This window comes from Hoplias malabaricus, chromosome Y (genome assembly GCF_029633855.1).
Source record: "Hoplias malabaricus isolate fHopMal1 chromosome Y, fHopMal1.hap1, whole genome shotgun sequence".
Lineage (NCBI taxonomy): Eukaryota > Metazoa > Chordata > Actinopteri > Characiformes > Erythrinidae > Hoplias > Hoplias malabaricus.
The window spans coordinates 18941079-19083832 of NC_089820.1; the positions used below are offsets into that span (position 1 = coordinate 18941079).

The window sequence follows — 142754 nt, forward strand, 5'->3', positions numbered from 1 at the left end:
TTCTCTGTTGTGTCTCCGGTGTTGACCCGTGGAGGATGGGTTCTCCGTATGAGTCTTGGTTCCTTCCAAGGTTTCTTCCTCGTGTGCTGAGGGAGTTTTTCCTTGCCACAGTTTCCCCTGGCTTGCTCATAGGAGGCTTGGACCCGGATCTCTGTAAAGCTGCTTTGTGACGACTTTTTGTTGTGAAAAGCGCTATATAAATAAAATTTGATTTGATTTGAGATTTGAAGTCTTGTGTTTCCACTCCTGTCCTGTCTAGTCCGTTCCAGTCTTTAGTCCCGTCTCCTATATCCGGTCCTGTCTTGTCCCCAGCTTCTGTGTCTGTTCCTGTCTTGTCCTGAGTCCTGTCACCCGTTGGTTAGTTGTCTTGTCTTGTTTTCCGTGCCCTCTCCTGTGCCAGCTCCTGGGGGGTTTAGGTGTACGCGCCCCGGGAGTTGCGCGTTCAGGGGGGGCATCTGTCATGCCCTCGTCCTGTCATGTCTGTTTTCCCGGCCATGTGCTCTCTCAGCACATGGCTCTGTTTGTTGTTGCCCATGTCCCGCCTTTGTTTCCGCCTCCTTGTCCGCTGTCCTCTTTATCTGTCTCAGGTGTGTCTCGTCTGTGTTAAGTATTTAAGTCCCCCTGTATCACTTCCTCTTGTCGGACATTTCTCCTTTGTACTGTGTCAAGTCGGTCATGTTATCTAGTCTGTCTGTTTCTGCAGTTTTTCCGCCATTGTTTTCCGCGTCGTCGTTTCATGTTGTCGTCTAATGTGTACCCAAATGTACCTCACTGTCAGGAGTCACGAGGCGGACTGACGGATGCGGATGCACTCGCTAAAACACAGTACTTTTAACAAAAAATAACAAAACAAAGACTTTTACAGAAGTTGTTTTTTCTGTTGTTTTTTCTTTATCTCTTTAGTCTGTCAGTCCCGTTTGCCCTGTTTAGCTCCCCGTGTCCAGTTTAGCCTGCTTGGCTCCCTGTTTATTTTCCTTCTGTAAAAGTCTTTGTTTTGTTATTTTTTGCACTGTGTTTTAGCGAGTGCGTCCGCATCCGTCAGTCCGCCTCGTGACTCCTGACAGTGAGGTACATTTGGGTACACATTAGACATGCTTGAAGTGCTTTCAATGGAATTTGGCACACTTTCATTCAAGCAACCTTGCTGGGAATTGCAAGAGCTCCTGTAAATGCTTCTTTCCATATTTATCAGATCAACACTCTCAACTCCTAGGCAAGAATGATATGGAATGCAAAACCTTGGCAAAAGCTAAATAGCTATACATTTCCCAGTTAACAGTTTTATACAATATGTTGAATATTGACAATGAATTGTCCTGATCTGCATGAAGACAGTAGCAGTAGGCTATTCATTTCCACTGTGATGTTTTAAAAATTTTGTAATTGTACACAATCTGTCATTAGGTTTAATTCTACAATACATTCTTAAAGCCAGTAAAAATCTAATGTCTACACAAACAATAATGTACAATCACAAAACCAATACATTTACACATACCCACCTCTTTATCCTTCAGCAGTTTTGCTCCATCCGTAAATGCTACTGAACTTCTTTTCTGAAAGAAGTTCAACAGGGCAGTATATCAAAACAGATGTTTATGTGTTAATATGGGATAAAAAGAAACGCGTTCAAAACAAAGCAACAAAGGGGATTTCATAGTAAATGTCAGTTACACTGACCTGCCTGTGACCCAACCAAAGGAAAATTAACATTTTCTCAGTACTAAGGCATAGACCACACTAAATGCACTCTTAGAAACTTTTCCTTCAAACTAAGACACAATATTAGCCTACTGGCCAAAGTAGCTAGCAATTTTACCCCTAATGGAGTCTACAATGTCCCATTTTAGGTTTGTCTGATATTCAGTTATATTGACTGAGTGTAAAGTTATATTGATCTAACATATTTAATAGATTTTTTCACCTGCAGTCATTTGATTGACAAATGTCCAATCTCTATAATTGTCTGAGTCAGAATTTGAAAGCAGTCACCTTTTTCGTAATCACATGTGTAGGTTTCTGTGACAGATTCTGACATGCATTTTGTGGGGAAAAAAATGTCCATGTGATATAAGATTTAGAATATAGATTGAAAAAATGTATTTAAACAAAGCTTCAGATGTGAAGGCCACTGGAAGAGCAACTGACACATTAGCTTTACTCTTTGATAGAAGTGCATCGCCCCAATATATTTCACGTTTTGTGTAAAAATAGGGTGACCAGACGTCCTCTTTTACCCGGACATGGCCTCTTTTAGACGTAATATGTCCGCGCGGAATTTCAAAAACGTCCGCGGGGATTTTGTTTTTCTAGAGCTTACATAGAATTGTGAGAAGCGTTTCGTTCAAACTAGTCCCGCATTCCCCTACTCCGATTGGTTCGCTTGAGTGAGAAGGGGGAGTGGAGAAGTAGCCTAAAATCTTCTGATTGGACGGTCTGACGGTAGAGCTACCGTTATTGGTCGATAACTTTCTCTGTAAACATTTAATTGGTCAGTCTGCACGTCAGCAGTCGTCCACCCCCCCCCCCTTTGTTTATTTGAACAGAGCTGTAGTGTTTCATTACACGCCAACTCAGTCCGTGAACAGTAATGAGCTGCATTTACTGTTACTTTGAAATACACCATAGGTGTTATAATATGCATTGGTGGTCTTAAGTGAAAAATCTAAAAGTGATTTATGTTTTGTATTTCTGTACACATTGTATATATCATCAGTAATGTCTTTATTGAACTGTGCAGCAAAAAATGTTCTGATGTGTTATGATTTCATCACCGTAAAATCTCACACAGGTTAATTGTAGCTTGGATGATGAATCTATAGTTCTGAATTAAAATGCGTTTATGTTTCTAAACCATAGACATACAGTAGTACTCTGCACTAAGATGTTTCACCTCAGTGACTCTATCTGCATATTGCCCTCCTACTCGAGTTATTCTGGAGAGGTACTTTTTGCTTGAGTCATTGTTTCATAGAAATAATAATTTAAAAAATTGTTACTGGCGGATGGATTCAGGTTAATTCCCTACAGCTGCAGATAATTGGGATTGCCTACAGGTGGTAGTATTAACATTCATTTGATGTTTTGGTGTTAGTTATTGACAAAGAGTAAGATAAACTGGTATGCGGAAAGACAGACTGACTGGTAAACGGATCGACTGACATATACTGATATATACTGAAGGACAGACTAAAGATTTAGGAGAAGGCTGACACGCACACATAGGTAGACTGACTGAAAGAATGCCTGACTAACGCCCCAAGTCTGTCGTATAACAGCTGAAGTACTAACAGTGGCGCAATAACCTTCACAGCCACTTAACCCTGCGTGCTAGGAATTAATAACTGCCCTTTATTTGACTGTTTCGTCCCTGTGGGTAAAAAAGTCTGACCTGAATTATTTGGAGGACTGTTTGCGTATTAACCCTAAAGCACCAATGAGTATCTGGTTCTTTTGTGGAATCACCCAAGGATATAACGAGGGTTTTTTTTTAATGGCATGAATCGGCTCCCAACATTCACCTAAAAGTACAGGATCTGCTTGCCAATGTTCACCTAATAGATTCGAGTCTAATTCAACGTTCACTTTAAAGCACCGACGCTGGCTAACAACGTCAACTTAGAAGAATCGACTCTGACTTAAAACGTTCACATTAAAGAGCCGATTCTGGATCCCAACCCCCACTTTAAAGAGCCGATTCCCAACATAAATTTGTCTCAGATCTAAACAATCACCTAAAAGCAAGACTCAAAGAATCGACTCGTTCACAAACGACACATAACCACTAGCCAGAGTTAAAGTTCATATTGGAGCTAGAAATCGTGTTATCTTAGCGTGCTCTGATTATTGAACATGCTAGTCGTTTTTGGATATATCTACCACCATTGCTGTCACGATGGATAAAGTAATTTATGTCAATACATCGTATTTAACCGCTGAATCTTCAGTGTATGACTGATTTGCGGACCATAATAATAGAGGTGAACGTCAAGACAAGTTACCCAGCTCAGTTAGCAAACGGCGACAGTGATTTGGCCAGTCTGTCCAGCATCGAAACTCAAGAAATTCAGATGTCACGAAGGTGGCATATGCGAACACGTTTGGACTACGGAACAGTAAAATGGATTAGGTCAACATTTCAGTGGGGAATTTCACGTTAAAAGAGCGGCTTGGCTAACCCTGCTACATAGCCTAGCGACGCCAAAACACCAGGTAAGTTTACAGCTCTGCTAAACATTCCTGATTCTTTACCTTCTGCTTTTCGTCAGAGTTCACGTTACCGTTGGCTTTAAACCACATTACCGTGCTTTAATAAGGCGTATCAAATGTGTCTCCACTGTCTCGTGACCTAACCTGAGAAACTAGTAGTGATTCTTTCATTAAGGAAAGTTTTATTTCAGTCTGACAATTCATGCAGATAACACTGAAGCCATGTTCCAACAGACATGGGGCTGAAGTTGTTTTCCGTTACTCGGCAATTTCTTCTTAACGTTATCCGTGTTTTGTTGCACGCGCCAGCGTGAAAGTGCTGCACCATTTAAGGTGGAACGGAAAATCCTAATAAGAAGCTGTAGAAGAGGAAGCCAACTTCAGCCCCGTAGCTAACGTTGACTTACAGCAAGATGCATGAATAAAATTAATGTCGTGGTCGTTTAATTACGTTAATTGGCGCCTTTTGCCTTCAAATCTAAGTAAGCTCGAAAGTAAAAAGAGCGTGAATGTGAAGAGATCCTGACTGCTAGCTGTCAATATTAACGATAGTTGTCCACGAGAACTTCACATGACAACTGGGCCTTTGGCTCCTTTCAGACTTGCTGGAGGGCGGTTTTGTGGAGAATGGGCTGTATTTGACCTCATTGTAACGTTAGTTGCCTTGTAAAATGAACTGTATAGTTCGGGTAGAATGACAGAGACCATATTTAATATCAGTTGTTGAAAGTTTCTCCTGGCGGAAACGAGTCGCTTTGCTGTGAGAGACAAGACTCACGAAGGCTGGGGCTGACACTCTCTCTCTCTCTCTCTCTCTCTCTCTCTCTCTCTCTCTCTGTGTGTGTGTGTGTGTGTTTGTGTTTTATTTATTTAATATTGTGCAAAACACTGAACCTTTAGTGTGCTATTAAATATAAGCCCTTTAACCAATGCTTTTAAATGAGTTCATTAGTGGTCATTAATTAGGCCATAAGAGTTTAAAATCATCAATAAACCATTAGCTTATACTCTAAATTAGTTTTAATAACAAGTTCAGTTTTTAATGATAGAGAAGGCAAAGCAAGTAGCCAGAAAGGTCAGTGGACTTAGTATATGTCAAGCAACAGGTCAGTCATACTCTTTGTATGTGTGTTATAACTGTTTATTAATTATTTTTAACATGTGCGTGCCTAATCAATATCCATCAATGTGATTTAACAATAGAGCTGGATGTGTGCTCAGTGTTTGGCAAGTAACTGGTTCCTGATGTAATTTGTTTTTTTTAATGTTTATTAGTGATTTTTAAGATGTATATAACAAGATCAGTAATTTTTATTGTATACTGTTATAAAATATATAAACATTAGGTAAGTAGACACTTAGGGTCAGAAAGACTGGTCAAAGTTGAAGCTGATTGTGTCTCGTTTATCTATATTTTTGTGCATTTCTTACATTGATTAAGCAAAATAAATATAGACAAAAAAGCAAAATTCTTTAGTTATTATCATGGATATCTGGACAACGAATTGATTGAGAACAGAACAGGAATTTTACATACGTCTTTGCAGCATGGAATTGTTGCAGTGGGTTAATGCACATACCATCTCAGTCTGACTGATTAAACAGCTCTTCAAAAGCAAGATTTGAATTACAGTAATTTAAAATGTAAGAGCTGGAGTTGCACTTTAATTATGTATGGCACCAGCTGAAAACAAGCTCGGTATATTTCTAAAGTCAATGTTCAAAATTTTGTCTCTTAGAAACAAGGAGGTGGTCACCATATGATGGTTGATCTGTGTATATTCATTTGCCGGAGGTGAGGAGAATGAGTAAATATAAATATTATGATGTTCCAAGACACCAAGAATAGATACAAAGCACACAAACTTAAAACACTATAAAAACCTAGAATGAAGTATGATGTTTATTCAGTGTTTTTTATACACTGCATTACAGTAGTTTCAGTTGAATATGATTATTCATACCCTCTTTTGATGGAGCATGCAGGTTGTCAAGTGTTTTTAAATAAAGACAGCATCTATCACTGGCATTGACGTGCGTGCTGTGTCTCAGATGATCTAGTGCTTCCTACATAGTGCACTGTGTGGGGGATTAAACTATGGTTAATGCACCTAAAAATGACATAGACGTTAAAAGAGCTGTGGAAGTGATAGCTGAATATAAGTGTGTTTGTATTAGACAAATTGCTCAGTACCCGGTTGTATAATCTGTTATTTTAGGACCTACATTGTGCACTACACAGGGTTTAGGGACCCCATAAACAAAGTGAGACTGAGTCTTTTACATTACGGACAGATCCAGGTCACTTACATTTATGAATGTGGACTGTTAAGATGAAAAACAATCTGAGCAAAATCTGGAATGGATTAATAGCCTGTGTCTCTAAGTTGTCTATGCAGGCTGTATGAAATTAATTTGTAAGTAATGAGAACAAGCAACATATAAAGACAACTTAATAAAAGAACCCCCAATTTGATGAATTCAATGCGTAGGGATTTTATATACCTTGAAATTTATGTGTGAATTATTTTCAGCAGATCACGCAATAGGGTAGACAACAACGCTATAGGCCTGTATCCTCCCGGCCACATCACTACATGCGTTGTTTACATCTGAACAAAATAAACTTTGTTGGGTGAGAGATCAGAGTTTGTGTGGTTTACCCTTTCTGTAACCACTGAAATGAGTTTGCTGTTGTAAGAAAGATCTCATTGACTAAACTGAGTTTGTCGCTAATGCTTGCTTATTTTAGCATGACGAAGGAAGGGCGTCTTTCAATGAGCACTTTCCACAATGGCCGTAATTTCTAGCTTCTTTGAAGTTTGTTGTTTTATTTCTGAACTTACAGGGACTGTAATTTACCTTGGATTAAAGCCATTCATCAGGGTTCATCTCTAATGATAAATTATATTTTTGTTTGTTTTTAGTTGTGATGTTTGTTGCTTACATTGTGCCCTTGTACACTGTACTCACAAAAGCCACATTCTCTGAGCATCCTGTCCCCCGCCCCATCATTTTTTCCTTCTCCCTCTTTATTCTGAATATTATCTTGTGCTCTGCCTGGTAAGTACATTACCAGTAATGCCCAGTGGCAGCTTTTGTTATTTAAGCTGTTCATACTCTAGAGAGAGGGTTGTTTTATGCTCTGTCCCAAAGGCTAATAAATGTTTCAGTTGGTCTAGGGCAGTGATGTTATGAGCTGCTAATCTCAAGGCTCCTCAGGCAGTGTCAGGAGTTTGTGACTACACCGTGGAGGTGTGCTCTTTGTGGTTTCCTTCGGTTACGTCACTTCCCAGTAGCTGGCCATTGACATGATGTAGCCTAAGTAATTTAATTCAGAAGGTAGTTGGCTTTTGTCATTTTTATGTGTCATTTTATATTTAAAAAGTGTAAAAAACAAAAAAACATATTGCTTGTCGATAGTACAGATGATTAATCGAGCAACTTCAAGGCAATGAACCAACAAACAACAGTGGAAAGATATTGGTTTGCTTGTGAGTACATTTCTTCTGGTAACTGTTATCACACTCTGCTCTGTGGTGAGTGTCAAAACAGTAAAAGGGAAACCCAAAAGATGAATGAGTAATGCTGTAGCAAAAACGAATACTGATGCTGAAGTTGATTCAGAAATGATAAATAAAATGCATTGTATTTATTTGTCTGTTTTTATATTTAGAACATTCATTTTTTATACCACAAAATCTGTAGACTAAATAGTAATAGTAAATATAGTAAATAGTATTTTAATAGTAAATATTTGATAACATGGAATATTAACAATTTAAATAACACCAATTAGCAATAGAATTACAGCCAGCTGCTTATATCTCAATAGCTTTGTCCATTTTCATCATCTCCACTTCCAATATGCCACACTTTGTTGTTCTGCAATTGCAGATTGTAGTCCACCAGTGGCTCTGCATACTTTGTTAGCCCACTTTTAACCTGTTCTTTAATAATTATGACCCCCAGAAGACCACAACATTCACAGTGGACAGTTCCCAGTGTACTGCAGTGAAACTGAAATGGTGGTGGTCAGCTGTCTTCCCTGGTGTAAAAGGCCATACCTTACTCCACTGGCACCGTTAATGCATGCTTAGTGCCACCAGTTCCATGTGATCTTTACGTGCTACATCACCAACAACCACAACGCCTCTGCAGTGTATTTCCCCAAGTAGTCTGTGCTCTCCTTATCCACAACAATTGACTAGATGTATCAGCTTTTCTGATGACTTCTTCACAGCTGCCCTTAAAATTTGTAATTAGAGGCCATTATACTTGAAGTATGACAGGTAGCCTTTCACCACAGCAGATGTTTGTTCATTCACACTGCCATTATTATACATAATGGCTGCCTGTTAACTGCATTAACAGTTATTATTTCACTAGAATGCAAATTTTATAAAATTCTGAATAATATCAGAGTAAACCCATTAAATGATTGTAAAACTGTGTGATGGGTTAAGAGTAAAAATAGGTATTTGTTTTTAGTTAACTGTATCTGCTATTGTCTTTAGATGAATGTTGCCCCTTGAACCCCAGCCGCTCACGTGTCGGTAACGGACATGGAGTCAGCCGCTTGCCCCCCAGCACACCAGAATGGTGATGTTCATCGGCAAGAACGCGTGGCAAAACCGTCCACCACTGCTCTGAAGATTCATCTCTACCACAGCAGCCAGAGTGAACCAGAACGTGCCCCACTCTGCTATCCGCCAGGAGAGTATGTGGCTGAAGAACTGGCCATTGATGCAGCCAAGGAGTGCGGTAAGAGAAATAGAAAAAATGAAGCAGTAGCAATTGGTCAGCAGGATTTAATTGTTGCTGTTTTAGTTTAAAATCATGCCTTTATTTTTTTTTGGTCTGCTTTTACAACATAAGTAAATTAGATTAAATTGATACCAATTGAACTACAAAATGTTAAAATAAACCATAGTCTCCATCTTAATAACTGTATTAACTAGCTGTTAGGTTCCAGTAGCTGTTGGCTCTCCTGGCCAGAGCTTGACAATTAACAAAAATAGCAGCACTTCTAGAGACTGGCTCAAATGTGTTTTGATAGTGGTGGCATTAAGAATGTGTGTGCTTGGGTGGACCCTGTCGGTCCACCTCTATTTACACTCTATTAATATAAACACACAGTTCATCAAGGAGGAATTTATCTTAGAGCATGGTACAGATGTGAGATGTTCAGTGGTGTTTAAAAGTGACGCAACACCTTTCATAAGTGCACCTACTGAGGCTTATTTTGGTTATAAAAAATATATTTTATTTGAAATATAGTACTTGTTTAAATGAGGTATGCCAAGATATGATAACATTGATATGATGTACAACATGCTAATAATAACAATGTGTAGTATAAAAAACATTTTTACATTTTATTAGCTTAACTTAATAACTAAGTAGGTGCTCTTGTTAGTTCTACAATTACAGATGGTAGTTAATCATGACAATTCATTATGTATTTACTTTGCTGCACATGAGCATAACATTTAGGCTGCTCTAAAAAGTAAAATTTTGCTTACTGGGCTTTGAGATCTTTATAGATGAACGTGTATTTAATAATAACTTTCAGATTTTAAGCTGAATTGAATTGAAGCTGTGTTAGTAATTAAATTGTTTGACTGGCTCTGCTCTGATGCTGCTTTTGAAATATCTCTCTTCTTTACAGGAGTCTCTCCAGTCTATTTCAGCCTGTTCAGCCTTTACAGAGAAAGTGACAGGGTCTGGTTATCACCCAACCACATCCTTCATTTGGATGAGTTGGCCAAAGAGAGTTTGATCTTCAGAATTAGGTACTTACAACACATTAAAGTGAGGACTGTTAAGGGAGTGCCTGAAGTAGCATAAAATGTTTTGTCTGCACACTGTTCTTATCTAAATACATGCTGAATTTTTATTTATAAGACATGATGGTCAACATGAATTCAGACCAATTCAGACATTATTTTGTGGAAATAAATCAAGCAAAAATATGTGAAAAATAAATTATACACACACACAATATATATAAAAAAGACCTGTCAATCTTTAATAGCTGTTTGTTAATACGCTGGCTACACCTAGCAACTCTTACATTTTTCTTTGGTATGAAGAGCAGGTTTGCCTAAATAATGTTTTTGACAGTTTAATTTTTCAAACAATGGATGGGAACACTTTTGGCCTAGAGGTGATTTATGCACGTGAAATGTATATGTACTGACATCACAGCAAGTATGGTGTGTTTTTCCCCATAGGCAGTATTTTGTCAATTTTTGCTAAATGGCTCTGAACTGCCTAGTTTTTTCAGTTTTAGTTTTTTGCAAAATTACACACCTTTTATGGAGAACCCTTTGAATATTTCCCTCAAACATCCTGGGCCTCTTTTTTTATTTTATTTATTTATTTAATATTTTTTTCTCCCCAATCCCTGTGAGTGTGAGTGTGTGTGCTCACTCATTCAGTCACAGGCAAGTTCCATTTGGTGCTTTACCCCTTAAAACAATTTAGAAAACTGTTCCCAAGCTTCTCCAAGACTGTTTATATTATGCAGTAGGCGTTCATGTAAACTATTTTAGATAAGAGCCACAGTTGTGTCTTAATCATGTTGTTGCTTACAGGTACTACTTTCCTGTGTGGTATAGCTCTGGAGGCTCTCGAGCTTACCGATGTGGTGTTACAAAGGGATCTGAGAGTCCTGTCCTTGATGACCATGTTATGTCTTACCTTTTTGCCCAGGTAGGACCACTTTATTCAACTATTTATAACATCTGAGTGTGATGTATTTCATGTTCTTTCATGTTCAGGAAATATAATTTTGTTGTATGTTATGGAGGTTTTTTTCTTTATTAATGATTCACTGTTTTGTTATTCTTCTATTTTCATACATATTACAAACTATAGAAGTATAAGGGTCAATGAAATAACATCTTAATTACCCCTTTCTCTTCCCTCAAATCCCCTTCTCCACTGGAGTCAGTGTAATATTATGGCATACAAAAGAAAGGAAACGGGGCATGTCTGTTTTCCAACATGCTTATAACCTTTATAATATAATACAACTACCACGTACTGTTCCCAACATATATTTGCAGGTAAAAGATTAAACTGAGTCTTGCCACTCCAGAAGCCTCAGTAATCTTGTAGATAGTCCAAATATTTGCCCCACTTTCGCAAATATATGTCTAATTGCTCCATCATCCTATATGATGGTGTGTGGTGTGTGTTTGTCTGTGAGAGAGAGACAGGGAGAGTGTGTGCAAATCATGTTTAAGTGAGCGAGCAAGCGAGGTAGAGAGAGGCATATGTGAGACTTGATTTCACGACAGTACTCTCGGGATAAACAGACCTTCAGCAGAGCCCATTCGGACCTCTGCAGTGTGAGAAACAGGATGAAGCTCCCACCTTCAAACACGTCTGGCATTTAAAGAAGTAGAGTACTGGGTTAGAAATGAGTAAGCAATACAAACGAAAAAAACAACAACAACAATTAACTACATTGCACTTTTTTGCTGGAAAAAGACTTTAAATAAAGGCATTTATGTTGGGATGCATTCGTTTCATTGGTTTATTTTTTTTGTTGTGGTATTGAAATTGGTATAGAGAATCGTAGAATTGTAGTGGTATTGGTACAGACATTTACATTTTTGGTATTGTGACATCCCTAATCTAGACCACAAGAAATGTAACAATATTGCACAGATCTCAAATGTTTATTTTTATACTGCAAGCTCATAAGATAAATCTAGGCTTAGATTTACAAAAAGACAGTCAAGGCATACAAATCTATGAATAATTAGCATCTAATTAGGGATAGCGTTATCACAAGGCACAGCACTACAACACTCTCTCTATAATGGCCATTTAAAGGGAAAATTAAACATCAACCTGCGTCCCTTATTTTAAACAGTATATATCATAACACTAGTAGAAAACAAAACAGCCGCCAAAGATTACAGAACAATACAGCCCTTTCATAGGAGCCAGACAGTATGGGTATCCTTTATTTGTCGTTTGTTTTGTAAATAAAAGGTCAACATGCATGTTAGATATACCCTGCTCTTATTCAGATTTGACCAACAATAGAAGATGAAAACAAAACCACACTTTGTTCAGACATGTAAAATATATATAAGATCTTTAAATTGTAAAAGAAATATATGTGAACATAAATCAAGTTCAACACTAGTCTAAAAAAGAAAAATGTTTGACTTAGTCATTTTCTCCCAGTTTACTTCTCTCTCTCAGTTAGGGTATAATCACATCTGAAATTAACATGTCTTGCCACATTACATAACAGCACCTGTCTGGACACAGTCTGGCCTAGCGTATAATAATGCTTTCAGTGTGGCTCTGTCTGCAAATTCAGATCTTCAAAAGAGCCATTCTCAAATGCCTGTCAAGTCCCTGAACTCAGCAGGGGGAGATTGCCAGGTAACTGATTCTGCCAACTTCACACTGCATAGTGTTGAGGACTTTTACCCTGAAGGCCACATCTGTGATTTGACTCTTAAAGGAAAATTCCACATCTTTTAAAACATTTCTGTGGAACACAGCATAATTCAATCATTGAGTGTTTCAGAATAGTCTGATGTAAAATGGTGCATTGTAGAGGCATATACAGTCTTCTGTCCAAAATCAATTTGTTACTTTTTATTTGATATCTATAGCAACCAGTGAACATACACGTCTTCACACTGGAATTCTGTGACACTGCTTTGTGGCAACATCAGTTGAAAAAGCGCTATCCAAATAAATTTGATTTGGTCTTGTGAAGCTTTCCCAACCTTGGATAATGCTCTCCACTCTTAACGAAGACATCCTTACAACTTTTAAAGGAATACTGTGGCTTGTTTTGTCTCCTGGTCTCCCCCTACCTGTTGCTGAGTGTAATTAATATTTACAGTACTTTAGTTAAATCAAGTGTCAAGTCTCGCTCTCTGGATTTTCTGTTAATAAATATTTGGCCTGGGGAATGTGGGTAATCAAATAAAATGTTGTTGACTACATGGAAATAAAAAGGTATATATCTTTCAAAATATACATTGGCCTGTATACTGTAATTACAAACAAAGTATAACAGAAAAGCACTTATTACCAGAATCAGTAAACTGTGAGCTTATCCAGCTAAAGTTAGCAAGAACTATCACTTGCCCTCGTTCATCTATAACTCTCAAAAACCTGATCATAACGCTGTCTTCAATAAATCTTGTGTTCCACTGACAAAAAAGGATAACTCTAGCCTTTACAACCAAACAACAACTACAAAAAAGCATTATTAATGCGTACGTCAATGTCTAATGTTTACTATTCCAGCTAAAGTTAGCAAACCCTGACTCACTCATCAGTAACTCTCATAAACCTAATTATAACACTTTCCTCAACAAAACATATTACTAACGACAGCAACATATGAAGAAAATGTAACAACCTGTTATTACTTACTAGTCCAGAAAAGAAAACACATGTGTCTTGTCTCTCTCTGCTCCCTACACTAAGTAAAGTGTATTAACTGTGTGGTCTCTCTTTCTCTTCATTGCTCCCTCTGCCATATTTTGAGGTTAATATAATACAGTGTTCCTTTAAGAAGGATGCAATTTATCATCATAACCAAATCACAGTCTACAAATTATTCATAAGCTCAGAGAACACCATTTTACTGTGTGTATCTTTAAAATGACATCACTTATCTTAAATTATTTCTTCATGGACAGTAAATTTCAGTCCAAAAGTTTCCTCTGCAGTATTAATCACTGTCATGTGATTAAAAAAAAAAAAAAAAGTCCATATGGACTGGGGTATATAAATATTAAATGTGATATCCTGGGTTGTCAAATCCCTTTATGTCAAAGGCTGTTTATATTAGGTGAACCCTCTGTCTTGAATATTCAGGACAAATACTTAAGTTGGATTCAAACCAGCTTAATTATTGGGAGACAAGTTATATTAAGGAGTTGGAGACTGGTGGGATCACCATCATTTCGGGACTGGGCTACAGAGCTGAGTAAAATGGCAACATATGAGAAGTTGTCATAGATGATGGAGCAATTAGATATATATTGGTGGAAGTGGGGCCAATATTTGGACTATCTACAGGATTCTGAGGCTTCTAGAGTGGCAAGACTCAGTTTAATCGTTTACCTGTAAATATAGGTTAGGAACAGTATGTGGGGAATTATATAATCAGTTCTGACCTCACAAATGCGCCTCTGGAAAAATAGCCAAAACTTCCTATAAACACACTCCTAAACCTTATGCAAAGCTTTCCCAGAAGAGCTGAACCTGTTATAGCTGCAGAAGGTGGGTCGACATCACAATTAACCCTATGGTTTAAGAATGGGATATCAATAAATTTCATATGTAACCTCTGGAAAAATTAATTGTACAGCATAGCAGCTTTATAAAATTCTTTTAAATATTGGCTGTGAATTGAAGTCTCAAGCAAGCAGTGGGCTGTCCTGTGGAGTCCACATAATTGTAGAAAAGGTTAGAATTAAGCTGCATTGTTCCAGGAGCTGTACTCACTTTGAACTGCTCAGATTACATAGATTTATGTGTTAGGAAAAAGCCAGTCTCTGGGGAAAAATGCTGTCGTCTCAATGGTTAGACCTGGTTAGATTCTGGCTCTTTCTACAAAGCTTTTTACATTTGTGTAAGCACTGTAAGTTTTTTGGTAAAAGCTGCATTTGTAAATGCTTTTCTGCTTTACACTCAAAGGTTACTTCCTGAATATTGCTGCACAACATCACAAAATGATCGTCATGGATATGTTCCCAAGAAACTAGTCTTAACCAAGAGTACAACCATTGCTGACTCACATGTATTACTTCGACTTTTGCTTAGAATAAGCTGTTCTGATAATTAGCTGAATAGCTGAAAGAAGAGACTGGAGCCAAAAGAAGAAAAACAGTTATAAACGCAAGACCAGATTAGTGTGAATTCTTATCCTCCTGCAAATCAAGCATTAAAATAGTTCTGTTTATCGCTGCAAACTTCAGAATGTTCATCTCCCTGATTATAAAATTGGGAATAGCAGTGTTGCCAAGTTGTAACAGAAACCTTGGACTCTGGCATGCAAGGTTAGTCTGTCTGTGTTGCCAGTTGGGTCGTTTTATGACTCCAATGAGGCCGCTGCTCTCTCGTCACCTCATTACACAGCCTGCCAGGCATAGCGAACCTTGCAGAGTCATTCAGTCCAATGCACAAATGTTTATGAAGGTTTACAAATGATCATTTACATATCTGTGGGTTTAGGCCTCTTTTAAGTCTATGTTCTTCCTTATTTTAACTTCCTCTGCAGTGGAGAAATGACTTTGTAAATGGCTGGGTGAAGCTGTCCAACAGCCATGAGACCCAAGAAGAGTGCCTTGGTATGGCTGTTCTGGACATGATGAGGATGGCCAAAGAGAAGCAGTGCTCATCATTAGATATTTACAATGCCATTAGGTATGAATTTTTGAACCAGTTCTATCTTTCAGCACTTGACCTTGTCTCTGAACTCATTGTTTCCCTAATGTAAGATACCAGGGTGAATGACCTAATTTCTGTTACTGATATCCTGTTTGGTTGTTATCTAGAGTTCCTTATTTCCACCTACGTGCTTCTTAAGGTTTCAGAATGATTAAATCTTTTGAACATTTGCTGTTCAAAAATGTCTTGAATCTCCTAAGTAGGCTGCAGATTCACTCTTTTCACTGACTTTTGTCTGCAGTTACAAGTCCTTTCTTCCCAAGGACATGCGAGTACAAATCCAGGGATACCACATTGTGACGCGCAAACGCATCCGCTACCGTTTCCGGAAGGTGTTGCTGCAGTTCAGTCAATGTCGGGCCACAGCTCGTGACTTGAAGCTTAAATACCTTATCAACCTGGAGGCGCTGGATTCTGGCTTCTTCACAGAGTACTTCCAGGTCAAGGAACCATCAGCTGGCCAAGTCACCATCATTGTCTCTGCAGACAAAGGCATCCAGTGGTGCCGTGAGAAGCACAAAGATGCCAAGCCAGAGGTGAGCTGGCTGAGTTGGCTTGCAAGTAATCTGTGTTGACCTAGTCAGCATGAAGGGTGATGGTTCTCTAACCAGGTCTTGGGGTTCCCCTGATTTGTTAGCAGCCTTGCACATTTTGGCTTCAACACAATTGCAAAAATGCAGGCTGAGGACCAGTTTGGGAAACACTGCCATAGAATGTCACATTCCAGGTTTGGCCTAGCACAACACTGTGAAGTTTAGCACTCTTTGTCATTTACCATGGGCAGCAAGAGGGAAAAATGTCTGTAGAGCGGTTTGAAATCCCACAAAATAACCTGGCTTGTGTATGAAGCACCTAAAGGCTTTCTCAGATAGCATTTTATGCAGCCATAAGAAGACATTGTAAGTGTGCAGTGTGAGAATTGAAGATAACGACATTTTTTCTTTAAAAACAAACCAATTAAAGTTAAATTAACAGATGCTCAAGTAATGAGCTACTTTCTCACACAAATTAAATGTGCCAGAGATACTGAAACAGTATAGGCTAGTTTTGCAGGGTTTCTATGTTTGTAGGCAATAATTAGTTGCAAATGTTGGTTAGTTTGTGGCTGATCTTTCCATAATGGCACTTGTTTGATATGATAGCAGCAGCTAATTTGCTCTTTATTAATGTCAAATGTGGAGCTTGTACATGGGATTACTTATAGAGGCTTTCAAAAACTCTGGGAAAACTGCATCAACCACTTTTACACTCAGCAATTAAACATTAAAATCACATTTTTGTTTCTATACACATTGTCCATTTACACACACACACATTAAAATACTACAGTTATACTTGGTTGCTTTGCCTAATTTTTATGCCCCTGTACACCTGTGGTTGGCACCACCAGATATTAATTGGCTAGGTGTACCACTCTCAGCACTGCAGTGACACAGATGCAGCTAGTGTGTGTTGTGTTTGCATGAGGAAAGGATGCTATCAAAGTATACAGAGCAACAGATGGACTATTGTCTGTATTTCTAGAACTACAAAGTTTACCCATATGATTAGAGAAGCTGCTAAAATGGACGCTGAGTGTAAAAACAAAGATGTTATTTTAAGGTTTTTGCTGACAGGAAAATTTTCATGTGTGTTCAGTCAAAATGAAATGCTTTGATAGTGTACAAAAAAGGCAAAATATATGCTTGTACTTCCTGTGCAGGACCTGCAGACATATTGTGATTTCCCTCACATCGTTGATATTAGTATCAGACAAGCCAGCATAGAGGGCTCCAACAAAAGCAGAGTCGTCTCCATCAACAAACAAGATGGCAAGACCCTGGTAAGTGTGTTTTTGAAATGGGTTTTGTTTATATTAATGGAATTTTGGGAAAGAGATTGCTTTCCTATTGTAAATAGAGACATTTGGATATTAATGTTTATCATATTTCTGGTCTCAGGGAAATACAATATTTCAGCTATAATTTTCTTTGTAAATATTTTATTGTTCTTCTTACAAACCAACCCCCATGCCCCTTTATTATCTAGTTTTGTTTACTAATGTACATATGTATCTGTGCTATATTTTGTGTCAGGAGCTGGAGTTCAGCTCACAGATTGAGGCTCTGTCCTTCGTGTCTTTGATCGATGGCTACTACAGGCTGACCATCGATGGCCACCATTACCTCTGCAAGGATGTTGTGCCACCTCGTCTACAGGAGGCCATTGAGAACTTCTGCCATGGACCCATATCGTAAGGCTTAACCTCTACGCATGGAGATATGAGTATTCTCAACAAAGCTAATCAGATAGTATACCTTAGTGAAATACTCCTTAGTATGTTGCATTTGCTAGCTAACCAAAAATGGTATTGTCGAGTATATATTTTTATATTGGGCGGCACGGTGGTGCAGCAGGTAGTATCGCTGTCTCACAGCTCCAGGGACCTGGAGGTTGTGGTTTCAAGCCCCGATCTGGGTGACTGTCTGTGAGGAGTTTGGTGTGTTGTCCCATGGTCCAAAAACACAAGTTGGTAGGTGGATTGGTGACTCAAAAGTGCCCATAGGTGTGAGTGAATATGTGAGTGTATGTCACCCTGTGAAGGATTGTTCCCGCTCTGCACCCAGTAATTCCGGTTAGGCTCCGGACCCACCGTTACCCTGAACTGGATGAGTGGTTACAGACAATGAATGAATGAATAAATTAATTTTTATGTTCAATGAAATTTAGGGCTTAACAACATTTTTCTCTGAATGTTTGCATAGAATGGAGTATTCCATCAGTAAACTACGCAAGGCTGGAAACCAGCGAGGAATGTTTGTTCTCAGATGCAGCCCCAAAGACTACAACAAATTCTTCTTGACTTTCGCTGTTGGGGTATGTTTGCTGGCTGAAATCAAAGAACCTGACAAATCAGAATGCATTTATCAGAGCTCTCAAAATATAGTCACATCCAGTTGTGAAATTTTGACCTCTGAGTGTTTCTAAACCTTGAATTACCAATCAGTATGTCAATATTAAGTCTTTAATAAACTTGTGATACAGGTTAGGTTCTTCAATTAAGTGAATTTCTTGGAAAACCCTTGACGACAAGGTAATTCTAACCACTTAATCATTTCAGATGTATGATGAGGTGGAATACAAACATTGTCTGATCAGTAGGTCAGACAATGGGGATTATGTTTTAAGTGGGACTAAGAGGACCTTCAGAAGCATGCAGGAGCTGCTCAAATGCTACCAAAAGGAGACAGTGAGATCAGATGGCATCACCTTTCAGTTCAGCAAATGCTGCCCTCCCAAGGCCAGAGGTTAGTACTGCACTTGAATTTGTGTGCTAATAAATTAGATGGCAGAACATATTTCATTTGCTGAAATAATTTATAACCTTGAGTTTCCTGTCCTCATTAATTATCACTGCATGAGACAATGATCAGATTATGATTGTGTGTGTATTTATTTATTTTTTGCAGAAAAGTCAAGTCTGCTTGTGTGTCGAAGTAATAAGGGTTGTGAGGTTTCTATCTCACCCTCACTGCAGAGGCAGAACATCAGTCAGATGGTTTTCCACAAAATCAGGAAAGAAGACCTTGAGTTTGTGAGCACTCTCTGTTCTTATTAAGTCATAATTTAAAAAATAAAAAAAGTAGAACAGAGATTTGGCCCATGTTTTACTGCTGTATGCTTTTGAACTGTGATCTCACTGGATAAAAAGTAAAAAACGTATGAAATGAATCTGTTTGTCATCATCTACATTTTAACTAAACACATTTTTCTGTTCCAGGGGGAGAATCAAGGCCAGGGCACATTCACAAAGATATTCAGAGGAATTCGGAAAGAACTCGGTGACTATGGCGAGATGCACAAGACAGATGTCATCATTAAAGTCCTTGATAAAGCGCACAGAAACTATTCAGAGGTGTGTAATAGGCCATCATTTACTGATACTTAGCACTTTAAAGTAGCCAAATACAGTCCTTAATAATGTTCCTCGGCCCCAGATGACTGCAGAACTGTATCCAGATTGGGAAGAACGGTTCCTGCAATCCTCTGTGTAGTCTTAACTATGCTTGCCAGGTCTGTCAGATTCTCTGCAGTGCAGCCGGTGTACTACACTGTAACACAGTAGCAGACAATGCCCCCTGCTTTGCTCTTGTAGAAATTCACTAAGCACTGAGAGGGGTGATTGGACTTTTAAAGCCTTCTTATGAAGAAAAGCCTCCGCTGAGCTTTCTTCCTCAGGTGGTATAGTCCATATCAGTTACTTTGTGATGTGGAGTCCCAAGAAAATTTGTCATTCACCTTCTTTACATCCTTATAATTTACGTGAAGAGTGTGAGGTGTTGTTTTCCTGGTCACTTCACTAAGAGTATTAGAAGAGTATGAGGTTGTGAGTGTAAAAGGTGATACAGGCTGCACTAAGGACATAACCCTATGGTAATGCTGTTTTCAGGGTTAGAGTAGATGATTATGTGGTTACCCACTGGGAAGTTCTGTAGTCTGTTATTGAGAATGGTCTGAAAATAAGGAAACAAATCCACAGTCTTGAATGATATTGTGGGCAAGTTATTTTTGGTGGTTATTGGGATTATGCTCATTGTGAGTCCAATGTTGAAATCAGTTTTGTCAAAAGTCAATACTTATATATTTTCTGGTTTTGTCTGCAGTCCTTCTTTGAGGCCGCCAGCATGATGAGTCAGCTTTCCCACAAGCATCTGGCACTCACCTACGGCATCTGTGTGTGTGGCGAAGAGAGTACGTGTGTATCATATAACTTCTCAGCGTGTTAAGCTAGACATTTAAGCTTATGCCCTCTACTCAACCTTCTCCATTACCCCTGGAGCAGCATGTATTTACTGACCAGCCTTAGTCTGTGCTATTCTTTCTGGATCAGTAGGTTGCTTAACTTGTGCCATGTGCTGTTTCAGACATTATGGTGCAGGAGTTTGTGAAGTTTGGCTCCCTGGACACCTACTTGAAAAAAAACAAGAACTCGGTCAATATCTTGTGGAAACTGGAAGTGGCCAAGCAGCTTGCATGGGCCATGCTATTTCTTGTAAGTGGTCTTTTAAAGTGCAGTGATTGCCTTTTTTCAAAACAAAAAAACAAAGTTGATATTCATTTGCCTGCCCATGTAATACACAGGAAGAGAAAAACCTAGCCCATGGGAATGTGTGTGCAAAAAATGTCCTTCTGATCCGTGAGGAAGACAGAAAAATGGGCAATCCTCCCTTCATCAAACTCAGTGACCCAGGCATCAGCATCACTGTGCTGCCAAGAGAAAGTGAGTTTGTCTCACATTTTGAAATGTTTAATAGAATCACATAGACAGGCACCCGCACAGAGAAGTTAGGTGCAGGGGCTCAAGGGGTATAAAAGGGCACACTCTGTTCTATGCCACCTACTCATCTCCCATAATAACATTAGTTATTTCATCTGTAATGCTGTTTGTAATCATGCAGTCTGTTAATAACATGCATATTGTTCAACTTATACTGACATGCCTATTAAATTATTAAGAGGAGCATATGTCGGTGTTAGCTGTGGTGTGTGATTGTGGGTGTACGATGTGTGTAATATGGATGATACAGTTGAATAAGTGTCCAATGGGAGTGGGGATGGCTATATTTTAACTAGTGTAAAAATGTATTTATGCAACTTAAAAAGTGTTCAAGCCTCAGAGATTACCCCATATATACTTAGAAATGCTCAGTGCTCAGGCAAATATCCAGGGACATTTCATGAATGGTTTGTGTTTATACCAGATGCAATGAAATCGTTTTTAAGAATATATTTCATGCATGCATGCTGCCTTTATGTGAGATCTGGATTTGTTCATGCCCTACTGAATGCATGACCTTCATGAACCTTCAAAGCACATATACCTGGGTCTTTGGCATCATATATTTATTCCAGGAATATTAATAATTTGCCGTTGACAAATACAAAACCCCATTTCCAGAAAAGCTGGGACATTTTTGTACAGCAGAATCTGTGATGTGTCAATTCTCTTTAAGCTGTTTTTATTATTTTTAATGGTGGGGGGGGGGGGGTCATAGAATATTCCAAATACATTTGAATCTTAAAAAACTCATAAACATAATAAGCAGGTGAATTGATAACAAGTGAGGGTATCATGATTGGGTCCAAAAAGGAGCCTCCATTTAAAGGCTGGTTTTTGCAAGCAAAGATGGGATGTGACTCACCACTTTGTGAGAGATGTTTCAAACACAACATTTCATAAACAACATTAGAACTGTTCAGGGCAAGATTTCAATGTATTTAACCAGACAGAAGTCTGTGTAGAGCAACACTGTTGAAGTGCATGGGCTTTGAGCCCAGATGGCATGGCATGAGAAATGGGCTATTATAACTCCCAGAATATATATATTCTGCATACAGGTCCATATTTAAAATGTGCCTACTAATAAATGTAGCTTTATTGGGCTAAATAAAGGAGTAGCCTGTTAGACTCAGTCATATAAATGTTTTACTTACCTGAATAATGTACTGATTCATGATTCATTCAAGTCTGGGATTGATTAATTTCTTGAAGCCACACACACATAATCTACTATATTCTCAGGTTGAGGCTCAGCAGTGTGTTGCCAAAACCCAGTGTGTAATGTGTGTTCACCAAATTCCGGTCCAAAAAGTAAAAATCTTTCCCAGGATTTCGTTTCAACAGCCCTGACAGCTGCCTGATTGGCTTGTAATTATTAAAGGTGTCAGGCATTTGGAATAAAATCCTAGAGTCTATTTTTACTTTTACTTTTTAAGTTTGCTCTTCTGAATGACCAAAAAAGCACTTATGCAGTCGAAGGGTAAAGTGCAGGGGCTCCAGCCTCCCTTGGGATCTGTCTATGCATTTGCCTCCACATTATGTCAACCCCCTTTGACCAGTAGAGGTCAGAAAGGATGACAGTGTTTTTTGTGAACCTAATAAATTGCTTCTATTTTTCTGTACAACCTGTATGTTTAACCTGAAACCTAACTTCCCGGTTCTAGTTTTGGTGGAACGAATTCCATGGGTGCCTCCTGAATGTATTGTGGATCCAAAGAACCTCAGCCTTGCTACGGACAAGTGGAGCTTTGGTACGACACTTTGGGAGATTTGCAGTGGCGGAGAGAAGCCACTAGCTAACATGGACAGCTCCAAGGTTAGGAAACATATGTGTTGGTACAGAACTCTCACCGGTTCTCTATATCATTTATTGTTCTAATTAATAATGTATATTGAATGATAGTTTTACATCAGTTGTTTTATGCTAACTAATCACCAGTTTGATCACAAAGAGGACAGAGGAAAAACTAAATATCTGAGGCACTGTTGTAGATGAAATCCACATAATGTCAATGTTTGAGTTTTGTGCTGAATATTTCCTTACAGAAACACTTGTTCTATGAAAACCGGCACCAGCTGCCTGTGCCCAAGTGGACAGAACTGGCCAACTTGATCAACAGTTGTATGGACTATGAGCCAGCATTTAGGTCATCCTTCAGAGCAATCATTCGTGACCTCAACTGTCTCTCATGTCCAGGTCTGTAGTTTTCTTTCTCTAATTTTCATCTCCACTGTTATGACTTTTCAGTTTATAGTTCTCCATAAAGCTTATAAGAAGGACATAACATTTGGAAAACATGTTCGAACATGCCAGTCAATAGCAATAGTGCTGATCCCTTAATAACAATCCACACATGAAGAGAACCTTGAAATGCTAAGTGCTGTCAGTTCCATCTTAAACCCATCGGTCCTCCTTAAGCCTGACATGTCTGAAGTCCTGTCACTGTAGAGCATTTATAATGATAAATGATCATTTTTCCTTTGTAGACTATGAGATGATGATGATGGAGAGTGACTTGCTGCCCAGTAGAACGGGACTTGCATTTGCCACAGGGGCCTTTGAGGATCAGGAACCAGTGCAGTTTGAAGAAAGACATCTGATTTTCTTACAGCAACTTGGCAAGGTAATGCATTCAAAATAGAATCCATGAATAGCACTTATTCGTCAAATCTGATCATAAAATGGGTGCATATAGCTTTTAATGAGTTTTGTTTAGTGATACACGATATATCTGCGGCTGATATATCATTTGCGGATATCTGGATGTTTTTATGTTATCGGTCCGAAATTGGAATTTTAGCCCATATTGCAACCAATAAATTGACGTCGTTTTTGTGCTTTCAGATATACACTGATGCCTGTAAATACACAACTAATGTGTGTCATGTGGACGGTTACAGTTTCTACAGAGAAAAGTTTCTCGCAATTAAATTTCTCTGTGGTGAAATCTAATTTAAAGTATCAGTGATGCTCAGTTCACACATGCATCAGGTTAAACTACACAAAAGATACTCTCAACCACCACATTGCAGGAGCCCTTCTTATATAAAACACACAAAAATATATATAGTGTCATTCAGCATCTGAATTTATTACTAAAACACGATGATAAACCATTACAGACACTCGCTCAAATGGTCTCTCTCTCCCTGACTCGCTCTGAGACAGTTTATGCTGCGCTCACCAAAACAAACCCGGTGCTGCAGTAATTTGCACCCCTCTAGAAACAATAAATGCGGAACCAGTAATAAATCTTTGATAAAAATATAAAATAACTACAACTAATTAACTTAAAAGATAACATTGAAAAGTACAGAAATGTACAAATACTCAGGAAAAGGCATGTCCTATGACAAACCACAATCAAAATAATTTGTTGTGCTTTAATCGAAAGTGAATTTGCTTTAATTAAGTTATCGGTTAATAATATTGGTATTGGTTACTCCAAGGTGCTAATTATCAGTTATCGTATCCGCCCAAAAGATTCAAAATCGGTGCATCCCTAGATTTGGTTTTTATCAGTTCATCTTAGGTGTATCACTACAAATTCACATCTAGTGGGAATGTTTGTAACAACATGAAAAAATGCTTTATTTGCAGCTAAATAATAAATATCAGTAAAATCAATAATAAGTTGTTTTTCAATGCTGTCAAATCTGCACTTGTACCTAAAAATAGCATGCTTGGGGGCAGCTTGTGGTGCACATCTAATGGTTATGTCCACAAGTTACGTCCTATTCTTTGTTGTGATAAGGGATAAGGGTACAAAGTTTTATATTTAATTATTTCACCCTAATTAATGATTCATAATGAAATGACATCAATAACTGGCTGTGTAATTTCTGTAGGGAAATTTTGGCAGTGTGGAGATGTGCAGATATGACCCTCTGCAGGACAACACTGGTGAAGTGGTGGCAGTAAAGAAGCTGCAGCACAGCACTACTGAGCACATGCGGGATTTTGAGCGAGAAATTGAGATCCTCAAGTCGCTTCAGCATGAGAACATTGTGAAATACAAAGGCGTTTGCTACGGTGCAGGTGGGGCAAAGAGACAATTGCGTAACTCTACTAATGTCATAGTAGTCCTGGTGTAATCTCACTATGGCCATTGCATTAACATGTGTCCTGAGCGACCAGCTCATAAGCGGCCAGCACTAAATACAAGTGTGAATGTGTCTCTGAGGTGCATTATATTTGGTTCACTCAGACTACATTCAGAGATCAGGTCTGTAGAGTCCTGAATCAAATTAAATCACCCAAGACGCATGTTAGTTTATTTAATTTTGATTTAATTTTCCTTGCTTGTAGGTTTGTAGCGTGTTTCATATTGTAGTCTTTATGGTGTCTCATATGTTTAGATTTGCTTAGATCCATTTATGAACTTTCCACCTTAAACGCCTAACAAGCTGCTTAGTTTTCTGTGAACAGAACTGAAAGTGCGGTTTTCTTCCAGGGCGGAGAAACCTTCGGCTTGTAATGGAGTATTTACCTTACGGTAGTCTGCGAGACTACCTCAACAAGAATCGTGAAAGGATTGATCACAAAAAGCTTGTACATTATGCCTCTCAAATATGCAAGGTATTAAAGATTGCAAAAAGATTTGCTTTACATATAATCATTAACTCAGTCATATATATGTTTGTGTGGATTCGTTATTGGCATCAAATTATGTTGTTTTGACACAGGGTATGGAGTATCTTGCAAACAAACGGTACATTCATCGAGATCTGGCCACACGAAACATTTTGGTGGAGAGTGAGTTTCGGGTGAAAATTGGTGACTTCGGTTTGACCAAGGTCTTGCCTCAGGACAAAGAATATTACAAGGTCAAAGAGCCAGGAGAAAGCCCCATATTCTGGTAAGCGTTCATGAGTTTAATTCATTTACATATATTTTACAGGTGAAAGTTGCAATTGATTTTGAATTTTTAAAGAGCCAGTCTTGAATCTGCTTTTATTTTTGGCACATTGTTGTATAGAGTTCAGACTGAAGTTTCTAAGGATGTTAAATGGTTTGCAGGTATGCTCCTGAGTCTTTAACAGAGAGCAAATTCTCAGTGGCATCAGATGTTTGGAGTTTCGGAGTTGTTTTATATGAACTCTTCACTCTCAGTGACAAGCTCTGTAGCCCTCCTACCGTACGTATCACTCTCTCAAGCACTCAGACTCTGTCTTACTATTCGTTGTCATTTCTGTTTTATCTCTTCACATTTTTTTCATAGTTAATTTAAACGAGTTATATTTGGTCTCAGCGTGTGCCTTCCCTGAATTCAAATTAAACAACTTAAGCCGTTGTTTTAGAATCTTGCGCAACAGCACTTTACCTCTAACTCTGTTCAGGTCTTCATGAGCATGATGGGAGGAGACAAGCAAGGTCAGACTATAGTCTATCATCTCATTGAGCTCCTGAAACTAGGGAACCGTTTACCCCAGCCTGTGGGCTGCCCCTCAGAGGTAAGTCACCAATCCTTTAAACCTCTGGCAGCCAGGTTCACTATTGCCATGAGCCAGAGTTATTCCAAAAGTAAATGAGGTGAACATAAATAATTGTCTGATTTTTTTTTTCCCCATTAGATATATGAGATAATGCAGGAATGCTGGGACAGTGACCCCAGCTTTCGGCCGGCCTTTAAGGAGCTCACTCTGCGGGTGGACTTGTTTCGAGACAGCAGCGACTCAGACAGATACACCCAAGTGCCTGCATTTTAAGAGACTTTGTGCTGCTGTGTACATCAGGACCTGAATCCTCAATTTAATTATGTTCTTCAGTGTGCCATCATTGCAGATCTCATTTAAGACATCCTTTATCGTCTGCCAGCTTTTAAGAACATATTTAGCAAAAAAAATAATTTTAACTTCTTCTTCTTACTTTGTTTTTTTTTTTGCTAGCAGTGCTGGCATGCCTCCTAACCCTATCCTACCAAGAAAGAAAGAACTGTGAACAGAAGAAAGCATGAGCACTGCATTCTTTTTATATGTCAAGTGTTTTTATGTACATATATGAAGATTTTATAATTTTATAAAAAAAATGAAATATGTATGCACTGCTGGCTATATTTGAACTGTTCAAAAGCGGTGAAATACAAATGAAGAATTTAAAGAGAGAGAAATAGAGTTTGTTTATAGGTTGTTTTTTTCCATTGTGCAGGTGGTGTCTAATTAAAATGATATATTAATAATATTGAACGTGTTTGAACATATTTTAAAATCTATTTAAATTATTTTATTTACTTTTTCTGGTTGGTTGAGCTCAATAAAATGCTTGTCATGGGTGGGGCATGTTTAAGTTTTCAAATTCACAGATGCAGGCAACCTACCTAAAAGGATGGGGGCAGCGCCATCTAGTGAACGCATTTGATATTTAAGGTCAAGTGGATTTTCATGAAGCCCTCAGTAACCGTCCAGCTCAGCTGCAACAGGTCAATGTAAAGGTCATAACAGATAAATAACAAAAAGAAACGATAGAGAATATTTTCAGGAGAAATGCTGGTAAAAAAAAACAGGCAGAGTGTGAGATAGCTTTTATACTTGCAGCAACCAATTTATATTTTAATATACTGATATTCATTCATTATCTGTAAATGCTTATCCAGTTCAGGGTCGCAGTGGGTCCAGAGCCTGCCTGGAATCATTGGGCAAAAGGCAGGAATACACCCTGGAGGGGGCCCCAGTCCTTCACAGGGCAACACTCACACATTCACTCACTCACACCAACGTGTGTTTTTGGACTGTGGGAGGAAACCGGAGCACCTGGAGGAAACCCACGCAGACACAGGGAGAACACACCACACTCCTCACAGACAGTCACCCAGAGGAAACTCACGCAGACACAGGGAGAACACACCACACTCCTCACAGACAGTCACCCGGAGCGGGAATCAAACCCACAACCTCCAGGCCCCTGGAGCTGTGAGACTGCGACACTACCTGCTGCGCATGGACACCAGTTGTAAAAACATTAAAATTGTGAGCATCAGAAATTATATTTATTATATATATATAAATAAATTATATTTTGCCTTACACTTAGATATTCATAAAACAGCTCCACACAACCGTTGTTGATCGCTTCTCTGGAATACATTGCTGTTTATGAAAAGCATGGTAAATAGGAACTGAAATACAAGTTGTCCCCAGACTACACTTCCACTGTGTATAAAGTACACGTTTGTTGTAGGGCTGATTTATATGGAAAAAATTGTACATCTTGAAAATTGATTTTTAACTCAATAACATGGGACCTAACTGGGTTAAGCTGCCATTAGATGAGTCACCTCAATATGAATCAAAAGCCCCATGTGCTGTGTGAAGCTTGAAATATTTGAAGAACCCTGCTCCTCCATGTGGCATATCTCAAAAAGCTAGAAGGAAAATGAATGCAAAAAGAAAGCAAAGTTTAATAGGCAACACAATAAAACGTTTATGTACCTCTTCATCTATGATCAGTGCTGCGGTGGCTCTACTTGGAATCATTTGCTTTAAGGCAGGAACAAACACTGGACAGGCTGTTGGTCCGTTACAGAGCATCACACACTATCCCAATCACTCCTTTGTTAAGTCAGATGGTGGATAATAACATGGTCTCTAATCCTCTATCAGAAAACAAGGTTTTAACCTCAGATTATTAAATCATTAAAAGTAACTTCAGCCATAAAGCCCACTGTTGTGTTGTACTACTCCACTTTTAGATCAGCTGGAACCTGATCACAATCCTCCTCCTAAACAGCGAAAGACTGCCTCACTGATAATAAATAGGTGAGTGATGCTGTATCAATGCAGTCAATTTAAGGAGTAAGTTATAAAATTACCTTTGGGGGTGAAAGTTCCAGAATTTAATGGGGTCTGAAAGAACAAGTCTTGTTTAACCTTTTACAAAGAAGGACATGAGGAGGGGTGGGAGGGTCTTTAAAACATCTCCAAGGTAAGGTTATGTATTTATTAAATTGTTTTTCCAAGTGAAATAACATATACTAACTTACTCAGCACACTGAAACTGTGTGAAATGATCAGTGCTTTTATCTGTTTGTGAGATTAATGCTACATGTTCCTGTTTTAAGGGCACTCAGTGCAAAGCTTTGCAACTCAATTGAAAACAGAGGCTTTTTTGACATTTTTGGTTTGAGTGTGTGAATGTCACATAGTAATTAATTCATTCATTCATCGCGGTGGGTCCAGAGCCTACCTGGAATCATTGGGCGCAAGGCGGAAATACACCCTGGAGGGGGCACCAGTCCTTCACAGGGCAACACACACTCACTCACACCTACAGACACTTTTGAGTCACCAATCCATCAACCAACGTGTGTTTTTGGATTGTGGGAGGAAACCCATGCGGACACGGGGAGAACACACCAAACTCCTCACAGACAGTCACCCAGAGAGGGAATCAAACCCACAACCTCCAGGTCACTGGAGCTGTGTGACTGTGTAATTGTTATTCATCTCAGGTTAGACAGTTAGACCTGACTAAAACACATGCAGGGTCATGATGTGGGATCCCCCTGATGGAGGCTATGGCTGGGTGGTGGTCATCTCCAGTTTCTCCTCCATGGGCCTTACTGCAGGCATTCTTAGGAATTTTCCTTGACATTTAAAACTTCTACAGCATCCTCATCAGTACTGTGTCATGGATCACCTCTACCAGCTTTGCTATATTTCATTTGGGAGGTGAGGAGCACCACAGTGGACAGCTTGTGCTTCTCTGATAACACCTGTTGTCCGTATACACATTTCTACAAGATGAAAATGATAAACTATAAAAGGGTAAACTGTGTAACCACATTAAAAATAATTAAAATCAAATCAAAATAATTTTGTGAAATATCTGGAGATTACTGTGGGAGGACCTGAAAACAGTAGCTGGATTTTTAGGAAGAAAATTTTAAAGGCGCATTCCAACAAGAATCATAACACTTTCAAATTCACAATATCATAATGAATTGACAAAACTAGGTTTCAAAACAACAGATGCCTGTTGGAATAAGCCTTTATATATGTTGATTTATTCTATTCTTTTGAGTCTTTGTTAATGGTTTTATGTTTGTGTCTTGTATCCTGCTACCATTTTCACTTTTTTTTATTGTACTTTCTGTTTGCAGTTCCAGTGGCTGAAGCTCTTACAGTCTGCTTCTCTCGGCGTGGTGTTCTCATGATCCGCACTGTGCTGGCTACTTCAGGAATGATCAGTACCAGTCCCTAGGAGTTCTGCAAGGTATTATTTTTAAATGCTTTATTGCTGTATATGTCCCAACATTTAGCTCTCACTTAATAGTTTAGAGAAACATCTGAATTTCTCCTTACCTTAAGCATGGTTATAATCTTTCTCTTAATCCAACACAATGTCCAACACATCAGAAAGATTTAAGAGTGAGAAAACAATGCTAATTATGGAATGGCAGATTTATAGATCAGAGGAGCCTTTTTAAAGTGGACAAAAAGAGTTGAAAGTAATTAGCTTTGCCATCTGTCTGGACATATTTAGCAGTCAGTCAGGTGGAGCATATTGTATTATGGTTAGGGTGACCAGACGTCCTCTTTTACCCGGACATGTCCTCTTTTTTAGACTTAAAAAAATGTCCGGGCGGAATTTCACAAACGTCCGGGATTTTGTTTTTCTAGAGCTTACATAGAATTTGGAGAAGCGTTTCATTCACAAACTAGTCCCGCCCTTCCCTACTCCGATTGGTTCGCTTGAGTGAGAAGGGGGCGTGGTGAAGTAGCCTAAAATCTTCTGATTGGACGGTCTGACTGTAGAGCTGCCGTTATTGGTCGATAACCTTCTCTGTAAACATTTAATTGGTCAGTCTGCATGTCAGTAGTCCTTGTTTACGTCAGGCGAAGCTCATGTACCCACCCTCATCTCGACCAGCTATGCCGAAACGTAAATGTAAGTTCTCGGATGAATTAAAAAAGAAATCCCCATGTTTTGTGTACAGATAAAGGTGTAAAGGACCTATAAGCACACATGGGTTCAGCTAAGCATACAACGGCAGCGAGGGGCGAGAACTCATCACTCTTTTTCACCATCTCAGATCTGGTCACCCTAATTATGGTGAAATTGTAGTGCTATCTATGCTCATTGCTGCTCTGGATATTCAGGTGCATGAAAATAAATCAATAATTATTAAAGTATTTATGTATTACTTTTTTGTTGACATGAGAATCAAATTACTTTGTGGTTCCTGACCCAGCTAAAAGTAAACTGTCAGGCTACATGTTATGAAAAAAACCCAAACATTTTTGAGGGTGAATTAAAAATGATCAACACTGATAAAACCTCTGTTAGCCAAACTGTCTTATCAGTGCTCTCCATATGAGCCGCTGTCTTCCCAGTCACTGGTGTGCAGGTTTGAACGTATTGTATCAGTTTATTTGTGATTGTGGTGCAAGAAACTATATATAACTATATATTTTTAAATTGTATTTGACTTTTTAGTGTCTGGAGTATGAAAGCCTGTTTCTGCCACATAACATAATTTAAAAAAGGCACCAATTTTTATTTTTCATTATTATGCAAGTTGCTATCTCAATATATTGAGATAGTATACCAACTCAATATACTGACTTAGTATCTCAAAATATTGAGATAGCAAATTGCATATTTATGATTTTTTTTTCATGTGTCTTTTCTGTATTATTTTATGTGGTGGAAACAGACTTCCATACTGGTGTGTATATTCATCAAAACCTTTGTTTAAGTGCTTTGTAACAAAGAAGTGTGTTTGAAGGAGCATTACGCCCATCTGTATACCCGACTGATGACAGCATTGAGCAGCATGTGAACTGAGCACACGCAGATGAATTTGGACATCTGCAAACAACTTTGAACTGACCCTTTAAGAATAGTAATAGTTTCTTAATGGAACCATTACTGGAGACTGCCCATGCTGTCAACACTCTCCAAAAACTTTAGACAGTGGTACATTTTTGGCTCACAGCTCAGCCTAAATATTTTTAAAGAGGAAATATATGATACAAAGTGTATTCAAAAACAGGCAGATGATGTGTTTTTCGGATTAGAATAAATTCTACAGGCAGAGTACAGATAATATTTAACCCAACGTTCTACATCGTAACATTGGGATATTACACAACACTAAGTAATTTAAGTAAATAATTTTTTATGTTAATTTTAACATACAAAATAAAAATAAAACTGAAGTAAACAGTTATACACGGCCTAAAATTCAAACAATAAAAATAAATCAATAAAACTGAGGACACAATTCACTCATTACTGTAACTGAATTTTTAACATAAAATGAGAAAATTAATGAAATACAGACACATTACGCCCATGGTAATAACAGGAGGACACTGGGCTCATTCTAACAATTTACCAAAGAAATGATTTTTAAAATAAACAAATAACATCTGAGAAATGTTTAAGGTAACAGGAAACTATGTTGAGCTCAGTTGTAGTTAAAATATCTTAAAATATACAGAATAAAAAGTGAGAACCCATTTTTGGTCTTGCCATAGCCTTCAGCAGAGCCAGATGATGTATATTCCTACTGAAAATGTGATTTGTGGAATGTTTCAAATGTTTTAGAAGGGGCTATGTGTTAGGGAAACAGGACTGAGACTAAAATATGTGTTTGAACTGAAATATTAAAGCATAGTTGACAGCAATGCAAAAAAAAATGCAAAGGTATTTATAGGATTTATAAAATAATTATTTTTCGTAGTAAAATATCATATTAGAAACAGGAGACAGGCAGCAAATGCTATTTTTTCGTGTTCTTGGTAGTTGTTATTCATAATTTTAATAATATATCTTAAATTTGCCATTAGATCAAGGTCCAGGACATTTTGTGTAGTTATAAAATTTATTTTTCTGTTAGTAATTATACATCCTTATACTCATAATGACCTGGTGACGCAAAAGGCACCTATTCGGCAGAATGGCCCGTCTAATTGGCAGAATGGCCCATCGACTGAATGGCCCATCTAAGCTGACAAATCTGCACTACAGTACCCTGGCAGAGCTGCTAACCCCTTTGTATTGTAAATCAGATGGAGGGCTGACCCATCCAGATCGAAAGCTGTATTTCTGAGCTGCTTAACTAAAACCCATTGTGGACTTTATTGTCAATGATACAACATATAGTGGTTGGATGTTGAAAGGCCAGGCTGTAAATACTGGAAAGTTGGAAAGATATATGTTCTGAATGTGACTTAACTACTTGTTCTAATAATTGGAGAGAATTCAAATGGAAGCTCATTGCTAGATATTTTAGAACACCCCATATTACTATGAGGATTGGCTCTTCTTTGTCTAGTAGTTGTTGGAGGGAATGTGGGGAAACACACTCAAACTTTGTCCATACATTTTAATATCACTCCTTTCAATCCCTTGAATTTTATTTTATTAAGTGTAAGTGAATCGTAATGTGAATGTTTATTTATTTATTTATATGGATGCCCTACTGTAAAGTGGTGAATGTTATTTGATCCTTAATAAAATATTTTTAAAAAAGTTCGAAAAAAGATGTATTACACGTAACTAACCACTAGATGGCAGACAGCGTTCAAACAGTATACTAGTACCTTGACTGGACAGTGAATAAACAGTGAGCTTGCAGTCATGTAGTAATGATGTATTCATAATAGTGCAAAAACAAAGAATCCTATACTCATATGTCATAATATTTCAATATATAAATGTAAATCGATTCTATTTCTTGTAACCAAGCAAGTATGCACAACAACTCCACTTACAGTCTTTTAACATTTGGTGTCCTTTTTTGTTATTTGTATCCCCTTTCACTATATTACTACACTAGGACACCTCTCTAAGGAGAGTCTGGTAACTTTAATTATTAATATGGCCAAGAACGGCCTACTATTGAAATTTGTAGAAGGAGGCACTCCTTTACCTCAGTTCCAGAGCAAGTAAGATACATGGAAGTGTGTATATGCTAATGCAGAGATCCAATCTAAATCTAAAAGAGAGCCAATCTAAATACAAATGGCAGAATCCTGATAGTCAGGACAGTTTAATGCACTGAAGGTAACAGACTCTCTGTCTCTTTGTAAACATGGCCAATGTTATGTTTAGCAGGTCATGTACAACAGATTTGCTTGACCTTACATTTTTTTAATTTTACTGGTGTTTTAAAGCAGATGCCTGTTCCACATTTTATTGTTATATATTGCTTTTACTACAAGAGAAATAGTTCCATAAAATGACCAAAAATAAACACACAATTGCTGGTCAGGCTGCATATTTTGAAAGCAATTTATTCCAGAAGTAATGAAATGAAATAAACACTTAGTAAATAATAAAGATGTAATTGGTTATTTATTATTAGTTCTTTATTTTTTTTGCAATAGCTTTAACTTCCAGCCTTTACAAGTCTCAGAAAGCTGAATTAATAGAAAAAAATATTATAACAGATTCTTGAACACCATGAGTATTAATTACATTTAATTAATTACATTACGTAAATAATTACATTAAAAAAGCTTAGTGTTGCTGTAATTTCATGAATCAATTAATAAAAAAAGTTATAATTTTTCACCTCATCACCCCTGGCTAATGTATGCTTAAGTTAATTGTAATTTTAAAAAGCCCAGGTCTCTGCACTGAGATTACAGTATAAACAAAAACAAAACACTTGCCAATGGAACCACAGCTATGTGCGTGTTACAAAGCCACATTACAGCATCAAATCTCTGGAGCTCAGTGGCAAGCACGACACAAGCAATGACCATCTGAGTGTAGACCCAGCTTAACCAAGTGTAGAGCTTTTTCCTCCAAGGTGTGATGAGCCTTGGTTGAATATATGTATGAAGCTTGTAGTCCCCTATCACAGCAATGGCCCATCCAAGGAAACCTACGATCTGACCTGGGTAGAGCCCATGCCACCAGGCTGAGAATCCAAACGTCATAAAGAGTGGGGCCGTGTTGAATCTGTGGTACACCAGTCTGCGTAACCAGGCAGCTGTTGTGCCATTCCAGCGGCGTGCAAATATGGAAACACGTGTTGATGTCTCTATCTCCCATGGATCTCCATCAGAAAGTCCATCCCACACAGCACCTCCATCTTGACTGAGCCCACTAAAACCTAATCCAGCTGCATTGTTGAGACATTCGCTTATTTCCCAGTGAGAGTAATAGTTCAGTCTGAGGATCAGGGACAAGATCCATAGCCATAACAATCCTGGAGAACCTTGAGGACTGTTCAGCGTGAATACACTTAATTGTAGGACACTTGAGAGGAGATATCTGAGGGCCAGCAAGGCCAGAGTTCGCAATATCTTCCATGGCAGAATGGCAAGTGGAGAAGGTGGTGGTCTGATATTTATCTCCTCAATGAAGGCCCTATAAGTGGCAAATGGGCAAAGTGGGCCTCCAAGAAGTGCTGGAAAGTAGAGAGTGTAGCTAATGAAAGGAATGAGAGAAGAGCTTTGGCTCTGGGAGCTTTTTCCAAAAGACCCAGTTATTTTTCCCTCCTGGATGTCCAGTGATACAGAGGTGACTTTCTGGCTGAGGAGCATTAGAGCAGACATGGCCAACAAAAGCCTGAGGGAGGAAGAAGCAATTCTTAGAGTATTTCAGCTATTTTCAGTGTCTTTTTCTTGTGACAGCTAGAATTTCCTTTTGTGACTTTCCCTGAGGTATATTTTTCTACTTACACCTTTAACTGAGTAAGATATTGATATAGTACAGATACTGAAGTACTCTCTCTTATTACTTCACATATGATTATGGCCCTTGAGTTTTGTGTTTCTCAGGTAATACCTGTAATCCACAGTTTCTTGGAGCCAGTATTGTTGATATTGCATATAGAAATGCCAGAACGTTTGCCAACACATCTGCAGCCCAAAGATCCATTGATGAATGTGGACTGGCTCCATAAAATGCACCAGCAGCGCTAGCACAGCCGTGCTAACAAAAAGTAATAAGCTGTATGGGCCCATTGTCAGAACAGCAAGGACAACTCCTCCCAGAGTCAGTGAGATATACCTGTTAACAAATGTCCATTAATTCAAGGAAAATAATATACAGTCCTGAGGAACAAAGTAAATCAACAAACCTTCATTTATTTTATTTCCAGTTATATATAATATTTTAATTAAAAATATTCTGATGATTACATATAAAACTAAACCAATTTAAGGAATGGGGAAGTAAAAAGATGAACCCAACAAAGAAACCGCATCAAAAAATGGATCACCACAGGACCTAGACCTCAACAACACTGAATGTGTTTGAGAGGTGAGAAGCATAAATAGCAATTAGCTGCTACGAGTAAATTTTGGCAGCCATCCCCAGCGCCCAGGAAGCAGTTGGGTGGTTTGGTGCCTTAAACAAAGGCACCTCAGACGTGGATTGATGGAGGAGGACAGTGTCGTTCATTTACTCCCATCACACCCAATTTTCCTGCCATTCACAGAACTCAAACCGTCTGGTCCCAAGCCCACTTCTCTAAGTATTAGGCCATATATATAGTTTATAAATGTTTAAAATGGCTATTACACTTACCTGTTAGTCAAGGTGAGATATCCTTGAGTAGCCAGGACATTAAACAGCACAGCAAATGGTAGAGTCAACAGTTGATAAACCATCTGAGGATTTTGATTAAACAGTATCCACAGAAGATGCATGATATGAAAAGAACTGAGGTGAGTACTGAATGGTGTCTTGGGATACAGTGACTCCCTGTGTGTGAACATCATGCATAAAGCTTGTTAGAGAATCAGAGATAGGTTTATTATTAACAGATGGAGAGCAAATAACTACAATGGATTCACATTATTTCTGTTTTTTGTTTGATACAAAAGCTCATCAACATTCCTGGTGTTCACAGATAGTCAGATGTGCGATGACACACAGTTGTTTACATATTAACCAAATGGAGTTTAATACAAAGCAACACTATCATGAGTACACAGAGGTTTCATGCAGTTGACCAATACACAGGAATCATGATATTTTACAATCACTCCTTATTTATCATACTGTCCACTACAAGTGTGCTGAAATCTCTAACTGATTCTATATCTGATTCTAATCTATGTCTTTTAATATAGGGTGACCAGACGTCCTCTTTTACCCGGACATATCCTCTTTTTTAGACTTAAAAAAATGTCCGGGCGGAATTTCACAAACGTCCGGGATTTTGTTTTTCTAGAGCTTACATAGAACTTCGAGAACTTTCGTTCACAAACTAGTCCCGCCCTCCCCTACTCCGATTGGTTCGCTTGAGTGAGAAGGGGGCGTGGTGAAGTAGCTTAAAATCTTCGGATTGGACGGTCTGACTGTAGAGCTACCGTTATTGGTCGATAACAACTCCCTCCACCGGAGACCTGTCCTCTTTTTCACCATCTCTGATCTGGTCACGCTATTTAATATAATATTCTTTCAATTGCCAGGGCTTTGTTTATCCTCATGCTGCAGATACAAATATTTCATTGAATATCATGACAAATAATTGTCACTAACTCCATTAACTCGTATGCTGTAGGCCTATGCTGTCTCACACTTGTTGCTTAGTCTGAGCAGTCTCTTTACCCCAGACATTTCAGATAAAATGTCATATGTAAGGAACAAAAATATCAGCGTTTCAGTTGTCATGCGTAGGTCAGATGCATTCGGAGAAAACTGCAGACTTGTATTTATTAAAGCTTCACTGAAGAACGTATTGATGTATCCTCCTGAAAAAGCCGTACTCAAACCGAGACCAATAATATAAAAATCTCACACAACAATACCCATTGTCACACGTAGATCCTCGAAAAAAAACTCCGGGCTTTCTCCCAGCACGTGAGAAAAAGTTGGAGACGACGTCACGGCCCTCGCGCTCTCGGATTGGCCACTCCCGCCCCCGACAGAGTTAGGGGGCGTAGGTGCGGAACACTTTTAAGGAGTTTGCTGGAGCGGCGCGAGCACGGTCTCCTCGCGGAGTTTGAATAGTTAGTTTTCCCTCTGGTTTATTGTCGGCTGTTTTCAGGATGCAGAGCTGCGCGAGAGCGTGGCGCGTCGTCACTAGGACCGTGAGCGCCCGCGAGACACGCCGCGTCTGCGAGAGACTTGTGTCCGTTAATAATGTTAATAATGTTCGCGTTTGCGGACTCAGGACCACCGCGAGTGTGGGGTCGCGAAAGATTGAGAGGATTCTGCCGCGGCACGACGACTTCGCGGAGAGACACATTGGCCCCGGGGATAAAGAGAAGAGAGAGATGCTGAATACACTCGGCCTCGAGGTGAGCGCGCGGAGGATAAACACCGCGGTCTTTAGACACGCACTTTATTTAAACGTGACTTTTCTGTCATATTCTTCCTGCTCCAGACATTTCAGTGTTAATGTAAAAGTAATAGTTTGGATATATTCAGTTCGCCTGCTCTTCGCCTGCTTCGTAATCTGTTTCCAACTTATTTCTGGCATCTGTTGTGAATAATTCCAACAAGAAACTACATAAATAATAGAATAAAAAAGCAAAGCATCAGATATCGAAACATTTAGGTTAGAATGATGTCGTTAAATGATGAAAAATTCAGTCTAGAAAGTATAGAATGACAGAAAACACGAATAAGATGATGACTGATGACGGGAAATGTTGCTGTAAAGTTGGATAGAGACCTAATAAAGAGCTACCCACAGCCTCGTTAATTAGATACACACACATGAGTAAACACCATTGTGACGTTTTGTTTTCTCTCTTATTTCAGTCCATTACGGAACTCATAGAAAAAACAATCCCATCATCAATTCGCCTGCAAAGGAGTCTGAAAATGGACGACCCAGTGTGTAAGTATTTTCTGAAACTCTCTCTGAGAGAGCGGGAGAGCACGTGTTTTGTGTTGATGTGAGTCCATCACTAATTCATATTCAGCAAGATCCAGTTCATCAACATCTCAATTCTGGGTGTACCTTCACAAAAAACCCTGTAGGAGAGATAAACAACATTCTCTTCATGTTATTGACTAAAATATAACTGTAGTCTGTCAGAAGCCCTAGATATTTTGTCTGACTGGGAACAAAAGAAGCGGAATGTGGGTTGCACGCTCATTGTGTGCCAAATAGACCTTTAGTGGAGTGGGGGGGCTTCTTTCCTCCATGAAAAGTCTTCCTTTGAACATATTAGGAGTTGTTTTTGCCCTCAGCCCATGCCAACAGGGCGAGCAGCAGAGTGTAAAGTTCAGCTCTGAGCTCCCGTCACTCGGCCAGTTTGATCTGGTTAGTGTTGCCATTACATCACGCCCTGTGCACTGCATGGACCGGTTTCTTTCTGTTTTTTTTTTTTATTTTATTTTATTTTTTTGCTTAACCTTGGCTTTTATATATTTTTAAACGGTATGGGAAACAGCACCACGCAAACAGACATTATACATCTTTCTGAGACATCCTTCTGCTTGTTTGAAGGTTTAGACATCAGTTCAGAGCTTATGCATGAAAGGATCTTCAGAGCAGTTCATTTGATTTTAATGGAGGGCTTTAGTGTTTTTGATGGAAACATTATTTAAAAAACGGCATTTTTGATTTTGAACGGACAGTACGACTATTTCACTGTGGTGGTGTCACAGCACCATCGGTTCATTAGAATCTTACACATTTTTAAAACGTGCATCTTGTTAATGCTGCCAAGTACAGATTTATTCAATTTAATATTTTATTATACTCACACTGTTTATAAGTCATATTAATACACACACATATTTGACTGCAAGTAGAATTTGGGTGGAGAAATACTAATCTGTAATAAATTGCATAATCTGATTTCTGAAATAATAGCATGAGCATTGATGTCTTAACTGTATAAAGAAGATCACTCCAGTTTATCACAAAGTGTGATGTAATGCTCAGGTGTCGGTTTCGTCTGCTGCTGTAACAAAGCAAGCCATGCTGAAGAACTCGATGGGGGGCCTTACTGGATTTTGCTGGTTCAGCTGCCTAGAGCTTGGTTTTGCAAATCCAGTGAGGGATTCACATCTCAACAATAGATGGAGCACCCTCCCACCCTTTCACATGCACAAAAAAGCGTTTGCACTTCTAATGATTTAAGAGGTTGACCCTAAAGCACTATTTTAGCCAATTGTGATGTAAAAAAGAATGTATTCATTCCCAGTTTAGTCCATTTTATGATAGTTGGGACCCAGCTTTAATTTGTTGGGAAACATTGTAATTACAAAATCTAGATAAACTAAATAATGTCCCAAACGCAGTTGCATGCTTAAAAAAAGTGTGTTTTAAATCCAGGCTTTAAAGATGAGGAATCCTAGTTGATATTGAAGCATGGTTGTTTTTAATGCTTCTACCTCAGCCTGCGCTACAGGATTGTCTTTGCCCTGCTGAGTTGCTGTGTTACTAAGCTGCAGTACAATGCCTGGGGAATTCTTGTGTCTCTATGCACAGGTTCCAATGCGCCTGAGCAACTGGAAATAAACTAGTTACTTAGCCATCAGGAAATGGCCCATATGTGCCCATCATCCACTCTCTACTGTCTTGAGTAATTTATAAACCACACATGCACTATATATATCCCCTTGATTGATTAAAGTCATGAATCATTTTGTAGCAGCAGTAGTTTTATAGGATACTGTGAATTTAAATGTGGAGCTTGCATGTAGGGGTGTAAAACGTGTACTTGAAAGGCTCACAGTAATTAATCCATCACAACATTTGATTTCATCTGAGGTTTTGTTAGAGGACTAATAGAGCTACATTCATTTTGCGTACCACATACTATGCTGCACTAAGTTAAATTCTCTGTCTGGAAACACAGTTGTGTGCTTTAAATACTGACCTACATTCATGTTATACTCTGAAAATCCCTGTTATAAAATCTGTCAAACTACATCATAACATGTGCACCTATTTTAAATGTTCCATCTTGGATGTGTAGATATGAAATCTTTGCCAGGGATAAATCTAGTTTTCCTGAGAAAACCTAGTTTCCTAACTAGACTTGAGTCACAAGGCCAGTCACTCCATAAATAAATGGATGGGTAGCTGCTTTCATTTGATGGTGCATCAGTACAGGGTTTTCCTGGCAGGGTCTATTCTGAGGGCCTAATTCATTCTTTTTCTCATTTGTCAGTTTGAATTAGATTGACAGTAAGTGGTGGCAACACTGCAGACATGTGAGGAGGAATGGTTTGCTTTCAGTAAATCATAAAGTCTCTCAAACATTCCTTATGAGTTACTGTGGTTCTATTAAACAACTTGGTTCATTAAATTCCATTCATTTCATTCTTCATGCTTAATATTTCAGAATCAGAATCAGAAGAAATGCCATTTACTTAACTGCTGAATTATTTCTTCACAGGTGAAAATGAAATCCTTGACACACTGCAAAAGATTGCTTCCAAGAACAAGATGTGGCGATCCTACATAGGAATGGGTTATTATAACTGCTCTGTGCCTCCTGTCATACAGAGAAATCTTCTAGAAAACTCTGGATGGTGTGTGTCTTTTATACGTTTTTAAGAATTTGATATCATTCTGTATCTTAAACAATGCTGTTATGAAGCATATTAAGGCAGTAGAAACATTTTAGCTCTTTTGAAAGTTGCATCCATGTGACCAGCTGGCATACATATGCAATTGTAATTAATGATACTAAATATCTCCAACCAGTAAGCTTTTCTTCAGTTAAACTTTATACCTTATATCTTTTATATATTTCCAGTTACTCAGAATGTATTTCAGAATATCTTCAGAGGAAAAATAAATAAATAAATAAAATTGTGTGTTTTCTTTGGCCCTTTCTGCTTAAATCTTTCCCTACCAGGGTGACTCAGTACACCCCCTACCAGCCTGAGGTCGCACAGGGTCGTTTGGAGAGCCTACTTAACTACCAGACCATGGTGTGTGACATCACTGGAATGGCAGTGGCCAATGCTTCACTTCTGGATGAAGGCACTGCAGCTGCTGAGGCCATGCAGCTTTGTCACAGGTTAGCTCACTTCTTTAAGGTCCCAGAAAACACGGGTGAATTTAGAAACATTATTAATATTCATGTGTTTGATTTGGCTTCTTCTCGTCCTCAGGCAAAACAAGAGAAGAACATTCTACATTGATCCCCGTTGCCATCCACAGACCATTGCTGTGGTGCAGACAAGAGCAAAGTATGTCGCTTTGAATTAGCTTCAGGAATGAAATTGAGTGGAATGTGTACTTGTATGTAGTTCTGGGTGCTATAGCTTTTCTGGCATAGATCTATAATTATATACAATATATTATTTGATGTAATATTAAAAGAAGTAGCACAGAAAACATGAGTATTTCAAACAAACTATATCAGGTTCATAGGACATTCTTTTTAGCAGAGAATAACAGTAAGCATGTATTAGGGCTGATACCAGGTGAATTAGGAAAACATCACAGAATTGATTTTCACCAGTATAAAGTTAAATGTAGACTACTATCCAGATTAATTTCTGATAAATGTTATATGTTTAGTTACATTGGGGTAAAGACTGTGCTAAAACTGCCTCATGAGATGGACTTCAGTGGGAAGGATGTGAGTGGAGTCCTCTTCCAGTACCCTGACACTGAAGGACGAGTGGAGGACTTCTCTGAACTTGTGGATCGGGCCCACAAGGGGGGGGTATGTAAAACTGTGACTTTAAATTTTAAACTCTTAAAAGTTTCTTTTTAAAACTGTAACTAAAAGTGAATTGATGCAACAATACCATGTGTATAAGGCTTTGTTTAAAGTGTTATGGCACATGGAATTTCAGTTAAATTAATTCCAAATGGGGATTTGCTTCACTGACATTAACATTTGCTTCATGCTACATTTTACTTAAAGGCACTGGCTTGCTGCGCTACTGATTTGCTGGCACTCTGCGTCTTGCGTCCACCTGGAGAGTTTGGAGTAGACATTGCCTTGGGCAGCTCCCAGCGCTTTGGAGTGCCTCTCTGTTATGGTGGACCTCACGCAGCTTTCTTCTCAGTTAAAGAAAACCTGGTCAGGATGATGCCAGGTAGGATGGTTGGAGTTACCAGGTGAGTGTCTATAACGTATAATTTTAGCATTTTTGTTATTATATTTGGATGAGTGGTTGTTATCTGTGAGGTTAATGTTATTTCTGTTGGAAAGATCTTAATTCACACATTCCTTTCCACCCCTCCCCCCTCACTAACAGGGATGCTGCTGGTAAAGAAGTGTATCGTCTAGCTCTGCAGACAAGGGAGCAGCACATCCGACGAGACAAAGCCACAAGCAACATCTGCACTGCCCAGGTTCCAGAGTATAAGCAAATAACATGGTGCTACATGTCAAAGATACAGCCGTTGGTGACTTAGTATTTAACGGCTCCTGTTTTTTAGGCTCTCTTAGCAAACATGGCTGCTATGTATGCACTGTACCATGGCCCTCAGGGCCTAAGGCACATTGCTGAGAGGACTCACAACGCAACCCTGATTCTTGCTGAAGGTATGTCCTCAGTTATTCATTCTATGACACATAAGGCGGTTTATTAATCATCTGCCAGGTATCTACAAGTTTTGTCACTTATCTTCATGTTAATACAGGGCTTATTAGAGCTGGACACAAGCTCCAGCATGAAACATTCTTTGACACACTGAAGATTCACTGTGGTGTGGCTGCCAAGGACATTCTGGAGAAGGCTGAACAGCGTGAGATTAACCTGCGGGTCTATAGTGAAGGAGTGGTAAGAACTCTCAGGAAATTGCTTAAGCCTACAATCATTTCAATATTTTAATGACACTTATGATTTTTTTATAATAGCACAGAGACATTTGAAATATGTGGTTGGAATGGTTTCAGCTTGGTGTGTCTTTGGATGAGACAGTTACAGAGAGAGACTTGGATGACTTGCTCTGGGTCTTTGGATGTGAATCATCTGCTGTAAGTGTGCCCAAATGATAAAATACTATGATTACCAGGTCACAGTTACCATAGTAGGGTATTGATCATTCTGTAAGCAATAGTTTTAATTTGCATTTTCCTATTTTTTAGGAGCTCATTGCAGAGAAAATGAGTGAAAGAACAAAAGGCTTGCTGGCAAGTCCTTTTAAGAGGACCAGCAAGTTCCTCACCCACCCAGTGTTCAACAGGTTTGTCGTTATGTTTTTAGGAATAACATGTTATTAATTGTGGTACTTTCAAGCTAAAATGCTGATTGGGCGTTTATACAACTATGAGGCCTTAGCCTTCTAAGGGCAAGGCAATAAACAATTGTCATTCAGTATCACCTCCACTCTGAGGGCTTTGGAAAAATAGCTCAATTTCCTTATCTAATCTTGTGTGCTATTTCACCATAAGGATACACTGACATGGTATATTTGTAATTAATGCAGTTACTAATTTGGTGTGAAGTGAAGTAAAATGAAAGAGTACTTAACTGCAATCTTTGAGATTTATATTTTTTGGGAAATATGATGCTAAACAAAACATTAACGTCATCTCGGATTAAACTGTTTGTGTTTAGAAAGACCTGTAATGCAGCAGTCCTACTGTCAAGCAGAATGTTATTACAGCAGCCTATGAGTGGATTAACCGTAGTAATAAGTTGTTCAAGGTTGAATGTTTTTGTGTAGCATTAGATATCATTTTTATAATCATTTTATTTTTATTCTTGGCATTTGCAGTTATCATTCAGAGACTAACATTGTGCGATATATGAAAAGACTGGAGAATAAAGACATTTCACTTGTACACAGTATGATTCCTTTGGTAAGTAATTAATAAATGAGTCTAATTTAATTTCATGTCATCGCCTTTTAACAAACGGCCTATTAAAACTGTGCTTTAATTTAGGGATCATGCACAATGAAGCTGAACAGCTCCTCAGAACTTATGGTGAGACATTGTTATTCTGTACTACAAAATCCTGAAAAGTGTTGGTGTTGTCAAGGGTATTGTTGAGTCGAATATAAGAATGTATGTCGTCACCATGACCCTACACCCTACATGCATTGGAATGTGTCTCTACCCCTCATCGCTTCTCAAAATGGATATTGACACACTGTGAACAAATCCATTTACATGAGTGCTTTTCTCTCTTGCTGGCAGCCAATCACCTGGCGGGAATTTGCTAATATCCACCCCTTTGTGCCGCTGGACCAGGCAGAGGGTTATCAACAGCTCTTTCGTCAGCTGGAGAGGGATCTTTGTGAGGTCACAGGATACGACAAGATATCCTTCCAACCAAATAGGCAAGCAATACATGCACTTCTGTACTACAATATTTATTATCTTAATACGCAATGTAATTCTATAGAATGGAAATGAAGCATTCCATGTATTCAAATAGCCCTTATAATTATAGCTTTCTTTGAATTTGGCAAATCACCCAATGTCGTCCCCATGAATTCTCGATTGTAACTTTTCAGTTTGCATCTGATAAGCTAAAAAGTCTGTTAATGAAAATGAGAAGAAGCATTATTTATCGTTTTTTAGACATCCACATTTACAGGTTGATTAATTAAGCGCTGATGCCATTAGAAAATTCAATGAACCATCCGTTCTCCCAGTTGATAGATAAACCATTTAATATTAATACTTGAATCTGCTTAGATAACCCAACCACAGGCTGCAACATTTCATAAAGCATGTTGTCTAGTTAACACTTAAAACATTAATGTCCTGAGATGGACCAAGTGGTGTGATCTTTGAACTGTGATTTGCTGAGGTAGAGGTTGTCATTGGTGCTTAACAGAATGTTTGGTTGCTTTGTCTTTCAGTGGTGCTCAGGGGGAGTATGCTGGGCTGGCTGCCATCAAAGCCTACCTTAATTCCAAAGGCGAGTCGCATAGAACAGTGAGTATCCACTGTTTTAGTAACTCACTGGTAGTGAAGACTGATCAGAATTACTTTGATCAATCCACAGAAAAACAGTCATGACTAAATGGAGCATCCAGATAATGGCTTTAAAGAAGATTGCATCCTGGTGTCTGTCTTTAAGCATGGTCTAAAAACAGATAAGGATAATTGAACTACTCAGTGGCCAGAGCCAAACTCCGGAGTGGTTTTTGACCTGCTGTCTAACCTGACAGATTTTTAGAATGGGCTTAACTTTTAATGGAAATAATTAGATTATGTTGAAGGTGATACTGGTGTTACAGCGGCTGTACTGCTTGCTGTGGCTTGAGAAAACTAGTTTATGGCAGAAGAGAATGGCAATTAATAATGACAAAAAAAAAATGCTGAACAGTTGCAATTTCAGGTAATGGTGTGCAACATGACAGAGGGGAAAAAACACAAGATATCAAAGATAAGGTGACATGTTAAAGTTGTTCGAAGATTTTGTAATCTGGCCTTTGTTTTAACAACTCCTTTATAAGCACATCTTAGATAGCCGGTAAGCTCCTGAAACAGTCAAGGTCCAAACTGCCATGGTTGAGCAAATAAGAGATAGAAAAAAACACTCTATTTCATAAGGTTAGCACATTTCCCTTCAACACTAAGTTCCATATTTGGTGATTTTTTTTTTCCCCCTCTTCAAAAGCAGAGAACTCTCTACCATCGCCTGATCAGTTTGCATTTTGTCTTTCATAAGCAGTTACCAAACATGACCAGGATTGTGTGTCGTGGTGTCCTTGTAAAGATTGCTCACATTTTTTTGCTTAATTGTGGGTTTTTTTGGTTTTATTGAGTTTAATGGAAATCTTATGATCTGTCAAGTGTGCAGCCTTACTCAGGAAGTTATCTAAACATGCACAAAGCTGAAGATAATTATAGATAAATGGTTACTGAATGAATTGTCTAATTATTTGTCTAATTATTAGCATGCACAAATTTCATTTTACTATTTTAATATTATGATCATAGATCATTATCACCATAGTTGAATCTTTATTATTTTCCCCTATAATGCTGACAAGAATGACCCATTTTTATCTTTTGTGGATTATGCAATTACTTTGACTACACAACATTAATCTAATAACCTTTTGCCCTGTCTGGATTCCAGGTGTGTCTGATTCCCAAGTCAGCTCATGGCACCAACCCTGCAAGTGCTCAAATGGCTGGTTTGAAAGTTCAGGTGGTGGAGGTGGACAAAGACGGCAATATTGATGTGGTTCACCTGAAGGCTATGGTACAGTATACTGTGCTGTTTATCTTACATTCAGATACCAACTACCAATTAATTTGGAACTTTATTATAAAAGATGAGTGTATTTTGTGTGGCATTGACCAAGTTCCTGTTTTTCAATATTTACACAGGTGGACAAACACAAGACAAACCTGGCTGCTATAATGATCACTTATCCCTCAACAAATGGTGTGTTTGAGGAGAATGTGAGTGAGGTTTGTGACCTTATTCACCAGAATGGTGCACAGGTGTATCTAGATGGGGCCAACATGAATGCACAGGTGAGACCCTTTAGAAGAAGTCACTCAGTGTTAAACAGTAGTGAGGTCAAAACTGATCTGATTCATCTGAAGCATAGTGTGTCAATACATTTCTTTAGATTCTATATCAAAAGGGTGTAAGCCAGTTCGCTAGCCCAAATTAAGCGTTATTAAATCACACTGTTTGTGAACTTTATCCTGCTTTTCAATATGCATAAAAAACAAAGCTGCTGTTACATAATTGGTTACATTTTTATTCTTGGAGGCAGAATGTTATGTTTGAAAGCTGATCATGTAAACATGCTTCGTGTTTTAAACAACCTTAGACAGGGTTGTTTGTATTGAGGGCTCAATGACCACAAGTTTTCACTTTAGTGCGGTGGTTCCTGCACTTTGAAAGAGCTCTTTCAGAGTCCATTGTTTGTTGGCTTTGATCTCTCAAAAGCCAGATTTATACCAAAATGATTATTAACAAAAACACGTTTGATCTCTGCTTTTTACCCCAGGTGGGATTGTGTCGGCCAGGAGATTACGGCTCAGATGTTTCTCACTTGAATCTTCACAAAACGTTTTGTATTCCTCATGGAGGTGGAGGTCCAGGCATGGGTCCCATTGGCGTGTAAGTGGTGAAAAGCTGTTTCACTGCACCATTACTTTTAAAGAATGATCCAAGATCACATATACCAGATGGGTGTCTTGTTCAGTGTAATTTATGCGATAACACCTTTTTGTTTCAGAAAGCAGCATCTTGCTCCATTTCTTCCAAGCCACCCAGTGGTGAACATGCAATCTAGCAACGCTTTAAGCTCTCTGGGAACAATCAGTGCTGCCCCCTGGGGTTCCAGTGCCATCCTGCCCATCTCTTGGGCCTACATCAAGGTAATGAGGGTTTTAAAGCCTTTTTTGCCAGGACAAGAAGCTTATTTGTGGAAAACCGTGTTGAATCTGTTTGATTATGAATAATTTTATGTATTTTACTCTACTATTTAGATGATGGGCTCAAAAGGTCTAAGGCATGCAACGGAAGTGGCCATCCTTAATGCAAACTATATGGCAAAGAGACTGGAGAACCATTACAAAATCCTCTTTAGGGGTTCCAAAGGTATATGGTCATGAAATGTCAAGATGTGAATACTCAGTTAATCTCATTTTGGGGTATTGTTTTTAACTAAAAAGTAAAAACCTTCTATCACAGGTTTTGTTGCACATGAATTTATTTTGGATGTCCGACCTTTCAAGAAGACTGCAAACATTGAGGCAGTGGACGTTGCTAAAAGGCTGCAAGATTACGGTACAGATGATATGCCTCAGCAAACTCCATAGATCAGTGATTGTCAATCCTGGTTCTGGAGTACCACTGACCGTAATGTTCTCCCTGTGCTAAAACTCTCAGTTCAACTCAGGAAGTGGTTGGTAATTAGTTCATGAGTTACCTCAGCAATGTTTGAAGCAAAGGATTCTCTTAAACAGGGCGATGGTACTCCAGGACCAGGACTGAGAATCATTGCCATAGATAATTGTCTTATTAAGACACACACTAGTTTATAGGATTAATTTCTGTCTTATTTATCAGGTTTCCATGCTCCTACCATGTCATGGCCTGTGGCTGGGACACTGATGATCGAGCCTACAGAATCTGAGGACAAGAGTGAGCTGGATCGTTTCTGTGATGCCCTGGTGGCCATTCGACAAGAAATTTTAGACATTGAGGAAGGCAGGATGGACACTCGCGTTAACCCACTAAAGGTTGGCAAAGAGCCTATTGCCCAATTTTTTTTCTGCCACAAATGCATTATTTTGTAGCAGCTGTTGGGGTTGAACTAGATTTATTGCACATTGGGGGAAAATGACATCCACCTCATTGAGAAAATATATAGTGCATTATTTGAAACTACAAAATATACATAGATTATACACATCAGATTTTTTTTAGTTACTGTATAATATTCCATACACAATTTAAAAGGCTGAGCTTTAGAAATGTACTATGATGCTGTAGCTAGACACATTTATCACCTACTTGCATTAGTTTCACTACATCACAATAAAAGTGATCTATCCTAACTGTGACTATAAAAATCCATACTGATTCATGTAAACGTAGTCACATGCTCGAAATGTAGATGTAATAAGAACTTATTGGTGAGTTATATTGCATACAATTTCTTATTTGGTATTTGCAACAGTAGCTAGTAGGGGTGGGCAATATTGCCCTAAAATATTATCACGATATTTTAGGGTATTTTCATGATAACGATATCCATGGCGATATGACGAAACAATGAAAAATACTTTTATTAACTTTGAGAACACACTATTGCAACAAAGAAAAGTTATATTAGTTTTAATATATATTTAATATAATATTATTAAATGGTTTTTATTTTATCGTTCAGAGCCACTTTCTACTGTATTTTACTGTGCCCAAACAACTCATGTAAAGAACGTATGCCATATGGCTAATTGCATGACGTTGTTAGGTAAACATGTTAGAATATCATGATATCACAATATGGACTTTTTTTAAAATCATTTATTATTGTGAACGATACGATATGGCACAGCCCTAGTGGCTAGCTTAAAGAGTTTTGGGTAAAGCACAGACAATATGAGAAATTTTGGATTCGTAGAGAAACTGCAGAGTGTTTAATTATTTTTTTAATATTATACACAGATGGCTCCCCATTCCCTTGCTTGCATTGCTTCGTCCACATGGGACAGACCCTACTCCAGGGAGTATGCTGCTTTCCCCATGGTATGTGGCTTATGCCTTTTATATATGGTTTAGATATTGTTATACAGGATGCAAAACTAACTTATTTCCAAAATCTATATTATTTCTCTATTTTACATATGATGCAAAATTATTTCTGCACTATTTCAGCCATTTGTGAGACCTGAGACCAAATTCTGGCCCACAATTTCAAGAATCGATGACATCTATGGTGACCAGCATCTTGTGTGTACCTGTCCCCCGATGGAGTTGTATGAATCTCCCTATGAAGAACGGGCTTCCTCGTGACAACCTTCTAACCACATCCCAGTTTTGAAACGATAAATGTTCAGCAAAAACCACTCAAGTCTCCATTGGTTATACCCGTGGTGCCTCGCTTCTCATTTTGTGCAATGTACAAATCTTTACCCTTCCTCTCTTTAGCTGTCCATTGTGGTACTAAAATAATCGATACTTGGTTCAGATTTAGAGATTTACTTGTATAGGTTTTGGTTTTTATATTTCTGTTCATTCCCTGTATGAATATGTTTAGATGTATGGATTTTGTTTTCACTGTATGTAGTTAACTTACGGCCACTGTTCTCAATGTTGACATTAATTTTTATAGATGTATCTGAATCTAATTATTTAAGAAATGATTAGAAATTGTTTGTAGAAATACAATAAATATTTTAAAGGAACATCTAAGTGAGCAATACGTTTTTACATTTATATTATTTCTAAAGCAAAAACACTTTATAGATAGTATTAAAAACATTGTTTTATTTAGGAATAGAGCTCAGAGATATTTCATATTGACTCTCATTTCTTTTCTTCCACAAATTTCCAACAACTATTCCCAAGAATAGCAGAAGTCCTACATTACGATTGGATGCAAATTTCTTCCAGCAATCTTCAGGCTTATTGATGTCCAAAGAATAGATCTATGGATTGGAACATTAAAAACATTAATTTGTAACGGCTTTCTAATAATATTTGGAACCTTAAAGTTAATTTGCTTTAATGTCAAATGGAACATTCTCAACATCATCATTAACCAGCACTGACCTGATGTGTTAAATGAGCAGCAACTGCTGACACTGATGCATAGTAGGGAAGAGTCTGGTCAGCATTAGTTCCTGCTAGCACCAGTCCAGAGAGCATTGCCACAGTGAAGGCACTCAGCCAAGGCTTTGTCTGCTCCTGGAACCTCAGAGCGGTGGACTTCACACCCAATTTAACATCATCATCTTTGTCCTACACAAGTAACAAGGGTTACAGACAGTAAAAAGAAGAACAAAACTACTCTTATGCACCCAAATATTGCTAATACAAACAGGTACTAATACTTCATTGCAAAATTTAACAGGTTAAGCAGAAGGTATTACTTGATGGGCGTAGATAGTGTCATATATCAATGTCCACATGATTCCTGAGAAATACAGTGGTAGACAGACAGACCAGTCACATGATCCCATCACGGCAGTCCAGCCCAGCAAAGCTCCCCAGTTAAAAGTAAGACCTTACAGAATAAAGATAACTTCTTTCACTTTACAACATTCAATTAAACATAAATATATTTTTCATCCAAGTTTTGTATCATACCTAAGACCAACTGAGGCCAGTATGTGATTCTCTTCATTAGAGGGTAGGTGACAACCAGGGATAAAGAGGCTGCACCAAGTGCAATGCTAAAAGGAAACAAAAAAGGAAAGCCAAGACGTATTTTAGCCAAGAGCTCTACAAAAGGAATAATATTTCAGCACATTTTTTTGCTTCATCACATCCAAATCAACTTATGGTTTAATTATCTAATTATTTCAGATGTGTTCGAGCAGGGTAAAAATCAATACATGAAGAACTGAGGTACTCTCGGACCAGGGGCCTGCCTTAAGGAGCATGTTTTCTTGCTTAGCCAACCTTAAGTCAAGGTTCTGTCTAACCCTGGAATAGCCAACTTCAAACTTTCAATCTGAACTAAGTTCAAATCTGGGATAACAAAACAGATCATGTCATGTAAAAGAACATGGTGTATCTTGTACAAACTGAGTACAAAAAAAACATATAAACCAAAGTGCAGGGGGAAAAAAATGAGATACACAATGAAAGATGTTTAGACAACTGTACCTATAATAGTTCAGACAGAGTAGGACACTCAGTGCTAAGCTCAACTGACCCCCCAAAAAGAGCAGAGCCTGGAAGCGAGAGATCTGACCTGCTGCTATGGGTCTTGTGGCCGTCCGAGACACCTACATGGAACAGACAATGTGTGTTTCACAGACTTGTCTCAAACAGAGTCAAAATATGAAAACTGAATGGTTGCATAAATATTGAATGGTCAATTTAGTAATGCACTCTAATCAAAACACTTGTGTTGTGTAAACTAACTTGTGATAATACTAAGGAGCCCATAACTGAAAAAGTCCAACAGCCAGAGCTTGTCTAAGCCTTCATTGAATAATTGCTACTCAATGTCATAAATGAATCTGCCACAAATGTTTAATCCAAGTGAGTTTGTCTCAGACCACGTAAACCGTTCAGTTTTAAATATCTTTAACAGCATTGTAAAGTACGAGGAAGTGTTAGTTTGCAGGTAATACTAAATCTAGTAAGGTCTGTTACCTTAAGATTTAAGCAGAGAAAATAGCCAGATTTAGCCAGAGAAAATAAGATTTAGCTCCATGTTTCTTCAGATTCCAACTCCTCCAACACCAACATCGTGATTGTTTAAATAAGACATAAATACTTTACTTTAAACTTTTTACCTTCTTGTCAAAGTCTTTATCCCACATGTCATTGATGGTGCAGCCGGCTCCTCTCATCAGCAGCGCTCCTGTGCCGAATAGAGCGAGCAAGCGCAGGTCAGGGAGACACCCTGGGTCTGCAGCCAGTGCAATACTCCACGTACAAGGCAGATAAAGCAGCCATGTCCCTACCAGCACAAACATATGTCATAAAAAAATACATGACCATTAGTTAATGAAAGGTAGCATTGTTTGTAGAGTGTACAACAAGTGGAACATATTTAATTACAATTATTTAAAGTATTTCACCCTATATTATATTTAGGCTTGTTTAATTAGGCTATGTGGCCTTAAACACACATACACACTATTAAAAAAACTGCCAAAACCAATAGTCTATTTTACAAGATTAATTTGTGAAGTGCTGAAAACCCTATTTGTTATTATCATTATTGTTGTTATGTCTACACTGTTATTAGATAATTAGTTACTAAGTATTATAAATGAACGGTGTGCATTGTATGTCACCTCACCAATAGGTTTGTCCAGTCTCATTAAACGTAGATATGGCTGCACAGATGATGGAGCTGCGTTTACAATCCCAGCAGGCGTGAGGCTGAAAAATCTCTTACTTGAAAGTCTATAGCCATGGCCAGCCAAAGACCCTGTGTTCAGTTTCTGAAAGTCCCTCTTGGAAAAACATAATCCTGATGTAAATGTAGCTGCTGTGTTATCTTTCTTGTTCCTCTGGATGTTGGACTGACAGAAATAACAGGTGTTTGGTGCGATTCTCCTTACTGGATGTGAGTTCAGCAGCATTAAATATCTGGTTGATATCATCTTGTCATCTGTGACAGTGAGAGCTATGTACAGACCAGGCTCATCTGTAAAACAAAACCAATACAGGCATTGTATGTTTCTTAATTCATATGCAAATGATCAACATTCTGCATGCTCATGAATTATTAACAATGGAAACGGTGACTTCAGTGGAAACTGTTCAGTGGCAGTGTTGTGGTGTAATTACACGCTGGAGCACACACTGGCCTCTGTTTGGACTACACATCCCCAGCATGCTTCTTATTCCATCAAATGTACACTTGAAATGGATTTTAAAGGTTCTTGTGCAAAACCACACAAGAACCAGCTTTGGCATTTTTGAAAACCTTACTTAGAATAGATCTATGTAAATAAGAGATTAATGATGGTATCAGAATCATACTGACAGTATGACAAGGAGATATATTTAGAGGCGACCTATATCTTAAAGCTACATTTCAACTTTTTCTGTTTCTACATTTTATGAAAGTATCATCATCTGTTGATGAAAAAAATAAAACATTTGTTTTTAGAATTATACTATAATAAACTCACTAAATAAAATTAGCATTTTAGTGCTAATGTTTTCACTCCACATATTGCTGCAGTACTGTTTTATTCCAGTAAAGCTACTATCGTTTACAAATATGATTTTTAGTCCTGTCTGTAGTATTATTGACTATGTTTTGAATGTATTTTATTTGAGTGAAACTGCCTTTAGAAATAGTACTTTTGAAAGCAAATCATGTATTTTATCAGTACTTCAAATTATCTTTAAAATATAATTACAGCAAGTGCTTCTTGCTCAAATTCTCCGTTTCACCTTAAATATGGAACTGTTAACTAACTTAAAATGGCAACAGATTATAATTCCTGCACCTTTTAAGGTGTAAGGCAAAGCTGACAAATGAGATAATAAGTGCATCTTGGGGTATTTTAATAACTGTAATATTTAGGGTTTACTCACAACGTCCTTAAAACACCTCTACCTCCAGTGAAGATGTTGTGCAGTAGTGATAATCTTCCTTCAAAAACATCGGACTGACACTTGGTTCCGCAGGGGACAAAAAAACAACAACTTGTACTTGCACACTTGGGCTTGTACAGATTTTGTTCAGTAACATATTCACTTTAAAGTGCTTTACAGTGCATGCAACACTGTATTTAACTCTTGATTTTGTTTTTACCTCAAATGTAGAAACAAGTCTCTATTTCAGCTCCACTCTGTTGTGATCAGCGCCCTCATGTGGCCATTGGTATAACATACACAGAAGAGTTTACTCTAATTCAGATGACCAGCTCAGATTACAGGCTTTAGTTTTTCTTTTTTACTTCTGGTTTTCTGTTGATAAGCGTGTGAACACTTTTTTACATTGTGTTTCCTCAGCTTTTTCTATCTCTATTTTATATTTTTACTGAAGATGTGTCTAAGGATGGTATCTTTGTTGTATTTGGACTTGATAAGATCATGAAATTATGTTTTAGTGTTCCACTGAAGAGCTCATAAATATTTAAGTGGTACTGTTTTTCTGAAGAGTTGCTTTGGGCTGTGGGTTTCCCAGTTGCAGTTAGAGCTTCCTCCTCCTTGCGTCACTGCTCTGAAATATTCTCTTCCTGGTTGGGAAACACAAATGTGTGTGTGTGTGTGTGTGTTAGTGTTAGTTAGTTAGCGTTAGCGTGTGTGAGTGAGAGAGCAGTAGATACCATCCATTCAGAGTCGAGCTGATACAGGAACTCGAGGTAAATATCTCATTCATATTTTCATACCAGGCAATCATCCCGTCTGCTGTGATTTAATGTCTCAGTTGTGTTGTCTTTGTTAAAGGGAGCAATATTATCAGCTACAGCTGTTCTCCAAAATAATTACAGTGGGAAAAAAACTATTTTGTTTACTCTAGGTATGACTCCTACACGACAGTCGCCATCAACACAATTGTTTCGTTTGCGCGTCTACTAAGCGGTTACGGTAGAATGAGAGCGTAGGGAAAACTAATGAGCGGATCGAAAAAAAAGTGTTTTAAACCTTCATTTAGGACAGAAAAATTCATAATATGATAAAAATTAACCGATATAAACAGCTAAACTTGAATAAAAAATGGGGGGGGGGTATTTATTTATTTATATATCTATTTATTTTTAAATTCAAATTGAAATAAACAACTGCAAGCTGGAAGAACACATTTTTAAGTAAGCATTCTTACTGTTTATCACTTTTTTGACAATTACATATGAATGAACCATTTAACTGTTTATATATGTAGTATTAAGATAGCAAACTCTTGCAAAATGTCAATGTTACCAACCATGGTTGCCATGACCTGCACTGACCAGTCCTGACCTGAACAGTGGAGATGTCATGGAAAGTACTAGAAAGACTCTATGCCAAACTACAGACACAAAATGTAAAATAACCAGAAACCCCACCCCCAAACACACACACACACAAAACCCATAAAAAGCAAAGGTCTGTTCAAAAGATTATTCAGAAGTATTCGCTTGTGTAAAAACCTTAACATTTGATTATTGTAGTGTACCGTAATATTGTTTGGTAATTTCTCAGGGTTTTGCAGTGACGTGACTCCAGATTCCTGTCAGAAAAACTGTGGCGGTAACGGTCACTGTGGTGGTACCCTCGAGGGTACATTTCTGTACCTTAGTCAGGGAACATAATCATACCGTATGCTACTGTAATTGTAGATTTTAAAATAGTGTTGATTTCATAAACCCCATTTCATCTACAAGATTTTAATATTGTTAATAATTTTGTAGAGCTCTGTTATCAAATCTTACAAATATTCAGCTCTTTCTGGAGAGGAGAGTGAACTGTAGATTTAGGGAACACAACTGGATATTACCCACCTGTTTTACCTTGGAAAGTACATTTACACTGTGTGTACCTTTTCGTGAAGAAGTTTAATGTGCCTTTTCCGTAATTTGTTTTAAGAGAGTATAAAATATAAACACTTTAAATTGAGAATTATTACCTAATTTAAAATTGTTAATTTCCCTCAAATTATGAACATCGCTACCGTGTTTAAGAGTTATAACAAATTCTCTAATAAGGTTTGTTTTTTGTGGGTAAACCTCAGTAAATGTCTTAATAAGATGAATCAATTTTATTTGGATATTAAATATCGCTGCTTTTCCCCCACAAATGAGGACTTTTCCCTGTGCCGTCGTTCGACCGTAAAATGCAGTGTAGACGCGCACATTAACACTTCGTTGGTACAGTGGCTTGAAAACACGTTTGCAAAGTGCATGACGGTGCCGTACAGGACTGGTGTTAGTTGTTTGTCGAAATTAAGCCCCCTAACAGCACACTTGATTTACTGTGAAGTTATCTTAATATCGCTGTAAGATATAGTAAAAGTTAATACAGACAGTTGAAGAACAGGTCCCACATTTTTCACATTCTTTTCACATTCTTTACATTTATTATGCAAGCATTTCCTGGTATATTTGTGCATTACATTACAGTCTAACTTTTTTTTAGCGTTTTTTTTAACCTGTACATTCAGTATTTCAGATTTAATGGAGGGTAGTAATAGGGAATTTGTTCCTTATTTACTGCAGTAAATGCTTCTATGTTTCTGGGAACTATACGGTGGAACATTTTTTGAGTATTTGATGGCAGGTCAGGTATTATGTTGGCTGTTTTATTTCCTGTTCAAAGACACAGATCTAACACATCCTATTGTATTGGAGGGAGCTGCATGACTTCCAAGAATGCAGTTCCACTCCTCTGCAGCATAATGCTGACAAGTTTAATACCACTTTAGCCAACACTTGGCTTTGATCATGGTGCTAATAAACGTATGTGCAACTACTCCATTGGTTCCTATTATATTGCTTCTCAGTATAGATTATACCATCTGTGCTTGCACAACTGGACAACTATGTCCTTAATGGGTGCATCTTAAAGTGTCTTTTTGATTTAAAAAATGTTCAGGGTTCTTGTTATTTTGAATTTTACTTCACTGCAAAACCAGCCTATATCCTTAAGAACTTGTTTTTGAACACAGGACATGCTTTGAGGATCCTCCACAGTTGTTCACCTCTGAAGAGATCAGTGAAAGCAGGAGTTATGGCAGGGGACAAGAGTTCTCCAGAGGATGGACGTTCTTCTAAGATCATTCGCGTGGTGTTTTTTGCCCTCCTGCTGGACCTGCTGGGCTTCACCTTAATACTTCCCCTCCTTCCCTCCATTTTAGACAACTACAGTCAAACAGAGGTGAGCCATTTTTTTGGTTCTTACTTTAATAGAAAGGAAACAAATGACATAATAAATAACCAACAACAAACCTGGTCAATACTGTAATATACGTTGACAAGCGATTTAAAAACAGCTACAAAAAAAAATCATCCTTGACACAATTATAAGGCCCGCTTTCCCTTGTACTTAATCGCTCAGCACAGAAAAATGCTTGTGGCAGTTTATTTTAACTCGGTACTCTCCAGTTAGAACCAGATAGAATTATTAAATGCACTTTTGTATGCACGCTTGTAAATGAGACACTCTTGTATGTTGGCTGGTGCATGCTACTTTGGTTGGGTGTTTTTTGTAACAGTCATTCTTGGCTATTTTTCACACCACATCAGATGACCTTTTTGTCAAACTAGTCACCTCTCTGCTTTGTGCAATCTGCCAAAGAAAAACGATGATACTCTGGCTGAGGAGATTAATCAAAGCCAAACGTATAAAATTATGATAGATCATAATCTCTGATACTCGTGATAATATCTAGATAAATATCAGATGCTCCATGTACCACTTTGGGGGCGCAGCAGGTTAGTGTCGCAGTCACACAGCTCCAGGGACCTGGAGGTTGTGGGTTTGTAGTGGATATGATGAATGTGTATTAATTTCTAATAAGAAATTTTGACTTTCTGAAGATGTGATTTTAAATACCCAAGCTTTTGCTAGTTTTCAGAGACATCTCTAACCAAGATCGTAAGGTGAGATAAACCTCCAGAGCAGGCCCATAAAACCCCCTCCAAAGACCCTTTTTATGACTTAAGGACCCCCAGGGTCAAGAAAAGAATGCAGAGAGACACAGAGACTCAATCTTGATTGAAACCCACAATGCCCTCTTTAAAGGACACCTTTTTAAAGACTGTTAACTCTAAAAGACTCAAACATCCCAAAGTTCTTACATGGAAAACAAGTTGTATATGGGCACAACTGTTTGAAATTAATCCCGTTTTGACAATCAAAATAGGTGGAATTAATTTACATGTGTTTAAAGTAAATTTTTTGTTTATATGAATTTATGTAGAACCAAGGTAGTTACATACTATGTGTTTAGTTGGTTAATAATTATAAAGAAACATGGTTATCTTTTTCTTAATTATATTACTTTGTGTTAACATATAATCTTTTATATTGCAAAGTATTCACTCAGGGATGGTCAAGTCTTTGTCTTGTCAAGTGTCATAAATTCTATGTGATGCCACTCCCAAGGTACAGGAAACAGCCAATCAGGAGCAAGAAAGGCTCCAATTCTCCCTCATTGAGGACGAATCAGGTATTATGGGCGGGTTTTCTAAACTGCGGTTAAAAACCTGTGGCGCCAAATGACACAAGCTTTTTTCCAGCTTTTGAGCTTTTCGAGCTTTTCAAGCTGTTTGGGCTTCTGCCCCTTTTTCTCCGATGTTCGACTCTTCACTTCAAGGCTCCAGACACTTGGGGCGTTGTCTCTTTTAGCTTTCTCAAGGCTAAAAGAGTAAAATGACCTGAGTTTTGGAAATGACTCTGCAGGCGTCAGACTCATGGCTTTCTTAAACAGTCTTGGACCTTTAAAGCATGGTCCAGATAGAAACTACAGATTAAGAAAAGCTATAGTTTAAACCTCGCAAAATTTCAACGCCACACCCAGAGCATGAAGGAAACCTTAGACCTCTGACCCTCCAAACGACGACAACGCCACGAAGAGGACTGCTGCACGCACCCTCAGAATGATCTTCTGAGATGCGGAAACCTGCCCAGGAGAGACCTGCATGGATGTGTCTCTCTCTCACAAGGCAGCAGATCAGCGACGAGCGAAGAATCCCCACAGAGACCTTCACCACCAGCTCCGACGGCTGCGTCTGAAAGCCTCGGGAGAAAATGAACGCCCGCGGTTGCAACCTACAAGGCCCGCGTCTGCAATTCTCCAGGAAGTCGTGCCGGAAGGCACCATCAGCGGCTTGCTCCCTGTTGATCTCCGGATACGTAAGGTCACATGGTCTCATGTCTCTCATGGCTCATGGGTTGGTACTGAAAGTTTGCTGGGATAAACAATAGCCTTTCTTAGAACTTAAGACAATAATTATCATAGAGAAATTCCCTCATATTTTAATCTCCCTGTTCCCTCATATATCGCTGTAATCCATTTTATTATATGAATGTCTAATCAATATTCATTATTTGATATTATTATTAATAAACCAGTTGTGTGATAAAACCAATCCTTGGTTATTTGTTTGTGTGTGCACCTTTCTTGTATGGAATTATAACTTCTAGTTCAGATTCCATTTCAGAGTCAAGAACCCACGGCGGATCAATGAGCATAATTCATTAATAATAGTTAATTCTAGCTACTTTTGCTGTATAATATGTGAAGATGACGTACTTGTCTAAGCTAAAATTAAGACAGGTAAAGACACTACATATTAGTTAATGGCTCCCAAACATGGAGTTTAGCAAAATGAATTAAATAATTAATTATTAATAAAATAATAATGAATTATCATTGACTCCTCTATGTAGTGCATAGAGTGCATGCCACCGCAACGTGTGCATACTACTTCCACTACATATATATATATTATTTAAATTTGGCGCCCAACAGTAAGGCTCTGATTAATAGTCGTGATCGGAAGTTTTGATTCCTGTACAAGAAAAAATCGCACACCAACAAGTTGCTTCAGCGATAAGTGCGGCCTGTTTAAGAGATACGGGCCTCACAAATGGTTCCTCCCAAACTTAATCCCCTCTAATTCATAACTAGGACCTGTTCCTAAATTAAGCCTTGAATGTGAGCGATGATTGTCATTTCACTGTTGTTTTGATTTAATGATTAGTGTGAACACGCTTTTCATTCGTGAAATTATTAGGCTGCCGCCGTGCGCCTAATTGTGAAGTAATACTGTGGGTTTGTTAGATGTGCTGCGTCACTGTTTAATCGCCTGCATGAAAAGCGTATGACACACCCGGGAGAGGTTAAATTAATCACTACGCGCGAATCTCCGTGTATGTGTACGTTCTGAATCGCCCAAAAGTCTGCGAATTCCAGCTTTTGATCGGCAAATTTTGTACCTCTGATATACGGCTTGTTAAAATACGTTCATAAATGCAGGAATTGTTTGTGTCAACCCATAAGTAGTGAGACCGCGAATCCCGCGCTCATAATTGCACGCAGAATCTCGTGCCTTGAATTTGTAAAACAACGTGAATAGTGAACTCGCTCTAAAGCGGCCCAAACAAAGGTCCCTGTTTTGTTTAAGACTGGCAATGGTGTGTTTTCCCTTCAGTTTCCGAACTGGAATGGTTTAAATTATGCCAAACCAGTGAACCTACCCCAGGGGGAGGAGTTAAGTAAATAAGGTGTCGCCACTGACCCAGCCCTGGAAACACCAGGAGCCCTGTGGCTGACTTGTGCTATTGCAACTGAAGTCAACTTATGGTGCCCCCTTTCGTATGACTTGCGCTACTGCATGTAAAATTTCTCTGGTGCAGTCTTGTGTATGACTTGTGTAAGTGCAAGTTAATTAAAAGCAGTTGTCTTTCATATAATATACTAAATTTGCATGTAAATTGTAAGTTATATTTGTTGTACTGCTTCTATCCTTTACTCATACTTCCATAAGTGGAAGTAACCAATTACTGATTATAAAGTCTATATTGGTTGAGGTGAAATAAGATAAAACTGCAATAATTAAACATTAGTTAGTATTAAATCTGACACACAACCCAGTCACCAAGCATCAGTGGTAAGTCCCCTGACTGATGTGTATTTGTAATTAGCAAGCTCAACAGGAGCCATAGTGTCAGAATATAGAGCCATGATCCACAGCGCTGAGCCCTCTCACATGGCAAATCTGATGTCACAATTAATGGCCCTCCATTTAATGGAGAAACCTAAAGGCGAGGCCTTAATGAAGGTAGCCAGCCAAATGGCTACACTAGCAATAGAAAAACTCAAACACACTGTCCAGGGCATAGACTTAGAAGCAGTGAAAACACAAATGATGAGCCCAGAAATGGAGAACATCAGAAATGCTCGCAAAGAGCCTGATCATTTAATGGCACTGCATGCAAAAACAGCAGAACTTGCTGCAATCAAAGATGAACTCCAATTGTCTCAGCACCTACAGTCAGAGACAGAAAGCAAGCTAAACATTGCTAAAGCAGAGCTAGAGAAGGTACGCTCACAGCTACTTAGAAACCAACAGAGAACTACTCACACTCATAGGGAGCTGCAGAATCCGAAGTTCAAAGGTATTCCTGAGTCACCTTTCCTAGCACCAACAGGCCCTACACCAGCTCCACCACTGGAGGCTAACAGAGTCCTCCCAAACACAGGTGAACATAGGTTCTCTCAGTTTAGCTATGTACCCCCAGCACAGTACCAGACTCCCTCCTACAGGGACCTGGACAGAATCGCGCACCACATAATGCGCTTCGAGCCAAAGCCGGATGGCTCAAATGAAATCTATTCGTACCTAAGAGATATAGATTTCTTTTTGCAAAGGTTCCCCGGAGCCACGGTAGATGACAGAATCTACCTGATCAGAATGACATCCAGCAGGGAAGTCAGCAGTTTCATTGAACGGCAACCTAACTATGTCAGGAGACAATATGATGTGCTCTGCGACGCTTTGGAGAAGGAGTTCTCCAATCAGCTGTCACAGGCAGGACTGATGACAGCACTGCAAGTTAAACAACAAAGGCAGGAGTCACCCCATCAGTACTATCACCGCCTTAGACAAGCTTATTTCGGGCCCCGAAATGAACCGGGAATGGAAGAAGAGTTGGATTTCAAAACACTGTTTGTCCTAAATCTCCATCCCAACACTAGTTATTATCTAGGGGTTGCAGCATGTCCACGCACCTTGTCTAGCAAACAGCTGCGTGACTTAGCACTCAAAGGCTTTTTAAAAGACCAACAAACTTTAAATCAATGGCCAGAAGTGCCACAAAATTTTAGCTGTTACACTCAGCCTTCCCCCATGGAGCTAGACGAAGCCACTAGGGCTGAATCATGGTATCCAAAACCCGCTCCATCTCACAGGCTTACAGAAAATCAGGGGTATAATAAACCTTTACAATCCAGTAGGAGTTCCCCTCACTCCAGTCCTCACTGGTCAGGTGAAACACAACATCACTCAAACCCCTGTGTTAATCAGTTAATATCAGGGCACCATCAGAATAAATTCCCCACCAGTAGGCATGAGAGTCCAGCACCCAAGGAAAATATTTTGGACCACGGATGGTCCCAAAACTCTCACACACGCGACAAACCCCTAGACAAAAGCTCCTGTCCTAACTCGACTAACGAGAACAGGGATGACAACTGGCACCAGTGTGAAAGCTCAGATGATGCGAATGAGTCTGAAGTATCTGGAATTAGCACAGAAATTCCAGTAACCGCTGAACAGGTGTTTTCGCACCTGTGTAAAGAGGAGCATCAGACAGCTGACTTCTTCTCAGACACCTCAGGTGAAACTGAGCATGTCCCAAGGACCCCTGCAATTCAGACTTGCACATCTGACCAGTTTACTAAGGGAGGTGAAAATCAGACTCCTCTTAATGTCACGGTTGTTCAAGGTGATCCACCTGCACCACAGTTCCTGGGCCATTTAACAGAAAAGGGGGGTGCTCGTAGATTAAACTTGACCACAGTCCTGGAAAAGAAGCTTGTACAAGAAGCTCTCTTGGACACTGCATCAGACATCACACTGATGTCATCCACACTCTTTGATGAAGTGTGGGCTGCAGCAGACCATGCCCCACGGAGATTACAGTTACAAAACTGTTCCCTCCAAATTGTGCCTTATTCATACACTGGTATCAAAATAAAGTCTGTGGCAAGAGTGCTCATAACAATAGGACCCATAAGTCTGGTTCACCCGGTATATGTGTCTCCTATTGAAAACATTCCCTTCCTTATTGGCAAGGACCTGCTCAACAGGCTTGAGCCACTGATTGACTTCAAGTGTTTGAAGATCTGGGCCCAGGTTCACAAACCCCTGCCCATCTCACACTCACATCACCTTGAAGCTCAGTCCTGTCACCTAAACACCAGGTCTACAGAGACTACTAACACCTTTCACACTCCAACAATGACAAAGGATGCCATGAGCCAGAGAATCTCAGCTCATGATGAACAAATGACTGTCCACGCAATAACAGTCCCTTTTGCTAACACCCATTTGGATCCCAAATGGCCTCCAGAAAGAGATAAATTAAAAGACCTGACAAACCAGGGTAACCACAAAAACATCCCATGTGATTTTGATTCCATTCAATTCTCAAGTGCAGGACAAAAAGGGATTAAAGTGAAACATTACATAGTCCAGCAAAATACATACAACAGACAACAAGATAAGGGCAGCTTGCAAAACTCCTCAGAGCCACATTTGCAGTCAGCCAGCAGAGACTGGGAAAGAGCAAAAAGGGGATGCAAAAATGGTTATGACCAAAATGTGTTCCGTGAAAGGCTGAAAAGGGGGGACAAGTTGCAAAAGTACAACTCAATTAAACTGGCCCAAAAGTTCATGAAAGGTGAGAAACAGGCTCATAAGCTCCTGCCACATGAGTCAGACCCACACAGGGTCCTAAATCTTTCCCCCACCAGTCATCCTCTGTTCAGGAATGTGAATAAAGATCAGCAAAGTGCTGACTTCAAATGGGTTCCTCACAACCAGATGGAACCTCACCAAATCACCATGAGACGTGTAGGGAACAACAACACCCTTGTTAAGTCATAAAAGAGCAGCAGACACCCAGAAGACCTTTAATGGTATTAATCGTCAGCTTCCACAACCGAATATATATAAAAACAAACAAACAAACAAACTTTCATCTGTACTTACATTGCGTCCGCCTGATAAAGTAATCCGTGGTATATCAGTCTAGGAGTAAAAATTCTAATTTCTACTTCAAGCATTGTATCCCATTCTAACTTGTGTATCGCCGTCCGTCGCTATGCACAGCTAATTCATTAAGCCACGACGAACGATTCAAAAGGGGGGTGACACAGTCAGCACACAGTACTGTTTAAAAAAAAAAAAAAGAGTTTTTTCTTCCTCTGGAAAACTTATTTTTCTTTGCTTCTTCAGCAATCTAAGGTGATAATGCTCACATTCAATGCCTAACAGGCCTATGCCCACTAGTCATGTTAAATCAGAGTTCTTAGTAGTTAGCTTAACTATAGAGGAACACCCTGCTTAACCAGTAATTATCAATAAGGCAAAGATATGTTTTTAAGTATTTGCATGAATAACTACCCTTGAACATTTCCTTTGATAAAAAAAATATTTCCTAGTTAACCAACACTTTTAAAGTAAGAGGAACACTCATTGGATCAAGTCCAATAAAGGTTTATTCTCATATTAAATTATCCCAGAAAAGTATCAACCCTGAGTGTATGAATGAATGATTCCACTAACCTTGCTATTCACATTCATCTCTGCATTATCAGCTCAATGCTTCTAGAAAGAAAGCATGATCTGAAAGGGGGGATATGTAGTGGATATGATGAATGTGTATTAATTTCTAATAAGAAATTTTGACTTTCTGAAGATGTGATTTTAAATACCCAAGCTTTTGCTAGTTTTCAGAGACATCTCTAACCAAGATCGTAAGGTGAGATAAACCTCCAGAGCAGGCCCATAAAACCCCCTCCAAAGACCCTTTTTATGACTTAAGGACCCCCAGGGTCAAGAAAAGAATGCAGAGAGACACAGAGACTCAATCTTGATTGAAACCCACAATGCCCTCTTTAAAGGACACCTTTTTAAAGACTGTTAACTCTAAAAGACTCAAACATCCCAAAGTTCTTACATGGAAAACAAGTTGTATATGGGCACAACTGTTTGAAATTAATCCCGTTTTGACAATCAAAATAGGTGGAATTAATTTACATGTGTTTAAAGTAAATTTTTTGTTTATATGAATTTATGTAGAACCAAGGTAGTCACATACTATGTGTTTAGTTGGTTAATAATTATAAAGAAACATGGTTATCTTTTTCTTAATTATATTACTTTGTGTTAACATATAATCTTTTATATTGCAAAGTATTCACTCAGGGATGGTCAAGTCTTTGTCTTGTCAAGTGTCATAAATTCTATGTGATGCCACTCCCAAGGTACAGGAAACAGCCAATCAGGAGCAAGAAAGGCTCCAATTCTCCCTCATTGAAGACGAATCAGGTATTATGGGCGGGTTTTCTAAACTGCGGTTAAAAACCTGTGGCGCCAAATGACACAAGCTTTTTTCCAGCTTTTGAGCTTTTCGAGCTTTTCAAGCTGTTTGGGCTTCTGCCCCTTTTTCTCCGATGTTCGACTCTTCACTTCAAGGCTCCAGACACTTGGGGCGTTGTCTCTTTTAGCTTTCTCAAGGCTAAAAGAGTAAAATGACCTGAGTTTTGGAAATGACTCTGCAGGCGTCAGACTCATGGCTTTCTTAAACAGTCTTGGACCTTTAAAGCATGGTCCAGATAGAAACTACAGATTAAGAAAAGCTATAGTTTAAACCTCGCAAAATTTCAACGCCACACCCAGAGCATGAAGGAAACCTTAGACCTCTGACCCTCCAAACGACGACAACGCCACGAAGAGGACTGCTGCACGCACCCTCAGAATGATCTTCTGAGATGCGGAAACCTGCCCAGGAGAGACCTGCATGGATGTGTCTCTCTCTCACAAGGCAGCAGATCAGCGACGAGCGAAGAATCCCCACAGAGACCTTCACCACCAGCTCCGACGGCTGCGTCTGAAAGCCTCGGGAGAAAATGAACGCCCGCGGTTGCAACCTACAAGGCCCGCGTCTGCAATTCTCCAGGAAGTCGTGCCGGAAGGCACCATCAGCGGCTTGCTCCCTGTTGATCTCCGGATACGTAAGGTCACATGGTCTCATGTCTCTCATGGCTCATGGGTTGGTACTGAAAGTTTGCTGGGATAAACAATAGCCTTTCTTAGAACTTAAGACAATAATTATCATAGAGAAATTCCCTCATATTTTAATCTCCCTGTTCCCTCATATATCGCTGTAATCCATTTTATTATATGAATGTCTAATCAATATTCATTATTTGATATTATTATTAATAAACCAGTTGTGTGATAAAACCAATCCTTGGTTATTTGTTTGTGTGTGCACCTTTCTTGTATGGAATTATAACTTCTAGTTCAGATTCCATTTCAGAGTCAAGAACCCACGGCGGATCAATGAGCATAATTCATTAATAATAGTTAATTCTAGCTACTTTTGCTGTATAATATGTGAAGATGACGTACTTGTCTAAGCTAAAATTAAGACAGGTAAAGACACTACATATTAGTTAATGGCTCCCAAACATGGAGTTTAGCAAAATGAATTAAATAATTAATTATTAATAAAATAATAATGAATTATCATTGACTCCTCTATGTAGTGCATAGAGTGCATGCCACCGCAACGTGTGCATACTACTTCCACTACAGGTTCGATTCCCACTCCGGGTGACTGTCTGTGAGGAGTTAGTGTGTTCTCCCTGTGTCCGCGTGGGTTTCCTCCAGGTGCTCCGGTTTCCTCCCAACGTCCAAAAACACACATTTGTAGGTGGATTGGCGACTCAAATTGGACCTTGCGCCCAATGATTCCAGGTAGGCTCTGGACCCACCCCGACCCTGAACTGGATAAGGGTTACAGATAATGAATAAATGTTCCAGAAATTAAGAGGTATTAAAATGTTTAAGTGTCCCAATTATGAACAGTGGAATTAGATGACTATAAGCATCTACACCAGGACAAAGTTTTATAGACTGAGGTTGTATCTCATTCAACAAATTATGCACAATCATTCTGTCATTATCATATTGATCATATGACTTTAAATATTGTTGTTTTAAAGATTTGTAAACATTATTTTCCATATGGATTAAACATGGAATGTTAATTTGGTATTTGCACATTAAAGTTAGCAGAATTTAGTTTCAGATTCTTGTCTCATATCTGTTTAAACAGGATGGTGTGTACCTGTCTCTGCAAGCCATTGTAGACTGGTTCAGAGAGATTGTAGGAGTTCCTATGGAAACAAAATACAACAGTGTACTTTTTGGAGGTAATCATTTCTTTCACCTTTTTAAATTTATAACACAAAAAGATTTGTTTTTAACCGAGAATGATGTTTTCTCCATATTCAACATTTTAGGCCTAATTGGCTCGCTGTACTCTATGCTACAGTTTATTTCTTCTCCTGTGATTGGAGCTTCATCAGACAAACATGGGAGAAAACCTCTGCTGCTTTTAACAACTGTGAGTACAGTGGGGTTTATGAATCTATTTTATCATCAATATGTGGCTTTTCTTCACAAGCTAAACTTAAGGAATGCTTAATACATGAAAATAGTTTTTCATCCTTGATGAGCTGCACCTCTTTGAAATGGTTTATTACTACTAAGTGTGAATTTTAACAGGAAAACACAATATTTCAATTGTTTGCCAAAGCCCGGGCAGGACAATGGTAATGATTGCAAGGCTGTTATATTTTATATTTGGCTTTTCTCCGTTTTGACAGACGGGGCTGATATTTTCCTACATTCTGTGGGCGGTTTCCCACAGTTTTAGTGTTTTCCTTCTGTCTCGTGTTGTGGGAGGTATATGTAAAGGCAATGTCAGCCTCTGCACTGCTGTTGTGGCTGACCTGCCTTGCCCTAAAGCAAGAAGCAAAGGAATGGTGAGTCGCTATTAGTGTCTGATTTCTTCAGTAATATCAAACAAGTGTATTTAACATAGAGATATTAAGTATGTTCTTCAAAAAATGAAAACAAATATAATCAACTTTTAGTATTTAGAATTTTATTAATAACATTCTGCATCAGGTGGTTAATTTTTACCTTCCCTATCTGTATCTCTGTATTTTAGCTTAACATGCTCATAATTGTGAGATTGTGTGATTCCTCACTACTGCATGCATAAATTGAATACACATGAAGGTGTTTACATTTCTCCCTAATAATCATTGTGAATATACTGTACATATTTAATACACTGCCAAGCTATATTTTAAAGTAGATTTGAAATGCCTTGAAAAGTTTTACGTGGACATTGTGGTGACTAATCTGTAGTAATTTTCTCACTAGGCAATGATAGGTGTTGCGTTTTCTTTGGGCTTCACTCTGGGGCCGATAATGGGAGCTTACTTTGTGCTGAAGTTGGCAAATACTGAGCTTTTCTACCAGGGCCCAGCTTTTCTTGCAGTTTTCTTCTCCATAGCAGATCTGTGTTTCATATTTCTCATGCTTCCGGAGACTTTGCATAAGGACAAGAAGGTAAGAAAAAATGACTGTTAAAAATGTACAACTATATGTCTAGTAAAGTTGGGATGCTGTATAAAGTGTGAATAAAAACAGAATATAATTAAATGTTTTAAACCAAACATTTAATTGAAGACAGTACAAAGACGGTATTTCAAATACTAAAACAGAGAAATGTTTTTTGAAATATACCCATTTTAAACTTTAAATTTGATGTCTGCTTCACATTCCAGAAAGCTGGGATGGAGCATCAAACATTGCACTTTGTTTACATTTTGCACAGCATCTCACATTTTGGAAATAGTGTTGGAACATTAAATTACATATTATACTGTCATCCATATTAACGTTTGCTGCTTATAGCTCTTTGAAACTGACAAAAGTAGAAAGTACTGTAGTATGATTTCAAATCTGATTCAAATTCATAAATGGTTTTACACATCACAATGCACAATAATAATTGTAGCTTATATATAATGTTTCTTCAACCAAGGGCCCCTTAGACAGCTCAGGTGTTCAGGACATAGGAGACCTGCTCAGTCCATTGGCTCTTTTCAACTTCTCTGCAGTCACAAGAACAAAAGAACCACCATCAAAACAACGTAAGCTTATTTTCTGATAATGAAGTTTTAATATATAATTTATATTATAACACATCTGTAGAACATGACTTCAAAACTATCTGTAGGTCTGTGTTCACACTTGACAGAAATGGCTCTGTTACATAATACATACACCACTGTTGCCACTAGGGATGCAAAATCTTAAAGTCCTTGGCTGGGTCTACTTCACCTACCTCTTCCTTTTCTCTGGGCTGGAGTTCACTCTGAGCTTCTTGACACATCAGCGTTTTCAGTTCTCCAGGTAAGTCTCACCAGATGTGACCGATTATTTGTATTTCATACTCTTCATAGTAGTTTGGCTCCTGGTTTTCCACTCATTCAAGATTCAAGAGACTGAAAAATTATATGAATGGCTAGATGAAACTGCTTATTTCTGCTTCAGTCTTAATGAAAATCTCTAATTTTCTCATTTAAATCCTATAACTGTGAAAACAAACGTGTCAACAGCCTTGACACATTTGGTAATTAATGGAGATGATGTGATAAAAAGCCAGTAATAGCTGCTTTTGCTTCTTCATTATTTGTTTAATTCTGTAATTACAATATATATAAATGTAATATTTTTTTCAGTATGCAACAAGGGAAGATGTTTTTCTTCATTGGAATCACCATGGCAGCGTTCCAAGGTGGATATGCCCGTAGGATCAAACCAGGGCGCCAGATCCAGACAGTCAGAGTGGTAATGTCTTATTTTTTTGTGCTTTTCTAAAACCTTCATAAACCTATACACTATGAGTAATATAATAAATGTATACTATTCAAGCAAAAAACAAGGTACTGAATGAACATAAAAATGATCAACACGTGAGTTTATTCCATTTTTAACGGTTTTTTTTTTTAGGCAATAATATTACTGATTCCAGCCTTTCTGCTCATTGGCCTTGCTCAGACCTTGACTGTGCTCTACAGTGGCCTGTTTTTGTATTCCTTTGGTAAGCACATGGCTGATTTCTGATGAAAGGATTTTATACAGAGAAGAGTCATTTTGCCAACTTCTACATGTGTTCTTTTATACAGCGGCTGCCATTGTTGTGCCATGTCTTTCAGCACAAGTTTCTGGACATGGTGAGCTGGTTTATATATATTTCCAGATTCAGAAAAAAACTTTTGATTAAGGATAACAGAAACAGTGCACTTTATTTGTACTATAGAGGTACTGTAGTATTTAATTTGAGGTTTATTATATTCCCAGCAGTGTGAATAGCTGTGTTATGCTGTCTTTACATTAGGCACTGCCAGTCAGAAGGGCACAGTGATGGGTATCCTCCGCAGCCTGGGAGCACTGGCACGGGCATTAGGGCCAATTGTGGCCTCATCAGGTGACTAATCTTTTTTTATTGTATATCTGAAGAACAAAGAAACAACCTTTACTCTTATTACAGCAGCATATCATATTATTGAAAGCACTTCAGGAAGTTACTGAGATACTTACACTCATTAATAAATAATTTTTGACCATTTTGTTTGAGTTCTTCTATTTGTTGACAACAGATATACATACAGTTAAACTGTAGAAACTCTTCTGTTTTCTCCTGTATTCTTCTTTTTATTATTGCACCTATGAGTGCTGGTGTACCTAAAGAGTCATAATTAATTTGATCATGTCTGGAAGTTTTATCTGGAATATCTCTTATTTAATGGGGAACTATTGTTATGTTCTTTAATGTCCTACATACGTAAATAATCTCTATTCTGTTTTGCAGACCTATATCATGCATTAAAATAATTTTTAGTTGAAAAACAGCTTAATTTCAGGATAAATGCAAATGTATTTTTTTCTTGACATAAAACCAATTCATTTTTTAATGGCAGTTTTGCAGCTTAGTTTATACATTCATTCATTATCTGTAACCGCTTATCCAGTTCAGGATCGTGGTGGGTCCAGAGCCTACCCAGAATCATTGGGCGCAAGGTGGGAATACACCCTGGAGGGGGCGCCAGTCCTTCACAGGGCAACACACACACACATTCACTCACACACTGACACCTACTGACACTTTTGAGTCGCCAATCCACCTACCAACGTGTTTTATTTTTTAAATTTTTTTATTTATTATTATTATTATTTTTTGACTGTGGGAGGAAACTGAAGCACCCGGAGGAAACCCACGTGGACACGGGGAGAACAGACCAACTCCTCACAGACAGTCACCCGGAGCGGGAATCGAACCCACAACCTCCAGGCCCCTGGAGCTGTGTGATACTACCTGCTGCACCACCGCACCGCCCTTAGTTTATACATACCCTGAGAAAATTTAGCAATCGATTTGGAAACATTAATACCTTACATCATTTAACTATATTAAGCTCTAACATTTAAAATGGCAAGAACAAATGTTCTGATTATATGGACATATTTCTTTCTTGGTATTTAAGAACCAATGTATTCACATGTTCCTCCCACAGCCAAAAAACAAAAACCCATGTTTATAGGTAAATTGTCTTTGCAAAACTGTCCATTGTTGTGTGTGTGACTGAGTGAGTGTATGATGCCTTGTGATTGACTGGTGCCCTGTCCAGGAAGTGTGCCTTATGCCTAGCAGTTTCTTAGACTCAACACGACCTTGAACAGGATAAAGGAATGAAAAAAATGAATGGTAGTTCACAAATCTGAATATTGTAATATTTCTATTGCAGTGTACTGGCTGGCTGGAGGAGAGATGTGCTTTATCATCAGTTCAGCCTTCTTCATTGCTCCCCTGCTCCTACTTAGAAGACTAGAGAGACACAAAGAGGATTAAGAACAATGATGCTTTCTACAAGAAAAGTGCCTTTCCCACATTTTACTGGCCATAATAGGGGATGTGTTTACATTTTATATGGTACTATAATATGTTTTTCATGTATTGCAATCAATGTCAGTGTTTTTTTAACATTGGAGTAAACAAGTGTCAGCATTAACACCTATCACAGTGTAGGCAAAACAAAAGATACTGATCAAATTACTGAACAAATTAGTAAGTTAATTTAAATATGTAGTGGGACAGACTTAAAACTGAGCAGTCTCTTTTACTGTGCATTTTTGTAAATGTAAATAAAGGGGATTATTTTTTTGTATTATCAATAAACATATTGTCACATTAGGCCTGGGTAATAGTTTATATAATTATATTTATGATTCTTGCTAAATAATTATATATTTTTTTACAACTTCATGAACTTTTGGGGGTAGTATTTTAAATTGTTGCCCACAAAATTATAGATGGGAATGAGTCAAGGGCTGTATATAAAGCAGGTTACGTTTAATTCCTCTGTGAGGAAACCTAGAAGCTATGTGAGAAAGATTAAACCTCAGAAGGAAGCTCTATGAGAATTAATAAATCTCAGAAGCTGTGATGAATCTCAGAAGGTCTGTGGGGTGGCGCTGTATGACAGAAGTATGTGTGCTCTCCAGCTGACTGGTTGCTAAGGAAGTGAAAATGTTTGCAGTGATGCTTGGAGGTAAAGGTAACGTGCTGTAAATGTATTTTAATATATATGCTACGTTTAAACAAATGTGTAAATTTACTTTATTGCCCTCTACGAGTTGCTTATGTTTGATAGAAAAGCTGGCCTTAACTACAAATAGACGAAACCATTTTATTGTCACCTCACGATAGCTACAGCGCGTCCTTCCCGTGTTGTTAGCATGAAGCTCCGCTCCACCTTAAATTGTGGAGCCGTTATATTAGCTACATGTTAATGGAAACGGAAAAGTCAAGGTGAAAACTTAAGCTTAGTGCTGGGAACACTGGTAAAAAATATCGCTGTGGATGTCGTAATGATTAGTGATATAAAAACGTGAATGATACCGCATTTAAATGCAGCCGTTGCACCATTTAAGGTGGACCAGAGAATCGAATAAGCCAAATTCAGCTTCGTGATATCGATTACAGTTAGCTGTCAGAAACCCTAATAAACAACTGCTGTTTAATTATATAAGCCAACAAAAAAGCCTATTCCTGCCTTTTGTGCTTCATTAAAATGCAGTGTGATTCAAGGTTAGCGTTTGTTAACTAACTTTACCGAAGGGCATTCCAAGAATTTTAAATTGTACAGTAAATTTAAACTAATTACCTACGTTTCCGTCAAACACGCAAAGCGTAGTGTGTGTAAATGTTAGTTTAAGTCAAGTCCGTTAGTTAATTTCACTGACTAGTTTGTTTTGAAGTGGTTAGTGATATCTATAATGAGTTGGAAAATAAAGGATGTCCCCTGACTCTCTTCATTTTCCATTTATGCAATGTTTCCAGAGATGTTCACGATGCATCTCAGGACACTTTGATATTTAAATATCTCTATAGAGTGCTATTTTAATGAATAACAATATAGACAGTCTACATGAAAACAACAACAACCAAAAAAAAAATCTCCCTAAATGAATACAGCCCATTGTGGACCATGTTGGCGCTGGCATGCCATCGTTTATTGAATAAAGGACGCCCAGCTGGGTCCCATTAATAAATATATTACATTTTTATTACAGAAATATAAAACATTTTCTAAACATTGTTTGTTCATGTAAGTTTTTTTTCTCTCACTGATAGCATGAGAAAATATGAAGGCCATGGCACATGTTTAAAAACAAGTGTGAGAATAGGATGAATGAGAATGGAGAAATCATTGTCCCATTTCAACCTGAAGATAATGTTAGGCCAGAAGACCCACATTACAGGAAGGACAGCCTTGACATAGATGGTGAGAGTAATGGATCCAACAAAGACCCGCTCAGAGGTACCAAAAAGTCCAGAGAGGTACTCCAAATCCCCCAGGATGAAATGAGCCTGAGTCCCTACCAGCCACATCCACCCTCCCTCCCCAAGCCTCCCAGTGTGGGGAAGGGGAATAGAAACATCTCATTTGAGGAAAAGATCAGGAGGAGGCGACTTAGGAGCAGTCAAGAGAGCCTCACCGATCCAACTGAGACAGGCTCTTCAACAGATTCGCTTAAGGAAGACTCGATACCTGCAATAAACACTGCTGTAGGTTTAAAGAATGGCCAAATCTTTGGTAGAAGTGACTTTACCCGGGCAGCGGGGGAGTCCCCACCTTTTCGGGATCGATGTAGCAGCCTTCCTGAGGCAGACAAACATCCTCACGGGCACAGTTGTCAAGCTGAGCAGCGACAAAAACCATCCAAAGTTATCCTGTCCCCTCTGCAGCCCCCAGGAGTGTTTCCTGCATTGGAGTACAACGTCGCCTCCATGTCCTTAAGGACCACTAATCGGATTGACAGGGATTGTTTGGATTATGGCAAAAGGGGCATGGCAGTAAGACTGCACAGGAACTTCAGTGACAGCCGGCTTTTGGAGACCATGGTGTCGGACAGCGCTTCTGTAAATTCCATGAAGTCCACTTTTAGTGCACTGAATCCAATCCGACCCAAGGATGTGAGGAACAGGTAGAGTCTTTTCCTTTTCTTTGGGGTGTTTAGTCTGCACTCTTATGGCTCCAGTGGGGCTAAGCTCTTGCCACGTATCTTTCATTTACTTCCGGGTTCAGTGTTCTGCTAGTTAAGCTGTCATACTGCTATTTGAATGATCCATGTTTAACCATGCAGCTTGCCAACTGTTGCTATGACTAAGCAGTCTCTGTTGCATGTCTCTGTTGCTTATTATTGTTCACTGCTGTCAAAAATAATGAGCTCTGCTCTACACCTAACTGTACTTGGACTCCTATGAAAATTTATAAACATGTAAGTCTCAAAGCCTACTATCTATTTACACTTCTTTTCTGATGAGGTTAATTCTTCATTTAGGTTATTTTTAGTTACGTTCATTTCATAACTCAGAGAGATGCGTTCAGCACATGCTGCTTTACTCATGGGTTCCATAATTCATTAAAGAATATAAACTTTTTGCTCATGACTTGGATTCTGGTCAAGATATAAACCACTGAATTTGTTTAGTGATTCTGTAGTCAGCATTATAACACTGTTATAAACTTCAGGTCTGTTTTTAAATAAAATATACGACTGCCTGCTGCTGGTTTCAGGAGCTTTATGGAGGGCAGTCTCCTGGCCAGCGGAGCCTTACTTGGGCCTGAAGAGCTGGAACGGTACTTTCCTGATCGGCATGTGGGAATCTATGTTGTCACGTGGAATATGCAGGGAGAGAAGGTATATGGCACAAACAGATGTTAAAAAGTGGCTTTAATTCATACGGCTGCCGGCATTGGAAAATGATTATTTTTGATAATGACTATTGCATGTGATTTATAGGGATTTCCAAACAACCTAGACGACTTGTTGCTCCCCACTGACACTGAGTTTGCACAAGACTTGTATATCATTGGGGTTCAGGAAGGATGCCCAGATAGGTATGAAACTTCACATCTGTCTATTTATCTTCATTTTTACCATTCAGAGCATTCAGCATTCTCTATGTTAACAGGAGAGAATGGGAGATCCGGCTTCAGGAAACTCTTGGCCCATACTATGTCATGCTTTATGCAGCAGCACATGGAGTGCTCTATCTCACCATTTTCATACGAAGGGATCTCATATGGTTCTGTTCTGGTGAGTCTTTCCTTATTGTCAGTCTACTTTCTGTCTGCTGAGACTTGGTTTTCTGCAGCTTTGTGTATTACAAAAATGTACTGGAATAAATGTAATATTGGACATGATTTCCAGTTCCCTACAACTGCATTTGCTGATTGATTTTTATTTTATTTTTTTTAAATAGAGGTTGAACATGCTACGGTCACCACTCGTATCATCTCGCAGATTAAGACCAAAGGCGCAGTTGGCATAGGCTTTACCTTCTTTGGGACATCCTTCCTCTTCATCACATCTCATTTTACTTGTGAGATATTTAACTGTACTGAATTCAACACAGATGCATGCTGATACATTTGAAGTGCCCAGAACAAAAAGTATTTGCTTCTTTGCCAAGGATATATAAGGCTAATATGTTTAAGTAATAACAGAAGCTCAAGTAGACTTCCTTATGTGTTTTCTGACCCTGTGTGACACACTTTTATCTGTCGTATTTTATATATGTTTAAAAAGATAATAAACCCTTTTAGCTAAACCATTGCCATAAGTTTCAAGAATGAGACCAGGTTTTAAAAACTACAAATTTTAAATGAAATTGTGAAATTCTCAAATGTAGCACACACAACTTGCTACATATTCCTCTTTGGCATCATGTAACCAGTGGACAACGTTTCTTTCAGCTGGAGATTCCAAAGTGTATGAGAGAATATTGGATTACAACAAGATAATAGAAGCCCTAGCTCTTCCTAAATGCCTTCCTGACACCAACCCTTACCGTTCCATCGCCTGTGAGTCTCCTCTAAAATCTGCATTAGGCATTGCTCATCAGTAATAGAAGCACAGCCATACATTTTTACTGTGAATGTATCCTAATGTATTATTGAAATGGAAAAAAAGCAGCAAAAATATTTTTGTGAATGTAAAATAAGAAATTAGCCTTTATAAAAACTAATAAATAATAATATTAAAACTACTCCTTAATTAAGAAAAAAAGTACAAACACACCAAGGGTAGACAAAGTAGTCTATGGAGTGGGTTTCATAAGCTTAAAAAAGGCAAAGGTCTATGGCTCTAATTAGATTAAATGCTTTTGAATTTTTTTGAAGAATGGTTTGGACAACAGACCTTTCTTTTGGTGTGAGCCTACATACAGACTCTCCTGATTGATTGCTTCTGACAAGATTGATCATCACACAAGTGATGTAACTTTGTGTGTGTATATATAGCCATGCTACAATACAGACTCAAATAGAAGTGACATTATTCCACTCTAAAAACGAATGGAAATTGAAATAACTGAGTAAATATGTAAATAAACTAATAAACAAATTAAATTAAATCTTAAAAAAAAACTATAATAACTGCTCATGATATCTTTGTTCTCAGCGGACGTGACAACTCGTTTTGATGAGGTTTTCTGGTTTGGGGATTTTAACTTCCGCCTGAATAAAGACCGGGGAGACGTGGAGGCTGTTCTGAACCAGCACAACGGGGAAGACATGGGGCCACTACTTCAGCATGATCAGCTGTGCAAAGAAATGAAAGATGGTCAGCCTGGGCTTGTCTTGGACTTAAAGACAGTGAAAATTAATTTAACTTTAACCCAGTTTTTAAGTTCTGTAAGGTTCTCTTTAGCAGTTATAGTGAGACATTGTTTTGATGTAAGTTGGTACATTTCTTTGGTACAACTGATGCTAAGAATTTTCCTAATTGTTATTATTTAGGCTCCATCTTTAAAGGATTTCAGGAAGCCCCTATCCACTTCCCTCCTACCTACAAGTTTGACATTGGCTGTGATGTTTATGACACTACATCCAAGCAGAGAACGCCTTCATATACAGTGAGAAAATGTTGTCCTTGGCTGTTCTTTAAAGTTTGTCAGTACAATTTCTGTTTTTTTTCACAATAGCTAAGAATTTCTCATAATTTTGTAGGATCGCATCCTTTTCAGAAACAGACAAGTGGAAGATATTAAGGTAGTTAAGTACAGCTCCTGCTCCTCTATCAAGACCTCAGATCACCGTCCTGTCATCGGCATGTTCCAGGTCAAGATTCGGCCTGGTAGGGACAAGTAAGTATAGCACACATTCATTACGTATCCAAGATGCATTTAAAAAAATATGTTCAGTTATGTCCAGACAGCCAACAATTATGATTCAGTTGCTTGTTTTAAGAAGACAGTTTGACAAATTTATTTAGCTGATTAGTCAATACAACATTTAAAAATGTGTGGAACAGGTGATACTCAAGAACCAGAGTTCTTAATTACTGCTTTGCAAAAAGTAGTGACTATAAAACAAAGATAGCAGGTGTGGTGAGGGCTCGAAACTGAAGTAAATTCTAATGAAACTTCTGCTCCAGCATTCCACTGGGAGCTGGCCAGTTTGATCGACCTGTGTACCTGGAGGGCATCAGGAGGAGAATCAGTAGAGAGCTGAAGAGAAGGGAAGCTGTAATGAAGAACCAGAGTAACAGCACTGTCTGCTCCATCTCCTGATGTTGGATCAGCAGCCCTAGAGCTGAATGGACTGAGAATGCACTCACTGCATTCTCTTAGGAAGCTGGACTTTCAGGACCAAAGGAGAATTTAGACTGATGGGGGATGTAGTTTGACCACCGTCCAGATTTTAGGCAGTGTTTGCCACATTCTCAGATGAGCTTGGAAAAAAAAGAAAAAAAGGCTGTGCCTGGACACTCAAGCCTAAACGCTACAGTTACGTTCTACTTAACATTTTTGCCTGTCTTATTTTGTATTATTTTGTACACTTATTTAAGGTTATATGAAAATTGTCTTAAAATTTATAACATATTTCCGACTAAATCAGTGTTCAATGGCCTTGTACAATTAATTCCACTGATATTGCAGCGGAACATATTTAAGTTTACTACAACCACAAAGTACATGGCAGTAGATCTTGATGGTATTTTATAAATATTTTATGGATCTTATTTATAAAAGTTATTCAATTAATGCTTGAATTTAGAAGGGTATATTATTGATGGTTACAGATAACCATCACAGGTAAATTTTCCAAGTACCAAATTTATGACAGGAATGTAATAATTTATGGACCATTTGTTCAATAGACTACAATATTTATTCATAAAATTATTTCTTAAAAAGGAAGTTCTATTTAATAGTGGTGCAGACATTGAAAAAGAAAGGTGCACCCTCAAGACTGAACAGCTCAGACTGGACTTGTGGTCCACTGCCTTAATTTGTCATATAAAAAAATAGCTTGTTGCTTACTTGATGTCAATGTCAACTGACTGTGCATGTGTGGAAGCAAGGCTGATTTTGACAAACAGCCTAACAGACTAACACAATAACGGTACTCTTGCATGGACCTGAAATGACCAGTGTAATTGTGAACCATCCATTTACATTACATTTCACGCTCCTTATGGAAAGTGCCTGAGATCTTGTTCATGATTGCCCTCGGGCCTTTTTTAAATCCATTCTGTTGTCTCAAACCAAAAAAAAAGCACATTTTTAATGTTTACAACATATGTAACATAAAGCAGCTATTTCTGACTCACCTTCAGTGTTATGTGGTGTTTGACTCATTTGTTGTTAAAGTCTAACGTTGGCTTATCAACCAATACATGAAGACCAAATATGTATGTAAACCACATTTATGAACCAAAAACAGAGCCTTTACACAGAAAAGAACCTGATAAAGATACACCGTTAAAAGTTGATATTATAAAGTGTAAAACTATCAAGAAAAGAATAATGAACTTGTGGGAGGGGTCTGTATTCGCTTCATACACCAGTATTCAATCACATATGCACCGATGTGAACACTAAGAAAAAAAAAAAAAAGACAGTATACACAAAACTCCTTTGCCGCTCTAATTCAGAGGGCACCTTCACAAAAAGAATAGTTAAAGATGTTAGTTACTGTGCGTAATAAAGCTTCTAAACGTGCGAAAGTTTGATAAGACAGAAGTCAATATGAATAAAAGTTTATAAATAGTTAGGTGGGCATGACATCAAATACCGTTTAAGTGTTTGAACGTACACCGAGTATTACAATTGTCTAGCCAGTTTTCTTCTCAGAACACATTTCAACAGGGTCACTATTACCTGTTAGTACCTGAGTTTTAGATTTCCATTTTTGGAGTATGTTTCACAATGATTATTTTACAAAAAAAAAAAATAAATAAAATAAAAAATTTCTTGATGGCTTCTAGGCCTGGATCCAATTTGATACCTAAATGACTGAGTTTATATTCATATCTGCATTACAGTATTGACTGTAAATGGAACGTTTTGATATCACTGTGTTCTATCAAAAGTATGGAACCAAAGAGAAAACAAGAACCCCTTGTTTATCAACACACATTTGCAGTTGATAAATATATTAACAATTGATACATTTTTCTAAGCACACTGCCTTTTACATCATATTAATGTATCCAGACCAAAATTACACGTTAGAATCCATGGGATATTATTTCCACTGTTATTAAATTTGGACATGGGATTAAAAGTTATACTGTGCAAATATCAGTCAAAACCAGTCTGCTGGGGGCACAAATTTTGCTTCTAGTGCCTTGACAAGTCCAAACATTCACTCTCCAAAGATCACTGTATTAAAATCCATACAGCAGAGACACAACTGAAACTTTAGTGCCCACTGTCACACTGCTCTCCAGCATCACTGAGTGGAACTGTAGGTCAGTCCGTGGTGTAAGCAACTTTATAATCGCTGCTGACTGGAGGAGGTCCTACCGGAAGAGACGATACATACGAGGTAGCCGGCCATCTTTGCTGGAGAGAGCTGCCTGGATGTGCTCATATGACGGCAGCTCCGTCAGGTCTCCCAGTGCAGCTACAGAGGGCTTACTACGCAGCATCTTGGTGGTAACTCTTTTGATGTCACTAGCTGTAACGTTACCTATTGAGAGACAGAAGACAATATAAACCATGAAGTCCTATTAAAAATATAAAATTAGCAAAAAAATATCTATACCTGTACAATGGGTCAAATTAATCAAACTGCTGTGTGACACATGGACCAGTAGAAAATGTATTTAAATTGAATACATCTTTCAATGTTTTGCATCTAGTTGTTAGTCTTGATTTACAGGTCAGAATGTATAAAACATTATCCATCCATTATCTGTAAGCGCTTATCCAGTTCAGGGTCGCGGTGGGCCCAGAGCCTACCTGGAATCATTGGGCGCAAGGCGGGAATACACCCTGGAGGGGGCGCCAGTCCTTCACAGGGCAACACACACACACACATTCACACCTACGGACACTTTTTGAGTTGCCAATCAACCTACCAACGTGTGTTTTTGGACTGTGGGAGGATACCGGAGCACCCGGAGGAAACCCACACAGACACAGGAAAAACACACCCACTCCTCACAGACAGTCACCCGGAGCGGGAATCAAACCCACAACCTCCAGATCCCTAGAGCTGTGTGACTGCGACACTACCAGTCGCACAAAAAATATTATAATTACTGTAATTGAGTATTTCTGTTTTAAAATCTGTAATTAAATTTTTACTTAAACATTATTTGCTTGAAGTATTATACTTCGCTAAATTTCAAATCACATCTGTTACTGAGTAAAAATGTAAATAAAAATGCAAGAAAAAAATTGCGCATCTTAAACTACCAGAGTGAATGATAGTCTGGAGAGCAAACTATCGCTAAATTCTTAAGAAATATGGAGACGGACAAGTCCATTAGTGGTGCAGACTAGTCTCAATGCGAAAGCTGAATGGCAAATCCTGCTTAGGATATGAACCCTTGGCTATATTTAAAGAAGGACCACTTCAGCTTCAAGTGCAGAAGACAACATCATTATTATGCAGTGTAAGCTGTGTTTGCCAAGAGAGAAATAGCAGCCTTTAAAAACTCAAGCATGTGTTTTTAAAGCAAGCACCCGAGCATGTAAATCTAGGATAAATAATACTTGTACTGTTGTGTTAAACATGTTTTTCACTTTAAGAAAATACAAGTGTGTGTTGATATCATTGAACTGTTATCTCTATCTGCCTTTGTGTTAAGACAAATTTATTTTACTTATCTCCCATACATTTGCACATTTCTCTATTTGAGGTATTATAGCTTTGCATTTAAGTGCACCTATGTTGTTATGACAACTTAATTTACCCCATCCAGGTGGTTCATAAAATGATCCATCTAGCTAGCAACCTGCCGATAGCTAGTTATTAGTTAGTCAAATGTCATTACATGACGTGATAAAAAATAATAATAAAAAAAATTATATATATATATATATATATATATATATATATATATATATATATATATATGTTGGTTGCCATGGTTTCATTGATGTTAAACAAATGGCACGCAATTTCTGGTACTTTAATCAAACTCGTCCGAAATTCCGACAGTTTCAGATACGCTTCTCTACAAATCTTTTATTTATTTATTTTAAACCTTGATATATGGTATAGGATGGGGACATTTGACACCACGACAGTGATTTTGTCGTTCATATCTAGTAGGGACACTGATGTACGAACCAAAAAGGAGTGTACCATTGCAAATGACACAGATAAAGTGTGTACCACCCTGCACCACTGACTCCACCCATTTTGCCAGCCTTTGTGCTGCCTCATGTCACTGGAAAACATCAGCTCTCATTAAAGGTTAATGAACTCCAGCAGCTTTGTCGTGTCACTGCTGGTGTGAATGCAGTGTAGGAGATTAACTTTTTAAAACTCTGGATATATAGAGTGCTGTGCACAAAAACTGTTCCATTACAACACAACAGAAAAAAATCTTGGTCCACAAACACCAAAAACCCATAAAATGTCAAACTTTTCCCTTTGTCTGAGGTGTGAGATAGAAGCTGTACTTACTAATGAGTTGGCACAGCTCATGGGGAAGCTTTCTTTTGCCTGTGGCCAGAACCTGCCGACCTACATCCTCAAAAATGACAGGCCTGGACTCTAGGTTCATCATCAACATGGACTTTAGCTGAGTCTTCGCTCTTTCTAGTTCCAACTGTATTTTAAGACAGAAATTGCAATGATAAAACTATATAGTTTGAATTACAGTGCACTGAAATCTTGTTAGAAATCCCAAAACAATTTACCTCTCCAGCTGTCCCAGCCATCTGGATAAACTCCCTTGTTATGATCTCTACCATTTCCCTCACCTAATAGATTTGAATATATAAGTTCACATTCAATTAATCATGACAAATCAAACTATTATAAAAACAATTAGCTACAGCAGGACGTCTATGATTATTCCAGCTGTACCTGCCGAGGATCTGCACTGGCATGAATACAGAGAAGGCCACTATCCTCATAGCTGTGGTGGTATGAGGTTGCATTGTACATCCAGTGATGTCTGGAAAACATTAACAAATATTTTGTGTTTAGTTTTACTGAGCATCCTTTCAGATAATAGTTTGACAGATGTTTATGACAGAAATACTTTATCAGTTAATACCTAAAACGAGACCACAATCAATCCAGTTTAAATACATAACTACCAACACTTGCATGTCTGGGTGAAGTGCTTCCTTCAGGTTGAAGTTAAAAGACTGGTACCTGTTCAGAACGTTGAGATAGAGCCTGGTAAACATGCCTTTTCCTGGACCGCCTGCCGAGAAGGACCCTCCTCCTCCCATCATCATGTTGAGGACAGCAAATGGGATAAAATCATCCTCCTACCGGGTGTTTAAAAGGAATTGCTCATGTGTTAACTTAGCTTTTAAAAAAAAAAAAAAAAAAAAAAAAAAAAACAGTACCATATTAGTGTAAAACTAATTGTTTATCAGACCCACCAGGAAGGAGCAGCTCTCAAGGCCAATCATAATGTGAGTGAGTTCTGGGATGGGTGTGGGTCCTAGACTTACATCAGACATATCCTTCTCAATCTGCAGATACACAGGGCATAATAGGTTCAAATAAAATCTTATGAAATATTATTCAGAACCAATTTAGCTGTTTAGAAACAAGCTGTTCCACTGCATCTAAAACAAGTTCTACAATGATGCTTACAATAGTGTACAATGATGCAATATTAGGATCCTCTCAAGAATAATTCAGTGGAAACTGCTGTTACCAGGAACAACTGTTATTAAAAGTTCAAATGAATGTTTTTAACCTTGACGATGCCTCCTGTGTACTGAGCCACAGATCGGTCGACTTTCTCAGGTGTGCTCACTCCCCAAACTGGCTTCACATTCAGAAGGTACTTCCTGGCATACCCTACCAGCTGCTCATGCTCGATCCCCACCCCTGCCAGCACCATGCGCTCAGGGCAGTAGTAGCTGCGCAGGTACGTGTGTAGAAGCTTCCGGTCAATCTTGTCCACATTCTCCGCAGGACAATAACGAGGCAGACCCACTGTATTCCCACGATAAGCAGCCTAAAACCACAATGGGATTAAGCTAAATCATTTTGTTTACATGATCTGTGTCTCAGACTGGTCTTAATTTAATCTTTCATTCATTCATATGTCATTCATTTATCTTCTGCTTCATACAGTTCGAATTGTGGTGTGTCGGGAGCCTATCTTGAATTATTATGCACTAGGTAGGATGACTCCCATCATAGAAAACGCTTTGTATTTCCAGAAAGCAAGAGCCATTTTATAAAATAATGGACATAAAGAAATATTCCACTCACAGCATGAATCATTTCTGTCAGTAGAGGCTCAGGATCAGGTCTCATATTCAAATCTTCCAACTCAAACCTCACAGTCATGCGGGTCATCTCAATCTCTTCATCTAAAAAAAACAAAAGACCACATAATTAGAAACTACTAGAGGGAGGGGAAAATAATTCCATACATTCCAGTAAGTGTGATGCGGTCTCACCTAATAAACGTGGCTGCAGAACAGCATCTGACAGCAGGCTAACCACAGTATCCAGACCCTTAACTTCAGCAGAGACTGCATACATTGTTGTATCCCTAAAAACAATAGTAAAAATGACATGAGGAACAGCGGCAGCATTTGTTTTACTGTATCTGACAATAACAATAATAATTAGGTAAGGAAATAAATTAAACATTTTCTTAAAATATCAAAACGTAAAGAAAACCTAGATGTCTGGCAGTCACAAATGCCTCCATGTTTTTCCAGTGACAGGAGAATTTCATCTTTGCTTCCATACTGTGATGTAGACTGAAAACAAAAATACAAAACTTTAACATAATTTAAGCACTACTCATTATATCTCCAGTTCTGTTCAAAACAAGAATAAATAAAACTAAATGACTATTACACATTTCAAAGCTTAATTTCTAAATGATAAAGCGTAACATTTTGCAGATGTAAACAATGGAAGCTGAAAGTGTCTTATATTTTACAGAAACTTTCCTGTAAAAGCGTATATCCTGTACACCCTTCACCGAATTGCACCATAGAGTGCCACAGGAGGTCATTCCGACCTGTGGCCATCAAACTCATCTGTGCAATATTCGGTACCAAATTACACAGCTCATATGGGCAATAATAATAATGCAATATTTTTTTTTTTTTTTCAGAGGTGCAATGATTTAACTGCTTTACACAGTATCTTCCATATTTATTATCACAGCCACTGACACTTTACTGTATTTGTAAGAATTTAAACATGTACATATTCTTTTATTATAAATGTTTGCAGCTGTGATAACTGCAATGTATATCAACCCACAGTTCACTTACAGAAAAAGCAAGCTTCTCTAAAAAGTGTGCAATCCCACTGGGATACTTGGCTTCATGACGGGAACCTGAATTTACCAAAACTGCAAAGAACAGTAAAAGGTGAGAACATCAGCTGGTACATTATCAATGGCCTCATACATTAGTGGCAGTATTTACTTCCATACTTACTTCCAATTGTGCAGAACTGGCCAAATTTATTTTGTGATGCAACTCGAAGCCCATTCTCTAAAGTAGTGATTTTAGTCTCATGTTTCTCTTGTCCATCAACTGAAGCAAACAGCGGTTTTGGAATGCCGGGCAGTGGAGTGGACAGAGAGATGTTGGGGTATCCACTGCTGCTGCTGTACTGTCTACAGGCCGCAACACCAAACCTACAACAGAAGGACACAAGCTAACACATTTAGAAAATTAACACAGTAGAGTTTTAACAGATTTTACAAAAAAATTGTTTTGATGTAATATGGTGAACTACAGAAAACCTGCCAGCTCGCCATATAGTAGAGTGACTAGACCTGAGATTGTGAAAAAGAGGACACGTCTCGGATGAGCTCTTGCGAGAACTTACATTTACGTTTTGGCATAGCTGCTCGAGATGAGGGTAGGTATTTGAGCTTTGCCTGACGTAAACAAGGACTACTGACGTGCAGACTGGCCAATTAAATATTTACAGAGAAGGTTATCGACCAATAACGGTAGCTCTACAGTCAGACCGTCCAATCCGAAGATTTTAGGCTACTTTGCCACACCCCCTTCTCACTCAAGCGAACCAATCGGAGTAGGGGAGGGCGGGACTAGTTCTCAAACTTCTATGTAAGCTCTAGAAAAACAAAATCCCGGACGTTTGTGCAATTCCGCCCGGACATTTTTTTAAGTCTAAAAAAGAGGACGTCTGGTCACCCTACCATATAGTTAAACTTGTAGTTCTACATTTACAGACTGTAGCCCGTCTGTTACTCTGCATACACTGTTTGTCCCCTTTCACTCTGTTTTTCAATGGTCAATGCCCCCAAAGGAACAGAAACAGATGTATGAGTGTTTTGGGGGATAATTCTCAACACTGCGGTGACTGACGTGAAGGTGGTGTGTTGTGTACTCTGGAACCAGTGGATCAGACACAGCGGTGCTCCTGGAGATTTTAATTTCCTCTATGTCACAGCTGGACTGGGAAATGTCCAGTAACCCAAAATATAGAGCCAATAACGTCTTCTGAAACATTGTGACCAACAGATGAGCTGCCTGGTAAACAAGGAACGTCCCTGGACGTTCAAAATAGGTCTAAAAGTAGTCTGTCTGTCAAGGACATATTTTAAACGTCCAAAATCTTAATACGTTAGTTAAGTGGTGACCAATCGAAAACGTCAGCGGACGTCAAAAACGCGTTTTATACAAGCAATTTATTTCGGGACCAATTAATAACGTTAATGAACGTCCAAAATGCATCTAATAGTCGTCTTTTCAATGTCCGTGTTTGGACGTCTTTTCAACTTTTATTTTCAACCTTGAACGTTGATTAGACGGCAGTCATTACGTCATTTCAACGACTAATTGTTTACTGGGTGACGTCTCGGTGGACAATGCAGATATGACTAGCACGGTCGCCAGGGAGTGTACAGTGTGTCTAAAAACTCCAGCAGTTTTAGTGTCCGATCCATTCGCACGAGCCAACCAACACGGTACAACCACAATGTCCATGTCGCTGCTGAGACTGACCCACCAACCAAATAATATCGGCTCTGTGATGGTCCTGAACAGTTACGAAGAGGGCGAAAAGGAGGCTAACAACGTATGCAGCGGCAAAACGGACTATATTTTATAACTGTAGAACTAAAATTCCGTTTTATTGTCAGTGGAGCCGTGAGAAAGGAAACAGAATATTAAACAAACAGGTCGTTGGAATGTTTTAGCTGATATGTATATATCAATGTATTTATTATTAGTGAATTAATTGAGTGCTCCTTTAGAAATGTAAAAAATAATGATGCTGCATAATTTAAAGTGGATTGGGAAGTTAGCTTTAAATGTAAACTTGAAAATAACGTACGCAACATGAGGAAAATGAGCTGCAGCGGTCCAAACACAACAGCTACCACTAACAAGCTGACCAGAGTAAAGCCAGTGAACAAGTTACAGAGACCTTTACACAGAGTCTGCTCCGCTGACAGAGCAGTAAGAGGCTGACTAGAGTACTCTCTGTGGTATTAAGATGACATTATTTCGCTTTACCTCTGTACACGACTCAAGCTCCTGAAGCTCGACATGTGCGCCGCCATGATCCACTGTGACCGTGAAGAGGAATGGAGATGACGCACACACGGGCTCGTTCTAATTCTCGCTAGACGAAGCCTTCAAGTCTGCACTAAGGTATACACCCTTCGCTGCACACTAGAGACAGAAAAAAAAAGAAAAAAAAAGAATGCAACTGCAGTGTTCCAAAAATGTCTCAAATGGACAAAGTCAGCGAGAGATTGTGGGCCCATACATTTTTGGCCACTTAGGTAGCAAAACTAATCAGATAACAATAACAACAATATTAATAATAATAATAATATATTTTTTACACATTTACAATATTTGATTTACACATTTAAAACTATGATAAATATGATATGATATGATGTTTGTTTACAGAAGGATGAAGATCTGGAAAGATCATTTTTTCACTATGGGTTTGTATTGACACTGTATTGTTTAGCAGTATGCTATTAAAAGGATGTATGCTACATAATTTATCAATGTGAATGAATTACGCCTCGGTATGTTTCACACACATAGTGTGAGAGAATAGTGATATTTGATATAAAATTATGAAAAGCTTTAGAGCATGTTATGAATTAAGTTAGATAATAATAAGCATGTTTACACATTTTAAGGTATTAAACACCAGAGCCTTTTATTGTGAAAAATAAACTTCCAGTTGCCATGGGGATCATCTTAGTATTGCTGTCTTCACACTGCTCACGTAGGGCTCAACGTAGCCATAGGTCAGCGATTAGCTCACTATGTTATTAATAATTCAAATGAAACGTAGGGACTACCTTCACAAAGGATTTGTGTATCATGTCAGCTACAGTGTGTGATGTAAGGCCTATTATGAACATGTATGGAACGCCATTGATCTTTAAACGTGTTGGATTCTCCGTTTTAACACGTAGCATATAATTTCGTGTTAACACGCTAATGTATTTACGCGTTAATGCGTTTCGAACGTGTTAACACGTTGTTTGTATACATTTTTTCGCTGTGGGGAATCATGATGTTCGTGAATCATGATGCTTTACTGCCACCTACTGGTGTATGGCGTTATTGCTGAAACAACATAACTTACCAAATAACGGAAATAATTTCAGTGTTTAATGTTCTGAACAATGTATTTTCTGAGATCCTGTATAAACATTATACATATATAAATATAATACATTATATTGTTGAACGTTTAAAAGCACACACACACACACACACAAATATATATATATATATAAATATAAAAACCCCTCACTTCAAATGATGGCCACCACAGAATTCACTGCTGAAAAAAAAGCCATTTTTTAATTCAGATTTATTTTGTTCAATTCCATTTTGAAGGAGATTTAACCTATCACGTTTTTAATGTATATATAGAAGTAGATATACATAATTAAATAAAAGATGAGTAAATTAATGTATCTTTAAAAACATTATACATGTTTACAGAAAGAGGAGGATCTGGAAAGTTAATTTCACTATGGGTTTGTATTGATACCATATTGTTTAGCAGTATGCTATTAAAAGAATGCACATAATGTATCAATGTGAATGAATTACGCCTCAGTATGTGTCAAACACATAGTGTGAGAGAGTAGTGATGCTTGTTTGATATAAAATTATGAAAAGCTTAAAGCTTTTTATGAAGTTATATAATAATATGCATGTTTACAAATATTAAGGTATTAAACACCAGAGTCTATTATTGTAAAAAATAAACTACCAGTTGCCACGGGGATCAGCTTAGTATTGCTGTCTTCACATTGCTCGCGTAGGGCTCAACGTAGCCATAGGTCAGCGCTTAGCTCACTATGTTATTAATAATTCAGATGAAACATAGGGACTATGTTCACAAAGGATTTATGTTTCATGTCAGCTACATTGTGTGATGTAAATCCTATCATGAATATGTAAGTACTCCCGAATTTGAGGCCTCCCATTGGTGAAAACCTTAAGAAGCGTGTAAACGTGTAAACGACAAAATTTTACGTGTTAACGCGCATGTGTTCACACGTTTAGAGCCCAACGGCGTTCCATATTCTATACTCAACCTCCATGTCCCTGGAGCTGTGTGACTGATACACTGCTGCGCCACCGTTCCGCCCCGTTCTCATTACATACGGAATTCAAACGAGAAACTGGCAAATAACAGTAATATCATATCTTCTGAAAGCAAAGAAAGGAAGAGAAAAATACATCATCCTCGGCAGTGAAACATTTTAAGGGAAAACCATAAATAAGGCTGCAGCTTTGTCTTTCATTAGCATAGGTATATTTTAGCGAAATTATGTACACTTTTCTGTGTAAACATGTTAATTAAAGCATGTCGCTAGGTCCACAGTTCCTCAACTCGACCTGTCCTCGTTCGTGTCAGTGGCAATTTCTGTCCCAATTGCCAACCCGTTAGAACGCGACTGGAAAGAAGGGGAAGTGGTCGCTCTTCAATTTTATGAATATGGAGTGCAATACTCATTTTAAACGCTTGTCGTCAGTATTTCATATTACTACTATAACAGTGGGGCCTCGCCCACTTTTCTGGAGAGATGTTTTAAAGGAAGTGAGTTTTATCTTGTTGCTATCAGAGGCTGCGGTGGAGAATGTGATCTGCGCTGAAACCCTTGCTTCGACTCCTAGCTTTGGTTTGAACAAACAAACAGACAAAAACAACCACAAAAATGTTGTCAACGATCAAAGAACTCACTTTAAACTACGACCCCGTGAACGAGACGAACACGTTCACGAACGGAGACCTTCTGCAGGGGCGGGTTTTTCTGGAAGTTTCCAAAGAGGTGAAAATCGACTGTTTTTATATTAAATGTAAAGGGGACGCGGATGTGCGCTGGACGGAGAGACACAATGACCGCTCACACACTTACCACTCCCATGAACGATATTTCAAAATGAAACAGTTGTTTATCCAGGATCCCTCCAAACCAGGTGAGACCACTGCTACTTCTGCTTTAATCGAACGTTATCTGCCAGTAATCTAATATGAGGAACTACTGTACAGAAAAGAAGAAATAATGCAAATTAAGAGCCTATCAGTTGTGATAGGCATGCTATCAAAATATCAAAATTCCTTGGGATCAATAAATCAACACTTGTATTATTATCTGATCCTTAAATAGTCTACTTGCCTAGTGGTTAGAAACTGAGCTGTCTGTATTTATTTGGAACTTTTTTATTATTAAGAAAAGAATTTAGAATGTAAACTACCCAAAACTTTGTACACACCCCCTAATTTTAAAAGACATTCTGCTATTTAAAAGTGCGTTCATTGTGAACGCAGATGTTCATTTGTACACACACCGTTTGAATAAGCTCCATAGAAGGGTATGTAATGAAATGGGACGTCCTGGAGCAGCTGCACATGTGGGGCTGCTGCTTTAAAAACAAATACATAAATAAGGAATTTCCATCTACAAGTAGAAAAACAAAACTGAGTTGTGAACAGCTATTAACTCATTATATACAGGTATCTCATGTATTTGTAAAATATACAGTCATAAACTCAGGAAAGAACATAAACATCAATTCAGTCTGCCCTGAATATCACAGTGTTTAATGCATGAACATTTTAACAGGTTTTTTAAGCAGGCTTACTTTATGTTCATCAATAATCAGGGTTCCTTTGCTAGAATAATTCTATTTCAACTAGTGCCTCAGTGGATTTTCAGTTTGGTTATTTAAAGATTGTAACAGTGTGCATATTGTTAAGAAAGCAATACAGACGGATAGCCAACAGTGTCAAAAAGACATGCAGAAACAGCAGCAGCTCCACTGGGTCCTAGTGCACCCAAGAGGGGGCGGGATGGAGGGCTAAGAACATTTAACCCCCCCCCAAAATAGGTCAAAGCATGCTATGCCCAGTGATAAGCAATGATCAGTTAAGGAGTATAAAAGCCTGCCAGCATTGGGCTGTGGAGCACTAAACAACATTATGTGGGGTGACGGAACTCCATCTAATACAGTGTTAGATTAGTGTAATAGTAATAGTATTAGCGAAAGTGGTTTTGTTATGCAAAACTAGTCATCTAACATCATCCTGACCTCACAAATGTTCTTTTGGTTGAATATCAACTGATCCTCACACAAATGTTCCAACATCAGTGGGTACATCTACTGATCCTTGTTTCAGGAGAAATGTTGGATGAGCAGGTGTCCACAGACATTTGGCCATAGTGTGTAATAAGTCCTGGGAAAGTACACTGGAATATTTTTCCACTCTCTTATGTAATTATTTGTCCAAGAGATTAAGTAGAAAAACACCTAACAACATTCCTTTCTGTTACTTGTACAGCAAAAGTTGAACCGAATGTCATTATATCAACTGGGGAGACCTGTAAGTATGAGCTGTATATTCTACACCATCTTGTTGCAGTTAAAAGGTTTATGGAAATGAATGTTTTGAGAATTTGGTGTGGTCAGTTTGCATAAAAATTCAGGATTTTTTTTTTATTATTATTAATTTATTTTTTTTAATAAATCCTGGTTCACTGTATTATTAGAAGATAATTAACATTTTCTCAAAACATACAAGATATTACTATTTAATCATTATTACACTGAATAATCTCTTACTGTCACTCCCATTAAAGAAACCTAGCTATGGTTATTTTTAAGGCACTGAATTATTTTGCATTTTGCATTATTTTGCAATGTGAATGATCTTACATGTTTGTTTATTTCCAGATGGTAATATTGTCAAGCCAGGCAGACATGTTTATTCCTTTAGCTTTCAGCTGCCCCATGGGTGAGTGCTGATTCTCAAATGTCTAAATAATACAATCTCATATTGCCTTGAGTTTTAGATTAAGTTCTTGTTTTAACATTTTATCGTAGCACAACTGAAACATTATGTAGAATTATTGTTTTTGAACTTATGTATTGAAATAACATAACCCGTACCTGTAAAGAAAAAGTAAAGATTTATTAATGATCTATTGCAAATGAGTATGTTGCAGAATAATAGTGTGACAGAACGGACAATCCAGGACCACTAGTTAAATATTTCTGTTCGCCTCTTATTTCTAATTGCCCTTCCTGTCCCTGTTTTATCTTCCAGTAGCTCACACACACATTATTTCTTTTTCAACTTTACATATATACATTGCTAGCTTGCTAAACAATCTCACCTTTTTCAGTTAAAATATGCTACTGGGCTGTGAAGCAGAATTATTTCATAGTTACATGGGTAATGCTGTAATTACATGTAATACTTACATATTATGTTTACTGCTGGTGTAGAAAATGGTTTGTTTTGAGGTGAGGTTCTGTCATTGAGTAATGGGTAACACCTGAGCCAACTGCTAATGCCCTGTGTGACAAGTAGAGATAAATCTACAGTTGTATGTAAAGAGTTTGGAGGCCCTGGGTAAATGACATCTTTTGTTGATTCAAAAGTAAAAATAATTCATTTGTTCTTTGTGTTACACACATTATTGTACACTTACTGTTTCACTGCTGAATCTTACATATTGGAAAAAATAATACATATGTTTCAAGTGAAAGTATATTGTGACAGTTTACACTATGTGTGAACGTGTACACTAAAATATGCAGAAATGCCACTTGTAAGTTTACTCCATTTTTGAAAATAACAAGACAGGTATTCCATCCATGGGTATTCAGGGTTACACCACATAAACATATTCAAATAGGTGCTATGTGTCCATTATGATGCTCTTGTCAAATCCAATGTCAAAAGACAAATTACTATTATTTTACATTGGGGCCAGATTGAATAAAAATTGTTGATTAGTCTAAAACTGTAATTACAGGAACATGCCACCATCTTTTAAAGGATATTATGGCTCTGTTAAATATATTCTGGAAGCCAGATTGGATCGTTCATGGAAGCTGGACAGCACTGCAAAAGCAGAAATCAACTTTGTGCCAAGGATTCCTGCTGGTGCCAGTTTCATGGTATGTGCATAGTATTGTTAAAATTTTGTATTTTTTTCATGTTGCTCATGTTCTTGGGGTTTCTGAATTTATAGCAGTGTACCATAGGACTGATTATTAAAGGACAATAAAATGTCAGAATTAACATTAACTGAGTGAGTGTAGCTCTACATGGGCCTCTCCATTACTTTAGCTGAAGAGTTTCTGGAAGCATTACAGGAGGTCCTCGGGTTACGTCAGTCCAGTGTTACGATGTTTCGTGGTTACGACACATCTCCCATTTACTGTATAAAGCCTTGTTTTGACTTAAGTGGTTTTGCGTCGTAAAGTGAACTTCGTGTTTGGTGTGCGCGGTGGAAGAATACACGGTTACGCGGCTCGGGACCGAGGAGGATAGGTGTTAGGATAGGATACGTGCTTACAGTATGTTATTTACGTACAGTATGTACTTATGTTATGACTTACACCGAAAATTGGTTTACGACGCGACGTAGGAACAGATCAATGTCGTAAGTCGAGGACCCCCTGTATTTACATACTTAAGTCTTTCACATGCTTGGTAGCAAATGTCTAGTTTTACAAGAATACAAAGAATTTGGATGCAGTTTAGACTGCTGAATAATATACGAGATCATGGTTGAGTGGTTTGTTGCAGGGGTGATTAAGGCAAAAGTGAAGTTCAGCATAAGGATGAGCAGTATGATGATAATGTGTTGTACTGTGATAAACCCAAAAAAACACATTGTATGATTTTTCTGAACCTGTCAGGGATGTTGTCTAAATTCGCGGGTGGGGTTTTGCAGTGTTGCTGCAGTGTTTAGTGCTAAACAAGTGAAACTTTGAATTAAAAAAACATCAAATTTTGTTTTGTTTTTGTAAAACTTTTTTCTCTCATATCATCTTTTTGCATTGCACAAATGTAATGTGTGTTGTTGTATATTTGTCCAAGAACCTACCAACCTGTCAATCACAAAGCCTGTGTCAGACAACACATTTACTTCTAAAGTTTACATGTTATGGTTTTAAAGTTTTTGAGGTATTTTTTTTTTCAACCTATCTTTTCCACTAAGTTTGATATTTCGCTATTTGGAGCTAGTCTAGCTGGGGTTGCAGGTGCTTTTCTATAGAAAAGTTGCTCCTTGTTGTCAATTTCTTTCCGTGTGGTGTGTGTTTCTGAAGCAATAAGGTCACTCAAGGTCATGTGTTATCATGAAATAACAGCACAACTGTGATGTGGAACAAAGAATAAGTGGAAGGCAAGTGTTCTATTGCTTTTCTGTACAAGAGTTTGTGCATTAAATAAGAAATAAGTAAACAGAGCTGTGAAAGTAGTGTGAATTATATTTTAAATTTCCATATTTACCCTTTTGTGTTTGGTTTTAAAATTCATAATTATATTTTACATATACGGCTAGGGAATGGGGAGTGATTTAACACATGCCTAAATGTGCAGCTGAAAGCTCATCACAAATGCTAGAAAAACAAACAAGCCTTACAGAAACTGCATTTCTAATGGGCTTTCGCTTTACTTGTATCTTAGTTTCCTTTGTCCTGGCGGTTTTACTGGCGGTTTTGTATTCAGACTGGCTTTGCTGTTTAGCCATTTAGTTTTCTGTTACTTTGTTAGTTTATTTTTTTTAGTATAGTTTAGGCTATATTCTATATAAGTTTTAATGGCACACATTTATAGGGAAAAACGGTTAGAGTGCTTCTCAGTCAATCAGAGGGTGGTGCCAGAAACAACCGTTGTATAATGGCTCTTGTGAAACATGCATGTTGTACTTTCCCAAGTCATGTAAAGCTGGCAAAACATTATTGAAAATGGAGGGCATGTTTTGACATTTATATCATTAGTGGATTTTTTTCTTGTTGTATACATAAAGCTGTCACGCTCTACTTACTATTGTTAGAGCTACTGTTGTTTTACCGTATATCTTACAATCTGTTGTTTTAATCTTTATTTGTATACAGAACCCACAGAGTGCTGCTACAGACAAAAAGATGAAACTGTTTACGTCTGGAAGTGCCTCCATTAGAGCAACAACTGACAAAACTGGTTACACCCTAGGTCAGTTTAATTTATTTTCCTGTAAGATTTCAGCACGTTCTGTAAAGTCTTTGATTGTGTATTTATTTGTGTTTTTTTTTTTTTTTTTTTAAAGGTGATGTCATCAGGGTTTCAACTGATGTTGATAATTCTTCATCACGTGAGCTCAAGCTGAAGTTCAGTCTTGAGCAAAAACAGATGTTCTATGCACAAGGCCGTTCTAAATATTCATCAAAAACTATTTTCAAAGTGGTTGGAGATCCAATCCCAACTGGGTCAAAGCAAACAGTCAACACAGACCTGAGAATCCCACCTAACCTGGAACTAACAGTTGCAACCTGTAGTATTATAAAATTGGAGTACATACTCAAGGTACTGGCGTTCTATTTTCCTTCATTTTTTTAATGTTGTTTGTGTTGTTTTCACGCTATTTGCTGAACCCAGGCTAAAAGAAATTTAACTTGGGTTGATACACAAACTACTGCATTTCCTGCATTTCAAATTATGGACTCAAAAATATTGTGAAATTATTCAATGTTATGTATTTTTACATTGTGGTCTTACAGATTGCATCTTGCATTAACTGATATTTTTAAACAATTCCACATGTTAATTTAGGTTACTAAAAGCTTTGGTCTGTTAAATGTACATTTATTTACAAAGAAATGCTTTTTAGGAAATCAGAATTGAATCTTTTGTCTTCAGCATTTCCATGATTCATAATTGCACTCCTTTTTTATAGGTCTATTTGGATGTCCCTTATGCTAGTGATCCAGAGATCAAATTTCCAGTCTTCATTCTCCCTGCAGGCCAGCCTTTTGGTTCTTGGCAAAGTCAACCAAATATTCAGCCCTTTGGGCCCAGCCCTACACCCCAGGCTGGGTTTGGGCCCAGCCCTACACTTCAGGCTGGGTTTGGGCCCAGCCCTACACCTCAGGCTGGGTTTGGGCCCAGCCCTACACCTCAGGCTGGGTTTGGGCCCAGCCCTACACCTCAGGCTGGGTTTGGGCCCAGCCCTACGCCCCAGGCTGGGTTTGGGCCCAGCCCTCCAGGTGCATCCTTTGGATCAGCTCCAGGACTTTACCCCAATCTGTACCCTTCACCTGCTTATCTACCTCAGGCCACTCCAGAAGCCCCTCCTCCTTTATACACAGATGTCTTCCCTAATCAAAACCCATCAGCCCCACCCTTCAATCCTCCTCCATACTCCGCTATGGGTTATCCAGGTCCTCCTGCCCCACAGCAACATCCAGCACCAAGTGCCCCAGAGTTCTGTCCAAATCTGTCTGCCCCAGGCTATGGTCAGGCAGGAGGTGCTCCAGGAAATTGGCCAAATTCAGCCAATCCAACCAATCAGCAAGAGCCTTATCTAACTAAAACATCTGAAAAACATTCATAGTGAGATGTGCCTTTGAATTCTCCCTGTGAAGAGCTAATCAATATGCATTTACAAGTAAATAAGCCTTATATAACAATGTGATGCCAGCTTCATGTTAAGTGTTTGTTTTTATGAAAGTTGCTAGGACAGCAGTGAATTTCAAAAAGATAACTTTAAGAATTATCTTAAGAACTCTTTTTATTTAAGAATTATCTTAAGTGCAAATCATTATTGTTTAATGAAAAAATTGTGAAGTGCTGCTTAGAATTCACTGGATTTAAATGTGAACCTATGTGAAATATTTATGTTTTATACATTGATCAACTACAAAACTACAACTACTTCTCCTTGTCCACTACCACTCACCGTCCATTCTCTCAGCACCACAAAACATAAAGCAACACTTTGTAGTTCTGCTATTACTATAGTCCATCTCTTGTTCTGCATACTTTCCCCCTTTCACCCTCTTCTTCAATGGCCAGGACACCACAGAGCAGGTATAATCTGGATGTTGTATAACTGTCAGCACTACAGTGACCCTGGTGTGGTGGTGGTTGTGTGTTATATGCTAGAATGTGGATCAGGCACAGCAGTGCTGCTGGAGGTTTCTTTAATCTCTCAGGATCACGGTTGGACCGAGAATAATCCGCTACTCAAATAGTTGAAGAACTCTCGAAGAACAGGTTACAGAGCAACAACTGGATAACAGTCTGAAAATGTAGAGCTACAAAGTGTGATTATATACAGTCAGCGGGCAGTAATATAACACAAATACATCATACAAATATCTACAACTGTTCTGTCAGTCAGTTTACATAATTGTTACAAGAAATGTGCTGAAATAAAGTGTTTTGTACTTTATTATTATTATTATTATTAGCAGTAGTAGTTTTATATATATATTTTTTTTATTATTTTTGTTTTATTAGTAGTAGCTTTATATATATATTTTTTTATTATGATTTTTTTTTTTTTTTTGGAGAAGGAGCTATTTGAGAATAATCACACTACAGCATTTACATAGATTTTGCATGTTTTATTTCACTTAAACTCAAATTAAGTGCCCTTAAAATCTAAGAGAATGTCTGTTTTTATATATATATATATATAATGTATATGTATAAATAATGCACAATGTTCATATACTACTGGACCATTTCTATTAATATTCATCATTAAATTTTCACATGTTAATGTCAGCTGGTGTTTGCATATTACGCACCTTTAAATTGCATAAAAAAGACGACACTGATATAACCAATATAGCAAATATTGAATGAACTAATCAACCTGACAAGAGAATATGCTTATGCCGTTTATTATTCAGTTAATTGTCTGAGGTTTACTTTCTACAGACTAGTACGTAATGTTGCCATATGTGTCACTATTACTAAGTTAAATGTAAAAGGCTATATGTAGTATGGAATATGAGCAAAGGATGTCATACAAATAGGCCTTTATAGTCATGTGTCCAAAAGACAAATAGCTCTTATGTCAGATTATTATGTCAGCTCTTATACAGATTTACGGACAGTTCTACGATCTAAGAGTCTGGTTCTGTAGGAATGGAAACTATTTTTTTTTTCCAAACATACAATGCAACTGTGCACTATGCGCTACTGCACTGTCAGAATCAGAATTGGAATCAGAAATACTTTATTGATCCCAGGGGGAAATTGCAATTATTACAGTAGCAACCAGTTGTAAAAGAATAAACACTCTAATAAAAAATTTAACACAAAAGGAAATTTACAATATGTACACATCTATAATAATAAATACAGATATACTGTATACAGCAGTAAGAGAATTGCACATTTGAGTTGTTACACTCATAATTAAAAAATTTGTTCTATTGTTATTACTGTACATGTGAAAGGTGTCGTGCTTTAAGTGTGGAGTTATAAAGTCTGGTAGCCACTGGTAGGAATGACCTCCTGTGGCATGTCCGTACTGGATCTTTACATGCAATACTATGTAACGCATTATTAGCCTCCTGTTAAGAACACAACCTTAACAAACAAAAAATTACTTTCCCAGCAAGCTTGCACCCATATATGATCTTTAATCAAATCTGAACAGGCGGCATATTTGTCAGTTAAACACTGCTAATCTAAGATGTGTTTCTATGGAAAAAACATGTATAATGGAGAAATCTGCCATTACCTTTGAATAATTACAGGCCTAGAAAACAACTCAAATTCACACCCCAAAACTCCACTCCACTTCGCCCTATACCCAAGAAATGACTCACTGCTTCAATTTGAATAAAGATCTTAATCCTAAAAGCCAGAAACACACCCAGCTAGAATACCATGGTTTGTTTACTTTCTTGGCTGTGTTTCATGGCTAAATGTGAATGGTTCTACTTTCAGTTTTTCAATAAGCCTGAAACCCTGTTTAAAAAAAAAGCTTCTCTCTTACACAATAAAACAAAACACAAATATGGAGAACCTGGAGGTTGTGGGTTCGACTTCCGCTCCGGGTGACTATCTGTGAGGAGTTTGGTGTGTTCTCCCTGTGTCTGTGTGGGTTTCCTCCGGGTGCTCCGGTTTCCTCCCACAGTCCAAAAACACACTTTGGTAGGTGGATTGGCGACTCAAAAGTGTCTGTAGGTATAAATGTGTGTGTGTGTGTGTTGCCCTGTGAAGGACTTTTTTCCCCATTACTCCAAGGACTCAAATAGACATTGAGTATTTTACTTAACCGTCAACACAACATCTTTTTTTCGGAGTTAAAAATGTTTTGTTGCATGCAGAAATATTATTTCATTTTTCTGCAGTCGTTCATTAATTTCATAAATGTAACACAGTATAGTGTTTATACATAGCACAAAGGCAAAAAAAACCCTGTTATATGCAGTGTTATTTCATGTAAAATTTCAACAGGATTTTGTGGCTCCCAGTGTTTTCTTTACTGTGTGAAACGGGTCCAGATGGCTCTTCGAGTGGTAAAGGTTGCCGATCCCTGCTGTAAACCCACCATGATCCTGAACTAGATAAGCAGTGACAGATAATGAATGAATGAATATATATACACACACACACATATACAGGGGTTGGACAATGAAACTGAAACACCTGGCTTTAGACCACAATAATTTATTAGTATGGTGTAGGGCCTCCTTTTGCGGCCAATACAGCATCAATTCGTCTTGGGAATGACATACACAAGTCCTGAACAGTGGTCAGAGGGATTTTAAGCCATTCTTCTTGCAGGATAGTGGCCAGGTCACTACGTGATGCAGAAGAGTTGAGGTGCACATTTAATTCTGCTGTGATTTGGGCAGCTGTGGTTATATGTTTTTCGGACACAATCCGGGTTAGCACCCGAACATCACTCTCAGACAGCTTTCCCTTGCATCCACAGTTAATCCTGTTAGATGTGTTTCATCCTTCTTGGTGGTATGCTGACATTACCCTGGATACCATGGCTCTTGATACATCACAAAGACTTGCTGTCTTGGTCACAGATGCGCCAGCGAGATGCGCACCAAGAATTTGTCCTCTTTTGAACTGTGGTATGTCACCCATAATGTTGTGTGCATTGCAATGTTTTGAGCAAAACTGTGCTCTTACCCTGCTATTTCTGTTGTGATCATTTCCTGATATCTTCTTAGTCTGTCCAAATATCTTACCTAATGTTTTATTTAGGTGATTGTACTTGTAAAAGTACACAATGGTAGCACATTTTAACAAGTTAGCACAACTTGACAGAGCACTGGGGTATAGTATGACTTTCGCATGTTGTATTTATTAATATACATTAAATGTTTGTATAATGTCACCAGCGCTGCCACCCTGTTGGCTCAGACAGGGCAAACACAGAACAGAGCAGCAGAACTATTGGTCAAGTGCATGAATTCACGTGTCATAATTTGCGGAAACAAGCCCTGTGTGACTGCGGCTTTATATGTCTCTGCTTAACTAGCCAATGAACCACTACAGATATATGACGCAGCTATAACAACTTAAACGCAATAACTGAAGCAGCACTGCCATCAACTGCCATGATCTTGGAGACTGACCCGTCGATCGTGATTGTTTGGTTGGCGACCACTGCATTAGAGGCTAATGTGCTAATAGTTTTCCATTAAATTCTGGCAAAAATTCATATAGCTGAGTACTATAGGCAGGGAAAGGAGCTGTATAAATCTTTCATAACTGTTTACAATAGTTATGCTGTCCCCAAATGCCACATTTCACTGAAACAAAACTGTTTCAGTGTCTCAGACAGAAGAATTCAATCAGCCAGGGTTTCTTAGGTCACAGACCAACCCAACACATTCATGTGGACCCATACATTTTTTTGCCCACAAGCTAAACTGAAGTCAAACATGGAAAATTATTTTGTTGGTTCATGTCATAGGTCAGTAGATTTAGATTTAGATAGGAAAATAATATTTCATTTGCACATTTCAAGACAACCAAGGACACTGTACAGTAAAAAAAAATATGAAATAAAGTAACATACACAAACAACACAATGAAAAAATGTGTTCTGCCTCACCCCTAAACCAACTGGAAATGATGGGTTTTAATACTGTAGCTTCGAACATATCTGTGGATGAAAAAACATGCATAGATTCATTGTTTTGTGTGTATGCTAAATTCTTTGAACATATGAAGATCCGTCATTCCTGGATCCGTATTCCTCAACCTGGCAACCCGGAGGAACTTCGCGTGTGGGGAGAAGTTACCCAGTAAACATTAAGCCGTTGATTCAACGTTGAAATAACGTACTTGACTGTCGTCTAATCAACGTTTTGTTAAGGTTGAAAATGAAAGTTGAAAAGATGACTGAAAAAGTCACATTAAATACGTCCTTTTAAAGCCGTTATATCAACGTTGAAATCACGTACCTAAATGTCATTCAATAAACACTGAATCAAAGTTGAAAAAAGACATTCAAGCAAACTTTGAAAAGACGAGTAACAGACTCACATTGCAAATGTACTTTCAAAGTACAGTAGGTTCCATTAAGAATGTAATGGTTCAGACTGGTTTTTAATGGTGTCTACATCTAATAGTTTCCATCATGTAACCCATTAGCACTTAATGGTTCCTAATAGTTTAACCATTATTTCTCTAATAGTTTCCATTATGTAACACTTCTATTAGTATTTAATTGTACCTGTCAGTTCACAATCCCGGTTGGAAAAAACATTACACCCATAGGTAAAAGAAAAATATTTATAAACACATTTGCAAATTTTTGTAAATAGCCCAAAATATGTGACTCAAATATGGGACACAATTACATATATATATATATATATATATATATATATATATATATATATATATATATATATATATATATATATATATATATTTAATGAAAATATAAAACATTTAATATTCTGTATTCGATTACACATGTAAATGAAACAAAAATCGACATACTAAGAAAATAAAGTACAGGTTTGAACAAAGTACAAAGTACAGAGTGTACAAAAGCTTGTCACTGGGGCTGTACCCCTTTCAGTGTACCTTTCAAGTTCTTTTATGTAGTCATGTTTTTGTACTAGTTAATATACTTGGAACCATAAGGGGCTAAAATGTATTATTAACATTAGCTTTATATACACTGTAAAAAGTGGGACTGTGTAAATTAATATTTAGTTAAAAACTAATAGTAACTTGCACTTAATAAAAAGACTTCATGTAGTTTGAAATAAAATTGAGCTAAATTCAACAAATTTGAACAAAGTATTAATTGCAATTTACACAATTTTGGCTAAATAAAATTAGCTGGGATATGTTGAATAGAATTTATTCATATTTTAATAGTAACACCAAAGATCCAGAAAATGCAATAGATTTTACTCATTGGGAGGTCTTTAATTACAATCATCATACACTTCCGCCCAATGCAATTTGAAACTCGTGAACACCAGCACTACTGGGTTCTGAACGTCCTCGGACTTCCCAAAGTGAACAGCTTTTAATTTATTAACAGCAAAAGAACAATTTTTATCTAAATTTGTGTATTTTGTTTGAGGCGCTCTTAAATGTGGGGACACGCAGTTCTAAGCTCCGGATTTTTAAGGTGGATCGGTGTGTTTGAGTTGAGGGGGAAAGCGACAGTTGTTTGTATGTGGATGAAGTTTAACTCGTCTGTAAGTTTTTAATTCACTGATTGAATTCCCAGAGACACTCATTTGTAACTCGAGGTGTTTAGTTTGTAGCACTGTCGCTAATGCAGTTAGCCGTCTCCGGGGTTTGGAGGCATTTCCACCTTAAGAGATCCGAAACCGCAAAACCATGGAGCAGGAATAGAGTAATCCTCATTTCTGCTCGTTGATTTCAACGTTTGGAGTTCTTTTCTCTGTCTAAAACAACACCAGATGCCTCTGCTATGAGCAGGGAGAGAGAGACCGAGCGGGTAACTGAGGCGGTTTATTTACAAACACCAGTGCTTCATAAAGACCGGTTTCGAGCACAGACTGGAGAGTTAGCTGATGGTGAGGAACAACGTTTGATTAAAAAACAAAGTGTTTTTGTGATTACAATCCTGAATTACGGTTTTAAGAAGCTGATGTTGTGCTTTCTGTAGTTTGCATGTCGTTTCATGTGTCTGTTGACGGTATAATGAAGCCATGACAGGACGCTCAGTCTCTGTGAGAGTACACTTTCAAACGGTCATTGCAGCACTAGCGCACTCTCACTTCACACACAGAGCTGCGTTCGAACAGAGTTCAGCAAATTACAGCACACCACGAAATCAGCGGCAAAGATTCGTCTGTTTACTAAACATTTAACAGTTTACGTATTATGTTAGCATTCCATACTCAATATATCAGAATGCATGTTTTCATAATATTGTGTAGGAACACCTATTTGTTTTTATTTCTAATCTCTTTGTTTTTCTGCTAAGTTTTTTTTTTAAATCTATTTCCCAATCGCATTTTCTCTTTTCGCACCATATACCCGATGGTTTCTGTTAAAGTAGACCATTCAGATCACTCTGAATTTTTACTGCTGTGTTATTTCTGTGTCAGAAACGGTGTTATATTCACTGTTTATTTGCACTAATTTGTGTTTCTGGTTTTTGTAGCGTTCGAAAACAGGCTGTAGTCGATATGGCTCGTAGTTTACTTTTTTCTGTTTATCTCAATCGTAAAACTAAATTCGAGCCTGACTTGAGGGCACTACTATAAACAATATAATTAGTACTTATTAAAAGCAAGAAAAATTCCAATTCAAATCGTTTCTATACAATTTTATGACCTGTGTTTGCTCACTGTCTACAGTCTGGTTTAAATGGTTTGACTGTACAGCAAGGTTATGTCTGTTTATATTTCATGTACATAATGTATTTCAAATACAAGATATCATATTTTGTTAACAATTATACCCAGTCAATCTAATTAGGACTCAGGATGCCCCTGCAAATCGATGAATAGAAAAGACCAACACTAAAACATTACACTTATGAAGTTAAAGCTAATATTCATCTATTTGCAGGTGAATGCTGAATCCTAATTAAATTGATCTGGTGTAAGATGAGTGCAGTCTCAAAACATTATTGAGATTTAAGTGCACCAGCAAGTTTTGACCTTGCATCACATCCCCAAAATATATTCTGCCTGTGATCCTTGATGTAGTTGTATCAATTTTCAATTTTTGTATGAATAAATGTTTCAAGAGTTGAATAAATGTTTACCTGGTATTATTTTTATGCACATTGACCTGTTGACTTGAACATGCACAAAAAGGACAAATTAAGTAGATTTAACATAAAAAAAATATGGCAACAAAGTGACACATGATATTATTGAATAGATGTAAAGTTACTATAATTAGTGAATAGAAACAAGCTTTCTCCAGAATCCTAGTAGATGCTACTCAATTTTTGCCAGATATTTAGTAAATGTAAATCAATACTTGCAAGATATTTAGTAAATATTAATTAAGTTTTCTCAGATAAATAGTCCTTTCCTTGTGAAATTAAGTTGTATTTACTCAATATTTTTGAGCTATATTAATTCATATTTAGGCATGTTATTACTAAATCCAACACATTTTAACTGTGCATTTTATTAACATTTACATAATCTTCTTGCTTAAATTTAGTTAATTTATTCAATGAATGTTACTTAAAAGTTGGAAAATTAGAATCTACTCATTAATATTACGTGTCACTTTGTTGCCATAATTTTTTTAAGTAACTAATGGGTCACATTTTTTACAGTGTATACCACCCCAGTGACAAACCATTTTAGACCCTGTGGTGATTAAAGTGTACCAGAATTATTCAAACAAGTATTCATAATGACTTTATATGCTGTTTATTTAGTTGTAAATATGCACAATATAGCATCAGTTAAAAAAATTTTAATAAAAAAATTAATGTCAATAGAAGTCTATGAAATGGCAAATGTAAATTGAATTGTAATTTTAAGATCAAACTTGCATGTATGAAAGGGAATTTTAAATTTAAACCCAGACCTGCTGAAATAAATGTCAAAAACATTACTGTTAATAATGCAATATTACTATGAATTTTTTTATACAGAATGGGTTAACTATTATCCTCCTCTACTCCTTCACTTGTCTTCACTGAGATGCTAACCTAGCATAGCTGCTGCTTTGCTAGAGCTTAAATACTTATACTTTACCAGAATGGGTGAAACTTTTATTAAGATTAAATATCACTTACCTCTGAATGTAGAGTAGTCTGAATGTTTTAGTAATGCCTGCTTCCACAAACCGTTGAAAAATCACCCACTGAAACTTATTTTGGCGCTGTATTCAAACTCAGAGCAACCGTTATCTGAAGGGGAGGGTCTCTCTCTCTCTCTCTCTCTCTCTCTCTCTCTCTCTCAAACACACACATTCTCTCTATCTTTCTCTCAGACACACATCTCTCTCTCTCTCTCTCTCTCTCTCTCAAACACACACATTCTCTCAATCTTTCTCTCAGACACACACATCTCTCTCTCTCTCTCTCTCTCTCTCTCTCTCTCTCTCTCTCTCTCTTTTAACTGACTTGTTTAAAACGCATTCCGGACGTCCACTGACATTATTGATTGGTCCCAAAATAACAGACACATTTTGGATGTCCACTGACGTTAACTGGTCCCGAATTAACTGACTTGTTTTAAACGCATTTCGGACGTCCACCGACTTTATCAGTTTGTCCCGAAATAACTGACTTGTTTTCAACGCATCTTGTACGTCCATTGACGTTATCAATTGGTCCTGAAATGACGGACTTGTTTTCAATTCATTTTGGACGTCCACTGACGTTTAAAATATGTCATTGACGGACCGACTACTTTTAGACCTTTTTTGAACGTCCAGGGACGTTCCTTGTTTACTGGGATGGAATTGAATGTGGAGTGTAATACTCAGGTTAAACGCTTGCTGACAGTATTACAGATTACTCATTTATCAGTGGGTCCGCGCCAACTTACCAGGAGAGAAGTTTTAAAGGAAGTGGGGAATATGACTGTGGTGTGTATTTCACTATCAGAGGTTGCGGTGGAGCGTCTGAACTGCGCAGAAATTCCACGACCCTTAACGGTGGGTTTAAGATGTCAACGATTAAAGAACTCACTTTAACCTACGACCCCGTGAACGAGAGGAACACGTTCACAAATGGAGACCTGCTGCAGGGGCGGGTAATTCTGGAAGTTTCCAAGGAGGTGAAGATCGACTGTTTTTATATTAAATGTAAAGGGGACGCGGATGTGCGCTTTGACGATTCAAAAAATTCCCACTCCCATGAACGATACTTCAAACTGAAACAGTTCTTCATCCGGGACCCCTCCAAACCAGGTGAGACCAGTCTGTCTTCATGTTTGAATTCAACGGTATTTTTCGTAGCAGTAACATCTGTTGGTAAGATGAGGGATTTAGCTAACAATGCAGAAATGAACATATATTAAAAATAAACAAATAAATTAAGCCAGATAATGATTGGGTAGGTATACTACAGAATTACTTTCCTTTGTGATCGATAAACTGTTATCTTACAATACTTCCATAATCCCGTGTTTGTTCTTTATAATAGCATTTAATAGCTTAGCTGTTCCGAGTTGTCTTTACTGTAGAAATTATTTAAGAAATGTCTTTACTGTAGAACTGTATTTAAGAAATGTCCTGAGGATATACCCAAAAATCTGTATACACTCCTTATTTTAAAGGGCATTCTAGGTTTAAACCCAAATCCATTATGATTACAGATATTCATTAGTGCACACACAGCTTGCATAATCTCCCTAGAAAAGTATAACGAAATGGAACTCCCTGGAGCAGTGGTAAATGAGTTACAGTTCACCATGAGGGCTGTGGGGCACTGTAACTGCATTCTGTAGGGGGATAGAACTCAATCTTATTAGATTAAAATATATATGAATATATTAAAATAATTATGTTAATAAGCTTAGTATGAGTTGTAGTGGCATTTGTTATTCAAAACTAGCAATCTAACATTAGAGCCTGATCTTGCTAATGCTTTTTTGGCTGAATATAATCAGATCCTCACACAAATGTTCCAACATAAGTGAGCACATGTAATCTGTCTAATGTTGGATGAGCAAGTGTCTACATGCCCACAGACATTTGACCATAGAGTGTAATAAATCCTGCCAAAGTACACTGGAATATTACCCTTTTGTAACCTTTGTAACTGTAAGAGATAAAGTAGATAAAGACTTCATGACTTTCCTTTCTGTTACTTTTACAGCAAAAGTCAAACCAAATGACATTATAACAGCTGGGGAGACCTGTAAGTACAAGCTGTATATTTTACATCATATCATTCCAGTCTTAAGGTTTATGGGAATTATGTTGAAATTTGATGAGGTCAGTTTGCATAAACAGTTGGGGAAGTACGTTTCAACACATTTGGTTTCACACTGTATTAGTGGGAGATAATTCATATTTTCTTGGAACCCGTATTACTATTTAATCATTATTATACTGAATCAGTGTCGATTGCTTTAAGACTGCAAGGGAAGCTCAGCTTCCCCTAAAATGTTAAAAAATAAGTGATCAAATATATACTGTTGTGTGTACATGTCATTGAATAAATATGCACTACAACGCGCTCAACTTTTGTTCAGAATCAGCTTCTTATCACTGGTAAAGACGCGGCTTTCCCGCAGTTTCACGGTGTTTTAAACAGTCTGGACGCTGAGCGTCCACAGAGTTCAATAGCGAAGCAGCGAAGTGCAGCAAAACGAGACGAGTCATTGGATAAATGCTGGGCTTTGTCCCGCCCATCGGACGCTCAGCGTCTATGGGGCAGTGGGCTGGCCTCGGCTGGCCCGGATGCTCAGCTTCTGTATGATGATTGGATGATCTGTCTGAGGCTGAATCCCTTTTTGATTGACAGCGAAATGAGCGAATCAGCGATCCTTTGGTATAAAGATCCGTGGGAGTACAGGCGGACACACTTCACATGGGCCAAGGCCGTTTAAGCAGCCTAGCTCTGCTGGCCATTGAGAGGACACTAGTCAAGTCCCTGGAAAAGACGCCTTGTTGGTACGACAGGGTCACAGATCATTTTCTTTAAAAGGAACGGAGGGTAGAATTTACATATAAATAAACCGACACATTTTATGATGTAGGCCGCAATTGAGCTTCCCCTCCTTGAAAGACCAGCATCCACCACTGTACTGAATAATGTGTTATTGTCATTTATATTAGAAACAAACAAACAAACAAAACATTGTGGTCTTTTTAAAGGACAAATACTGTATTTATTTTGCTCTTACATATTTGTTTATTTCCAGATGGTAATATTGTCAGGCCAGGAAGACATGTTTATTCCTTTAGCTTTCAGCTGCCCCATGGGTGAGTGCTGATCCTCAAATGTCTTTTTAATGCAGTATCATATTGCCTTGCTTTTTAGATGAAGTTCTTGTGGTAATCTTTTACCTTAGCGCAGTGTTCATAAGGTTTGATGATGCTTATGTAAGCTAATTATAAAAGGAGTGACAAATCCACAGTTGTATTTTTGGTCGCCCCTGGATAAATGACATAATTTGTCTGTAACCATTTATCAGGTTCAGGGTTGCGGTGGGTCTAGAGCCTACCTGGGATCATTGGGTGCAAGGCAGGAACACACCCTGGAGGACACTCACACACATTCACTCTCACCTATGAACACTTCTGAGTCGCCAATCCACCTACCAAAATGTGTTTTGAGTCTACTGGAGCGGGACTTGAACCCACAACCTCCAGGTCCCTGGAGCTCTGTGACTGCAACACTGCTGCACCACCGCAATTAACAAATTAACAAATTATTGACACAATTTGTTAATTTTTATATTATTAAAAAAAAAAATTAATAAAAAATGAAAACATCCTCCATAGGAAACACAAATAGTCATAATTTATTACACACCTACCGTTTCATCGCTGAACCTTGCATATAAAAATGAAGTAAATGAAGTTTATGCATTAAAATATGTAGAAATGCCACTTGTAATTTTGAAAAATTAACAAAATGTGTTCTATCGATGGCTATTCAGGTTTATCCTGCATAAACTGTCAAACTTTATATCAAGATGACTTAAAATAAATGTCACATCAAAATAGTTTTGACATTGAGTCGGGTCTTGGTGATTTTAAGGTAAAATGCAATAGTATTTTAAAGAAAATATATGTGAGCTAATACTGATGTGATAGATAATAAACTAGATGTCCGAGCCTTATATTGTAAAAGACTGTTTAACTTGAGGGAGGGTACTTTGAAGACATACACATGTAGTGAGGCAGGTCCATTTCAGTGATGTTTAAATATTTGTTGTCTTAATTGTAACAGAATATGTCATTACATATGGAAAATTGTGTAGAATTAGGGATGTTTTTGTATGTACCATTAATCAAAATGCCATAAATACAATTTGAAAGTAAATGGTTAATTAATCTAGAACTACAATTACAGGAACATGCCACCATCTTTTAAAGGATCCCATTGCTCTATTAAATATATTCTAGAAGTCAGATTGAATCGTTCATGGAAGCCGGACCGTACTACAAATGCAGAAATTAACTTTGTGCCAAGGATTGATGCTGGTGTCAGTTTAATGGTATGTGCACTTCTGAAAATGTGTGTTTTCAAATATTGTAGCTCTTTTTCTTGACATTTCTGAATCTAAAGCAGTGTAGGTACCATAGTTTGGACTCTTTATTAAAGGGACAGTAAAATGTCAGAAGTAACAGAAGCTGATAGAGTTTATGGGCATCTCCATTGGCTTAGCTGAAGAGTTCAACTTTAAGCATTATTTAGTTGTCCACATGCCTGATTGTGAATGTCTAGTTTTACATAAATGCAAATTTGCATGCTATTTAGATTAGGTAGCTGAGTGTTGTTATTCTTTTATTGTTTAGAAATTCCTGATTAATAGTTTATGTCTAAAAATATAAGAGATCATTGTAAATTACAACACAAAAAGCCACTATATGCTTTTCTGAACCTTTCAAGGATATTATTTAATTCTGCAAGTATACAATAACAATACAATAAATAATAACAATAATGCATACTTAAGTGAAAAATAAAACTGGTATAGTTTTTGTTGTTTACTTGTTGCAGTGTGGGCGGCACGGTGGCGCAGCAGTCACACACCTCCAGGGACCTGGAGGTTGTGGGTTCGATTCCCACTCCAGGTGACTCCATCTGTGAGGAGTTTGGAGTGTTCTCCCTGTGTCCGCCTGGGTTTCCTCCCACGATCCAAAAACACACGTTGGTAGGTGGATTGGCGACTCAAAAGTGTCCGTAGGTGTGAGTGTGTGAGTGAATGTGTTAGTCTGTGTGTTGCCCTGTGAAGGACTGGTGCCCAATAATTTATTAGTATGGTGTAGGGCCTCCTTTTGTGGCCAGTACAGCGTCAATTCGTCTTGGAATGACATATACAAGTCCTGCACAGTGGTCAGAGGGATTGTAAGCCATTCTTCTTGCAGGATAGTGGCCAGGTCACTACGTGATGCTGGTGGAGGAAAATGTTTCCTGACTCGCTCCTCCAAAACATCCCAAAGTGGCTCAATAATATTTAGATCTGGTGACTGTGCAGGCCATGGGAGATGTTCAACTTCACTTTCATGTTCATCAAACCAATCTTTCACCAGTCTTGCTTTGTGTATTGGTGCATTGTCGTCCTGATACATGACACTGCCTTCAGGATACAATGTTTGAACCATTGGATGCACATGGTCCTCCAGAATGGTTCGGTAGTCCTTGGCAGTGACGCGCCCATCTAGCACAAGTATTGGGCCAAGGGAATGCCATGATATGGCAGCCCAAATCATCACTGATCCACCCCCATGCTTCACTCTGGGCATGCAACAGTCTGGGTGGTATACTTCTTAGGGTCTTCTCCACACCGTAACTCTCCCGGATGTGGGGAAAACAGTAAAGGTGGACTCATCAGAGAACAATACATGTTTCACATTGTCCACAGCCCAAGATTTGCGCTCCTTGCACCATTGAAACCAACGTTTGGCATTGGCATAAGAGACCAAAGGTTTGGCTATAGCAGCCCGGCCATGTATATTGACTCTGTGGAGCTCCCGACGGACAGTTCTGGTGGAAAAAGGAGAGTTGAGGTGCACATTTAATTCTGCCATGGTTTTGTGTTTTTTGGATATAATCTGGGTTGGCACCCAAACATCCCTTTCAGACAGCTTCCTTTTGCGTCCACAGTTAATCCTGTTGGATGTGTTTCATCCTTCTTGGTGGTGTGCCAGATGTGCCAACAAGACGTGCACCAACAATTTGTTCTCTTTTGAACTCTGGTATGTCACCCATAATGTTGTGTGCATTGCAATATTTTGAGCAAAACTGTGCTCTTACCCTCTGCTAATTGAACCTTCACATTCTGCTCTTACTGGTGCAATGTGCAATTAATGAAGATTGGTCACCAGGCTGCTCCAATTTAGCTATGAAACCTCCCACACTAAAATGACAGGTGTTTCAGTTTCATTGTCCAGCCCCTGTATATGTATAGAGCCTTGCTAAAGTATTCGGCCCCCTTGAACTTTTCAACCTTTTGCCACATTTCAGGCTTCAAACATAAAGATATAAAATTTAAATTTTTTGTGAAGAATCGACAACAAGTGGGACACAATCGTGAAGTGGAATGAAATTTATTGGATGTGTCAAACTATTTTAACAAATAAAAAGCTGAAAAGTGGGGCGTGCAATATTATTCCGCCCCCTTGCGTTAATACTTTGTAGAGCCACCTTTTGTAGCAATTACAGCTGCAAGTCGTTTGGGGTATGTCTCTATCAGTTTTGCACATCGAGAGACTGAAATTCTTGACCATTCTTCCTTGCAAAACAGCTTGAGCTCAGTGAGGTCGGATGGAGAGCGTTTGTGAACAGTCTTCAGCTCTTTCCACAGATTCTCGATTGGATTCAGGTCTGGACTTTGACTTGGCTGTTCCAACGCCTGGATACGTTTATTTGTGAACCATTCCATTGTAGATTTGGCTTTATGTTTTGGATCATTGTCTTGTTGGAAGATAAATCTCCGTCCCAGTCTCAGGTCTCTTGCAGACTCCAACAGGTTTTCTTCCAGAATGGCCCTGTATTTGGCCCCATCCATCTTCCCATCAATTTTGACCATCTTCCCTGTCCCTGCTGACGAAAAGCAGGCCCAAACCGTGATGCTGCCACCACCATGTTTGACAGTGGGGATGGTGTGTTCAGGGTGTTGAGCTCTGTTGCTTTTAGGCCAAACATATTGTTTTGCATTGTGGCCAAACAGTTAGATTTTGGTTTCATCTGACCAGAGCACCTTCTTCCACATGTTTGGTGTGTCTCCCAGGTGGCTTGTGGCAAACTTTAAATGAGACTTTTTATGGATATCTTTGAGAAATGACTTTCTTCTTGCCACTCTTCCATAAAGGCCAGATTTGTGCAGTGTACGACTGATTGTTGTCCTATGGACAGACTCTCCCACCTCAGCTGTAGATCTCTGCAGTTCATCCAGAGGGATCATGGGCCTCTTGGCTGCATCTCTGATCAGTCTTCTCCTTGTTCTAGATGAAAGTTTAGAGGGACGGCTGGGTCTTGGTAGATTTGCAGTGGTCTGATACTCCTTCCATTTCAATATGATTGATTGCACAGTGCTCCTTGGTATGTGTAAAGCTTGGGAAATCTTTTTGTATCCAAATCTGGCTTTAAATTTCTCCACAACAGTATCTCGGACCTGCCTGGTGTGTTCAATGGTCTTCATGATGTTCTCTGCGCTTTGAACAGAACCCTGAGACTATCACAGAGCAGGTGCATTTATACAGAGACTTGATTACACACAGGTGGATTCTATTTATCATCATCGGTCATTTGGGACAACATTGGATCATTCAGAGATCCTCACTGAACTTCTGGAGCGAGTTTGCTGCATTGAAAGTAAAGGGGCAGAATAATATTGCATGCGCCACTTGTCAGTTTTTTATTTGTTAAAAAACTTTGACACATCCAAAAAATTTCATTCCACTTCACGATTTTGTCCCACTTGTTGATGATTCTTCACAAAATTTTTTAATTTTTATATCTTTATGTTTGAAGCCTGAAATGTGGCAAAAGTTCAAGGGGGCCGAATACTTTCGCAATGCACTGTGTATATATATATAGTATATAGTTCTCATGCTGTACTTGATAGAGCTTGTTAGAGCTACTATTTATTTGCTTTATCATACATTTTGCAATCTGTCATGTATTATTCATTTTTGCATACAGAATCCACGGAGTGGTAACATAGGCAAAAGGATGAAACTTTTTACGTCTGGAAGTGTCTCAGTGCAAGCAACAATTGACAGATTGGGTTATTTTCGAGGTCAGTTTATTCTACTCTCCTGTACTGACAAGAAAAGGCCCAGATTAAGCTGTGGCTTTCAGCACCTTCAGTGCAGTTTTTGACTCTGTATATTTACTTTGTTTCTTTTTTAAAGGTGATGTCATCAGGGTTTCCACTAATGTTGATAATTCTTCATCACGTGAGCTCAAGCTGAAGTACAAACTTGAGCAAAAACAGGAGTTCTGTGCACAAGGCCATTCTAAATATTCATTAAAAACTATTTTCAAAGTGGTTGGAGATCCCATCCCAAATGGGTCAAAGCAAACAGTCAACACAGCCCTGAGAATCCCACCTAACCTGGAACTAACAGTGGCAACTTGTAGTATTATAAAAATGCAGTACATACTCAAGGTACGGGAGTTCTATTTTCCTTCCTCTTTATAGATTTAATTTTATGTGTTTATACTCTCTTCACTCTTTTTGTTGTACACAAGCTACAGGAAAATTGAGGTTGATACAAAAACTTTAACTACTGTACTCCACTTCATATTGTGAACTCGTAAAAAAATTGAGAAAGTACGTTTGAAAACAGAAATCAAGTTACTAGAAGCTTTCTACAGTTTAAAAAATGTAACACTGATTTACAAAGAAATGCTTCTTAGGAAATTACAGAATTTAAACTTTTCAGTATTGCCATCAGTCACTACATGGGTTTTAATTGTACTCCTTTTTTATAGGTCTATTTGGATGTCCCTTTTGCTAGTGATCCAGAGATCAAATTTCCAGTCTTCATTCTCCCTGCAGGCCAGCCTTTTGGTCAACCAAATATTCAGCCCTATGGGCCCAGCCCACCTCAAGCTGCACTTGGACCAAGCCCTACGCCACAGGCTGGGTTTGGGCCCAGCCCTCCAAGTACATCCTTTGGATCAGCTTCGGGACTTTACCCCAATTTATACCTTTCACCTGCTTATCCATCTCCAGCCAATCCAGTAGCTCCTCCTCCTTCATACACAGACGTCTTCCCAAATCAAAACCAAACAGTTCCAGGATTCCAGGCAGCTTCATCAGCCCCACCCTTCAATCCTCCTCCATACTCTGCCATGGGTTATCCGGGTCCTCCTGCCCCATAGCAACATCCAGCACCAAGAGCCCCAGAGTTCTGTCCAAATAGGTCTGCCCTAAGCTATGATCAAGCAAGACGTGCTCCAGGATATTGGCCAAATTCAACCAATCTAACCAATCAGCAAGAGCCTTATCTAACTTAAACATCTGAAAAACATTCATAGTGAGATGTGCCTTTGAATTCTCCCTGTGAAGAGCTAATCAATATACAGTTTCAAGTAAATAAACCTTATATAACACTGTGATGCCAGCTTCATGTTAAGTGTTTGCAGATATCAAAATATTTATGAAAGTTTCCAGGACAGCAGTGAATTTCAAAAAGAATTTATTTGAGAATTATCTTAAGAACTTTTTTTATTTAAGAATGATCAAAATTGAATATCATTATTGTTTAATGGAAAATTGTGAAGTGCTGCTTAGAATTCACTGGATTTAAATGTGAACCTCTGCATAAATATGTGAAATATTTATGTTTTATACAGGGATCAACTACAAAACTACAACTACTTCTCATTGTCCACTACCACTCACTGTCCATTCTCTCAGCACCACCAAACATAAAGCAACACTTTGTAGTTCTGCTATTACTGTAGTACATCTCTTGTTCTGCATACTTTCCCCCTTTCACCCTCTTCTTCAATGGCCAGGACACCACAGAGCAGGTATAATCTGGATGTTGGATAACTCTCAGCACTGCAGTGACCCTGGTGTGGTGGTGGTTGTGTGTTAGTGTGTTATATGCTAGAATGTGGATCAGGCACAGCAGTGCTGCTGGAGGTTTTTTAATCTCTCAGGATCACGGTTGGACTGAGAATAATCCGCTACTTAAATAGTTGAAGAACTCTCGAAGAACAGGTTACAGAGCAACAACTGGATAACAGTCTGAAAATGTAGAGCTACAAAGTGTGATTATATACAGTCAGCGGGCAGTAATATAACACAAATACATCATACAAATATCTACAACTGTTCTGTCAGTCTGTTTACATAACTGTTGCAAGAAATGTGCTATATGAAAATGATCGCACTACAGCATTTACATAGATTTTGCATGTTTTATTTCACTTAAACCCAAATTAAGTACCCTTAAAATCTAAGAGAATGTCGGATATAATATAAAAGTTACATTAAAACCAAGCACACCATTGTTTTGTGGTGAAATTCCCAATAAGTTTGATGTGTCACATGACCCTCTTCCCATTGAAAAAACAAAAGTTGGATCCAAAATGGCCAACTTCAAAATGGCCACCATGGTCACCACCCATTTTGAAAGGTTTTCCCCTTCCCATATACTAATGTGCAAGAAACAGGAAGTTAATATCACCAACAATTTCCATTTTATTAAGATATATCCATATAAATGGCCCAACCTGTATACTCATTCATTACACACAGAATGATACAATTCAAGTGTTTATTTCTTTTAATTTGATGATTATAAATGATAAATAATGAAAACCTCAAATTCAGTATCTCAGAAAATATGAATATTACATGAGACCAATACAAAAAAAAAGGATTTTTAGAAATGCTGGCCAATTGAAAAGTATGAACATGAAAAGTATGAGCATGTACAGCACTCAATACTTAGCTGGAGCTACTTTTGCCTTAATTACTGCAGCAATGCGGCGTGGCATGGAGTCAATCAGTCTGTGGTACTGCTCAGGTGTTATATGAGAGCCCAGGTTACTCTGATAGTGGCCTTCAGCTCGTCTGCATTGTTGGGTCTGGCGTATTGCAAGCAAGCCTTTGACGACTTGGAGGGACGCTCTGGTGCCGTATAGGTCTTTAAGGCCTGGTATGGTGTCAAGATCTTGGGCTGAGATGGGACATGTAGATGGGTCAGTGACATGGCTAAGCATTTTAGAGATGGGTCTCGAGCTTGGAGAGTAACTAAGTCAGCGTCAGAAAAAGCACGGTTAATAGAGACAATGGTAGTTTTAGCATTGTCAGGCGATGCCTTCGTTACAGTTTGAGACCGTGTAATAGCTAGGACTTCGATGTCGGGTGGGTTTGGATAAAGGGAGGGATCGAATGTCCATGATGTGCCTTCGCAGGCCCCTTGTTTGGCTAAGCTATCTGGTTGGTCATTGAATTCTTTGTCATCTCCCGGGACTCGGGAGTGACCCTTCACTTTCTTCCAGTAGATCTGCAGGTCATGTGTGTCTACCAAGTTTTCACACGCCACGAAAAGCTCTTTGTGTGTGACTGGCTTTTTGTTTGACGTGGTGTAGTTGTTGGTTTTCCACAGTTTCAAGTGGCATGTGAAGCTTAGGCGCGCATAGTTGGAGTCTGTGCAGATCACCAACGTTTTTACGCTTTTCTGGACCGCAGACTGAATTGTGATGAGAATTCCTGCTATTTCAGCATATTGGGAGGACTGAGAACCCAATTTGAAACTTAGGGGTTCGTGAGGCCACCCGTTTATTCCGATAATACCCACCCCTGCCATCAGGGTGTGTTCTCAGCGGAACGAACAACCATCTACATATGCAGTGACAAGGTCTTTGTATGTGTTAGGATCGAAATAGTGGTGGTTAGCCATGGTAGGTAAGAGGGTTTCTGGAGCTTGTGTGTTGGTATCACTCCCTTCCTCTAGAGGGCTCCACTCTCTGTTTACGGTTTTGTGTCTTCTGACTGGTGAGAGAAAGAAGGGCAAGTGGCTTTTCAGTTGTATGAGAGCCAGGCAAGCTAAGCAGATGTAACGATGATTAAACCTGTCACTTAAGAATCTAAATCACATTGCCCAACGTGGTAAGTTGTTCTAATTAATGTTTTCAATTGAGATTACTCACTGTATTCAGCCAGATTGTCTGTAAATCTAACAACTCGGTTTAATTATTTTTTGGTTAAATAAGATCCTCATAATTTGTAATCTAATGTATTTGCATATGTTTAAAGGGTAAACTAAAGATTTACAAGGTTAAGTTTATTGACGGATTTATCAATCTGAAAATTTAATGTTGAAGATTGTAATGTGTTTAAATGCTGAATTTGAAGCTCAGAGTTGAATGTGAGTAATTTAGCATGATCTTAAGTGTGACTTATTCAAAGGTTTATAAGGGAAGAGTCTAAATTTGTGTTTATTTGTTTTATGATTCTGAATATTGCATTTTCATTTTATTTACAGTTTAACCAGCTATCTCTAAGCTGTGTATAACCAGAGGGCAATAAAACAACAACAACTAACAACAACGAGTCTATGTTATTCGTAACATAAAGTTAAACACGCCGGCAACATGTCCAACCCAGACAAGTCTGGGGGAGAAGTCGATCTCGTGACGCTGAGGAGGCGGCAAGGACAAGCCAAAGCAGCCGTAACTAGGATGATAACAGCTGCTAATGTGAAAATCAGAGAAAATGAGCCCGAAGAGTTGAGGGAAGTACTGGAGAGCCTTGACCTAGCTGTCACTCAACTCCAGGAAGCACACAGACTTTATCATGATAGGCTCACTGATGAAACTGACAAAGAAGAGTCAGAAGCCTATGAGAAGGTCATCTTGATGAGCGTTCATGATGTGCGTCACGACGCTCTAGCCTGGTTGCAAGAAGTGAACACCTCTGGTGAGGTTGATGATCAGCAAAATGCTCATGAACTAGACAACATGAATCAAAATGATCCAGTTGAAGAAGCTCCAGATGGCACAGATGATGATAACTCCGTGTCAGCTGAGCTAGAAAACCTACGTGCCTTACGAAAGAAGGAACAAGAAAACTTTGAACTTTTACTTAAACGCAACAAAGAGGAGCTTGAACTGGAACTCCAGCGAATGCATCACAAGGCTGAGCTAGATGCACAGATGTTACACAATCAACAAAGGATACAAGCTGCAACAACTGATCTTTATTCTACACCTAAGGCTGGCAAGAGCCCATTGATAACACAACCATCACTGTCACCGATAGCAGAAGATTCAATCTCACAGCTGCTTGAATTCTCAAGGCAGCAGTATCAAGCCCAAGTAGACTCACTGAGGCTCCCACCAACTGATCTGATTAAGTTCAATGGTGACCCCCTTCAGTACTGGAAATTCATGAGGCTTTTCACCACGATGGTGGACAAAGAGTCTATTGCTGCAGAAGAGAAGCTAACTCGTTTACACCAGTACACTGAAGGAAAAGCTCAAGATGCTATTAGTCACTGCTTATACAATCCCAATCCCAGTGCAGGCTTCAAGGAAGCACTCGAACGACTAAGAACAAGATTTGGAAATCCTCATACCATCTCCCAGGCTTGGGTTGAGAAGGTTTTGAATTTTAAAGAGATAAGAGACAATGTGCAACTGAGAGATTTTGCGGACCAGCTGAGAGGCTGCAAGGATACACTTTCTGCCATGAAGTGTGAGGAGGAGCTCAGTGGTCGCCGCACATTAGTTGAGATCATCAGCAAACTACCACCAGATCTCAGGTCCAAGTGGTTAAATATAAACTACGAAATAACTAAGGCAGGACATCTACCTAAACTTGAGGACGTTGTCAGCTTTGTTGAAACAGAGGCTGAGAAGAGATCTGACCCAGTTTTTGGTGGGATAGTGAGTTATAAGAAGCAGGAGAAACCAAGCAACATTATGTTGTCCACCAAAAGCTCAAAGAAACCTCGTCCAAATTACTCTGAAAATGTTAAGGCAGCTGCAGTTCAAGAGAGCAAGTCTACACCTACCAGAAGACCAGCTAATTCAAAATGTCTGAAGTGTTCAGAGCCCCACTTCTTGAACCAGTGCCCAGCTTTCCGATCACTGACTGTGTCAGAACGCCTCACATTTGTTCAGGAGAAACGCTTGTGCCAAAACTGCTTCATGATGGGACATAGTGCTGAGGTATGCACACGCAATTGGGTATGCAACGTTCCTGGCTGTGGACAGAAACATAACAAATGGCTACACCCAAACCACGCTAACAAGCAAAATGCAGCAGCAAGTCAAAATGCCACTGGTGACAATAAAACGACTCAACAAATACAACCTACTCAATCACCTAATGTTACTTGTGGATTTGCTGGTGCTGGGGATGGTAAAGTTTGCTTACCTATTGTTCCTGTGGTTGTTAGAGGCAAGGCTAGCAACATCAGTTCTGTCACATACGCATTACTTGATCCTGGAGCCAACACAAGTTTAGTGTCAGAAGAACTCACAAGGAAACTCAAGGTCAAAGGCAAACCTGCAAGGCTGGATCTTGATACGGTAGGAGGCAGCCAAGAAGGCATATTTACTCGCAGTGTGAACATTGAGATAGACTCTCTGCATGATGGCAACATGTATACACTCAATGGTGTGAGAACACTAAAGAAGTTAAACGTAGGTCTCAGTTGCCTCGCCACACCTGATGAGGTTGCCAGATGGGATCACTTAGCAGATATCCCTATTCCCAGTGTCAACTCAGATGATGTGCACCTTGTTATTGGACAGGATGCCCCACGCCTTCTCAGAGCTGAAGAATATCGTGTAGGTGGCGATAATGATCCATACGCCACAAGAACAGTGCTTGGTTGGGCCATAAATGGGCCGATTGATTACAAACAAAGTGGCAATAAGGTCAAGGCCTATTTCCTCAAGTCAGATCACAGTCTGCAAATGCAGGTAGAAAGGTTTTGGAAACTTGATGACTCCACCCAAAGGGACAATCTGTCAGTCAACGACTATAAAGTGATTAAACAGTGGGAGAATTCAGTCTCTAAAGATGGCTCACACTACATCTTAGACATACCTTTTAAGAACAAGGCAGTGGCACTACCAAACAATTTCAACTTAGCAGCACACAGACTACGACTCCTGGAGCGTAGACTGACAAAAAACGCAGACTTGCAAATGAAGTATGTGGAAGCAATGAAATCAACTATCAACAATGGCTATGCGGAAGCAGTCCCTACTTCACTGCCTGACCGCAATGATGGCAAGGTATGGTACCTACCGCATCATCCAGTGGTTCACCCTCGCAAGCCGGGAAAGATACGGATCGTCTTTGACTGTGCAGCTAAGTACGATGGAATATCGCTCAATGATGTTGTTCATCAGGGACCAGACCTAATGAACAAATTAATAACTGTGTTAATTCGATTCAGACAAGGTCCTGTTGCTATGATGGCAGACATCAAAGCCATGTTCAACCAGATTTATGTAACACCAGACCACAGAGACGTCCTGCGGTTCCTGTGGTGGGAAAACCATGATCAAAATAATGAGGTACTTACCTACCGTATGACATCTCACCTCTTTGGCGGAGTGTGGTCTCCAAATGCAGCAAGTTTTGCCTTAAGGAAATGTGCATCTGATCATGCACATCTGTATGATGCAGACACCATCTCCACTGTTGAAAGAAACTTCTACGTGGATGATTGTCTGAAATCGTCTGACTCACCTCAGCAAGCTATCCATCTAGCAGCGCAGCTGACCGACCTGCTCAAGCAAGGAGGGTTTCACTTGACCAAATGGACAAGAAATTCTGCAGAGGTCCTGAAGTCTATCCCAGAGCAGGAACATGCAAATTGCTCACGTTCATTAGACCTGGACGGAGATCCATCAATGGAGAGAGCTCTGGGTGTGTTATGGGACATATAAAATGACTGCCTCACATTCAGTGTGAATATTAAAGACAAACCCAACACCAAGAGAGGTATGTTAAGCACAGTAAGCTCAGTCTATGACCCATTGGGTTTAGTTGGCCCATTCATTCTACGAGGAAAGGCACTATTCCAAGCACTGTGTCACAATAAGCTAGGCTGGGATGAGACCATTCCAAGTGAGATCGCAGAGCAATGGGGCCGGTGGTTGGATGACCTGCCAAGGCTGTGCAAGCTACAAGTTCCTCGATGTCTCAGACCAACAGTCTATACTGTGCCTTCAGTCACCATGCAGCTCCATCACTTCAGTGATGCGTCAGAGTTGGGATACGGTGCAGTCACCTATCTCAGGCTTGTTAGCCGAGACAACATCTACTGTAACATCATCATGTCCAGGAACAGGCTGGCTCCAGTCAAAACAACCACCATTCCAAGACTAGAATTGGCGGCTGCAGTGGTAGCAGTGCAGCTCGACCAGAAAATCCACCAAAGCTTCGAGCTACACCTGCTGGATTCTGTCTTCTGGACTGATAGCACCATTGTGCTGCATTACATCAGAAACGAAGATAAAAGGTATCAAACCTTTGTCGCAAATAGAATCTCACAGATCCGTGAAGTCTCAGCAGCCTCAAAATGGAAGTATGTCTGCACAGAACATAACCCCGCAGATGATGTTTCTAGGGGATTATCAGCTGAAAAACTTGCAAGTAGTGAGCGCTGGCTTAAAGGTCCTGCTTTCCTTTGGCAGAAGGAAGAGTTTTGGCCTCTCCAACCTGAGCTAGGAAGCTTACCTCCAGAAGCAGAGGTAAAGAAACCAAGTCAGACATACACAATCTCATCCAAAGTCACCAGTCTGCCAGCAGTTGATTGTTTCATCCAGAGGTATTCGTCTTGGTACAAACTCAAGCGAGCTATTGCATTGATCTTATGAGCAAAAGATATTCTTTTGAAGAAGACAAAAACCAAACTATGTGCACCTATAATGCTCAATGACCTGAAGCGGGCAGAGACTTCCATCATTGACTATGTTCAACGCTCCCAGATCACCAATCCACTGAGGGTGGATTACTTAAAGTTAACACCAGTACGCCTCAGTGATGGACTACTCCGAGTTGGAGGCAGAATCACCAATGCTCCGATACCTGAAGCAGCGAAACACCCAGTGATCTTGCCACAGAAGCATCATGTAAGTGAGCTCATCATATGGCACTTCTACAAACTCACAGGCCATTCTGGAGCTGAACGGGTCCTCTCTGAGATTAGACAATCCTTCTGGATAGTCAGAGGACGCGTCGCAGTGAAACGAGTCCTAGCACAGTGCATACCATGCAAAAGACGCAGAGCTCCAATCAGTACTCAGTACATGGCCTACCTACCAGCTGATCGTGTAACTCCAAGTCAACCACCTTTCACCAATGTTGGAGTTGATTATTTTGGTCCCATTAACATCAGAAGGGGACGCAGTGAGGTGAAGAGGTATGGTTGCCTTTTCACTTGCTTAACAACCAGGGCCGTTCATTTGGAGGTAGCGCACAGCTTGGACACAGATTCTTTCATAAATGCTCTTCAGCGTTTCATGGCTCGTCGAGGAACACCTCAATTGATACGTTCAGACAACGGGACGAATTTTGTTGGTGCTCGTAGTGAATTACAGAAGGCACTGGATGAATGGAACCAGCAAAAGATTGAAGAACATCTGCTCCAACAAGAAACGCAATGGAAATTCAATCCCCCTGCAGCCTCACACATGGGAGGTGTATGGGAGAGGCAGATCCGAACAGTGCGCTCAATCCTCATGGGTCTTGCAGGACAACAGACTTTGGATGATGAAGGATTGATGACACTCTTCTGCATCATTGAAAGAATTATCAATGGACGACCACTAACAAAACTGTCAGAAGACCCAAGAGATGGTCAGCCTCTGACTCCTAATGATCTGCTTCTGTTAAGACCTGAATGTTCTTTACCTCCTGGTCACTTCGTGAAGCAGGATCTGTACCGCCGACGCTGGCGCCAAGTTCAGTACTTGGCGGACATTTTCTGGACTCGGCGGGTGAAGGAGTATCTACCTAGCCTACAGCAGAGGCAGAAGTGGACCCACCATTCTAGAAATTATCAAGTAGGTGATCTTGTACTAGTCCTGCATGAATCAACACCTCACAGTCAGTGGCCCCTTGGATTGGTCATTGATGTCAATGCTGGAGCTGATGGACTGGTACGTTCAGTACAAGTAAAGACACAAACAGGTATTTATGCCCGTCCCATCCACAAACTATGTTTGTTGGAAGGAAATATGGACAAGTAAGCTCTACAGACTTTCAGCTTGTGTTTCCATGAGACTGTTACAATTGTTGTTAATCTTGTGTTCAAGTTTAACTGCTTTCTCTAAAGAGCATTTTTTCCATATTATTCTGTAGTCGTTCACCAATTTTACTTGGATGACCCTATGTTGAGGTCATCGGGGCCGGGATGTTGGTATCACTCCCTTCCTCTAGAGGGCTTCACTCTCTGTTTATGGTTTTGTGTCTTCTGACTGGTGAGAGAAAGAAGGGCAAGTGGCTTTTCAGTTGTATGAGAGCCAGGCAAGCTAAGCAGATGTAACCATGATTAAACCTGTCACTTAAGAATCTAAATCACATTGCCCAACGTGGTAAGTTGTTCTAATTAATGTTACACATCTGTTTAAATGTGAAAACGGACGTTGTGTTGTTTGAAGAAGTAAACTATCGTTCATTTTGCATAAAGGTGAAATACGTTTTTCCTGTCTGTAAATCTAACAACTGGGTTTAATTATTTTTTGGTTACATAAGATCCTCATAATGTGTAATCTAATGTATTTGCATATGTTTAAAGGGTAAACTAAAGATTTACAAGGTTAAGTTTATTGACGGATTTATCAATCTGAAAATTTAATGTTGAAGATTGTAATGTGTTTAAATGCTGAATTTGAAGCTCAGAGTTGAATGTGAGTAATTTAGCATGATCTTAAGTGTGACTTATTCAAAGGTTTATAAGGGAAGAGTCTAAATTTGTGTTTATTTGTTTTATGATTCTGAATATTGCATTTTCATTTTATTTACAGTTTAAGCAGCTATCTCTAAGCTGTGTATAACCAGAGGGCAATAAAACAACAACAACTGACAACAACGAGTCTATGTTATTCGTAACATTGGGGCTTCACATCGCCTGCAGGAAGCAAGGCCTGTGCCTATGGGGCTCTTGTAGTTTTGTGCGTAACGTACCTCCAAATCAAAGCTTTGGAGAGCCATTAGCCAGGAGGCTACTCGAGCATTAGTTACTACACCCTCTCGAATTCGTTGGCTGTTCAGAAAAGTGACTGGCTGATGATGAGTTTCAACAATCACCTTCTGACCACCTAGGTAGTTGGAGAAATGTTTGACTGCCCACTGTTGCTAGTAGTGCTTTTTCGCAGTCACTGTATTTTTTTTTCTGCAGCCAGCATAGTTTTACTAGCGTAGGCTATGACACGTTTGTCTCTGTCATGTATTTGATACAGACCGGAGCTGAGACAGTGGTCAGAGAACCCTACTTCTAGGTAGAATTCTTTGCTACTGTTAGGGTAGGCAAGGCATGGGGCGGTGCACAGTTTCGATTTTAGTGCCTGCATGGCTTGTTCCTGGGCTTCGCCCCAGGTGAATGGAGTATCCTTTTTTAAGATGTCATAAAGTGGACGAGCTAGGTCCGCATAGTTTTCTATGAACTGGCGTGAGTAGTTGCATACTCCTAAGAAACTGCGAAGTTCCTTAAGATTGGTGGGTGCTGCGAGGTTTGTTACCCCTTGCACTAGACTCACTTGTGGTTCAACACCATCAGTGCTTACGAGCAGACCGATGTAATTCACCTTTGTTCTGCACCACTAACATTTGGAGAGTGATATTTTCGCACCTGCTGTTGTGAGCTGGTTAAGGACATGATCAATCTCGTCAATATGTGCCTGTAGGGAGTGGTTACGCATGAGTATGTTGTCCACATATATGAGGGTGCCTCGCTCGCGGGCATCAGGGCATGCTTTGTTTAAGAAAATGTTGAACTCCGCGGGCGTGTTGGCATATCCAAAGGGGCACCGAGTGAATGTGTACTGTCGGTTTGCAAAGGTGAAAGCTAGTTTGTGTTGGTCTTCTGCTTGCAACGGGATGGTCCAGAAGCCAGAGGCTACATCGATGGTGGAAAATTATTTAGCGTTGCGGACCGAGGGAAGTTCTTGCTCCAATTGTGTCATCGGCAACCGAGACAAGGGAACCTGTTGATTTAGTTTCCGGTAGTCGATGGTCAGGCGCCATTTACGGGCCATATGACGGGCCATAATGGTGCCGAGTACATGCTGTTGCAGGGTCGAATTATGCCCTTTTTCAGCAAGTCATCAATGATTTCTTGTACCGGTTCATAGGATGCCAACGGAATTTTGTATTGGCGGACAAATGTGGGTGGTGCTCCTGGACGAGTGGGAATGCGCACTGAATGAATGTCAGTGAGACCACAGTCCGTTGAATCTTTGGCAAAAGATTTTTGGTATTTAAAAAGCACTTCACAGAGTTTCTCACGTTCTTCTTTGCTTTGGAGGGCTTCGGCCTCCTTTAGAACTTGTTCGACTTGGATACGAAATTTGGAGTCCGATAGTTCTTTCGAATTGCGTGAATTTTAAGTGTCTTCTCCCGCTTCGGGAAGAAGAGATGGTTCCCAGGAAGATTCCGGGGATGAATTTAAAGAAAGAACCATGACCGTCATTTGATCATCGTCAGCGAGATCTATTCTGCAAATGGCGTCTTTACCCATATCCAGAGCTGAGAAGAGAGCAACAGCTCGTGTCGGATGAGTATAGAACACCTTTGATTCTGGATGATCAAGAAGCAGGGATTCAGGCATTGGTCCTATAATCGGGATTCGCAACTCGAAGTCATGGAATTTCGTACTGACCAACCAGAGATGAATGGGCAATTGTCAAGGGTTGAGAGGTTTTGTTTCATACAAACAGATAGGTGGATCTTGCTCGTGTTTCCACCAAAGGTGTGGCTTCGAGGGTGAGGCCTAGTTCAAAGAACTGAGGTGACGGTTGGAAAAGTGCATGCGTGTGGCTTAAGTGTTGGCCAGGTCGCATGACCAAGCGGATGGGTACATTTCGGTGTTCGCAGGTACTACAAGTGAACCTTGGTTAGTGACCTGACATACCTCGGGAATAGTTTGTCCTGAGCCTAGGTTGCTGGGATCTGAGGACCAGGTTTCCGTTGAAACATCAGTCAAGGACCACAGCACACTATTGAGGGTGTCTACGTGGACATCAAGGCACACCAAGAAGTCACTTCCAATGTAAGCGTCATGTGGCAAGTTAGGGACGACCAAGAAATAGTGGGTGAGTACCCTTTTCTTCCACTGGATGGTTAGAGCGCAGATTCCATCAGTGGGTGACATTACTTTTGATGTCGGGTCGAGAGGAAAGCGACAAGGACTGCTCACCAAAGGAATATTTGGTTGAGTGAGGTGCAGGGTTTCAAAGAGGGTTTGGCTTATGACGGACTTGTCAGTCCACAGGGCCAGAACTACATTGTCCACCTGATGGTCCTGCATTGTGAGACCATTCACGATGGGAAGGCCGGGAGTGTCTGTTGTGGACGGCTTAGTGAAAGTGCACAGGAATGTGTTCCGCTGTTCTAACATGGCATTAGGGGGCCAGGAAGAGACTGCAGTCTCTGGTGTGGCCGCCATAGGCTCAGTTTCCTCTTCCTCAAAGTGAGGGATCTGACTTAGTGGATCTCCTATTGATTCGGGCCGGATTTCAAGACGGCAACACTGAGCTTCCCGGTGGTGTGGGGTGCAGATGGGCAAAGGCTCACGCACTTGTGCCCAGATTTTTGACCTTTTGAAGTCAATCAGTGGTTCGAAGCGATTAAGGAAATCTTTGCCAATGAGGAAGGGAATTGTTTCAAGAGGAGACACATGAACTGGATGCACTAAAGTCATTGGTCCAATGGCTAAGTGTATTAGTGCCAGAGATTGGATCGTGAGGCCTGCATGTGAATACGGCTGAATTTTAAAAGAACAGTTTTGGAGCTGTATCTCGCAATTTTCATGCCGCGCAATGGCTCGAACCTGGTGGAACAAGGTGGAAGACATGAGGGTGACATCTGATGCAGTTTCCAGCAGGGCCTCATGTACTAGCCTTCTCTCCACAATGGTGGACAAATAGAATTTGCATGCAACCCCTTTCTCAGTTAAGTGTCTCATGAATTGTTGGACGGGTGTGTTGCCTTCAATGACTGAAGGGTCGTTTGGCGTTAAACCTTCCTTACTATCTAACTGAAGGTTTTGGGCCCTCACTGGCCCACGGAGTGGGGGAAGGGTCCAGGGCGGATCTTGGTGGATCAGCCTGGGTGGCACCCTCCAACTCTAAATGTGGGGAGCTGGAGTCGACATTAAAGACTTGGGGTGTTTCGGACCATCTATTGGGAATGTGTTGGGATTTTTGGAAACCTCTGAATGCTAAATCACGCAGCTGTCTGCTAGACAGGGTGCGAGGGCAAGCTGAGACTCCCAGCTGATGACTGATGTGGGGATGGAGGTTTTGGATAAATAGTGATTTAAAATTTAACTCTTCTCATTCCGGAGTCATTTCTAGGTCCGAAATACGCCTGTCTGAGTCGGTTATAATATTGCTGAGGGGATTCCTGGCGTTGCTGTTTTATGTTTAAAGCAGCGGCCAGTCCTGTCTGTGACAGGTAATTGGAGAATTCTTCCTCCAATGCTTGGCACAGCACATCATATCGCGCTTTTACATAGTCTGGCTGACGGTCAATGAAGTTACTGACGTCTCGGTTGGAGGTCAGTTTAATCACATATAGTCTGTCATCTATTGTGATTCCGGGGAACCGTTAGAGGTAGAAATCAATATCTTTCAGGTAAGAAAAGATATCATTAGAACCATCAGGTTTGGGATCAAAGTGGGTTATATTACGCGCGATTTTATCTAGGTCCTTGTATGAGGGACCGTGAGAGGGTAAAGGTTGAGGGGGCCAGGCACTGGGTTGCAGTGCTCTGGGTTTAGCAGGGCATTGTAAGGGACGGCTGACAGGAGACACAGGGGAAGCTGAAATACCTGTTGATACCAGAGGAGGTGCTGCAGCAGCTCTAAAGGTTACGGTCCCTGAGTCTGGTTCCTGATCCTCACTATCTTCCTGCTGGTCTTGTCTTTCTGTAGCGGCACTAGGTGGCACATCAGGAGTGACCTGGGGCAGTGTGTTCCCTTCAGCCATTTCACTTTGAAGTTGACTTAACTCTGCCTCCACCTTTGCCCGCTGTCGCCGTGATACATCAAGTTCACGTTCACTGGCCCTGAGCTGTACTACAGCGAGGATGGCTATTTGACCTAATGCCTCAGTTCGGGGTTTGCCCTTGAGGATGTCTGTTAAGTGGTTCTCTATCCACTTGGCCGCCATGTGGTCACGACTGACCTGTGAGGCTTTCTGCACAGTTTCTGCAAGTCCAGGCATCACATCATTGGTGATGCTGGTCAGAACAGAGAATGCCTCATCCCACAAGCCTTCTACATATACTCCCAAGGGAGAAGTCCCTTCTGCCATGTTAGCTGTGTCTAGCTGCGAGGTGTAACTTACTTCTATTTAGTTAGGATTAGTTCTAGTTAGGTTTAGTTCGTTAATCGTTTTTAAACTAAACCGAGCTAAATTCAGCTGTACCGAGTGCTCTAAGAGTAACTGCTAGTCTGTATGGTGTTGGAGTTCACTTGTGAATCTCTAAAGGAAGTCTGTTAGTAGTAGAGGTTGGAGTGAAAGTTGCTATACGCAAGTGAGCAAAAGAAAAAAAGTTTTTTGTTCAATAATTAAAATTATTTAAAAAATTTTGGAATTAAAGAATTGTCGAAAAAATTCGGATTAAAGAATTAAAAAAATTTTAAAGTAAAATTTATTAAACTAAATAAAATTTCCGATTAAAGAATTATGAAAGTAAAAGAATTTTCCAAATTGAAGAATTATTAAGAATAACGACATTAAAAGACTTTCTCTTTTAACTGAGTTTATGATCTGGTATCAAGTTAAAGTATCAATCTCTAATTACTGCACCCTGTCTGCTATAGCTGTATCAGCTTACTATGCTTCTAAGCCTTTAATTGTAATTATTCAGATGTGCAGAGTTTAGAGACAGCCACCAGAGCTGTAGTACCAGATCTTGTTAGTATGAACTGGTCAACAATTTCAATTGCGATAGCAAGTTTCTCCACAAGAGGGTACTGAAGGTAAATCTGGATGGCAACAGCAAGCTTCAGTATTAAAGTTGAACTTATATTGTAATACCAGACTGGGGCACCAAAGGGCGACAAGCAATTTTATAATGCAATAGCAGCAATGAACACCAGTCGGCGCTGGTGGAAATTCTAATACACACGGCACAAGCAGGCACAATGTAACACAAATGGGAATTTCCACTGTAGCGGGAAGTTTTAACACTAGAGGGCGTTATCAAATTAAAATCTAAAATGGGATAAAGATTTTAAACGCTCAGGTACTTTATCAAAATTAAAATTTAAAAGGGAACAGAGATTTTACACTAAGGTACTTTAAAAGAATTTCATCTGTAATTACAGCTTTTAAGCACCAGAGGGCTGCTAAACACTTAAGGTTGCCTTGGCGGACAACCTCCCAACCACTAGAGGGTGTACGGGAATCAAACGTCAAGGGTAGCACCACACTTGACCACAAGGAAGAGCACGGGAGGACATGCTTCAATAGACGCTAGTTATGAAGTGATTTCCCTGCAACTATGCACTTTAACCACAAGAGGGAATTAGTCTTCCTCTGTTTTGGGGGCGTTTTGAATTTCCCTCCTTAGTTTCAGCTCCGCCCCTTCAAAGGGGTCATTCCTTTCCTGAATTCGCGTTCAGTCTAACAGGAAGAGCTGATGAGAGCAGACCGCTCTTTACACAAGCCATATTTTCGGCTGTTTCTTTAGTTACCTCCCAATCGCCTAGCGCGCGATTTCGTTCTTAACGCTGGTAGAGACCCAGTTTTAAAACGAACGGAGGAATTCGGTTCGGTGGTCCTTCTCGCCGGAATTCGCGGCTGAGGGTCGAACCGCGGCAATGTCCCAAAGCGGAATCCGCGCAGTGGGGGTGCCGAGGCCTCAATTTAATGCATGCAAAATGGCGCAGAGCCGCGCACTTCAAAAACAACCAAGCTTATTTTTTTCAACGGTATATACCACAGAACAGATTTTCAACAGTAACATACACGACACAAAATTGCCCACATCAAGCTTTGAATCTCAATCGTTATTCAGCAACATAAACAGCGGAAAGCATTTCATAAACCCAAGCTGAGATTATTTATCAGTGTTTACAGTTTGTTCATTAAAAGATTTTTCTTGGCCTCGCGTGGGCGCCAAAAATAATAAAGGTATATGTAGTGTATGTTGTGTATACACCGTGATATATATAAATATATAATATATATTTATATATTGTGTTTGTAGCGTTTGACCTTAATCAAACTCTTATGATTACTGATATTTGACTAATGATAATAATTAAAATTTTATCATTGACTTAAGTAATTAAAACATTAACAAGTAGTTTGAGAATGAATAATGGCCTAGCTAAGTGAGTTCTTCAGGATCTTCAGACTTTTAATGAACAGACTCCACACACTGTGATTTCAAATAATGGAAATATTTATTAACAAAAGAATATGTACTTAACATAGCATAATCTCAAAATCTCACGGCATCAATGCAGGTGAAGCCGATTCGAATTTAAACATAAGCTAGGCGCTAGGACTTGTGACGAATGTGTTGCTAACTGAGGTTTTAATTAAGGTATAAATTTATCAAGAGACTCAATTAGGCACCAGCTTCTGAAAAGTGAATGAAGTTTGGCTTGCTTACTCTTTTTGCCGTTTTCACCGAGCCGTCGGGTCCCGCTGTTTTAACCTCCGTGCTCCGGGTTTTTGCTTCTTGTCCTCCCTGCGTCATTGAAAGTAGGCTCGCTGGAAAGGGGATTCCTTCCAGGTTGAGTCAGACACTCTTGGTCTTAGACGTGGTGACGTCAGTCGGGGGTTCCCCTTTGCGGAGGACTGCAGGCCTGGCTGGTCTTTCCCCTGAGTGGGGGGCCGTCTCAGAGTCGTTAGCTCATCACTCGAGTCTCCAGAAGTGGTGCCCTCAGAAGTCGACTTATAACGCTAAGGTATCTGCTATCAACTAATCTAAATGGGTGATATCTTATTCTGGCCACGAATAAGTTTCACCTGCTTTGATCAATCGTGAGATTAAACTTAGGTTGGGCGATAAAACATAAACACAATAAAAAGAACAAAGGATTATTGAGAATTACTCGACATTACTGGTAATTTTTCTTTCACACTCTAGCTGGCGCAAGACGTCTCCTGGGGAGCTGAGTGAGGTCCTTTAGAGTCTTTGTTTTGTCGGCGTAAGGAAGAGAAAAACGTCTCGCTTGGAGAGGTTGAAAATCAGAGAGAGAGTGCGTAAGAGAGAGAGCGTGTAAGAGCGCGCAAAGTAGAGGGAGAGAAGAGGTCGGAGAAGAGCGTAATACAAAGAGAAGAGAAGAAGAGGTCGGCGTGGTCCGGGCACACTCTTTTCAGAGGTGGCGCATTCACGCCCAACTGGGAGGTATCCTTCCTTTAATTGGATCCTGGGTCTGAGGCTCACATGACTTGTTTCACGTTTCAGAGAGAGAGAGAAAAGATACACGTATACACAAAATTGAATAACATAAAATTACCTATACATACTTGTGGTATAGCATAATATGTGTCCTGGATTATTAATATCAAACATCTACGTATATATATCTTGGCTACTTTATGATTACATCCCACTACAATATTATGTTAGAAGAAATTTATTCGTTTTCTTAATTAGAGACAGAAACTTTCTTTCATGATTGAAACAGTAATACACATCACTTCATTGGTTGGTAGACGTTCATCTGAAGACAACAAAAGGGGCTGACATTAATACATATTTGCATAAAACAATGTTCATGAACACTCGTTGCTCTGTGTGCATTTAGGAGTCAGTAGGGTAAAACACGATTTCACAAACGTCCACTTGGGGTCGCTGTTGGTCCATGCTGTTCTTCCTGTGCGGATGGTTACCAGGAGGTCAACCCGAGTTCAGTCAGTGTTACCATCTGCTGATTTTCACACAAGATAACGTTTCACTATTTAGGCGCCACAGCCATAAAGCCGAATTGTCACCCACAGTTATTCCCCACTTTGTTTGATCTCCCCTCTGCCTAAAAGCATAATAAACTGGCTTGTTATCTTTCATTCATGGCGGAGGTGAGGGGGCCATGGACAGGCGTCCTGGTGAGTCCTTTGATGTGAGTTTGTACGCACACACAAAATTCTGTGGAATGTGGGTTCTGTTCCAAACAAAAATCCTTGTTAAAGTGGAGAGTTCTTATTCAGAACTTTCCATTTCTTTATTTCTTTATTTGATTTGATCCATTCTCCACTACATTGTGATTGCTGTAGAATGTGGTCTGGCATTATCTTGTTGAAAAATGCAGGGTCTTCCCTGAAAGAGATGACGTCTAGATGGGAGCATATGTTGTTCTAGAACCTGAACATAGTTCTCTGCATGAATGGTGCCTTTCCAGACATGCAAGCTGCCCACGCCACAAGAACTTATGCAACCCCATACCATCAGTGATGCAGGCTTCTGAATGGAGCGTTGATAACAACTTGGGTTATCCTCGTCCTTTCTGGTCCAGATGACATGGCGTCCCAGTGTTCCATAAAGAACTTCAAATCGTGACTCATCTGACCACAGAACAGTCTTCCATTTTGCCACACTCCATTTTAAAAGACCCCTGGCCCAGTGCAAACATCTGAGCTTGTGGAGCTTGCTTAGAAATGGCTTCCTGTTTGCAGTGTAGAGTTTCAGCTGGCAACGGCGGATGGCACGGTGGATTGTGTTCACTGACAATGCTTTCTGGAAGTATCCCAGAGCCCATTCTGTTATTTCCTTGACAGTGGCATTCCTGTTTGAGGTGCAGTGACGTATAAGGGCCCAGAGATCATGAGCATCCAGTAGAGTTTTATGGCCTTGACCCTTACGCACAGCAATTGTTTCAGATTCTCTGAATCTTTTGATGATGTTATGCAAGGTTGAATTTGATAACTTAAAAGTCTTTGCTATTTTACGCTGGGTAACACCATTCTGGTATTGCTGCACTATCTTTCTGCGCAACAATGGTGGAATTGGTGATCCTCTTACCATCTTGGCTTCAGAGAGACACTGAAACTCTGAGAAGTTCTTTTTATACCCAATCATGTTTTCAATTGACCTAATTAGTGTTAATTGGTCTTCCAGCTGTTCGTTATATGCTCAATTTACTTTTCCAGCCACTTATTGCTACTTGTCCCAACTTTTTTGGGATTTGTTGACACTGTGAAATTTTGAATCAACATATTTTTCCTTTAAAATGTTATATTTACTCAGATTAAACATTTGATCTGTCATCTATGTTCTATTACGAATAAAATATTGACATTTGCCACCTCTATTGCCATCAGTCACTACATGGATTTTAATTGCACTCCTTTTTTATAGGTCTATTTGGATGTCCCTTTTGCTAGTGATCCAAAGATCAAATTTCCAGTCTTCATTCTCCCTGCAGGCCAGCCTTTTGGTTCTTGGCAAAGTCAACCAAATATTCAGCCCTATGGGCCCAGACCACCTCAAGCTGCCTTTTGGCCAAGCCCTACGCCACAGGCTGGGTTTGGGCCCAGCCCTCCAGGTACATCCTTTGGAACAGCTTCAGGACTTTACCCCAATTTATACCTTTCACCTGCTTATCCATCTCCAGCCAATCCAGTAGCTCCTCCTCCTTCATACACAGACATCTTCCCAAATCAAAACCCAACAGTTCCAGGATTCCAGGCAGCTTCATCAATCCCACCCTTCAATCCTCCTCCATACTCTGCTATGGGTTATCCAGGTCCTCCTGCCCCAGAGCATCATGCAGCACCAAGTGCCCCAGAGTTCTGTCCAAATCCGTCTGCCCCAGGCTATGGTCAGGCAGGAGGTGCTCCAGGATATTGGCCAAATTCCGGCAATCTAACCAATCAGCAAGAGCCTTATCTAACTAAAACATCCGAAAAACATGCATAGTGAGATGTGCCTTTGAATTCTCACTGTGAAGAGCTAATCAATATACAGTTTCAAGTAAATAAGCCTTATATAACACTGTGATGCCAGCTTCATGTTAAGTGTTTGCAGATATCACAATATTTATGAAAGTTGCTAGGACAGCAGTGAATTTCAAAAAGTTAACTTTAAGAATTATCAAAAGTGCAAATCATTATTGTTTAATGGAAAATTCTGAAGTGCTGCTTAGAATTCACTGGATTTAAATGTGAACCTCTAGATAAATATGTGAAATATTTATGTTTTATACATTGATCAACTACAAAACTACAACTACTTCTCATTGTCCACTACCACACTTTGTAGTTCTGCTATTACTGTAGTCCATCTCTTGTTCTGCATACTTTCCCCCTTTCACCCTCTTCTTCAATGGCCAGGACACCACAGAGCAGGTATAATCTGGATGTTGGATAACTCTCAGCACTGCAGTGACCCTGGTGTGGTGGTGGTTGTGTGTTAGTGTGTTATATGCTAGAATGTGTGGATCAGACACAGCAGTGCTGCTGGAGGTTTCTTTAATCAAATAGCTGAAGAACTCTCGAAGAACAGGTTACAGAGCAACAACTGGATAACAGTCTGAAAATGTAGAGCTACAAAGTCTGATTATATACAGTCAGCGGACAGTAATATAACACAAATACATCATACAAATATCTACAACTGTTCTGTCAGTCAGTTTACATAATTGTTGCAAGAAATGTGCTGAAATAAGGTGTTTTGCATTTTTAATAATAAATAAAAATGTATTTATGTATTTATTTTTGGAGAAGGAGATCATTTGAAAATAATTGCACTACAGCATTTACATAGATTTTGCATGTTTTATTTCACTTAAACCCAGATTAAGTGCCCTTAAAATCTAAGAGAATGTCGGACATATATAAAAAATATAATATAAAAGTTACATTAAAACCAAGCACAATATTGTTTTTTTGTTTTTTTTAAGTTTGATGTGTCACATGACCCTTTTCTCATTGAAAAAAAACAAAAGTTGAATCCAAAATGGCCGACTTCAAAATGGCCGCTATGGTCACCACCCATCTTGAAAAGTTTTCCCCCCTCCCATATACTAATGTGCAACAAAAAGGAAGTTAATATCACCAACCATTCCCATTTTATTAAGGTGTATCTATATATACACACACATGCACACACACACAGGTGCTGGTCATAAAATATCATGAAAAAGTTTCAGTAATTCCTTTCAAAAAGTGAAACTTGTATATTATACTCATTCATTACACACAGAACGATATAATTCAAGTGTTAATTTCTTTTAATTTGATGATTATCAATGATAACTAATGAAAACCTCAAATTCAGTATCTCGGAAAATTGGAATATTACATGAGACCAATACAAAAAAAAGGTTTTTAGAAATGCTGGCCAACTGAAAAGTATTAACATGAAAAGTATGAGCATGTACAGCACTCAATACTTAGATGGAGCTACTTTTGCCTGAATTACTGCAGCAATGTGGTGTGGCATGGAGTCGATCAGTCTGTGGCACTGCTCAAGTGTTATATGAGAGCCCAGGTTACTCTGATAGTGGCCTTCAGCTCGTCTGCATTGTTGGGTCTGGCGTATTGCATCTTCCTCTTCACAATACCCTATAGATTTACTATGGGGTTAAGGTTAGGAGAGTTTGCTGGCCAATTAAGAACAGGGACACCATGGTCTTTAAACCAGGTAATGGTAGCTTTGGCACTGTGTGCAGGTGCCAAGTCCTGTTGGAAAATGAAAACTGCATCTCAATAAAGTTGGTCAGCAGCAGGAAGCATGACGTGTTCTAAAACCTTGGACCTCAGAAAACACAGTGGACCAACACCAGCAAATGTCATGGCACCACAAACCATCACTGACTATGGAAACTTTACACTGGACCTCAAGCAACGTGGATACTGTGCTTCTCCTCTCTTCCTCCAGACTCAGGGACCTTGATTTCCAAAGAAAATGCAAAATTTACTTTCATCAGAGAACATAACTTTGGACCACGTTTCTGACACTGTCTCTTGTTCAAGAGTGGCTTGGCACAAGGAATGCGACGCTGAAACCCATGTCTTGCATACGTCTGTGTGTGGTTGTTCTTGAAGCACTGACTCCAGCTGCAGTCCAGTCTTTGTGAATCTCCCCCACATTTTTAAATGAGTTTTGTTTCACAATCCTCTCCAGGGTGTGGTTATTCCTATTGCTGGTACACCTTTGTCTACAACATCCTTTCCATCCCTTCGACTCTCTATTAATGTACTTGGACACAGAGGTCTGTGAACAGCCAGCGTCTTTAGCAATGACCTTTAGTGTCTTGCCCTGCTTGTGTAAGGTGTCAATGATTGACTTTTGGACAACTGTCAAGTCCACAGTCTTCCCCATGATTGTGGAGCCTACAGAACTAGACTGAGAGACCATTTAAAGGCCTTTGCAGGTGGTTTGAGTTAATTAGCTGATTAGAGTGTGGCTCCAGGTGTCTTCAATGTTGAACCTTTTCACAATATTCTAATTTTGAATTTTCATTAGTTGTCAGTAATCATCAAATTAAAAGAAATAAACACTTGAAATATATCAGTTGGTGTGTAATGAATGAGTGTAATACACAAGTTTCCCTTTTTAATGGAATTACTGAAATAAATCAACTTTTTCATGATATTCTAATTTCATGGCCAGCGCACGCATATATATATATATATATATAATGTCAGCTGGCGTTTGCAAATTACACACCTTTAAATTGCATAAAAAAGTATGTAGTTTATTATTCAGTTATGTGTCTGAAGGTTTACTTTCTACATACTACTACGTAATGTTGCCATATGTGTCACTATTACTAAGTTAAATGTAAAAGGCTATATGTAGTATGGAATATGAGCAATGGATGACATACAAATAGGCCTTTATAGTCATGTGTTAGTTAACAAACAAAAATTTACTTTCCCAGCAAGCCTGCACCCATATATGATCTTTAATCAAATCAGAACAAATCAAATCAGTTTCAATGGAAAAAAACTTTTATTTATAATGGAGAAATCTGCCATACCTTATATATAAAAAGCTATTTACGTATTAATAACACTTATATCATGTCTGAACTGCAAATGAATTAGAGCAGCTATCACCAGCCTTTTTACATATAAGATCACCTTTTAAAATTTGAAAAAAATTAAAGATCTAACAGTATAAATTCCAGGCTTAGGCTACTTAAAATAACAATGTAAAAGTCCCCGTAACTTCCAATAACACAATGAACAGTTTTCTTACGTTGTTAATGTACAGCTGAGTGTTGGCTGTGGTAGTACTCAGTGCTAAACAGGTGTTCTGACAAGTTGTGCTACCTATCATTATCTGTCCTATAGCAGCTCTGTGCATGCTCAGAACAATTTAAATGATTTCATGTGTTCTTCATGAACACACTTTATTTGCTTCAAAACAGTACAGGCCTAATCAAATGTGCAAAAAAAAAATGATATATTTATATAAAAATACCTTTAATTGCCTTATATTTTTAACTTTGATTTAGATAGACTTAGATTTCTAACTTTGCATATCTCCTGCATACTTCTGTTGTGATCATTTCCTGATATCTTCTTAGTCTGTCCAAATATCTTACCTACTGTTTTATTTAGGTGATTGTACTTGTAAAAGTACACAATGGTAGCACATTTCAACAAGTTAGCACAACTTGACACAGCACTGGGGTATAGGGTGACTTTCGCATGTTGTATTTATTAATATACATTAAATGTTTGTATAATGTCACCAGCGCTGCCACCCTGTTGGCTCAGACAGGGCAAACACAGAACAGAGCAGCAGAACTATTGGTCAAGTGCATGAATTCACGTGTCATAATTTGCGGAAACAAGCCCTGTGTGACTGCGGCTTTATATGTCTCTGCTTAACTAGCCAATGAACCACTACAGATATATGACGCAGCTATAGCAACTTAAACGCGATAACTGAAGCAGCACTGCGATCAACTGCCATGATCTTGGAGATTGACCCATCGATCGCGATTATCTGGTTGGCGACCACTGCATTAGAGGCTAATGTGCTAATAGTTTTTACAATAGTTCTGCTGTCCCCAAATGCCAAAGTTCACTGAAACAAAACTGCAGTGTCTCAGACAGGCGAATTCAATCAGCCAGGGTTTCTTAGGTCACAGACCAACCCAACACATTCATGGGGCCCATACATTTCTTTCCAGAAACTAAACTGAAGTCAAACATGGAAAATTATTTTGTTGGTTCATGTCATAGGTACACAGCTCCAGGGACCTGGAGGTTGTGGGTTCAATTCCCGCTCCGGGTGACTGTCTGTGAGGAGTTGGTGTGTTCTCCCCTTGTCTGCATGGGTTTCCTCCGGGTGTTCCGGTTTCCTCCCACAGTCCAAAAAAAAAACCCACCACACCTTGGTAGGTGGATTGGCGACTCAAAAGTGTCCGTATGTGTGAGTGTGTGAGTGAATGTGTCTCTGTGTGTCTGTGTTACCCTTTGAAGGACTGGCGCCCCCTCCAGGGTGTATTCCTGCCTTGCGCCCAATGATTCTGTGTAGGCTCTGGACCCTGAACTGGATAAGCGGTTACAGATAATGAATGAATGAATGAATGTCATAGGTCAGCAGATTTCATTGTAAAATAAATGTAATTTTATGTATAAAATAAAATAATATTTTATTTGCACCTTTCAAGACAACCAGGGAACTACAGTAAAAGAAGCATGAAATAAAGTAACATACACAAACAACACAATGAAAAATGCGTTCTTTCTCACCCCTAAACCAACTGGAAATGATGGGTTTTAAGACTGTAGTTAGAACATATCTGTGGGTGAAAAAGCATGCATATATTCATTGTTGTGTGTGTGTGTGTGTGTGTGTGTATGCTACACACAATGGAAGGGACCACAACTGAGATACTCGGAATTGAATGTGGAGTGCAATACTCATGTTAAACGCTTGCTGTCAGTATTGCAGACTGCTCATTTATCAGTGGGTCCTCGCCCATTTACCAGGAGATAAGTTTTAAAGGAAGTGGGGAATGTGACTGTGGTGTGTATTTCACTATCAGAGGTTGCGGTGGAGCGTCTGAACTGCGCAGAAATTTCACGACTCTTAACGGTGGCTTTAAGATGTCAACGATTAAAGAACTCACTTTAACCTACGACCCCGTGAACGAGAGGAACACGTTCACAAATGGAGACCTGCTGCAGGGACGGGTTTTTCTAGAAGTTTCCAAGGAGGTGAAGATCGACTGTTTTTATATTAAATGTAAAGGGGACGCGGATGTGCGCTGGACGGAAGACAACTTTGACGAGTCAGACACTTACCACTCCCATGAACGATACTTCAAACTGAAACAGTTCTTCATCCAGGACCCCTCCAAACCAGGTGAGACCAGTCTGTCTTCATGTTTGAATTCAACGGTATTTTTCGTAGCAGTAACATCTGTTGGTAAGATGAGGGATTTAGCTAACAATGCAGAAATGAACATATATTAAAAATAAACAAATAAATTAAGCCAGATAATGATTGGGTAGGTATACTACAGAATTACTTTCCTTTGTGATTGATAAACTGTTTTCTTATAATACTTCCATAATCCCGTGTTTGTTCTTTATAATAGCATTTAATAGCTTAGCTGTTCCGAGTTGTCTTTACTGTAGAAATTATTGATTATTAAGAAATATCGTCAGGATATACACAAAAATCTTTATACACTCCTTAATTTAAAGTGCATTTTAGCTTTAAACCCAAATCCATTATGATTACATATCTATCTATCTATCTGTCTATCTATCTATCTATCTATCTATATATATATGTGTGTGTATGTGTGTGTGTGTGTGTGTGTGTGTGTGAATATAATTATGTTAATAAGCTTAGTATGAGTTGTAGTGGCTTTTGTTATTCAAAACTAGCAATCTAACATTAGAGCCTGATCTTGCTAATGCTTTTTTGGCTGAATATAATCAGATCCTCACACAAATGTTCCAACATAAGTGAGCACATGTAATCTGTCTAATGTTGGATAAGCAAGTGTCCACAGACATTTGACCATAGAGTGTAATAAATCCTGCCAAAGTAAACTGGAATAGTATGTAACCTATGTAACCTTTACTGTAAGAGATAAAGTAGATAAAGCCTTCATGACTTTCCTTTCTGCTACTTTTACAGCAAAAGTCAAACCAAATGACATTATAACAGCTGGGGAGACCTGTAAGTACAAGCTGTATATTTTACATCATATCATTCCAGTCTTAAGGTTTATGGGAATTATGTTGAAATTTGATGAGGTCAGTTTGCATAAACAGTTGGGGAAGTACGTTTCAACACATTTGGTTTCACACTGTATTAGTGGGAGATAATTAATATTTTCTCGGAACCTGTATTACTATTTAATCATTATTATACTGAATAATGTGTTATTGTCATTTATATTAAAAACCAACAAACAAACAAAACATTGTGGTCTTTTTAAAAGACACATAATTTAATGTGCTCTTACATATTTGTTTATTTCCAGATGGTAATGTAGTCAGGCCAGGAAGACATGTTTATTCCTTTAGCTTTCAGCTGCCTCATCGGTGAGTGCTGATCCTCAAATGTCTTTTTAGTGCAGTATCATATTGTCTTGCTCTTGTGGTAACCTTTTACCGTAGCACAGTGCTCATAAGGTTTGATGATGCTAATGTAAGCTAATTATAAAAGGAGTGACAAATCTACAGTTGTATTTACAAGTTTGGTCGCCCCTGGATAAATGACATAATTTGTCTGTAAACATTTATCAGATTCAGGGTAATGGTGGGTCCAGAGCCTACCTGGGATTATTGGGCGCCAGTCCTTTGCAGGGCGACACACACTCACACACATTCACTCACACCTATGATCACTTCTGAGTCAGCAATCCACCTACCAAAATGTGTTTTTGAGTCTACTGGAGCGGGACTTGAACCCACAACCTCCAGGTCCCTGGAGCTCTGTGACTGTGACACTGCTGCACCACCGTGACGCCCATTGACATAATTAGTTCATTTTTAAATTAGAAAAAAAATAGATTTAAACATCCTCCATAGGAAACACAAATAGTCATAATTTATTACACACCTACAGTTTCATTGCTGAACCTTGCATATACAAAAATAAACATGTAAATACATTTTGAAAAGAAATGGTTAATTAATCTAGAACTACAATTACAGGAACATGCCACCATCTTTTAAAGGATCCCATGGCTCTATTAAATATATTCTAGAAGTCAGATTGGATCGTTCATGGAGGCTGGACCATACTGCAAAAGCAGAAATTAACTTTGTGCCAAGGATTGATGCTGGTGTCAGTTTAATGGTATGTGCACTTCTGAAAATGTGTGTTTCCAAATATTGTTGCTCTTTTTCTTGACATTTCTGAATCTAGAGCAGTGTAGGTACCATAGTTTGGACTCTTTATTAAAGGGACAGTAAAATGTCAGAAGTAACAGAAGCTGAGGAGTTTATGGGCATCTCCATTGGCTTAGCTTAAGAGTTCAACTTTAAGCATTATTTAGTTGTCCACATGCCACATGTCAAAGTTTGGTCTTTAAATAAACCTGTGCCGGAAGTCTAGCTGGGGGTGCAGGTGCTTTTCACTTGAAACTTTGCTTCCTGTGCTCATTGAATTTCCTTGTGAAACATGCATGTTGCACATTTTCTAGTCACATGAAGCTGACAATACTGTACTGAAAATGGAAGTCATGTTTCGCCATTGATATTTTTCTTTTTTTTCTTGTGGTATAGTTC

General features: G+C 38.9%; 10 protein-coding genes across 11 annotated transcripts in view; 7 read left to right on the top strand and 3 right to left on the bottom strand.

Moving 5' to 3' along the window:
• The first annotated feature begins 3483 nt into the window (after positions 1 to 3483).
• On the top strand, positions 3484 to 27124 carry LOC136678027 (tyrosine-protein kinase JAK2-like). Its single transcript, XM_066655784.1, has 24 exons — positions 3484 to 4212; positions 8727 to 8973; positions 9881 to 10004; positions 10809 to 10926; positions 15488 to 15633; positions 15899 to 16193; positions 17360 to 17479; positions 17733 to 17890; positions 18402 to 18513; positions 18758 to 18944; positions 19107 to 19231; positions 19418 to 19552; positions 20301 to 20388; positions 20562 to 20689; positions 20779 to 20917; positions 22642 to 22793; positions 23024 to 23174; positions 23465 to 23601; positions 24827 to 25016; positions 25432 to 25556; positions 25664 to 25836; positions 25998 to 26115; positions 26318 to 26431; positions 26552 to 27124. The coding sequence occupies exons 2-24, from the start codon at positions 8775 to 8777 to the stop codon at positions 26684 to 26686; spliced, it is 3369 nt and encodes a 1122-aa protein (XP_066511881.1). The 5' UTR covers positions 3484 to 4212; positions 8727 to 8774; the 3' UTR covers positions 26687 to 27124.
• A 7446-nt stretch (positions 27125 to 34570) lies between these two features.
• Positions 34571 to 36589, bottom strand: LOC136677689 (ghrelin O-acyltransferase-like). Its single transcript, XM_066655282.1, has 3 exons — positions 36468 to 36589; positions 35724 to 35948; positions 34571 to 35504 (listed from the first exon to the last, which is right to left on the bottom strand). The coding sequence occupies exons 1-3, from the start codon at positions 36587 to 36589 to the stop codon at positions 34571 to 34573; spliced, it is 1281 nt and encodes a 426-aa protein (XP_066511379.1).
• Positions 36590 to 37861: 1272 nt separating this feature from the next.
• On the top strand, positions 37862 to 50608 carry LOC136678629 (glycine dehydrogenase (decarboxylating), mitochondrial-like). Its single transcript, XM_066656694.1, has 25 exons — positions 37862 to 38188; positions 38655 to 38733; positions 41252 to 41387; positions 41717 to 41881; positions 41976 to 42053; positions 42388 to 42535; positions 42740 to 42936; positions 43077 to 43173; positions 43261 to 43366; positions 43465 to 43604; positions 43721 to 43801; positions 43913 to 44010; positions 44545 to 44629; positions 44714 to 44755; positions 44969 to 45111; positions 45640 to 45715; positions 46869 to 46994; positions 47123 to 47272; positions 47758 to 47870; positions 47989 to 48130; positions 48242 to 48353; positions 48447 to 48542; positions 48825 to 48997; positions 49926 to 50006; positions 50136 to 50608. The coding sequence occupies exons 1-25, from the start codon at positions 37937 to 37939 to the stop codon at positions 50271 to 50273; spliced, it is 3054 nt and encodes a 1017-aa protein (XP_066512791.1). The 5' UTR covers positions 37862 to 37936; the 3' UTR covers positions 50274 to 50608.
• Positions 50609 to 50746: 138 nt separating this feature from the next.
• LOC136678408 (4-hydroxybenzoate polyprenyltransferase, mitochondrial-like) lies at positions 50747 to 54957 on the bottom strand. Its single transcript, XM_066656465.1, has 9 exons — positions 54715 to 54957; positions 54495 to 54574; positions 53242 to 53592; positions 52730 to 52896; positions 52092 to 52213; positions 51570 to 51655; positions 51353 to 51486; positions 51033 to 51221; positions 50747 to 50908 (listed from the first exon to the last, which is right to left on the bottom strand). The coding sequence occupies exons 3-9, from the start codon at positions 53546 to 53548 to the stop codon at positions 50747 to 50749; spliced, it is 1167 nt and encodes a 388-aa protein (XP_066512562.1). The 5' UTR covers positions 53549 to 53592; positions 54495 to 54574; positions 54715 to 54957.
• Positions 54958 to 55149: 192 nt separating this feature from the next.
• Positions 55150 to 72729, top strand: LOC136678322 (major facilitator superfamily domain-containing protein 10-like). The gene is made up of 13 exons (XM_066656337.1): positions 55150 to 55267; positions 57550 to 57758; positions 67740 to 67836; positions 67927 to 68030; positions 68293 to 68451; positions 68858 to 69046; positions 69525 to 69633; positions 69784 to 69895; positions 70225 to 70333; positions 70496 to 70586; positions 70672 to 70719; positions 70884 to 70973; positions 72292 to 72729. Exons 2-13 carry the CDS (start codon positions 57612 to 57614, stop codon positions 72393 to 72395), a joined length of 1359 nt encoding a protein of 452 aa, XP_066512434.1. The 5' UTR covers positions 55150 to 55267; positions 57550 to 57611; the 3' UTR covers positions 72396 to 72729.
• A 267-nt stretch (positions 72730 to 72996) lies between these two features.
• LOC136679052 (phosphatidylinositol polyphosphate 5-phosphatase type IV-like) lies at positions 72997 to 79661 on the top strand. Of its 2 annotated transcripts, none has more exons than XM_066657327.1 (11): positions 72997 to 73101; positions 74181 to 75034; positions 75628 to 75751; positions 75854 to 75951; positions 76026 to 76150; positions 76317 to 76436; positions 76810 to 76917; positions 77516 to 77677; positions 77854 to 77969; positions 78064 to 78200; positions 78491 to 79661. In XM_066657327.1, the coding sequence occupies exons 2-11, from the start codon at positions 74208 to 74210 to the stop codon at positions 78624 to 78626; spliced, it is 1953 nt and encodes a 650-aa protein (XP_066513424.1). In that variant the 5' UTR covers positions 72997 to 73101; positions 74181 to 74207; the 3' UTR covers positions 78627 to 79661. The 2 variants fall into 2 exon arrangements, with proteins under 2 accessions (XP_066513424.1, XP_066513425.1); XM_066657328.1 differs by having other exon boundaries at positions 73010 to 73095.
• Positions 79662 to 79687: 26 nt separating this feature from the next.
• Positions 79688 to 88159, bottom strand: LOC136679053 (mitochondrial-processing peptidase subunit alpha-like). The gene is made up of 13 exons (XM_066657329.1): positions 88014 to 88159; positions 85959 to 86161; positions 85791 to 85870; positions 85183 to 85265; positions 84957 to 85051; positions 84766 to 84866; positions 84242 to 84505; positions 83919 to 84011; positions 83683 to 83801; positions 83389 to 83479; positions 83220 to 83282; positions 82984 to 83128; positions 79688 to 81033 (listed from the first exon to the last, which is right to left on the bottom strand). Exons 1-13 carry the CDS (start codon positions 88058 to 88060, stop codon positions 80864 to 80866), a joined length of 1554 nt encoding a protein of 517 aa, XP_066513426.1. The 5' UTR covers positions 88061 to 88159; the 3' UTR covers positions 79688 to 80863.
• A 2455-nt stretch (positions 88160 to 90614) lies between these two features.
• LOC136678995 (arrestin domain-containing protein 3-like) lies at positions 90615 to 99273 on the top strand. The gene is made up of 7 exons (XM_066657231.1): positions 90615 to 90968; positions 92332 to 92373; positions 92724 to 92784; positions 93812 to 93956; positions 95907 to 96003; positions 96098 to 96354; positions 96725 to 99273. The coding sequence occupies exons 1-7, from the start codon at positions 90707 to 90709 to the stop codon at positions 97379 to 97381; spliced, it is 1521 nt and encodes a 506-aa protein (XP_066513328.1). The 5' UTR covers positions 90615 to 90706; the 3' UTR covers positions 97382 to 99273.
• A 7575-nt stretch (positions 99274 to 106848) lies between these two features.
• On the top strand, positions 106849 to 115393 carry LOC136679613 (arrestin domain-containing protein 3-like). Its single transcript, XM_066658243.1, has 6 exons — positions 106849 to 107145; positions 108056 to 108097; positions 109107 to 109167; positions 114062 to 114158; positions 114274 to 114530; positions 114857 to 115393. Exons 1-4 carry the CDS (start codon positions 106902 to 106904, stop codon positions 114081 to 114083), a joined length of 369 nt encoding a protein of 122 aa, XP_066514340.1. The 5' UTR covers positions 106849 to 106901; the 3' UTR covers positions 114084 to 114158; positions 114274 to 114530; positions 114857 to 115393.
• Positions 115394 to 140029: 24636 nt separating this feature from the next.
• LOC136679360 (arrestin domain-containing protein 3-like) overlaps positions 140030 to 142754 on the top strand; it is a 4947-nt gene continuing 2222 nt past the window's right edge. The window contains exons 1-4 of the mRNA XM_066657837.1: positions 140030 to 140367; positions 141154 to 141195; positions 141503 to 141563; positions 142179 to 142323. Of these exons, the coding sequence (XP_066513934.1) occupies positions 140109 to 140367; positions 141154 to 141195; positions 141503 to 141563; positions 142179 to 142323 (507 nt within the window). The 5' untranslated portion in view covers positions 140030 to 140108. The remainder of the gene's footprint in view (positions 140368 to 141153; positions 141196 to 141502; positions 141564 to 142178; positions 142324 to 142754) is intronic.

What these genes read in the sequence shown, in the direction of transcription:
- LOC136678027 (XM_066655784.1), top strand. Translation starts at nt 8,775, where the DNA reads ATGGAGTCAGCCGCTTGCCCCCCAGCACACCAGAATGGTGATGTTCAT. An exon ending in TGTCTTACCTTTTTGCCCAG is followed by an intron (nt 10,927 to 15,487) that starts GTAGGACCACTT and finishes CTTCCTCTGCAG; the next exon opens with TGGAGAAATGACTTTGTAAA. An exon ending in CAACTGTCTCTCATGTCCAG is followed by an intron (nt 23,175 to 23,464) that starts GTCTGTAGTTTT and finishes TTTCCTTTGTAG; the next exon opens with ACTATGAGATGATGATGATG.
- LOC136677689 (XM_066655282.1), bottom strand. Translation starts at nt 36,589, where the DNA reads ATGCATCTTCTGTGGATACTGTTTAATCAAAATCCTCAGATGGTTTAT. An exon ending in TATCTCACCTTGACTAACAG is followed by an intron (nt 35,949 to 36,467) that starts GTAAGTGTAATA and finishes ATTTGTTAACAG; the next exon opens with GTATATCTCACTGACTCTGG. An exon ending in CAAGAAACTGTGGATTACAG is followed by an intron (nt 35,505 to 35,723) that starts GTATTACCTGAG and finishes TTCCTCCCTCAG; the next exon opens with GCTTTTGTTGGCCATGTCTG.
- LOC136678629 (XM_066656694.1), top strand. Translation starts at nt 37,937, where the DNA reads ATGCAGAGCTGCGCGAGAGCGTGGCGCGTCGTCACTAGGACCGTGAGC. An exon ending in AGGATGGTTGGAGTTACCAG is followed by an intron (nt 42,937 to 43,076) that starts GTGAGTGTCTAT and finishes CCTCACTAACAG; the next exon opens with GGATGCTGCTGGTAAAGAAG. An exon ending in TTGGATGTGAATCATCTGCT is followed by an intron (nt 43,802 to 43,912) that starts GTAAGTGTGCCC and finishes CCTATTTTTTAG; the next exon opens with GAGCTCATTGCAGAGAAAAT.
- LOC136678408 (XM_066656465.1), bottom strand. Translation starts at nt 53,548, where the DNA reads ATGATATCAACCAGATATTTAATGCTGCTGAACTCACATCCAGTAAGG. An exon ending in GAGACTGGACAAACCTATTG is followed by an intron (nt 52,897 to 53,241) that starts GTGAGGTGACAT and finishes TTGTGCTGGTAG; the next exon opens with GGACATGGCTGCTTTATCTG. An exon ending in CTGGCCTCAGTTGGTCTTAG is followed by an intron (nt 51,487 to 51,569) that starts GTATGATACAAA and finishes TTATTCTGTAAG; the next exon opens with GTCTTACTTTTAACTGGGGA.
- LOC136678322 (XM_066656337.1), top strand. Translation starts at nt 57,612, where the DNA reads ATGGCAGGGGACAAGAGTTCTCCAGAGGATGGACGTTCTTCTAAGATC. An exon ending in ACAACTACAGTCAAACAGAG is followed by an intron (nt 57,759 to 67,739) that starts GTGAGCCATTTT and finishes CTGTTTAAACAG; the next exon opens with GATGGTGTGTACCTGTCTCT. An exon ending in CTCTGCTGCTTTTAACAACT is followed by an intron (nt 68,031 to 68,292) that starts GTGAGTACAGTG and finishes CCGTTTTGACAG; the next exon opens with ACGGGGCTGATATTTTCCTA.
- LOC136679052 (XM_066657327.1), top strand. Translation starts at nt 74,208, where the DNA reads ATGTTTAAAAACAAGTGTGAGAATAGGATGAATGAGAATGGAGAAATC. An exon ending in CATCACATCTCATTTTACTT is followed by an intron (nt 76,437 to 76,809) that starts GTGAGATATTTA and finishes CGTTTCTTTCAG; the next exon opens with CTGGAGATTCCAAAGTGTAT. An exon ending in CCCTTACCGTTCCATCGCCT is followed by an intron (nt 76,918 to 77,515) that starts GTGAGTCTCCTC and finishes CTTTGTTCTCAG; the next exon opens with CGGACGTGACAACTCGTTTT.
- LOC136679053 (XM_066657329.1), bottom strand. Translation starts at nt 88,060, where the DNA reads ATGGCGGCGCACATGTCGAGCTTCAGGAGCTTGAGTCGTGTACAGAG. An exon ending in ACACAGGAGGCATCGTCAAG is followed by an intron (nt 84,012 to 84,241) that starts GTTAAAAACATT and finishes GTGTATCTGCAG; the next exon opens with ATTGAGAAGGATATGTCTGA. An exon ending in CCAGTGCAGATCCTCGGCAG is followed by an intron (nt 83,283 to 83,388) that starts GTACAGCTGGAA and finishes CAAATCTATTAG; the next exon opens with GTGAGGGAAATGGTAGAGAT.
- LOC136678995 (XM_066657231.1), top strand. Translation starts at nt 90,707, where the DNA reads ATGTTGTCAACGATCAAAGAACTCACTTTAAACTACGACCCCGTGAAC. An exon ending in CTGCTGGTGCCAGTTTCATG is followed by an intron (nt 93,957 to 95,906) that starts GTATGTGCATAG and finishes ATTTGTATACAG; the next exon opens with AACCCACAGAGTGCTGCTAC. An exon ending in AATTGGAGTACATACTCAAG is followed by an intron (nt 96,355 to 96,724) that starts GTACTGGCGTTC and finishes CCTTTTTTATAG; the next exon opens with GTCTATTTGGATGTCCCTTA.
- LOC136679613 (XM_066658243.1), top strand. Translation starts at nt 106,902, where the DNA reads ATGTCAACGATTAAAGAACTCACTTTAACCTACGACCCCGTGAACGAG. An exon ending in CCGGGACCCCTCCAAACCAG is followed by an intron (nt 107,146 to 108,055) that starts GTGAGACCAGTC and finishes TTACTTTTACAG; the next exon opens with CAAAAGTCAAACCAAATGAC. An exon ending in AGCTTTCAGCTGCCCCATGG is followed by an intron (nt 109,168 to 114,061) that starts GTGAGTGCTGAT and finishes TTTTGCATACAG; the next exon opens with AATCCACGGAGTGGTAACAT.